At 49.4% G+C, this 140,812-nt stretch overlaps 6 protein-coding genes and 2 non-coding genes across 15 annotated transcripts in view; 5 read left to right on the top strand and 3 right to left on the bottom strand.

The window, feature by feature from the left end:
• ATN1 (atrophin 1) overlaps positions 1-63,509 on the top strand; it is a 79,665-nt gene extending 16,156 nt beyond the window's left edge. For 3 of the 5 annotated variants that reach the window (XM_024210974.3, XM_026660228.2, XM_024210972.2), the window contains exons 2-10: positions 44,090-44,295; positions 44,521-44,658; positions 44,987-45,100; positions 47,277-49,156; positions 58,168-58,390; positions 58,523-59,240; positions 61,032-61,175; positions 61,527-61,707; positions 62,381-63,509. In XM_024210974.3, the coding sequence (XP_024066742.1) occupies positions 44,218-44,295; positions 44,521-44,658; positions 44,987-45,100; positions 47,277-49,156; positions 58,168-58,390; positions 58,523-59,240; positions 61,032-61,175; positions 61,527-61,707; positions 62,381-62,414 (3,510 nt within the window). In that variant the 5' untranslated portion in view covers positions 44,090-44,217 and the 3' untranslated portion in view covers positions 62,415-63,509. Of the gene's footprint in view, positions 1-11,725; positions 11,770-42,377; positions 44,296-44,520; positions 44,659-44,986; positions 45,101-47,276; positions 49,157-58,167; positions 58,391-58,522; positions 59,241-61,031; positions 61,176-61,526; positions 61,708-62,380 lie in introns of those variants that run through there. The other 2 variants (XM_024210973.3, XM_029913605.1) reach the window with 2 other exon arrangements.
• A 5,822-nt stretch (positions 63,510-69,331) lies between these two features.
• CUNH12orf57 (chromosome unknown C12orf57 homolog) lies at positions 69,332-71,154 on the top strand. 2 transcript variants are annotated; one of them, XM_024210983.2, is made up of 3 exons: positions 69,332-69,429; positions 70,311-70,487; positions 70,787-71,154. In XM_024210983.2, exons 2-3 carry the CDS (start codon positions 70,364-70,366, stop codon positions 70,933-70,935), a joined length of 273 nt encoding a protein of 90 aa, XP_024066751.1. In that variant the 5' UTR covers positions 69,332-69,429; positions 70,311-70,363; the 3' UTR covers positions 70,936-71,154. The 2 variants fall into 2 exon arrangements, with proteins under 2 accessions (XP_024066751.1, XP_024066750.2); XM_024210982.3 differs by lacking the exon at positions 69,332-69,429 and adding an exon at positions 69,669-69,969.
• On the top strand, positions 69,344-69,404 carry LOC112114328. Its single transcript, XR_002908732.1, has one exon. It is a non-coding gene; the product is annotated as a U7 small nuclear RNA (small nuclear RNA).
• Positions 71,155-72,867: 1,713 nt separating the features above from the next.
• On the top strand, positions 72,868-90,444 carry PTPN6 (protein tyrosine phosphatase non-receptor type 6). The gene is given in 19 exon segments (XM_026660243.2): positions 72,868-72,993; positions 73,376-73,476; positions 78,924-78,951; positions 78,953-78,978; positions 79,272-79,394; positions 79,731-79,925; positions 83,670-83,892; positions 85,040-85,156; positions 85,281-85,394; positions 85,804-85,900; positions 86,402-86,481; positions 86,575-86,724; positions 86,891-87,022; positions 87,469-87,623; positions 88,123-88,190; positions 88,821-88,972; positions 89,194-89,291; positions 89,442-89,578; positions 89,953-90,444. Coding segments are annotated over 17 exon segments (1,896 nt in total). The 5' UTR covers positions 72,868-72,993; positions 73,376-73,462; the 3' UTR covers positions 89,566-89,578; positions 89,953-90,444.
• A 4,603-nt stretch (positions 90,445-95,047) lies between these two features.
• Positions 95,048-104,656, bottom strand: PHB2 (prohibitin 2). 3 transcript variants are annotated; one of them, XM_024210963.2, is made up of 11 exons: positions 104,498-104,656; positions 104,275-104,359; positions 103,083-103,162; positions 102,625-102,809; positions 99,350-99,479; positions 98,594-98,697; positions 98,078-98,155; positions 97,020-97,096; positions 96,729-96,734; positions 95,611-95,685; positions 95,048-95,186 (listed from the first exon to the last, which is right to left on the bottom strand). In XM_024210963.2, exons 1-10 carry the CDS (start codon positions 104,622-104,624, stop codon positions 95,652-95,654), a joined length of 906 nt encoding a protein of 301 aa, XP_024066731.1. In that variant the 5' UTR covers positions 104,625-104,656; the 3' UTR covers positions 95,048-95,186; positions 95,611-95,651. The 3 variants fall into 3 exon arrangements, with proteins under 3 accessions (XP_024066731.1, XP_024066729.1, XP_024066732.1); XM_024210961.2 differs by having other exon boundaries at positions 95,048-95,685; XM_024210964.2 differs by lacking the exons at positions 95,048-95,186; positions 95,611-95,685; positions 96,729-96,734 and having other exon boundaries at positions 97,016-97,096.
• LOC112114329 lies at positions 97,703-98,004 on the bottom strand. Its single transcript, XR_002908733.1, has one exon. It is a non-coding gene; the product is annotated as a small nucleolar RNA U89 (small nucleolar RNA).
• Positions 104,657-104,854: 198 nt separating the features above from the next.
• EMG1 (EMG1 N1-specific pseudouridine methyltransferase) lies at positions 104,855-108,000 on the top strand. The gene is made up of 6 exons (XM_024210965.3): positions 104,855-105,348; positions 105,432-105,533; positions 105,933-106,074; positions 106,819-106,877; positions 107,047-107,196; positions 107,650-108,000. The coding sequence occupies exons 1-6, from the start codon at positions 105,211-105,213 to the stop codon at positions 107,761-107,763; spliced, it is 705 nt and encodes a 234-aa protein (XP_024066733.1). The 5' UTR covers positions 104,855-105,210; the 3' UTR covers positions 107,764-108,000.
• A 275-nt stretch (positions 108,001-108,275) lies between these two features.
• LPCAT3 (lysophosphatidylcholine acyltransferase 3) lies at positions 108,276-137,746 on the bottom strand. The gene is made up of 13 exons (XM_024210991.2): positions 137,584-137,746; positions 116,780-116,887; positions 116,560-116,666; positions 116,314-116,407; positions 116,121-116,158; positions 114,817-114,995; positions 114,277-114,385; positions 111,242-111,328; positions 110,584-110,750; positions 110,025-110,172; positions 108,967-109,125; positions 108,748-108,874; positions 108,276-108,627 (listed from the first exon to the last, which is right to left on the bottom strand). Exons 1-12 carry the CDS (start codon positions 137,678-137,680, stop codon positions 108,758-108,760), a joined length of 1,410 nt encoding a protein of 469 aa, XP_024066759.1. The 5' UTR covers positions 137,681-137,746; the 3' UTR covers positions 108,276-108,627; positions 108,748-108,757.
• Positions 137,747-140,812: the final 3,066 nt, after the last annotated feature.

The following is a 140,812-nucleotide window of genomic DNA, read 5'->3' as shown; positions in this document are numbered from 1 at the left end:
GAGTAAATGGGGGAAGCTAAAAATACAAAAGAGTAAGGCTCAGCAAGAGAGAGAGAGGCAACCAGCTTAACCATAAAAGTTATTTATTGAATAATAGTGAAAACTACACAAGAAGAGCCTAAACCAAGATAACATACATTATTAAAGGTTAATACCTAAGGTAGAAAGGAAAACAGAGAGAGAGAGAGAAAGAAGTGGATCTCACCGCTCCCTGAAGCTTGAACTGGTCGGGGTTCCCAGGTGATGGTGGTAGCTCAGGGTCCTGAGGGCAGGAGACAGGCAGAGCCCCCAGCATGATTAGTCAGGAGATGGAGTCCCAGTGGAACTGATGGATAGTTTGGATCAAAGGGCTTGGCTACACTTGCGAGTTACAGCACAATAAAGAAGCCCCGGGCACACTAGCTCACTCCCCATCCACACTGGCAAGGCATGTAGAGCGCTCTGTCTCCGTGACTACAGTGCTGCTGGTACTCCACCTCGGCGAGAGGAATAACGTTTGCTGCGAATAAGGTGTTGCATTACTGCGCTCTGATCGGCCTCCGGATATGTCCCATACTCCCCTTAAGTCAAGTGGTCACTCTTGTCATTGTTTTGAACTCCTGTAGGAATGCGGAAATGCCCTTTCAAAGCTCCGTTGCTGACAGCCGGCATGCACACCGTTACTGTGGAATGCTGTGTGAGAGAGGGGCGGGAGGGAGGTCTGCTGCTGTCTGAACTTACAAGACAGCATACTGACATGGTCTCAGCCCCCCAAAACCCACTCTCTCTCCCCCAACATACACACAACACACTACCTGTCACACTCCACCCCTCCACCCCATTTGAAAAGCACGTTGCAGTCACTTGCATGCTGGGATAGCTGCCCATAATGCACCACTCCCAATGCCGCTGCAAGTGCCACAAATGTGGCCACGGCAGTGCGCAAGCAGCTGTTAGTGTGGACAGACTGCAGCGCTTTCCCTACTGCACTCTCCGAAGGCGGGTTTAACTTATAGCGCTCTACGTCTGCAAGTGTAGCCATGCCCTAAGCAACAGAACACTTACTTGAACATAGGTAGGGGTTTTTGTAGAGAAACAACAATGGTTCAAGGGAGAACACTAAATTTGTTTATGGGTAAACTGATGACTCAAGGGTTTTCTTTAGGCTAGACAATAGGAGCTGATCACTTTTGGCTATGGGTGGTGTTTTCTTCCAGGAAGCTCACAATGCAACTAGGCTGCTTCAGTATTTTGGATATCTATCAAGGATTCATTACTAGAATTGGTCTGATAATTGCTGAGCTGGGTGTGGGCAGGCATAGGTTCATTAACATCTGGAGCAGAGATTCCCATGATGCAGTGCTTCCCTACTTTTCTGGTCCCAGAGTTTAGTGCGGTTCTCTGTTCTTCATTCTGTATGCTAATCCCTGTCCCATCTTTCATGCAGATGAGGCTAGGGGAGTTGTCTTTGCTCTCCATTCTGTATGCAAATGGAGATGTCTTAATTTTGTCACCCTTGTCAGGAAGGGTCTAGGTGTGTCTCCCAATGCCCTTCACTGCTCTCTGCAAGTCTTTTCTCTGATTGGTCTTGGTTTGAGCAGAGACCGACGGGGGAGGGGAGTGTCCCTCATGAGTCAGACAGGCCAGACACTGCGTCCTGGTTCCCCAAAAACACAGAGCTGACTCGTATCAAGTCCCCCCGTTGATGGGGTGCTTTGTGCTAAGCGAGTATCCCCATCACATCCTTACTCCGTGGTACTGGGTCTGATCTTCCATCAATTGCAGTCGCCGCATCAGTTGTTGTATCCAACAAACCAGCAGAACCAGGCCAATTGCTAGTATAATTTGGAAGCCGATGATCACCACAATGGGGTAAAACATAATATTTAAAAAACCTGTTGCACTGGGGCTCCACCCAAGCAAAGTCTCCCACCAGGAGTGATGGCCTGTGTTTTTACCTTAATGGCAATGAGACCCATTCCCAGTGAAATGGGGGAAGCCTCCTTGTAGAGCTCAGGATAGGCATTTAAATGTTGTACAGTCCATATAGGCACAGTAAACTTAATATCACAACTAACAATGGTGGTTACATTACAGAAACAGTAAACGACGGAGGGGAGCAAGGTTTGTGATCAGAGGGTTGAAAATTAAAATTTGTTGTTGTTGTTGGCCCAATTCCACTCTGTACCAACCGGCCTCATGGAATCCCTCCAAAATGGCAATATGCCCATAGAATTTAAACCAAATTGCTGGCATGAGCTTGTCACAATATGTGCCTTTTAATGGAATTACCCAGTCTGGGGGACCTTGCTGAATCAAGTCATGTCCAGCTAAAGTCCAGTTCAGCGGTTCCTAGTTTATGAGGAATTGTGTGATATTCTTGCCTGCTGGCGTGATCAGAGACAGCTGCAGTTCCTCTCCAGGTAACGGAGGTGTCTGAGTTCCAGTGACAATGATGACACATAACGGCATGGTTGTTCCCCAAACAGCGGAGGAAACCAGGGCTACCCTGCACTTTCCGCCACCAAGGAGGCTGTCACTGGGTGTGTTTGATGTTGTACGTCCCATTCGAGACCACAATGGCTTACAGAAGAATGGGATGGAGTCTGGGGTGGTCTTAGTTTCATAATAAAACTTGAGTGACTCTCCGGTGGCACTATGCGTGCAATTGGCAATGCTTTTCCAGGGGCAACCCAAGGAGTTGCCAACAGCCTAAAACTGCTAGCGATGTTGCAGGGCCAGGGGGTTCCTCCCATTCCTAGAATCCATGCATGTGGCACAGCAATTTTACTTCCTGGGCTCCAGCTGGCAAGCACCTCCAGAGGTTCAGAGGGATCACAGGACAGCATCAAACTCCAGACGCTTATGAACAGCAGGGTGCTGGTGCACCACTGGGATGTCATGGCTCATGTTTGGGACCTGTGAGGGGGCAGAGAAGAGAGAAAAACTTCCCCCGTATATACTGGGAGAATCTGGGACCAATATTACAGGGTGAACATGAAGCAGTGACCTACCTCAGGGTGGCCATAATAAGTCAAGGACTTTTCTGGCCTTTTTCTGTCTCAACATCGGGGTAGGCACTGACCAACCCACTCGATGCGTATTTTCCAACGGCTCAAAGCCATTCCTTCTTGCTTGCCAAGAAGGGTGGCCGACAGGATGGAGAAGACAGTTTTGAGAGTCAGGTGGTTTATCCTTCCATTCTTTGAGCTGTGAAGAATGAAACCATTTCCGCCAGGGTTTTCCATTTTTCCCATTCAGGATTTCTACCTGACAAACACTGGGGCTGGCCCAATTCACAATAGAGCCCCGGCCATCCCAGGTGTGTGTAAAGAGCTGCTTAGCAGTGACAGAAGCAGTGTTGGTTTTAGTAGGGATGGCTTCCACCCTGGATCTTTCTAAAACAAAGTCAGTGGATTCATACACAGTTGAGAAACTTTGGCAGCTAGAAACTGAACCAAATTTCTCAGCACCTACACTGTTGCTTGCTACAGGCAATGATTCATTCTGAGCTAACTCAATCAACTCACTTCCACACCTTTTAGTTGTAGCAAACTGCTTGCAAAAGCTAGCATGAGGTTTTATTCCTTCAGGAGCACTTTTAGGCAACAGTTCATTTCCCCAGAAATTTCCTCCTTTTCCTTTTCAGCTAGGGGTTGCTCTACAGAAACATCTTCTTGAGCATCTTTCTGGGTTTCAGTTGAGTCCAGAATGACTTCTGAGACAATTTACATATCCTCAATCAGCATAAGCTGAGAGGCACATTCTGTCTGCTCCTCAGACAGAAGATAAGAGACAGGCTCTCCCCCAGCAGATAAACTGCCATTCCTAACATTCACAAAGTTTGGAATTTACTCCCCTTTGTTCCCAGACAAATGTTTGGAGATTGGGGTAGCTTCCTCCATGGGCAAGTCATTACCCCCAACAGACACAGGCTTAGGAACACTTCCTTCCTGGGTTTTAGTTGAGTCCAGAACTACATCTGGCACAACTGACAAATCCTCAGTCAGCATAAACTGAGAGGTATTTTCTGCCTGTTCCACAGACAGAACACTGGAGACATTTTCTCCCCCAGCAGTTAAACTGCTTTTCTGACTAGACAAACAGTTTGAACTTCCCTCCCCCTTGTCACAGATCACATGGCTGTTCACATACAAACACTGGGAGATTGGGATGGCTTTTTTAACAGACAAATCGCCACTCCAAAGAGACAAACCATGGGAGACAGTTTCTCCCTCATACCTGTTGAGTTGAACTTGTTTAGTGGTGGGTCTCCCTTCGGAGAGCCTGTCCGCTAGCAATTGGGCTAACATCCCTGGGTTCCCCACTGTAGCCCTCACAGTGGGTCTCCTCCGTATGTCGCACTGATGTCTTGCGATCAGCTGGGGAGGCCCCTACTGATCGTCAGACTCCCAGAGCCTCCACTCAGGCTATGGCTACACTGGTGCTTTACAGCGCTGCAACTTTCTCGCTCAGGGGTGTGAAAAAACACCACCCTGAGCACAGCAAGTTACAGTGCTCTAAAGCACCAGTGTAAACAGTGCCCCAGCGCTAGGAGCCGCGCTATAAGCTAATCCCCTCATGGAGGTGGAGTACCTGCTCTCCCAGCGCTGGCGCGTGACCACACTCGCACTTCAAAGTGCTGCCGCGGGAGCGCTCCCACGGCAGCGCTTTGAAGTTTCAAGTGTAGCCACGGCCTCAGAAGAGGGGGCAGGGATCTGGCTTTGACAGGCAGTGGGCGTGGGGGATGCACTCCGTACCGGGGCAGTAGGTTGTGGGGGAGCTCCCTGCATTAACTCTGTTTTCCGCATGACCTGAAACAAAGCATTAATCAGGATGCTGAGGGGCTGGCAATCATATTTTCCCATATCCTCTCCTAAATTCACCAGCTCCTTCCAAATCATGTTCCTAAGGGTCTCCTTGGGTCGGCGCTGCCCAGGGTTGTGGGAGGTAGGGGAATTAGGATTGGGAGGGTGCCTGGCAGAGTGAGGACCATTATTTGTAAATGTGGTAGCCTGCACGGGCTCTGAGGTAGTCTTTTTGCTGACTTGTCTTTTTAAGATACCAGTTTCTCACAGCAAATCTCCTGCCTGTTTGATTTTTGCCACTAGTTCACTCCAGGTTAGGTGTTCTAAATCCACAGTCCCCATGGTCAATTTTGTCTGAGAATTTAGTCCTGCATAAGTGCTCTGTACTAATTCATGTCCCTGATACTGGAAAGTGATAATCCCATTCTCTTCTGTCTGAGGTAATGAATCAGAGGCCTTGGCTACACTTGCAGATGTACAGCGCTGTGAGTTAAACCTGACTTCGTGTAGCTGAGTAGGGAAAGCGCTGCAGTCTGTCCACACTGACAGCTGCCCAGCGCACTGTCGTGGCCACATTTGCGGCAATTGCAGCGCTATTGGGAGCGGTGCATTATGGGCAGCTATCCCACAGAGCACCTTTTCCCATTCTGGTGCTGTGGGTTGTGGGAAGGGGGATTCTGGGTCCTGTCCCAATGCCCCGTGATGCATCGCTTCGCATCCCAGAAATCCCTTTGTTTCCGTCCACCTTTGGCGCCATCTTTCAACGGTTTCTGTGCAGCGCGATCTGTCTACGGGAAATGGAGTCCGAACTGCTGAGGCGTAGGCTGACGAGTCTCGCCAGCACGTCACGTTTGGCAGTTGAACTATTCCTTAAGATCCAAAGTGAGAGTGAAGATGAGGAGTCCGACGATGCTATCGAGCCGCTTAATGCGTACAACACGAAATTGCTTGTGGCATTCATGGACAGGCTCAGCACCGTTAAACGCCGCTTTTGGGCTCAGGAAACAAGCACCAAGTGGTGGGATCACATTGTCATGGAAGTCTGGGATGACGAGCAGTGGCTGCAGAACTTTCGGATGAGAAAAACCACTTTCATGGGACTGTGTGAGGAGCTTGCCCCCACACTGCGGCGCAAGGACACGAGATTGAGAGCTGCCCTGCCAGTGGAGAAACGGGTGGCTATTGCAATCTGGAAGCTGGCAACTCCAGACAGCTACCGGTCGGTCGCAAACCAGTTTGGAGTGGGAAAGTCGACCGTTGGAATCGTGTTGATGCAAGTTTGCAAGGCCATTAATCGCATCCTACTCAGAAGAACCGTGACTCTGGGTAACGTGCAGGAAATAGTGGATAGCTTTGCACAAATGGGGTTCCCTAACTGTGGAGGGGCGATAGATGGGACGCACATTCCTATTCTGGCACCACCCCACCTAGGATCCGAGTACATTAATCGGAAGGGGTATTTCTCTATGGTTCTCCAGGCGCTTGTGGATCACCGTGGGCGTTTCATTGACATTAACACAGGCTGGCCCGGAAAGGTGCATGACGCACGCATCTTTCGGAACACTTGGCTGTTCAGGAAGATGCAGGCCGGGACTTTTTTCCCAGAGCGGAAGATCACGGTAGGGGAAGTTGAAATGCCCATTGTGATCCTTGGAGATCCCGCTTACCCGTTAATGCCGTGGCTCATGAAACCCTACACAGGGAGCCTTGACAGCAGCAAGGAACGGTTCAACTACAGGCTGAGCCGGTGCCGAATGACTTTGGAGTGTGCCTTTGGCCGTTTAAAGGGCCGCTGGCGATCTCTGTATGGGAAGCTGGACTTGGCCGAAAACAGCATCCCCGCGGTTATATCCGCGTGCTGTGCCCTCCATAATATTTGTGAAGGGAAGGGTGAAAGCTTCACTCAGGCATGGACCTCTGAGGTTCAACACCTGGAGGCTGAATTTGCACAGCCAGAGAGAAGGGCTATTACAGGGGCTCAGCGCTGGGCTGCAAGGATTAGGGATGCCTTGAGGTAGCAATTTGAGGCTGAAAACCAGCAGTGATATCTGGTGCCCTGCACGGGAGTGAAGTGCAGTAGTTCCAGTCTTTAGGAATCAGTGTTTGCTAAGCAAACAAGCAGACTTGCAGTGCCTGTTTATTTCCTGGGCTAAGGAGTCTTTTACTTTATGCAATAATAAAGAATGTTTTCAAAGCCAAAAAATCCATTTATTGAAAAGAAAAAAAAATATTTATTGAAAAGAAACAAGGGGGTGGAGTGGGGAACAGTACAATCACAGATTTGCGCATATCCTGTCTGGTGTGCTGTGCAGTGAGTGCTGCACTTCAGGACAGCTATACTGCATGGTGATGGGGTTGAGTGCAGAGGGTAAGGGTCGTGGTTTTCAGGGCTGGGTGGTGAAGATACTGGTGTTGGAGGCAGCGGGTGGCGTGAAGAATACGGAAGTTGGGGAAAGTGGGTTGGAGGTGACAGTGGGGCACAACGGAAAGAGTTTTGGGACAAGGGCTGTAGGGGGGGGTGGCGTTTGCGGTACTGCTCCTCTTTCTGCATGGCTACCAGCTCCTGGATAGCGTCTGCTTGGCGCTCCAGGATGCTTATGAGCGTATCAGTGCTTTGCTGCTGGTGCGCGGTGCTTTGCCGCCGGTGCGCTGCATTTTCCTGGCGGATCCTGCTTTCTCTCTCCCTCCAGTTCTGTGCTTTCTCATTCTCTTTAATAGATTGCCACATCACTTCTTGCAGCATGTCTTCTTTGCTTTTTCGCGGTCTCTTCCTGAGTCTTTGCAGTCTCTGAGCAGGCGATAAGAGGGATGGCTGAGGTCTCAAGGTTGATGCAGCTGTATAGGCAAAATGCAACATTTAACAGAGGCAGCATTGTTTGTACCAGACAGAGTAATGATTCCCCCCGCACTTAAGGAGTAGAAAACACACAGGGTCTACACAATAGCATAATTTTCCCGTCCGAAACAGAGCACACATATCCCACGGGAGCCTCAAAATGGTGAGTAAGGGGGACTGATTGTTTCAGGGCTGCACTGTCCTCTGGGTTTCTGTGCCTTGGGGAGAGCCAACAGCTTCAGGGGGCACCTACACTCAACACTGTCCCAACATTTTCCACAGGAGTTCGTCCTGGACGATATCTCGCTGCTGAGGGTGACCTGGGAAGCAAGGGAGGGTCTTCTACTGCAATGCAGCTTCTGCCCTGGCCCATATGCAGCTTGCCTGTGTGCAGCAATGGTCCCTCCGCCCCTCGTGGCACAGTGGCACGGACACGTTAGCCTGGCTGGGACAAGGACCACGGTGGCTCTCCTGATAAACCTGCGCAAGCGCATTGCACACGTTCTGGATGAGACATTCGAGGAGATTACCGAGGCCGATTACCGCGATGTGATAAACCACATCAATGCATTATTCCGCATCTAGGCATGCATGCCTAACCCTCCTCTCCCAAAGAGCCCGCACTGAAAAAATTCCTTCCCGAAAAAAAACCCCGCTTACCGGGAACCTGCTCTTCTGTTTGTCCTCCACCAAGTACCAGCCACTGCGACTGGCTACCTTCCTCCTGGCTCGAGAAGAGCTCCTGGCTGCATGGCTCCAGGGATTCCGGGGTGTCTCCATCCGGCCCACCACCATCACTCCCGTTTTCCTCCTCCTCCTCCTCCGGCTCTGAAGTGTCCATGGTGGTGCTCGGAGTGGAGGTGGGGTTAACCCCAAGTATCGCATCCAGCTCTTTGTAGAATCGGCAGGTCGCGGGGGGAGTACCCGAGCAGCCGTTTGCGTCGCGGGCTTTGCGGTAGGCACTCCGCAGCTCCTTCACTTTAATCCTGCACTGCAGGGCGTCCCGGTCATGGCCCCTTTCCATCATGTCCTTTGATACCTTCCCGAAGGTATCGTAATTCCTACGGCTGGAGCGCAGCTGGGACTGTACAGCTTCCTCCCCCCAAACACTGATGAGGTCCAGCAACTCGCCATTGCTCCATGCTGGGGCTCGCTTGGCGCGTGGAGGCATGGTCACCTGGAAAGATTCGCTGATAGCACTCCACACCATGCCGGGCTGAGCAAACAGGAAGGGGATTTTTAAAATTCCCGGGGAATGTAAAGGGTGGGTCACATGGTTGGTTACCTGAGGGCAGTAGAGTTTGAACTGATGACCAGAGTGGCTAGAACAGGCATTGTGGGATACTGCCGAATAATTCTGGAGGCCATTCACAGCGCATTGGGCGGCCACACTGGCGCTGCAGCACTGCAGCGGCAGCGCAATACTCGCTGTTCCTCTCGGAGAGGTGGAGTACAGGCAGCGCTGCAACCACAGAGATACAGCGCTGCAAATGCCTTGCCAGTGTGGACGGGGAGTGAGTTACAGTGCTGGGGGCGGCTTTACAGCGCTGTAAGTCGCAAGTGTAGCCAAGGCCAGAGAGAGCTGCCAGCATTTTCTTTCAAATTCTGGGACCTCTCCTGGTTTCTGCTCTTCCGTTATATACAGTTTCTTAAGGGAAGACGCAGGCAGTAATATTTTAAGAGCACTTATCATCCATTCCCGGGGTCCAGTGGCAGTCCGCTCCCAAGAACCTATGCCTATGTCTAGAGCATCTGCATCACAAGGAGAGGCGCATAACTGAGCCAATTGTGTTAAGTCCATGCCATCAGCAGAGGGGTACATTTGCCAAAGTTTGGCCAGCCATGGAACGGCTGTGTCACACTGTGGCCCCAGTCTCTCAGCAATAGCCTTGGCTTGACTAGGAGACCATCTTACTACGTCCATGACCAGCTTGTGGGAAGATTGGCTCCTGCAACTACGTGTTTAACCTCCCTTGTGGCAACATTATGCATGTGTGGCCAATTGGGGTTAAATGGGTTTTTGGGGACAGCATCAGGGAGTATCTTTATTTTCCCAGGGGGCTCCAAATCACAATCCTCTCTTAACCTTACAGCTGCTACCACCCCCTTATGGGCACTAAGTTGGACACGCAATTTACTAATCTTTGCCTCACACTCCTGATGGTCTGCTGCTGCCTTTGCTGCCCTGTTCTCTTCTGCCAAGAAGAGAGTTGCAGCTCTTGCTTCTTCTAACAGAACTTTTGTGTGTGTCAACTCTTTTCTATGCTGTTCTGCATTCCTGCTTGCCTTGTCTCTCTCCTCTTGTATATCTCTAAGTATAGTCACCATTCTGAGCTTTTCTGCTATCAATTCACACCTCTGTCTCACATTTATTCAAACGTTGTTGTAACTGCTTTTTCTCAAGCTCTAGTTCCTGCCCTCTCTTTACCATTTCAACCATGTCCAGACATGCATAAAATAATGCCCATGCAGCAGCTGCATCCTTTGCACTACCACGTGGCTTAAAGGTTGTGCAATATTGTTCAAAGCTCAGACTAGCTTCAGTCAGGGGATTCTCACCCTTAAAACACCCCCTTTCCCAGGGGCATTTCCCCTTTTTCATTACCCATCTCTCTAACGTGTTGGTTTTCTCCTGTCTCAAGTGAGCATCTTTTTCAGCCATCTCTATTTCTTTATTTCACTAATGATCCCCACCAACAGCTCTTTCTAAAACCTTTATTTTTAAGGCTCTACTCTTAACTCCTTATTTCACAGTTCTACAGGTATTCTAATTATGATTCTTAACAGAAGGTTACCAAATAGTCTATCAGAGAGAGACCTTGCTAAAGGAGCTTGGTCTGAAAAAGGAAAAGAAAGAGAGCTTACTCAGGTCAGTGCCTTAGTTTCCCTACTCCACAGCAAGTACTCAACAATTACCATCTGATTAGGGTCACGCATTCTCCACCAATTTGTTACCAGATCTGCCCGTTACTTTGGGGAATGCTCATTTATTTGGGTTACTCTTCGGGGGGGGGGGGGGGGGGAGGGGGGAAGGGGGGCCTGTAATTCTATCAATGTACTGCTTGTGTCACGTGTGTTTTCATATGGAGCTCTACTTCTCCCTTATGCAAGTCCCCTCCCAATGGAGCTATCCTGCAGGACCTAGGTTCCCTGGAACTGGACGGACACGGACACACACACACACACACACATACACACACCAAGTCTGAGCGGACCGGGTCAATCAGCACTTTCAACCTGACCCCTTATATGTCCCTGTACTCAATGGGCTGGATCATGTTCCAGATTCAGCACGTCCCTATCCCCACTCTCACATCACAATTGTACTGGTAGCAACCTTCTTGATGAGCAAACCCCGCATCAGAACACTTACTTGAACATAGGTAGGGGTTTTTGTAGAGAAACAACAATGGTTCAAGGGAGAACACTAGATTTGTTTATGGGTAAACTGATGACTCAAGGGTTTTCTTTAGGCAAGACAATAGGAGCTGATCACTTTTGGCTATGGGTGGTGTTTTCTTCCAGGGAGCTCACAATGCAACTAGGCTGCTTCAGTATTTTGGATATCCATCAAGGATTCATTACTAGAATTGGTCTGATAACTGCTGAGCCGGGTGTGGGCAGGCGTAGGTTCATTAACATCTGGAGCAGAGATTCCCATGATGCAGTGCTTCCCTACTTTTCTGGTCCCAGAGTTCAGTGCGGTTCTCTGTTTTTCATTCTGTATGCTAATCCCTGTCCCATCTTTCATGCAGATGAGGCTAGGGGAGTTGTCTCTGCTCTCCATTCTGTATGCAAATGGAGATGTCTTAATTTTGTCACCCTTGTCAGGAAGGGTCTAGGTGTGTCTCCCAACGCCCTTCACTGCTCTCTGCAAGTCTTTTCTCAGATCGGTCTTGGTTCGAGCAGAGACTGGCTGGGGGTGGGTGGGGGAAGTGTCCCTCATGAGTCAGACAGGCCAGACACTGCGCCCTGGTTCCCCAAAAACACAGAGCTGACTGGTATCAGTTTTGGGTTCCTGTATTCCATGTATAACATGTAGCTGTGGATTTACCAGTAACAGACCATGAAAACAACATCCCTGTGGTCAACACCAATAAAGAGATGCATCACAAGTCCATAATCAGGATGGAAGAACAGCCAAGGGTGGGTCAGCAACCAGATCACTCCCACAGAGCCAGCCATCTGATGCCTGATTGGAACTGGTCCATGACTTCTACAAGACACTCACTGACCTTCCTGAATAAGTGAATTTTAAACAGTGGTCTATAATTGAAAAAAAGAGTGGATAAAAGGGGCTACAAAAGAGCACAGCATTATTAATTATAATAATATGGCATCACTGCAGCTCTATAAGTAAGGTTTGGTTGAGTGTTGCAATTACAGTATCCTCAGTGGAACATTTAGGCCCTGATCCTGTACTGAGAACAGGATTGGTGGATTGCTGCATCCATATGGACTTCCATTGTAGTCTGTTCATCACTAGAGGAAGCCTTGCTCTGTTCTTCTGATATTTTCAAGTAAATCCGTTAGTTAGTTATAACCATTATAAAATGTGCCCTTAGGAATTATTTTATGGTGAATCCAACCTTCTTTTGGTTCCCTATAGCAAATAGATTTAGTTACAATGTGGAAGTAGAAATTAAAGGCATAGGTTACTGTTAAAGTTTATTAATAAGGAGAGTTTTGTATTTAACATCACACTTAGTCCTATTTTTTTCTACTTCACAGTAATCATTAGCAAATATTTTGTTCTCAGATATGATTCTCATTGAATTATAGCTTTCATTTAAAAAAATTAAGTTTCTAGTCCTGAGTGTGAAGAAAATCTTAAAAGAACAAAAAACATAACCTGAGTGTAATTGGTGCAGTATTATCTGCCTGAGTCTGCAGGAAGCCTGAAACATGGGCTCTTAGTTGTCAGATTACCTCTATTCATCTCAGAGGGGTTGTTAACTTAGAAACCTGATGATGACCATTTAAATAGAAATACTGTTAATTATTTTACAGATGGTCATTTAAGTAGAAACATCCAGATAACGTGATGAGTGGATTTGATAATAAAAATGGTTGTTTTGAAAGTTGCATGTAAAGCAGGGCTCGTCTACAGTTAAAATGCTACAGCAGCACAGCTGTGCCACAGCAGTGCTTCATTATATACACTACCTATCTTAACGGGAGGGCTTCTCCCATTGGCATGGATAATCCACCTCCCTGAGAGGTGTTAGTAGGTGGATGGAAAAATTCTTTCGTTGACCTAACGCTGTCTACATAGGGACTTAGGTTGGCTTAACTACACTGTTCAGGGGTATGAATTGTTCACATCCTGAGCAGCATAGCTATGTCGACATAATTTTTTAGTGTAGACCAGGCCTTAGTTATATATAAATAATATAACGTATCCTCCCCAAACTTATATAATTTACTCTTTGAGTACAGAATGAGTTTTGTGAACATATACAATTAAATTTGTTAATTAGTTTGAGCTAAAAGCATTTTAAAATGACTCCTTTCTAAAAATGTTTTTGGTATTTTTTGGATTCTTCTAGGAAAGAAGTTCCCGTAGACTGACAGTAGACGATTTATTTATAGAGTATTCCAGAATCTAAAATATGGGTTATTTTGTAACTTGTCAGGTCTTGCAAAGGCCTTGGGCTTGGTCTACACTGAAAAGTTATATTGGCATAACTACATGTGTCGGGTATGAAAAAACCACAGCTCAACCGGCGTAGCTCTGCTGACACGGCTCCATCTACATTGGGAGTTATGTCAACAGAAGAGAGCTGTCTTCGTTCAGGAAGGTGGTGTTCCTACAAGGACAGAAAAACCCCTTCTGCTGGCATAGGCTGTGTCTACAAAATGAGATTATACCATCAGAGCTGTGGCAGTATAGTCTCTGTAGTGTAAACATACCTGCACACACAAATTGATGGCATTTCTGTATTTCGTCTGGTCTACACTGGGAATTTAAATTGGCATAGCTACGTCTCTCAGGGGTGTAAAAAATCTACACCACTGAGGGTATGTCTTCACTACAAAATTAGGTCGAATTTATAGAAGTCGATTTTTAGAAAGCGATTTTATACAGTCAATTTTGTGTGTCCCCACTAAGCACATTAAGTTAGCAGAGTGCGTCCACAGTACCGTGGCTAACGTCGACTTTCGGAGCGTTGCACTGTGGGTAGCTATCCCACAGTTCCCGCAGTCTCCACTGACCATTGGAATTCTCGGTTGAGCTCCCAATGCCTGATGGGGCAAAAACATTGTTGCGGGTGGTTTTGGGTACATGTTTTCAGTCGCCCCTCCCTCCGTGAAAGCAAAGGCAGACAATCGTTTCGCGCCTTTTTTCCGTGCAGACGCTGTACTGCTTTCAGCAGACGATGCAGTAGGACTGCTAACCATTGTCATCCAACCACCGCTTCCGCTGCAACTCTGCTCTCCTGCTCTCCTGGTGCCATGAATTGACCTCGCAGGTCCTCTCGTCGTTCTTTATAAATATCTATTCTCGTGGCATCCTGTCATCATCCACCGCTTCTTCTGCAACTCTGCTCTCCTGCTCGTGTCTCGATAGCGAATTTCTCCATGTTGTCTGTCATGGGCTCCCGGGAACGTGTGTTCTTCCTCGGGAAATGTGCACGGTGCTAACCATCATCATCCACTGCTTCTGCTGCAACTCTGCTCTCCTGCAGACGCCATACCACAGCAAGCATGGAGCCCGCTCAGCTCATCGCTGCTGTTGTGAGCATTGTAAACATCTTGTGCATTATCCTGCAGTATGTGTAGAACCAGAACCTGCAAAAGCAGGCGAGGAGGCGACGACAGCGTGATCACGATAGTGATGAGGACATGCACACGGACATAGACTTCTGTCAAAGCACGGGCCCTGGCAATTTGGACATCATGATGGTAATGGGGCAGGTTCATACCGTGGAACGCTGATTCTGGGCCCGGGAAACAAGCACAGACTGGTGGGATCGCATAGTGTTGCAGGTCTGGGATGATTCCCAGTGGCTGCGAAACTTTTGCATGCGTAAGGGCAGTTTCATGGAACTTTGTGACTTGCTTTCCCCTGCCCTGAAGCGCAAGAATACCAAGATGAGAGCAGCTTGCAACGCCAGACAGCTACCGGTCAGTCGGGAATCAATTTGGAGTGGGAAAATCTACTGTGGGGGCTGCTGTGATCCAAGTAGCCAACGCAATCACTGAGCTGCTGCTATCAAGGGTAGTGACTCTGGGAAATGTGCAGGTCATACTGGATGGCTTTGCTGCAATGGTATTCCCTAACTGGGGTGGGGCGATAGAGATATGCGTTCCGTCTATCTTGGGACCGGACCACCTTGGCAGCCAGTACATAAACCGCAAGGGGTACTTTTCAGTGGTACTGCAAGCACTGGTGGATCACAAGGGGCGGTTCACCGACATCAACGTGGGATGGCCGGGAAAGGTACATGACGCTCGCGTCTTCAGGAACTCTGGTCTGTTTGAACAGCTGCAACAAGGGACTTACTTCCCAGACCAGAAAATAACTGTTGGGGATGTTGAAATGCCTATAGTTATCCTTGGGGACCCAGCTTACCTCTTAATGCCATGGCTCATGAAACCATACACAGGCACCCTGGACAGTAGTCAGGAGCTGTTCAACTATAGGCTGAGCAAGTGCAGAATGGTGGTAGAATGTGCATTTGGACATTTAAAAGCGCGCTGGCGCAGTTTACTAACTCGGTTAGACCTCAGCGAAACCAATATTCCTATTGTTATTACTGCTTGCTGTGTGCTCAACAATATCTGTGAGAGTAATGGGGAGACGTTTATGGTGGGGTGGGAGGTTGAGGCAAATCGCCTGGCCACTGATTACGCACAGCCAGACACCATTGCGATTAGAAGAGCACAGCGGGTGCGCTGCGCATCAGAGAAGCTTTGAAAACCAGTTTCATGACTGGCCAGGCTATGGTGTGACAGTTCTGTTTGTTTTTCCTTGATGAAAACCCGTCCCCTTGGTTCACTCTACTTCCCTGTAAGCCACCCTCCCCCCTTCGATCACCGCTTGCAGAGGCAATAAAGTCATTATTGTTTCAAAATCATGCATTCTTTATTAATTCATCTCACAAATAGGGGGATAACTGCCAAGGTAACCCGGGAGGAGGGAAGCACCGGGTGGGATGGTGGATGAGGGGAGGAGGGAAGGACAAAGCCACACTGCCCTTCAAAACTTATTGAATGCCAGCCTTCTGTTGCTTGGGCAGTCCTCTGGGGTGGAGTGGAGGCCCCCCCCCCCAAGTTCTTGGGCGTCTGGGTGAGGAGGCTATGGGACTTAGGGAGGAGGGTGGGCAGTTACACAGGGGCAGCAGCGGTGGTCTGTGCTCCTGCTGCCTTTCCTGCAGCTCCACCAGATGCTGGAGCATATCCGTTTGATTCCCCAGTAGCCTCAGCATTGCATCCTGCCTCTGCTCATCGTGCTGCCGCCATCTCTCATCTTGCTCCCGCCACCTCTCATCTCATTCGTCCCTCCTGTCCTCACGTTCATTTTCTGCTTTCCTGGACTCTGACATTGTGTGCCTCCACACATTCTGCTGAGCTCTTTCAGTGCGGGATGACTGCATGAGCTCAGAGAACATTTCATCATGAGTGCGTTTTTTCACCACCTTATCTGCACTAGCCTCTGGGATGGAGATGATAAGGGTAGCGTTGAAACATTTGTAGCTGCGGGAGGAAAAAAAGGGAGAGTAGTATTTTAAAAGACACATTTTAGAGAACAATGGGTAGACTCTTTCATGGTGAACCAAGCTGTTAACATTACATAGCACATGTGCTTTCGGTACAAGGTCGCATTTTGCCTCTTATATTGAGGGCCTGCTGGTTTGGTGTGACAGATCACACACGCAGGGCCGGGCAACAGAATTCGGTTTGCAGGCAGCCATGGTAAGCCACAGTCTTTCAGCTTCTTGAACCTTCAAAACATGTGGGAATGGTTTCAAATAGCAGCACCCTCCTTTCCCATACCAAGCACCCGTTGGGTTGGCCATTTAAAAGGAGGGGCTGTACTGGCCACCAATGCATCCCAAGTCTTCAGGGCAAATTAAACATTAAACACGCTTGCTTTTAAACCATGTATTATATTTACAAAGGTACACTCACCAGAGGTGCCTTCTCTGCCTTCAAGGTCCGGGAGCCCGCCTTGGGAGGGTATTGGCTTCAGGGTGATAAACAGTTCCTGGCTGTCGGGGAGAATGGTTTCTCCACTTGCGTGTTGTGCGCTATCCTCATCCTCCTCCACCTCCTCATCTTCCTCGTCCCCAAAATCCTCATCCCTGTTGCATGAGATTCCCCCCTTGCAGGTGTCCACGGACAGGGGTGGGGTAGTGGTAGGGGCCCCCCTAGAATTGCATGCAGCTCATCATAGAAGCGGCATGTCTGGGGCTCTGACCCAGAGCGGCTGTTTGCCTCTTTGGTTTTTTGGTAGGCTTGCCTGAGCTCCTTAATTTTCTCACAGCACTGCTGCGGGTCCCTGTTGTAGCCTCTGTCCTTCATGCCCTTGGAGATTTTTTCAAATATTTTGGTATTTCGTCTTTTGGAACAGAGTTCTGATAGTACAGATTCATTTCCCCAAACAGCGATCAGATCCAGTACCTCCCGTTCGGTCCATGCTGGAGCTCTTTTGCGATTCTGGGACTGCCTGGTCACCTGTGCTGATGAGCTCGCCACACTGGCCAAACAGGAAATGAAATTCAAAAGTTCCCGGGGCTTTTGCTGTGTACCTGGCTAGTGCATCTGAGTTGAAAGTGCTGTCCAGAGCGGTCACAATGGAGTACTCTGGGATAGCTCCTGGAGGCCAATACTGTAGAATTGTGTCCACACTACCCCAAATTCAACCCGGCAATGTCGATTTCAGCGCTAATCCCCTCATCGGGGAGGAGTACGGAAATCGATTTTAAGAGTCCTTTAAGTCGACTAAAATGGCTTTGTCGTGTGGACAGGTGCAGGGTTAAATCTATCTAACGCTGCTAAATTCGACCTAAACTCCTAGTGTAGACCAGGGCTGAGAGATGTAGCTATGCTGACCTAACCCCGGTGTAGACAGTGCTAGGTCAACAGAAGAATTCTTCCTGTATCCTAACTACTGCCTCTCTCACGGAGGTGGATTACCAGTGCCAATGGGAGAACTCCTCCTGCCAGAGTAGATAGTATCTATGCTGAAGTGTTACAGCAGTGCAGCTATGCCGCTGTGGCGGTTTAAGTGTAGACATAACCTTTGTCTTTATCTCTTTCAGAATTTTTGTAATGCAATAGCTTTTGAACAGCACATCCAGTCACTTCCAAAATTTTTGGGACTGTTCAAGGCATCAGTGGCCAGAACCCTGTTTATTTTTGGGAAAATCTGAAAACCCAAAGGGGAAAATTGGGGAGGGGCACATGGAGCTCTACCATCTGCTTAGTATAGCTTCTAGCACCTCTGCAATTGTGTACAGATCAAACAGCTGGTTGATAGGGGTATTACTGGAGGGTGTTAATCGCTGTCTCATCTCTCACCACCTTCCCAGTAGAATTTAATATATTGAAACCCTGAATGATTTATCTCCCAGACAAATAACAATGGAGGGGAGGGGAGGGGATGTGCTTACAGGCCCTGGCAATGGGAGGAGAATGGAGGACTGGTATGAGGGTGAGGGATAAATGGGGCACACAGAACCCCAGGCATGTGGGGTAAATGGGGGAGCATGCTATGGGGATGGGAGGCACACAACACTCATGGCAATGGGGAGAAATGGGGGACCCTGGGATAGGGAAATGGGGGCACTCAGAACCCCTGATGGGGGAAGATTGGGGGAAAGAGAGAAATGGGGGCACCTATTGAGCCCCTGCCATGGGGGAGAACAGAGAACCCTGATTACTCCTGGGGGAATTCTGCAGCACTGCGTGTACACAGAATTCATGTCCCCCACAGATTTCTTTGCTTCCCTGCAGAAAAATGATTTTCTGACAGGGAAGCCAAGGTAAGCTGCAAGAGCTGTCATGCACCACTCCCTAGCTGCGTAGGTACATCGTTTCAGACAGCTGGTGGAGAAGTAAATCACCACAGGGCTGGGGACACCCCAGCCAGTGGCTCCTACCCTGAGCCAGGATCAGCTGCTAGTCCCAGCTGGGCTGGAGGCAGAAGAAGATGGGACTTCCTCTTCCCCTGCAAGGAGTGGTTGGGGCTGTGTCAGACCCACCCCCAGAAACCTCCCCCAGCTGCAAGAAGCTCAGCATCCTCCCCTGTTTCCTCTTCTCATTACTACTCAGCTGTGGGGTGAGAGGTCACTGTACTGGGAACTGCTCCCCCATCCACCCAACCCCCGTGCATCCAGACCTCCCATACCCAGACACCCCTGCCAAGCCTCACCCCATATGTCCAGACCCTCCCCCCAGCCCTCCATACCCAAACCACACCCCACTGAACCTCAACACCTGCATCTGGAACCCCCCTGCACTCAGACCACCCCCCCCCACTGAGCTCCCTGCACTCAAACCCCCACCCTGATGAGCACCACACCCCTGCATCACGCTGAGCCCCTACATCCAGAACCCCATGCCACTGACTCCCAATTAGCTGCACCCAAACCCCCTACCCCACCAAGCCACACTCCCCCAGCACCCAGACCCTTCTGCTGAGCCCCAACCACCTTCCCCCGGAAGCCCCCGCAGAGTCCCATTGCCCCCCACCTAAACCCCCCCCCATGAGCCTCCGCGCCCCCAGCTGCCGCCCGCACCCCCCCCCCCCCCCCCCACTGAGTTCCCTGCAGCCAGATTGTCCCATTCAGAATCCTCTCACTCCACCCTGGATCTCCCCCCCCGCCCGAGCCCCTCCACACTTGGATCCTGCCTGCTTGAGCCTGCTTGCCCCACACCTGGTGCGCCTGGTGCAGAGGGCCAGGGCCCCAGGGTGTTTCTGGGGCAGGCCCAGGCCTTGTGCTATGGCAGGGTCAGGTGCAGCCTCACCACTGAGTCCGTGTCTCCGGGGAGGGTGGTGGGGAGACTGCAAGGTGATCTCCCACTTTTGTGCAACTAGTGGCCTGTGCTCCCCACTGCCATGCTGGAACCTCTGCATTTATTTAACAACAAATAAAACTTCCAGAATTTTAAAATATTGTGCACATAATTTTTTGGCGCAGAATTTTTTGGCACAGAATGCCCACAGGAGTACCTGATGTAGGGGAAGGAAGATGTGGGGGGCCCACAGTACCCTTGGTGTGGGGAGAGATTGGTGGTATCTAGTATGGAGAAATGGAGGACACAGAGAGCCCTTGCCATGGGGAGGAAATGGAGGGCATTGGGGAAGTGAAAAGGGGGTGTATGCAGAGCCACTGGCATCGGGGAGTGTGCAGGACCCTGAGAGGAATGGGTGAAGACTCACAGAGCCGTTGGCTGGGTGGGGAGCTGCAGGGAATCCTTGAAATAGAGGGGTACAGGAGGGAGGCACACATGGAGCTGGGGGTGCAGAATGGAGGCATGCAAAGAGCCCCTGATGTGTGCAATGTAGTCGGCCTACATAAACTACACAGTTTAACAACATATTACTTTTGCATTTATGAATAGTTGTAACTTTCTGTTTATGCTGCAATGGTAATCCTGTAATATTTCTTTGTCGACTTGTATCTTATAATGAATATTGTGGTTGATTATTGATTTGTTTTTGTATCAATTATTTTCAATTGACAGTTGGTGATAGTGTATTACTGCATGTTAAGTGATCTGTGGAAAACCAACAGCAAACACGTTCTTCATCTATAGCTCAGCTAGTTGGGCAAATCAGCACTTGTATAGCTGAGCTGCAAAAAAATACTTATGCTCTGAGCTTGTCTCCTGGACCTTTAGAAGTTTATAAGAGGGAGAAGAGAGTTTCTGTGCTTTGAACTTCTGAAGAGCTACTCACCTGGCCATTCTACAGAACTTGGGAAATCCCCTTGCCAACTGGTTTGAGCTTTGGCCTGCTAAACCCAGGGTTGTGAGTTCAATCCTTGAGGGGGCCATTTAGGGATCTGCGGCAAAAATCTGTCTGGGGATTGGTCCTGCTTTGAGCACCGAGTTGGACAAGATGACCTCCTGAGGTCCCTTCCAACCCTGATATCCTATGAATCTATGAAACTGCCCCCCCCGCCCCCAACCAGTGCTTCCACAAGCCCATTATGCTTCCCCCACTGCTGGCCCCCCCCCTTCCCAGCTATACCCTCTGCTTTTCCCCCCACCATTTTCTATTGGTAAATATAAGCACATACACTGTATGTATATGTATGTTTGATGCCCAAATAAATCTGTTAGTCTTTAAGGTGCCACCAGACTCCTTGTTGTTTACGTTTGATGTGTTATTTTCAAGGGCAAAAATTCTCTTTCATTTTAACAATGTCCCCCCTCAATGCATATATCAAAGAACTGACAATCACTCTGGAACACACAACCTGAGCTCTCACCCATTAGTTTGGTATATAACATCGTGTGTGTTTGCCTGTGTGTGCAAACCTCCCACTCTCTCTTAATATTATTAAGGTTGCAAAGTCAAGCTCTCATAAGTTAGGAAATGCCAGAATTAAGTTTGCCCTTATATAGCACTTTATATGTTCAAAGCACTGTATAGATATTAACACTACTAACACCTTTTGGTATTGTTATCCCCATTTTGTGACTTGCAGAGAGAAAAGCAGTGACTTGCTCAGAGCCAGTCACAGGATTAGAAAATTTAGGGATCTGGAGAAAAAATCTGTCTGGGGATTGGTCCTGCTTTGAGCAGGGTGTTGGACTAGATGACCTCCTGAGGTCCCTTCCAACCCTGATATTCTATGAATTGCTTATTGCCTGATTCCCAGCCCTGTGCTCAGACCTTCCGACCACGCTGTACTCCTGCTCAAAGTGCTGAGCATGCACAGCTCTCATTGACTTCAGTTGCAGTATGAGCACTCAGCACTTCTGCAAATTAGGCCTTAGATGTCTTACGTCAGCTGCCCCAGGTACTACATCTGGGTGGCATTCACCTGCCTCCACCAAAAAACCATCCTTTCTCTTCCTGAAGTTCCCTGCCTCATTCACTCACACCTTGCAACTTCTGCAACAAGTGAGACAAGAATCCTACACATCATTCCCTACACAGCCCTGATTGATTCCCAGAGCAGGTCCATCCTATGCACTGAAGAGGGAGGGGTTCTGTGGAGGGGGGAAATGTGATTGTATAATTTAAAGACCATATCAGTGTCGCTTTTCAACCTGAGGGACTAGTCAAAGTTTGGGGCCCTATGAGTGTTGGGAGTAGAAATAGGTGATAGTCGGTTATTTCTTTGATGTAGTTTTGCTTATTTACCAAGAACGTAGAAAGTCGTGTGTCTTTCAGTGCAGAAGGATTCAAAGAGCAGGAAATGGCTTCTTTTGCTCACAGCACCAAGAACATTCTTTTTAGTTTGCACCCCTGACCCACAAACCTCCTCCCAGGTTTCTTCCAGAGTCAGCCACCATGTTTCAGCTGGTCTTTCAGGCTCTGTGCCTCTCAAGGCATGTCTACACTTGAAACGCTGTGCTGCTGTAGTGCTTCAATGTAGACACCACCTACGCTGATGAGGAAGGTTTTCCTGTCACTATAAGTACTCCACCTTACTGAAGTAAATTCCTACTGTAGACAAGGCCTCAGTCTTTTCCAGTTTAATTTGTGTTCTCCCCCTCCTGCACCCTCACTCACAATACCTGGTTAAACCCTCTAGCCACCAGGTGCTAGTTTCTGGATGGCCTTTATTAGACTTTGTTTTAGGTGTGGCCCCCTGTCTCTTATAACTATCTTAAATGGGGGACTCATTCACGCATCAATTCAAAGGAGGTTTTATCTCAACCCGTAGTTTCCCAACTTTTGAGCACTTGATCTTTGCAACTCATGTAGCTTTGTTAGCATAGGTTTTTTCTGTTAGTGGTTTCTCACATTTTTAATAAAGAAAAAAGGCAAAACCTGTTTCTGTTGTATGCACCTGTTATAGCCCCTGCCTGCCTCGGCAGCAGGGTTTGAATGCTGAACCTACAATACTGCAGCACAGACCTCTACCACTCGAGCTAAAGGACTAACTTCACTAGCTCTTAAGAGGAAAAGGCTGTTTTCCTCTGTGGACCAGCCCTTACAGGCTGGTACAGAGAGCCTCTCATTCCTCCCTCTTCTGGGGCTATGTGACCCACCTAAGGACTAGTTGGCTCTGGGTTCTTTGCACCTGCTACCTCCATCTAGGTGCATAACTTAATAGACAGTCCCTGTGACTTCTAGGACATTACAGATTATAGTTACAAAGAATCAAGGACAGACCATTTATAAGGCAAACGTATTCCTTAGAAAGATAGGAGTATGTGATGTTCCCCTGGTGTTATCTGGACTGGTGATCTGCTAGGTCACTCCAATCCTTGGAAGGCTCCAGCTAGGGATGCCAGCTCGGGTGGGGCTGGGGATGAGGGTTGGGGGTGCAGGAGGGTGCTCCAGGCTGGGACCAAGGGGTTCGGAGGACGGGAGGGGGATCAGGGCTGGGGCAGGGGGTTGGGGCACGGGAGGGGATCAGGTGCAGGCTCCAGGTGGCACTTACCTCAAGCAGCTCCCAAAAGCAGTGGCATGTCCCCCTCTGGCTCCTACGCAGAGGCACGGCCAGGCAGCTCTGCACACTACCGTCTGCAGGCGCCGCCCCTGCAGTTCCTGGCCAATGGGAGCTACAGGGACAGCACTTGGGGTGGGGGCAGCGTGCGGAGTCCCCTGGCTGCCCCTATGCGTAGGAAGTGGAGGGGGGACATGCCACTGCTTTCAGGAGCCGCGTGGAGCAGGACAAGCCCCCGACCTTGCTCTCCAGCTGGAGCGCCAGAGCGGGGAAAGACCTGGACCCAGCTCCCTAGCAGGAGCTCGAGGGCCAGATTAAAACATCTGGAGGGCCGGATGTGGCCCCTGGGCCGTAGTTTGCCCACCGCTGCTGTAGTTGGAGGTGGAAGTGAGAGGGAGAGCATGGCAAATGTCTCTCCCTTTTATCGTGTTCTTTCTTCCCTCTTGGCTTTGCCCCTCCCCCCATTCAGGGTCAGGTGAGCATTACCTCATCATAGTTCCTGACTGACCAAGGGAAGGCAGGTGACTCACTGGAGAGTCCAACAGATCCTTTGTTGCTGCCTAGGCCAGTGTCCTTTGGTCCTGTGAGGCTGGGCTGAGTTTGTCCCATACATGCCCTGACGAGGTGTGAACTGCCTCTCTGTTCCTGGAGAGTTTGCCTGGGCTTGTTTTAAGCCATGAGGACACATTTTCAGCCTCATAACTATATACATGAAATTGCAACCTATAACATTACTATAACAACAATGCTTAGTGCATCATGAGCCTTCTGAAGACACCCAACATGACAAACTTTGCATTGGATACCACACAGTCATATTAAAAGGATGAACATGGGGGTGTAGGGTGTTCCCCCAAGATACAGAATGTCACAGGGTAAAATAAAAGAAGGGGGAAAGGTAGGGAATTGGGGATACTAACTGAATAATTAACCAATCACACAGCAATAAGTGAGATTCCCATTAACTTCAGTGGAAATTGGATCAGGCCCTAAATGCTCACATACTAAGAAAACATAACAAAAATGCCCACTAGTCTCCCCGCAGCTTTAGGTGCCTGGTTGAGTTGGAGCTGAATGAGAAGCAAGTGGTATCCCCAGCTGGGAAACCAATATATGTCCTGTTTGTGTGGAGTGGGTTTCGGGTGTATGCCTCAGGTCCTGCCCGGCTCCAGTGCTGGGGATAGGATGACCAGATCGCAAGACTAAAATATCAGGACACATAAGGGAGGAGAACACACAGCCCTAGGAAGCTGTGTGTGTTTTGGGGGATGTACGGCCCCTGCTGCAGCCTTCGCTGCAAGCCATGGGGCAGGGGTGCAGGGCCCCGGCTCCAGCCCTGTCTATGCTGCTGGCTCAGCCCAGCTGACAGTCACCTCACCTCCCAGCAGGGCGGGTGGGAGGGGACAGGGCATGGGGGAGTGAGTGTCTGGAAAGTCTGTGTGGGGGATGCTGGGCAGTGAGGGGTCTGGGGGGTGCTGGGCAGTGGGGGAGATCTGTGTGTGTCGGGGCGCTGGGCAGTGGGGAGTCTGTGTGGGGCACTGAGTAGTTGTGGTGGTGGGGCTGTGGGGAAGGGCACTGGGTAGTGGGGGAGGGGGAGATCTGTGTATGTTGGGGAACTAGAGAGTGGGGGGTTGTGTGGGATGCTGGGCAGTTGTGGTGGGGCTGTGGGCAGGGGGGCACTGGGCCGGGGTGATGGTGTGCAGGGCACCATGCATTTGTGGTGGGAAGGTTGTGCATGCGGGGGGGGGGGCATAGCGGGTCTGCGGGGCACTGAGCACAGCTGTGTGGCGCGGCATGGGCCTGCCCTCAAGAAGAAGGGGCATGCTGGCAGCACAGGGCAGGAAGACTAATGTGCGTCTGGCCATGCCATGCATGCCCCATTGCACCTGGCTGGCCCCCCCACCTACTGCTCGCCTCCTCACCTGAGGGCTGGGGCAGGGGGAGGAGGGACGGGGTCTGGGTCTGGGCGGCGCTTACCTGGATCAGCTCCCAGGAGGTGGCTGGCAGGTCCCTCTGGTTTCTAGGGTCAGGGGCGGCTAGAGGGGTCTCCACATGCTGCGCCCGCCAAGAGTGCCGGTGACGCAGCTCCCATTGGCCAGGAACTGTGGCCAATGGGAGCTGCGGGGGTGGGGCCTCCGGGCGCAAGCAGCGCGCAGAGCCTCCTGCCCGCCCCTGACCCTAGGAGCCAGAGGCACCTGGCGGGGGCAGGGTCTGGGCAGGATGGCTCCCAGGAACCGGCTGGCAAGTCCCTCTGGCTCCTAGGGTTAGGGTCAGCGGGCGCAGCTCATGGAGACCCCTCTGGCCACCCCTGTGCTTAGGGGCCGCAGGGTCCTGCTGGCCACTTCCCAGGAGCTGTGCAGAGCCAGGTAGGGAGACTGCCAGCTAGGGTGATCAGTCCAGCCCCGTGCCAAATATTGGGTCAAATGGCATCCCGACGGTACATCGGTCGGGATGTCAGACAAACAGCTAAATATTGGGACAGTCCCGATTTTATCAGGACATCTGGTCATCCTAGCTGGGGAGGTCTGCTGGGGCCCGCTGATAGTTAGTCATCTCAGACGCTGTGGAGGCTCCATCTGCCCTTTTTGGTCTCAGGCCCTTTGGCTGAGGCTTTATCTACACTACCCACCTTTTAGCGACACAGCTTCTGCCGCTACAACTGTGCCACTAAAAGGCGCGCAGTGTAGCTGCTGTTTGTCGGCAGGAGAGAGCTCCTCCCACCAACAAAAATCTTCCATCCCCAACAAGTGGCAGCAGCTTTGTCAGCAGGAGAGCGCTCCTGCGAACAAAGTGCTGTTCGCACCGGCGCTTTTCGTTGATAAAACTTTTGTCGTTTGGGGGAGTATCTTCCATCGACTTAGTGCTGTCTACGGCAGGGTGCTTAGGTTGGCTTAACTATGTCATTCAAGGGTGTGGATTTTCATACCCCTGAGTGATGTATTTATGCAGGCCTAATTTTCTAGTGTAGACCAGGCCTGGGGCTGCTGCTCCTCAGCTGCTGTGTAACCTTGCTTCCCTGCAGCCAGCTTTCACCGCACAAACAGCGTCCTAGGTGGGCTGCACTCTTGTGATGGGGCTGAAGCTGTTTGCCCTGCTTGTCAGTCGAACTCACAGGTTGTTTGTGTCTCAGGCACAGACTAGACAGGTCATGTCCAATTTCCCCATCCTCTGTGCTGCAGTCTGTGGGAACTGCATTTTCAAGTCCCCCAAACTGACTACACATATAACACACTGAAATCAATGGGTTACACATGGAACTTAAATTCAGCCGGAGCTGTCCGGAGAGGAGATCTGGTAAATATTTTCAACCCCCTTGGAGTTTTTACAGCATGTTGAGGGAGAGGGAAGTGGGGGGCATGTCTGGGAAATACTGTGTACTGGCTGTCGATCATGGGCACCTGGGCAGACAATGATGGTTATCAGTCGTAGTATACTGTTTTCTGCAAAGCACCCAGTTTTCTGCTAAGCACCCAGAAGAGGCCGAGGGCGATCTGGGTGCTGGCAGACATGGGGCTGGCAGCCGTGGGGCTGCATTGCACCAGCCCCCTTGCCTTGATGATGATGGTTATCAGATGTAGTATGCGTAGGATGGGGCTACATTGCTACACAGCAGCAACCCCTTGCCTTTTGGGCAGTAGATAGTATATTACGACTGGTATCCATCGTTGTCATACTGCAGTGGGTATCAGATTGTGCAATAGACCTGAAGGCTAACTGCCAAGCACCCAGAAAATGCTAAGGGCTATCAGTCATGCTGCACCGTCGTCTTAAGATGTAAAAAATAGATTTATTCTGTATTCATTTGCTTCCCCCCTCCCTCCTGCTAAACCCAGGCTTTTGAGTTCAATCTTTGGGGGGGGGGGCCATTCTGTGTGACAGTTGTTTGTGTTTCTCCCTGATGCAAAGCCACCTTTCTTGATTTTAATTCCCTGTACCTGTACGCCATGTCGTCACTCGCCCCTCCCTCCCTCCCTCCTTCCCCTAGTCCGTCAGATACTACTTTCGCGCCTTTTTTCAGACCAGACGCCATAGCTAGCACTGGGATCATGGAGCCCGCTCAGATCACCGCGGCAATTATGAGCACTATGAACACCACACGCATTGTCCTGGAGTATATGCAGAGCCAGGACATGCCAAAGCAAAACCAGGACCAGGCGAGGAGGAGGAGGAGGCGATTGCAGCGCGGCGACGAGAGTGATGAGGAAATGGACATGGACCTAGACCTCTCACAAGGCACAGGCCCCAGCAATGTGGAAATCATGGTGTTAATGGGGCAGGTTCATGCTGTGGAATGCCGATTCTGGGCCCGGGAAACAAGCACAGACTGGTGGGACCGCATCGTGCTGCAGGTGTGGGACGATTCCCAGTGGCTGCGAAACTTTCGCATGCGTAAGGGCACTTTCATGGAACTTTGTGACTTGCTTTCCCCTGCCCTGAAGCGCCAGAATACCAGGATGAGAGCAGCCCTCACAGTGGAGAAGCGAGTGGCGATAGCCCTGTGGAAGCTTGCAACGCCAGACAGCTACCGGTCAGTCGAGAATCAATTTGGAGTGGGCAAATCTACTGTGGGGGCTGCTGTGATCCAAGTTGCCAGGGCAATGAGAGACCTGGTGATATCAAGGGTAGTGACTCTGGGAAACGTGCAAGCCATAGTGGATGGCTTTGCTGCAATGGGATTCCCAAACTGTGGTGGGGCGATAGACGGAACCCATATCCCTATCTTGGCACCGGAGCACCAAGCCACCGAGTACATAAACCGCAAGGGGTACTTTTCAATGCTGCTGCAAGCCCTGGTGGATCACAAGGGACGTTTCACCGACATCAACGTGGGCTGGCCGGGAAGGGTACATGATGCTCGCGTCTTCAGGCAGTCTGCTCTGTTTAGAAAGCTGGAGGAAGGGACTTTCTTCCCGGACCAGAAAATAACCGTTGGGGATGTTGAAATGCCTATCGTGATCCTTGGGGACCCAGCCTACCCCTTAATGCCATGGCTCATGAAGCCGTACACAGGCAGCCTGGACAGTAGTCAGGACCTGTTCAACTACAGGCTGAGCAAGTGCCGAATGGTGGTGGAATGTGCATTTGGGCGTTTAAAAGCGCGCTGGTGCAGCTTACTGACTCGCTCAGACCTTAGCGAAAAGAATATCCCCATTGTTATTGCTGCTTGCTGTGCGCTCCACAATATCTGTGAGAGTAAGGGGGAGACATTTATGGCGGGGTGGGAGGTAGAGGCAAATCGCCTGGCCGCTGATTACGTGCAGCCAGACACCAGGGCGGTTAGAGCAGCACAGCATGGCGCTGTGCGCATCAGAGAAGCTTTGAAAACCAGTTTTGTGACTGGCCAGGCTACGGAGTGAAACTTCTGTTTGTTTCTCCTTGATGAACCCTCCGCCCCTCCCCCCCCCACCCGGTTAACTCTACTTCCCTGTAAACCAACCACCCCACCCTCCCCTACCCTCCCCCCTTCAAGCACCAGTTGCAGAGGCAATAAAGTCATTGTTACTTCACATTCATGCATTCTTTATTAATTCATCACACAACTAGGGGGATAATTGGAAAGGTAGCCCGGGATGGGTGGGGGAGGGGGGAAGGAAGAGGACACACTCCAATTTAAAACTTTAAAACTTATTGCTATGGAAATCATCTAGGGTGGAGTGAGTGGGTGGCCGAAGGCCCCCCCACCGTGTTCTTGGGCGTCTGGGTGAGGAGGCAATGGGACTTGGAGAGGATGGCTGTTGGTTATACAGGGGCTGTAGCGGCTGTCTGTGCTCCTGCTGGCTTTCCTGCAGCTCAACCATACGCTGTAGCATATCAGTTTGATGCTCCAGCAGACGGAGCATGGACTCTTGCTTTCTGTGTGCAAGCTGACGCCACCTCTCATCTTCAGCCCGCAACTTCCTCTGTTCCTCCCGCGATTCAGCCCGCCACCTCTCCTCCTCAGCCCGCGATTCAGCCCGCCACCTCTCCTCTCGCTCATATTGGGCTTTTCGATAATCAGTCATTGACTGCCTCCACGCATTCTGCTGTGCTCTGTCAGCGTGGGAGGCAGTCTGTAGTTCTGTAAACATTTCATCACGTGTCCTTCGCTTACGTTTTCGAATATTCACTAGCCTCTGCGAAGGAGAGACATTTGCAGCTGGTGGATGAGAAGGGAGAGGTGGTTAAAAAAAGATACATTTTAGAGAACAATGGGTACACTCTTTCACGTTACATTTTGCTGTTCACATTACACAGCAGATGTGCTTTCGTTACAAGGTCGCATTTTTCCTCTTATATTGAGGGCCTGCCTGTTTGGTGTGAGAGATCACTCACGCAGTGCCAGGTCACAGATTTCAGCTTGCAGGCAGCCATGGTAAGACACAGTCTTTTGGCTTTTTTAACCTTCTTAACATGTGGGGATGGTTTCAAAGAGTACTGCTATCATTAACCATACCAAGGACCCGTTGGGTTGGCCATTTAAAATGGGTTTGCAATGTAAAAGGAGGGGCTGCGGTTTCAGGGTTAACATGCAGCACAAACCCAACTAATTCCCCTCCCCCACACACCCAATTCTCTGGGATGATCACTTCACCCCTCCCCCCCACCGCGTGGCTAACAGCGGGGAATATTTCTGTTCAGCAGAGCAGGAAGGGGCACCTCTGAATGTCCCCTTAATAAAATTGCCCCATTTCAACCAGGTGACCGTGAATGATATCACTCTCCTGAGGATAACAAAGAGCGATAAGGAATGGATGTTGTCTGCATGCCAGCAAACACCGGGACCATACACTGCCATGCTTTGTTATGCAATGATTCCAGACTACGTGCTACTGGCCTGGCGTGGTAAAGTGTCCTACCATGGCGGACGGGATAAGGCAGCCCTCCCCAGAAACCTTTTGCAAAGGCTTTGGGAGTACATGAAGGAGAGCTTTCTGGAGATGTCCCTGGAGGATTTCCGCTCCATCCCCATACACGTTAACAGACTTTTCCAGTAGCTGTACTGGCCGCGATTGCCAGGGCAAATTAATCATTAATCATTAAACACGCTTGCTTTTAAACCATGTGTAATATTTACAAAGGTACACTCACCAGAGGTCCCCTGTGTGCCCTCAGGGTCTTGGGTGAGTTCGGGGGTTACTGGTTCCAGGTCCAGGGTGATAAACATATCCTGGCTGTTGGGGAAACTGGTTTCTCCGCTTCCTTGCTGCTGTGAGCTATTTACATTATCTTCATGCTCATCTTCCTCGTCCCCAGAACCCGCTTCCCTGTGTCTTTCTCCAGTGAGGGACTCATAGCACACGGTTGGGGTAGTGGTGGCTGCACCCCCTAGAATGGCATGCAGCTCCACGTAGAAGCGGCATGTTGTGCGGCTCAGCCCCGGACCTTCCGTTTGCCTCTCTGGCTTTGTGGTAGGCTTGCCTTAGCTCCTTAATTTTCACGCGGCACTGCTGTGCGTCCCTGTTATGGCCTCTGTCCTTCATGGCCTTGGAGACCTTTTCTAATATTTTGCCATTTCGTTTACTGCTTCGGAGTTCGGCCAGCACTGATTCATCTCCCCATATGGCGAGCAGATCCCGAACCTCCCGTTCTGTCCATGCTGGAGCTCTTTTGCGATCCTGGGACTCCATCATGGTTACCTGTGCTGATGAGCTCTGCGTGGTCACCTGTGCTCTCCACGCTGAGCAAACAGGAAATGAAATTCAAACGTTCGCGGGGCTTTTCCTGTCTACCTGGCCAGTGCATCTGAGTTGAGAGTGCTGTCCAGAGCGGTCACAATGAAGCACTGTGGGATAGCTCCCGGAGGCCAATAACGTCGAATTCCGTCCACACTAACCCAATTCCGACCCCCTAAGGCCGATTTTATCACTAATCCCCTCATCAGAGGTGGTGTAAAGAAACCGGTTTAAAGGACCCTTTAAGTCGAAAGAAAGGGCTTTGTCGTGTGAACGTGTCAAGGCTTAATTCGATTTAACGCGGCTAAAGTCGACCTAAACTCGTAGTGTAGACCAGGCCTGAGTCAGAACAAAGGTCCATCTAGCCCAGTATCCTGTCTTCCAATAGTGGCCAATGCCAGGTGCTCCAGAGGGAATGAACAGAAAATCATCAGGTGATCCATCCCCTGTCGCCCATTCCCAGCTTCTGGCAAACAGAGGCTAGGGACACCATCCCTGCCCATCCTGCCTTATAGCCATTGATGGACCTATCCTCCATGAACTTACCTAGTTCTTTTTTGAACCCTGTTCTTAGTCTTGGCCTTCACAACATCCTCTGGCAAAGAGTTCCACAGATTGACTGTGCATTATGTGAAAAAAATACTTCCTTTCGTTTGTTTTAAACCTGCTGCCTATTAATTTCTTTTGGTGACCCCCTAGTTTCTTGTGTTATGAGGAGTAAATAACACTTCCTTATTTACTTTCTCCACACCAGTCATGATTTTATAGACTTCAATCATATCCCCCTTTAGTTGTCTCTTTTCCAAGCTGAAAAGTCCCAGTCTTATTAATCGATGCTCATATGGCAGCCGTTCCATACCCCTAATAATTTTTGTTGCCCTTTTCTGAACATTTTCCAATTCCAATATATCTTTTTTGAGATGGGGCGACCACATCTGCACGCACTATTCAAGATGTGGGCATGCCATGGATTTATATAGAGGCAATATGATATTTTCTGTCTTATTATCTATCTGTTTTCTAATGGTTCCAAACATTCTTCTTCAAGTGATTGCTCATATAGATTCCAATTAGGTGTGTATGCGCCGCGTGCACAGTCGTTGGAAAGTTTTTCCCTTAGCAGCACCCATCGGGTCAGCTGTGGAGCCCCCTGAAGTGGCGCCTTCATGGCGCTCAATATATGACCCTGCCGACCCGGCGCCTCCTCAGTTCCTTCTTACTGCCAGTGACGGTCGTTGGAACTGTGGCGACTTGCTTTGCAAGCTCTCCATATTTCCCTAGCTTCTATTCGGACTGTTTGTATTTTGTAGTTGTTTAGTTCTTAGTTATTGTAGTTAGTTAGCTGTTGGGTTGGCGGGTTTACCCTCCACCCCGACTGTGTTCTCCTTGGGGGACTTACATGCCTAAATCCCAGGGGTTCAAGCCCTGCAAGTCCTGCAACAAGCCCATGCCAATGGGCGACCCCCACGACGCTTGCTTAAAGTGTCTGGGGGAAGCACACCAAGTGGCAAGTGCAGGATTTGTAAAGGGTTTCGCCCCAGAACAAAAAAAGGAGCAAGACTTTCGCCTCAATCAGCTCCTTCTGGAGGCGGCACTCAGACTGCAACCTACATCGGCGCGGCAAGACCTGGCACCGAGCTCATCGGTGCGCAGTGCCCCGGCGGCAGTGGTGGAAGTGGCACCACGGAAGGACTCTGGGAGAGACCTGTGGCACCACTGCTCCCTGGCACTGAAATTGGCAGGATCAATCCGGCACCGGTCCCATTCCCTGACATAGAAGCGGCACCAGAAGCAGGGGAGGTGTGGATCTCCGACTCAGAGACCCACCCCTTTAGAGCCGACCAATGGGGCGCATCCCAGACAGGAGCACCCAGGGCCGAAGTCTTTGGAGCCAGCACCGTTGACTTCGGCCCCGCAAGGGTGACCGTCGAGTTTGGTGCCGTTGGACTCCCCGAGCCAGGTCATTGAGGAGGTGGAATTGCCATCCACCCCGGACACCTTTGAGGCTGCGAGGGACCTCATTGCCATGACAGCACCAATGTTCCCGGTCCTTTGAGCCAAGTCTCCGGTACCGCAACATGTGGCACCATCTTGAGGCAAACTGGCGATGCTCCATCCCTCAGCACCACTGGTGGAATCATGGCACAGCTTGGAGTCCTGGCACTGCTCACAATTGCGGCACTGGTCAGACTCGCAGCACCGCTCCAGATCGTGACGCTGATCCCCACGCCGATCCCATCTCGCAGCAGGTCCCGCTCCCAGCACCGGTCATCCCGGCACTGGTCAGTGTCCCCACACAGATCCTGATCTCAGCACCGCTCCCCAGCATTGCGACACCGCTCCCCAGCATTGCAGCGCCACTCACTAGTCCAGCTCCGCTTGGCACCGCCCTGGCCATCGCGGTCCCGGTCCCTGTCTTCGGACTCAGAGACAGGATCTAGATTCTCAGAACAGGGTCAGCACCGGTTGAGCCATGGAAGGCCTGAGGTGGGGGGCAGGGCCATGGCCTTTGCAGTGGCAGGGACCAGCGCAGTGGCCATTTTGGACCCTGTGGGCGTACCACCAAGCCCAGAGCACCCAATCCAAAGGTTCCCATTCGGTGACCTCTGAACTGCAGGTGCCGGAGGCATCAGCCAGTCACCCCACCCCTAGGGGTGCCGAGGAGGTACCAGTCGCTCGACCTCCCCTGGAACCAACCCCAGTTACTGAGCCTGATCCAGGTGTGGTTGGCCCCAACAGAGAAGCAGGACAGGAAGCCCCTGGAGACCAAAAGGGTCAGGAGGACCCTGTTCCCCCATTAGCCTCCTCGTCATCCTCCCCGGATGAGACGGTTGCAGGCACCTCTGTCTGTGGACCGCCCCCCATAAACAGCTGCGCCCACCAGGACCTCCTTTGCAGGGTGGCACGAAATATGGGCTTGCAGGCCGAGGAGGTGGTGGAGTTGGAGGACCATCCGAGGGTGGCTATACAGAACAATGCTAAGACCATTTGGCAGACCCCGGCCTCCATCCCTCCCACCGGGAAGGGTATGGAGAGGAAGTATTTCATCCCATCTAAGGGGTAGGAATACTTCTTCACACACCCGCAGCCTTACTCATTGGTGATGGCTGCAGTAAATGAGAAGGAGAGGCAGTGACAACAAGCCCCAGCACCTAAGTCCAAGGATGCCAAGCGCCTAGATTTATTGGGGAGCAAAGTGTATGCTATGGGAGGGCGGGGGTGTTGCAACTCAGGATTGCCAAGCCAGCAGGCAATTCTGAGTAGATATAGCTTCAGCTCCTGGAACTTGATGCTCAAGTTTAAGGAGCTGGTGCCAGCGGAGTCCAGGGAGGAGTTTAGAGCGATAGTGGAGGACGGCAAGGCGGTGGCATGGACCTCTTTACAGACCTCACTTGATGCTGTGGACTCAGCGGTGCTCACCTTGTTCTCTGGTATCACCATGAGGCGTAGCTCATGGCTGCAGGCTTCGGGACTCCCACCCCAGGTTCAACAGACCATGCAGGACCTGCCTTTTGATGGGGCAGGTCTGTTTGCAGAGCAGACTGACTCTAGGCTGCATAGCCTAAAGGACTTCAGGGCTACCATGAAATCCTTGGGTATGCACACCCCAGCAACCCAATATAAACATTTAAAGCCTCAGCAGCAGCAGCAGCACTCCTATCCTTCTCTGCCGAGGCAGGACTTTTATAGGAGAAGGGGCAGGAATGGCAGACGAAAGCCTTCCCACCTCCCGCCCGGGCAGGGCCAGGGACTAAAACATCATTGGGTTCAAACCAGGCCTTTTGAAGGTGGCATGAGGATGGCGCACCAGCCTCACTTCTGGATCCTTCCCCGTCTTTTGTCTGTCCCACTTCTACTGTGCTTGGTCCCAGATAACTTCGGACTGCTGGGTTCTTCCCAAGGTAGAAGTGGGATATTCTCTCCAATTCTGCTCCCTCCCACCCCCCTTCCCCGTCCCTCTTTAGGGTCTCTCTTCAGGGACCTTCTCACGAGCAACTCCTTATCCAGGAGGTGCAGGCACTCCTTGCCATGGGAGAGGTTCCTCAGGAGATCAGAGGCAAGGGATTCTATTCCCGATACTTCCTAATCCCCAAGGTCAAATGGAGTCTCAGACCCATTCTAGAGCTGTGAGGTCTCAACAAGTTCATGGTAAAGTTGGAGTTCCGCATGGTCTCCCTGGGCACCATTATTCCCTCCCTGGATCTGGGAGACTTGTACACCTCCCTCGACATGAAAGACGCATACTTCCATATAGCTATTCGGCCTGCACACAGGTGATTCCTATGCTTCGTGGTTGACCACAAGCATTATCAATTCACAGTCCTACCATTCGGCCTCTCAACAGCCCCCCCGAGTATTCACCAAGTGCATGTCGGTCGTGGCCGCTTTCCTCCATTGGAGGCAGGTGCAGGTATACCCCTACCTCAATGACTGGCTGCTCAGGGGCCACGCCGGGAGGCAGATGGAGTCTGAAATCTGATTGGTCAGATCCACATTCGAGAGACTGGGTCTCCTCCTCAACTTGAGGAAGTCAACCTTGGCAACGACTCAAAGAATAGAATTCATCGGGGCAGTGTTGGACTCTGTTCCGGCAAGGGCACTTTTGCCAGAGTCCCGATTCCAAGCCATGATGGACATCATTCAAGGGCTCAGGCAATACCCGACCACTACAGTAAGGGAATGCCTGAGTCTCCTTGGCCACATGGCAGCCTGCACTTACGTGATCTGGCATGCCAGACTGAAGCTCAGGCCTCTACAGTCATGGCTCACTTCGGCCTATCACCCGTGACATGACAGCCTGAATTCAGTGGTCACAGTGCCAGGGCAGGTGCTTGATTCCCTTCAATGGTGGCTCGACCCTCGGACAGTGTGCAAAGGAGTCCCCTTCAATCAGGGCTGGATTAACCTTTTGTGGACCCAGGTGCCAAACATATTTGTGGGCCCCTAAGTAGTCATTGTGGACTCCGAGTATGGGCTTGGTGTGGTACTGCCATAGTATACCCGGTACTGAATCTCAGAGACATTTTTCATTTTGATGACACACCTCTACGTGACTGTATGCATTGCCATACACAGCTCCCTCAGCCCCCAGTTTCTCATTGAGCTGTACACCCATGTGTGTTTACCAGTGTCCACAGTGAGTAGAACTTTAACAGTGATCAGGGAAACTTCTCACAGTTTTATCTCCTTCCTCATTCAGACCTTCTATAGCCATGTCTCCAGTACAACCCTATTTCACCAGTCACAGTATGTGGTCCTAGTCTCAGCTCAAAGTTCCAAAGCCAGCAGATACCTGATCAATTCTGACAAATCCCTCCCTCAGCACCCATCCTACCATTTGAGCAAGCCACTTGCAAACACCATTTCCCCAAAGTGAGGACTTAGCCCTTGGGAATCTGAAGACACCAGCCTTTCTCCCTCTGCTCCCATCTACATGCTAGTCTACTACCTGATCACCACTACATGCTTGTTTCTATTTTGGACTTGCTCCCCACCAGCTGGGGCTATTCTCCTGCTGCAAGCCTGACCTGCTTCCTCTTTCCATGCATCCTTTGACATTCCTTTCCTACTGGTGACCTCTGTTCCTTGAGGTTAATTCCAGTTTCTTTATCAGCTCTAGCTTAATGGCCCCCAGTAGTCATAGAGCCACCTGCAACTTCTCTGGCTATAGACAAGGGGCCAATTGCCAGAAGCCAGCCTTAGATAGCTGCAGCTACTAGTCAAGAGAGGGGTGGCAATTCCAAGGCTGAGCATGCTTGAACCTTGCAACAGCGGCACTAGGGACTCTAAATCCTCTGCACTGGCCCTAGGCAGCTGCAGACTCTGCAGTTAAGCGCTTCCCTCCTCTAGGCCATGGCTTTAAGTACCTGAGATGCCCATCACCTGCAGCAGAGGTCACCAATTCCCACGCACCCCTCAGCTAGCACATAGTTGTGCAGAAAGTGCAGCCTGAATGATTTTGGAAGCTGGGGTGCCAGGCGGTTCCCATCCCTGAGCAGCAGCTCTGCAACAAGCTCACATGGCCCCCCTCCGCTATGGGACCAGGACCCTATGAAGACAGTGGAGTTACCCCATGTATAACCAGTTCTGTCCAAAGCCTGCTGAAGTGAGTGGGAGTCTTTTCATTATCTTTAATGGGCTGTGTATAGAAGCAAAGGACCCCATTCTAGACTCTAGGAGCAAAGTGCATTCTATGCTGCACTGGTTTACTATTGTAACAGGAAGGTCTCACATTACCTAGTGAATAAGCAACACCTCCTACAGCACCTAACTTTTTCTGAGAGGCTTCCCACCCAATTACTAAATGTAAACCTGCTTCGCTTACAAGGGCTGAAAATATCAGGTAGTATGGTCACAAAAGCAAGGCACTTCTGAATTCAGTAGGAATTTTGGATGTGCACAGAACACAGACATGACTGGTTCCCACATGGTTACAGAACTGCTGTAAAGTGGAACCATTTTCAGCTTGTGTGATTGGAGGATATCTGGATCCATATTATAAGACTGTCCTACATAAATGAGGAAAAGTTGAGGTGCCTTTGTTATTCTTTTGTTCCACTCTTCGTTTCTATGGGGAATTTGCCATTGCAATATTACTGTCTTCCTTTTAAACAAACAAAACAAAACAAAAAACGGTAATGGCTGTTGAAAATAGCAATTCCAGTCCTAGTTAGCGCTGGGGAGATGCCAGCATTTGTTGCTCAATTTTATCCTACTTTTTCTACAGCAAGTTAAGGTGGATCAGCATATTTGATTTGGGAGAAATTATGATTTAGTTGAGCAGGGGATTAGACTAGATGACCTCCTGAGGTCTCTTCCAACCCTAATATTCTATGATTCTATGAGTCTATGATTCTAAGTAACAGCAGCCTAAATTGAGCTTGAGCACTCCTGAATTTTGAGAGTGTTCAGATCTGGAAGGCAGGTGCTAAATTCCCTTTCTGAATATTAGATAAATCTGGAAAGGAAAAGCCAATTTCTGCTTCCATGGCTCAGACATGGAAATCCTCCTATGTGCCTGGTACTGTATCAAAAGCTGCCCAGGTCCTCTAGTAGAGCCTTCCCTCCCTTACTTATCATTTTAACTTCTGGTGGGATCCACATATCTCCCCTGCTAGGCTTCAGATAGAGAGGTGCACTGTCCATTTAGTCCACCCAATTCCTTCTTTGGGGGCTGCAGGGCGAGGTCACACCAGCATCCCTAATCCAGTCTGGAGAAGTCTTCTGAGGGTGATATCTGGGCCAAAGCCTTCTACTCCTTGGGCATACTTGTTCCCCATTCACTGTGCCACCCACTTCTAGCAGCCAGCTCTCCATTCACAGCAAGCTGCAGCTCATGGGGTCTCAGCTTCCTCACTCCCTCCCACTCCCTTTCCTGTTGATAGCTGCCAAGGGAATGCTGGGAAATGTAGTTCCTTCCCTGTTCCAGGGCCGGCTCTATAGGCAGGGAGATGGCCAAGGAACTACAGCTCCCAGGGCCCCTTGGGTTCTCAGCTCCCATGTTGGATCCCTGTTGCTCTGAGGCTCCTTGCTCTCTTGGCCTCCACTTCTGCAGCGCTGCTAGAAGGGAGGAAATGAGTGTTATGCGACCCTTCTGAGCTTGGGTCCGGCGCTATGGAGCCATTGGCGCTATGGTAAATCTGGTACTGCCTTCAACAGCCCTCAGCCCTCCTTGTCCCTAGTAACGGATGCTTCAGTTCTGGGATGGGGAGTGCACTTGGGAGACCTCCAAACACAGGGCCTTTGGTCGCAGGACAAGCTCTCCCTCCACATCAACATCAAGGAGCTGAGGGCAGTGCGACTAGCATGCCAGATCTTTCAGGCCCGACTACAAGGTCAGTGCGTAGCAGTTCTGACGGACAACACCACTGCCATGTTTTACATCAACAAGCAGGGGGGAGCCTGGTTCTCTCCCCTATGGCGGGAAGCCCTCCAGCTGTGGGAGTTCTGCATAGCCCACTCCATTCACCTGGAAGAATCCTATATACCAGGAGTTCAGAACACACTGGCGGACCACCTCAGCAGGTCCTTCCGCAATCACGAGTGGTTTCCCCAGGTTGATCTGTTCACCCCCGGAGCAATGTTCCCAATGTTCTGCTCCTTCCAGAGACACAGCCCAGGCTCAATCATGGACGCATTCCTGCTACTCTTGGGAGGCCGCCTGCTCTATGGCTTTCCTCCATTCCCTACTCCAGGTCCACAAGGACGAAGCAGAGATAATTCTGGTAGCACCAGCGTGACCTCGACAACACTTTTACACCATACTCTTGGAACTGTCAGTGGACACCCGTCACGTTGCCTTTCCTCCCCGACCTGATTACTCAAGACCACAGTCACCTTCATCACCCCGACCTGCAGTCCCTCCACCTCACAGCTTAGAAGCTTCATGGCTGAACCCCATGGAGCTTCTAAGGGAGGTCCTACTCGGCAGCAGAAAGCCCTCCACTAGAGCCACATATCTGGCAAAGTGGAAAAGATGTACTTGTTGGTGTGACCAGTGTCGTACACCCCCTCTCCAGGCACCTGTACCTCTCATCTTAGAGTACCTTCTGTGCCTGAAACAGCAAGGCCTGGCAGTGTCCTCCATAAAGGTACACCTCACTGCTATCTCGGCCTTCCTATGGTTGGTCGGTTCCTCAATGGTCTGGAATGGCTACATCCCCAGATCAGATAGCCTGTCCCTGCGCGGGACCTAAACTTGGTCCTCTCCAGGCTAATGGGGCCCCCATTTGAACCAGTGGCGACTTGCTCCCTTCTCTATCTGTCGTGGAAGGTAGCCTTTCTCGTTGCCATTACTTCAGCAAGGAGGGTGTCTGAGTTAAAGGCCCTTACCTCAGACCCACCTCATGCAGCTTTCCACAGGGATAAGGTGCAACTCAGACCTTACCCGGCCTTTCTTCCTAAGGTTGTGTCACGCTTCCACACTAGTCAGGACATTTTCCTGCCTGTTTTTTATCTTAAGCCTCATGCCAGTAGCCGTGAGCAGAGGCTGCACTCCCTGAATGTTTGGCGAGCACTAACTTTTTACATCAAGCTCACTAAGTCATTCAGGGAGTTGAACCAGTTGTTCATAGCGGTGGCAGACCTGGTCTTAGCTCAAAGAATATCTTCCTGGATCACGTCATGCATCCACACATGCTATGAGCTGGCCAAAATACCAGCCCCGGCTCTTACGACACACTCCACAAGGGCTCAGGCCTCATCAGCGGCATTCCTGGCCCAGATCCCAATACAAGAAATCTGCAGGGCAGCAACTTGGTCCTCAGTACATACATTCACCTCTTATTACGCCATCGTCCAGCGTGCCAGAGATGATGCGGCTTTCGGCAGAACGGTGCTCCAATCAGTGATTCCATAACTAGGCTTGGAATTGGAATTGATATAAGCAATCACTCAAAGAAGAAAAAACAGTTACCTTCTCGTAACTGTTGTTCTTCGAGATGTGTTGCTCATATCCATTCCAAATCCACCTGCCTTCCCCTCTCTCGGAGTAACTGGCAAGAAGGAACTGAGGAGGCGCCGGGTCGGCAGGGTCATATATTGAGCGCCATGAAGGCGCCACTCCAGGGGGCTCCACAGCCAACTCACAGGTGCTGCTAGGGAATAAACTTTCCGATGACTGTGCATGCAGCACGCACACACCTAATTGGAATGGATATGAGCAACACATCTCAAAGAACAACAGTTACGACAAGGTGAGTAACTTTTTTCTGTTATCTTTTTTGACTGCTGCTGCACATTGAGCGGATGTTTTCAAAGAGCTATCCACAATGACTCCAAGATCTCTTTCTTGAGTGGTAACAGCTAATTTAGATCCCATCATTTTGTATGTATAATTGGGATTATGTTTTCTAATGTGCATTACTTTGCATTTATCAACTTTGAATTTCCATTTGATAAATTGAATCCATTTTGTTGCCCAGTCACTCAGTTTTGAGAGATCCTTTTGTAGCTCTTCGCAGTCTGCCTGGGACTTAACTATCTTGAGTAGGGGTCCCTGCCATTCTCCATGTCATTATGAATGTAGATATGAAAGGCTGACCATGTTTTTATTTCATAAATGTAAAGATCAGAAAGCACCACTGTGATCATCCAGTCTGACCCCTTATATAACAGGCCATAGAATTTCACACAGTAATTCCTGTACTGAGCCCAATAATTTGTGATTAAATTACATTATATATTTTAGAAAGATGTAGTGATTCCAGGTAATGGAGATTTTATGACAGCCTTCAGTAATCTGTTCTAGTGGGTAATTACTCTCACTTTAAAATGTGCATAATATTTGTGTCTGTTTGAAATTGTGTGTTGTACATTTGATCTACATTTTGTAGCTATTCCAGGAAACATTTCTGATAAGAAAGAAATTTGGAGTGTATTCAGCTTTATATTCTTTCTCTGACATGAGTGTGGTATGTGGAGATAAGACTAGTTGTCATTATTAAGCTATTAAATAACGTAGTGTTAGAAGGTTGGAGTTAAAATTGTGCATTATAGTTTGATGTGTGACTTGAGGATGATAGTATTGTTGAATTTAAAGTGTGTGTGTTAGAGAGTTTATCGGCGTGTTGGTGTCATTTATGTCTTATGATGGCACTGGGCTAATGCTTGGAAACTGCATGTGAATGTTGTCTTTAGCTTAGATTTTCCTTGCTTTTTAGTATTTGCATTATGAGGAAATTCACTTGAGAAATGTTGATTCTAAGGCCTTACTATACTATAAGTCTCATCAGTTTAACTGGATTGATTTAGACACCAATGACCAAATTAAGCTAAAGCAATATAAGCAATATTGAAACTGATTCAAGTGGGTCTATGTAACAGGGTTGGGACTCACCACCCGGCACCTCCTACTGGTCGTCTCGGGAATTAGCTCAGTCCAGTGGAGCGCCCTCTTCTGGTGGTGTCCCGCCCGTTGTCTCGCCCTTGGTTGGCGTCTGAGTCCGCGCTGCTCTCCAGCTCGCAGTGTTCTCTTCAGGACCACTGCCCTGCGGCAGTGCCCCTCAGTCCGTCCACACCCCCTTCCAGGGGGGTTAACAGAAGTCTTTGCACTAGCCTCAACGGCCTGCCACAACCCCCACGTCTAGCCCCTCTTACGTCAGGGGGCAGGTTGCAGCCTGACTCGGCCCCTGCTCCACGGCCCAGTGCAGCACAAGGGAGAAAGGGGGGGACCCAGGCCCGCCCGCTACTCTGGGTCCCGATCCAGGGACCCTCTAACGGCAGCCTCTCGGCCCTCCTTCTCTCCCTTTGCCTTCAGCCTTCCCTGGGTCACTTCCCCCTGACCCAATTGCACCCTCTAGGCCCTTCTATTCAGGGCTGGCAGTCTGGCAGGTACCAGGCTGAAGCTCCACTCTGCTTCCCTGAGCCTGCCCAGCGCTGCGCTGTCCTGGGTGCTGGTCTCCTGCTCAGCAGGCAGACCTTCCTCTCTGAAGGTCTGGGACAGATTGACTGCTCTCTCCCTGAGCAGCCTTTTTATAGGGCTGAGCCTGGCCCTGATTGGCTGTCTCCAATCTGGGCCCTGATTGGCTCCCAATAAGCTCTTCTCCGATTGGCTGCCTATTTGCGCAGGCTCACTGGCCTGCTGCAGCCTAAATTCTCCAGGAGTGGGACAGCCGCCCCACTACAGTCTACATAAGGGGTTTGCACTGGTTTAAGTAGATCAGTTTTAAATCAGTTTTAGTTAAATCAGTGCATTTTTCTAGTAAAGACTAGAGCTAAGTTAATTTGTATGGAAATTATTGTTATATGGGCCCTAGATGACCTGCAGCATGAGGGGCAGATAAAATATGAATGAAATTAAAGTCGCAAGTGCCTTTCATCTGAGGATCTCCAAGCAATCTGAAACTATTAATTAAATAGATCTCATACTCCCCCGAGAAGTAGGTCAGTATCAATTATCCCCATTTTATAGATGGGGAAATTGAGATACAGGAAAGAGAAGTTCCCAAGGTAAAAGAGCAAGTCAAAGGCATGGCTGCGAATGGGATCCAGGAATCCTCACTCCCAGTTCCTTTGCTTTAACCCACTAGACCCAAACTCCCTTGCTAGAGCAAGGAATAGAATCTAGAGTATCCTGACTTCCCTTGCTACAACGCTCTAGGACCCACTTCCCACCCAGAGCTGTAGGAATCCTGATTCCCAATCTCCCTGTGCTAACCCATTAAACCCCAGCCCATTCCAAAGCTGTCAGTTAGTCATCTCAGATGCAATGGAGGCTTTGACTCCTTGACCTTAATGCCTTATCCACTAGATCTACTTTTCTCTCTGGGAACTGTCCACCCTAGGGATAGAGTCTGTGAGGGGGCGCATGTCCAAGAGCAGAGATGGGATAGTCTCTCTCTGTGTGGCTCTGGGGAAACTCCACCTGGAATCATGTACTCAGCCATTGACCCCTCAATCCCAGAAAGACAGTGACAAGCTGGGAGAGCTCAGAGAAGAGCCACCGAAAACACTTCAGGGATCAAAGGGGTCTAGTTCTGAGGAAAGATTCAAACTTAAATGGGCCAGATTTTGTTTGTGGCTTGCAAAGTCAAGTTAAAATGCATATGCTTGTGTATATTGGGCACCCCTGCAGATGTACAGCGTGAACAGGACTTGTCAGCATCTCTGTATAATAAGCTTGTTGCAAATGTGGTGCATTCATGGATGTGTGTATTGTTGGGGCTGAGTTTGCATAATGTAACCCCCAGCAAAGGCCACTTGGAGACCATTTCTCTGGGTGAGCTATGACTGTTACGTAACTGGGCAAGAGTATTAAGGTCTGGACTGCACTGAGACCAGCTGCAAAGAACTGCTTATAAAGTCAGAAGAATCATGATTGTGAACTTAAATGCTAATGTTTTTAAGCAGCTTCTTTTTTTTTTTTAATCCCTCCTTTAAATAAAAAAGTAACCAGGGAAATGAAATGTAAAAACAATTTGAGATAATGTAAAAATTCAACACTCCAAATACCGAGGGGACCGATTTCTTCCATCACATGGGTACCACTCCACTACAATGGGAGTAAGAGATAATAATCTTAAATAATTTTCTGTGGACATCCAGTGAGCAAGCATTAAGATTATTATCTCTTATTAGTGAAGATCCCCAGGTTTATAAATAAAAGATATGGCAACAGTAGTAATTTTTTGGCATTCATATCATGAGCTGAAATTTTGGTGTGAAGTGACCTCATACACACAACTCACTCTCTTTTTCCATTTTTCTGTCTTTGTCTCCCTCTCCGTCTTTCAGGGTCCACTAAGAACCTGTAGTAGCTCTGGAGTGAGCCCTTCCGGAGGAGCTGACCCTGCCCGAATCCCTGAGGCCATCATCTCAGTCTCCCGGGGAACAGTGGAAGGGGGGGAAAGTGACACAAATTTATGTTTTCATCCAACTGGGCCAAGGAGAATGGGGGTCCCACACCCAAAAGAATGAAGACTCGACAGAACAAAGACTCGGTATGTGAAAGGGGAGGAGGTGGTGGGTAACCAAGGACTGGAAAAGAAGGAGAGCTGTGGGTCAGGACTGAGGTGCATCAGAAAAGCTATGTGGTGAATGTAGGACTGGAGCAGTGGAATGCTGTGGGTTAGCACTGAGGGCTTCAGCAGAGCTGGAAGGTGGGGCAGGGGTTGCATAGCAGGGGGAGCTGCAGGGCGCACTCAGTGTGTTTTCTCACATCTTAGATGTCAATGCGGAGTGGACGGAAGAAGGAGACTCCCGGACCCCGAGAGGAGCTCAGGTCACGGGGCCGAGCCTCCCCAGGTGGCATCAGCACTTCTAGCAGTGATGGCAAAACTGAGAAATCCCGGCAAACCAATAAGGTAGGAAACATTAGTATGATATTGAGTGGTACCATGAGGTCCACCAAGAACCTGGCAGGGATTGGTTCTTCCACCCTGCCCTCAGGAACTTTCTTATCCCCCAACCATTTTACCAAGAGGTTATCCCCCACCGACCTTTTCAGTGTTTGTTTTTGCTAGGTTGTGACCTGCTAGAGAAACCATGACTCCTAAATCCCCAGGGTCCTGTGTCAATCTGTCCAATCTGTCATTTTGTGTACAAATTACTTGTATGTCAGCTGTCTCTCACCCACTGTGGGAGCTTCGGGAAGGAGTTCCATGTGTGACCCTTCTCTCCTCTCCCTTGCAGAAAGGACGGGTGGAGGAGTCCTGTACCCCCAAGGGTAACAAGCAGGGCCGGATGGAGGAGATTTCAGAGAGTGAAGGGGAGGACAGCAATGCCCCCAAGAAAACCAAAACTGAGGTGAGTTTCCCTTTGCACCCCACAAACACCTCCATGGTCTGGTGCAGGAAAAAAGCCTCTGGGAGTTCCCCTCCCTCCCTCTTGCGCTGGATCAGGTCCACGGACCCGTCTAGCCCGCTGCCCCTGCTGCACTGGATCACACCATTGTGTTGGTTGTGGGCTGACAGGCTTTACCAAGCAAGAAGAGACAATCCTCACCCATAAATAGGCCTCCTCCCACATTTCAGGGGCTTGGCCCAGTCCCAGCACTTCTCTTTCTGGGGCAGGAGGTGGCTCCCCAGAACCCAGGAGCATGTAGTTCCCCAGGATATCCCTGTCAGGTCTAGCATATCTTCTGTCCAACTTGTCCTCTGGGGTTGAGATCATGCTGGCCACAAATCATCACTTGCCGGATTTAGGTCTGGCTCAGCCAGCTAGTCTGGGACCTCCAAGCAGCCCTGGATGTGATCAGCTAGCTTGCTGCTTTGTCAATTCAGGGACACTGATTGTGTGTCTGGACTGTCTGGAACTGCCCTACAATGATTCTAGTTAAGTGGTTATATGAGTTAACACTCATGAATTCTCTTCCTGGCTCTGGGAGGGCTATAGGGCCTAACAGTTTAGAGCAGAGGAGACTGGGAATCAGGACTCCTGGTTTCTATTCTCAGCTCTTCCCCCGACTCAGTGTATGATCTTTGCCAAGTCCTTTCCCTCTCCTTATTACTGTTTGCATTTCAGTGGTGTCTAGAAACCCCAACCAAGATTGGGCCCATTGCTGTAGGCGCTGTACAAACACGCAGTAAGAAAAAGCTGTGCTCTAAAGAGCTTACCTCTAAATAGACAAGACGGGTGCAGGATTTTTAAGCTGTTTGGAGCAGGGTCTTCTTGTTATATGTGAGTACAGCACCCAGCACATTGGGGTCCTGATCCATAATGGGTTCCCTACACGTGACTGCAATCCACAGAATACTAATACCATTTTACAGATAGGAAACTGAGGCACGGAGAGATGAAGTGACTGGACCAGTGTCACACAGGTCTGTGGCAGAGCAAGGGATTGATTCCAGATCTCCCAAGTCCCAGTCTAATACCTTGACTACAAGACCATGCTTCCTGTGTAACAGGGGTATCAGATATCTGGCCTGCATGATGTATTCGTGTGGCCTGCAGGACATATTCACATTCTCCAGAATCTCTGCTTTCATTTTTTAGAGAAGTAAGTTTCTTGCCCTTCTGCTTGCAGAAATGACCTTTTAAACGTGACCCGAGTGTAACTGATTCAGTGTTGTCTGCCTGGGTCTGCAGACCGCCTGAAATGAGGACTCAGAGGAGGGAACTCCTCAGTCCGTTTTGGGTCTTTTGCTCTTTACACAACAAACATAATATGAAGGAACCACATAGGCACAGTGGGGTCCAAGGACATTCAGAGGAGATTCACAGAGACAGGGACAGGGAAGGTGGGGAGCAATAGAGAAAGGGGGATGGGAAGGAAGAGACATGAGGGGCAGAGATAGCAGTGGCCCAACAGGCTGCGGGTTTCCTTCCTCAGTGCTGAATGTGACGATAAGGCATTGAACAAATAATAAATAATCACTGAATATTTAGTTAGTTCATAAAGGCCATATTCTCCCCTTGATCTCTGTACAAATCTCCCACTGCTGCGGAGGGGGATAGTCCTGAATTATAGCCTGGACCACAGACCTGAATTCAGCTCTTCCTTCCAAATACGTTTGACACTCCTGCTTTATAACTGTTCTCTGTGTGTCCATTACTCCCTCTGTCAAATAGGGCTAATGATACTTACCGACCTCCCCGGGGTCATGAGACTTAATTCATGAATGTCTGTCAAATAAGTGGAGCTTGGCAAATGGAAGGCACTAGGATTGTTATAAATACACTGCCAAAGGACATCTGCTTCCATCTGCTGTGAATCTGTTGCCTTTTCCTTTTCTGGGACATGAATAAAATAGGGCCAGGGGAGGAGGAGCATCTCACAACCTTCTTTGGTGCCTCCAGAGAGGAGAGTCACTGGGGACTACATGTAAGGGGTATCAGAAAAGGGTGACCTTCCTTCTCAGCTCCTATAGCGAGGGGCTGAGAACTTCAGAAAGGAGAATCTTTGGGGCTCAGAAAGGGTTAACTTTTTTGCTCATGCTCTGAGGGGCTGTCTGATATCTCCCTCCTCTCTGTACCTCAGGAGCTACCATGTCCCCAGTCTCCCTCGGATGTTGACAGCCTTGATGGTCACAGCTTCAATGATGAGATGAGCAGTGACCCACGGGACATTGACCAGGATAACCGGAGCACCTCGCCCAGTGTCTACAGCCCAGGCAGCGTGGAGAATGACTCAGACTCGTCCTCTGTGCTGTCCCAAGGGCCATCCCACTCCTACCGTCATCCCTCACTGTTCCCCCAGAGTCCCCCACCTGCCCCTCCAATTGACAGCCTAGCCCGTCCACTCGAGCCAGGTTTCAGCCTAGCAGGCGAGGTCCACCCTCAGGCCCCTGCAGGTGGCTACCACTCTCAACTTGAGACTCAGGCATCGAGGATTTTCCAGGCCCAGGCACCACCAGTGCCTGCCTCCTCTTCCTCTTCCTCTGCTGCACATGCTCCTCTTTATCCCACTGCGAGTGTGGTCCAGGGGGGGCCCAAAGCCACTAATGGAGGGGGGGGCCTCCCAGTGCCGGGAGGGCGTGAACAGACCCTTGGTGCCAAGCACAACCCACCACCCACTACTCCCATCTCCCTGGCCTCTGTGGCAGGGGGGCTACCCCCTCAGAAGACTCCCCCAGGCAACCCCCTGGTAGCACCCCCAGCTTCTGCTCCCTCCTTCCCCCATGTCACAGCCAACCTGCCTCCCCCACCAGCCCTGCGCCCACTGAATAATGCGTCCACCAACTCCAACTCACCTGGGATGGTGGGGCAGGCATTGAGTGGGCACCTCCCATCGCCCCATGGGATGGGGCAGGACAAGGCACCTGCCCCACCCCCCTCACGTTACCCCTATGCCCCCCCTCCACCCAGCTCTTCTGCTCAGTACCCTCCCCCTCCCCCTGCCCAGGCCCTGCCCAGCTACAGTGCCTCCTATGCCCACTCTTTCCCCCCACCTAGTGGCCTCTCCATCTCCAGCCAGCCCCCCAAGTACACCCAGCCCTCTCTGCCCTCCCAGCCCGTGTGGAGCCAGGGTCCACCACCCTATGGCCGCCCCCTGGGCAACACCAGCTCCCACCCCACTGCCTCCTTCCCTGGCCAGCCCTCCCAGCAGCCACCACAGCAGCACCACCACCATGGCCATGGCACTGGAGGGGGGGTCTCCCCAGCCACAGCAGCTCCTCCCCAGCCACCTGGAGGTTACCCCCACCCCTTGGAGTCAGGCACTCATCACCCTTCACATGTTGCCTATGGGTTACGTCTCTACCCACCCCACAGCCAGGCCTCATACAGCCAGGCTCCTTCAGCCTCCTCTTCCTCCTCCTCCTCCTCCTCCTCCTCTTCCCAGGGGACATACCCAGGTATCTGCGCTCACCCCCAAGGGCAGAGTCCTGCTGCCTACGCCTTCCCTCCGCCACCTCCACCCTCACCTGCGCATGGAGCTGGCCCACCAGTCACCTCTGCCTCTGTCACCCTCTCCACTGTCATAGCCACCATGGCCTCCTCCTCAGCCCCCTACAAGACGGTGTCACCCCCTGCTCCTCCCTCCACTGTGGCCCCCTATGGGAAGCGGGCAGGCTCACCTGCCCCCACATTCCAGCCCCCAGCTCCCTACAAGCCAGGCTCACCCCCTTCTTCCTCCACTTCATCATTCCGTGCAGCCACGCCCCCCGGGTACAGAATGACCTCTTCTCCAGCGGCTGGCAGCTACAAGGCCCCTTCACCTGCTCCCACTGCCCCCCCATTGCCTGGCGGCATGGGAGCCCCTGCTCCCCACCTACCACCACTACCACTGAGCGCTGCACAGATCAAGCAAGAGCCGTCAGAGGAGTACGAGCCCCCGGAGAGCCCAATGCCGCCGGCTCGGAGTCCCTCACCAGCCCCCAAAGTGGTGGACGTACCAAGTCATGCCAGCCAGTCAGCCAGGTGAGCAGGGAAGAGCAAGACAGAGAGGGAAAAATAAGACAGAGGGAGGAACATGGAGACAGAGGGAGAAAAGAAGGGGAGAGAGGAGGGTGGGGGAAGGGAGGGCAGCTTTCCAGGGCCTGCAGCAACAAGTAACCCCCACTGGAGTCAAAAAGAGTGAGTTATCCAGAGGGTGGGCCTTTGTGCTTGGCATCCAGGAAGGGCTGGGTCGCTGCAGCCCTCGCATAAATTAGAGCAACCCAGTTTGCAGGGGGGGCATCGTTGCAGCCTGACACAGTGCCTATACCAGGGAATTTTCCCCCGGACTTTTGGTTTATGGTACCTATAAGCTGCCACAGTGGCATACAGTGGTGGGAGAGGGGATGAGAATCTCACCCTGTGTGTTTGGGGAAGGAGATTGGGCCACAGAGGTAGGGTGCTGGATGCAAGTAAGGGAAAACCATATGAAAAATAAGGGACAACACTTTATTTTAAGGGACATTTTAGGAAACACCATTTCCCTTAGCATATCATGTATTTGTCTCTCAAGTGTACGTTTTTTGTGTCCTCGTAGATACAATACAAATATCATAAGCTTCAGTGAATTGTTTAAAATGGTACTTATCAGTTTTCATACATTTCAATACATCTTTGTTCTGAAATCAATTCATAAAACTCTTTACATGTACAATTGAAATAAACTTTAATTTGAAGCTCAGCCTTAACAGAATCAATATTTAGCAAGTCTTTTTACACAAGGAAAATATTCTTTCCGCTGCTGCATTTGAGGTAGAAATGAACATAATAAATTCCATAAGTTTTAAGAGACTGGGAGAAGGAGCTGGCTACCATGTTTCAAAGTCCCACCCTTTCCCCTGCACACAATATTCACTGAACCTTCTTTGCTGTAACATACTAGTGCCCATATGTGGCAAGCATTTGCTATTTACTTAGTCATTAATAAACCTTTCCCTTTCCAAAAGTTTTCTAAATTCTTCCTCGCATTTCCTTACCTGTGTTATAAGTATAAAAACAGGCCTGGGGTCGAGAAACTTCTGAATATTTAGTATGTTTTAACAACAAAGTCTCAAACATGAAGCCACATCCAAGATTTTTTATTTCAGGTGCACAATTCAGTGCAGTCTTAAGACAATACCAAAAGAGAAAAAAAATTTGAGCTTTGTGGTTAGTTTTTCTTAAAAGTAGGGCTGTCAAGCAATTAAAGAAAATAATCGCAATTAAGCGCACGATTAATCGCACTGTTAATAATAGAATACTATTTATTTAAATATTTTTGGATGTTTTCTACATTTTCAATATATTGATTTCAATTACAACACAGAATACAAAGTGTACAGTGCTCACTTTATATTATTATATTTTATTACAAATATTTGCACAGTAAAAACAAAAGAAATAGGTGAATTGAAAAATACTAATACAAGTACTGTAGTGCAATCTCTTTATCATGAAAATTGAACTTACAAATGTAGAATTATGTACAAAAAAACCTGCGTTCAAAAATAAAACAATGTAAAATTTTAGAATCTGCAAGTCCACTCAGTCCTACTTCTAGTTCAGCCAATCGCTGACAAACAAGTTTGTTTACATTTGCAGGAGATAATGCTGCCCGCTTCTTGTTTACAGTGTCACCTGAAAGTGAGATCAGGCGTTCTCATGGCCCTGTTGTAGCCAGTGGTGCAAGATATTTATGTGCCAGATGCACTAAAGATTCATATGTCCCTTCATGCTTCAATCACCATTCCAGAGGAAATGCTTCCATGCTGATGACGGGTTCTACTTGATAACAATCCAAAGCACTGTGGACCGACACATGTTCATTTTCATTATCTGAGTCAGATGCCACCAGCAGAAGGTTGATTTTCTTTTTTGATGGTTTGGGTTCTGTAGTTTCCGCATCGGAGTGTTGCTCTTTTAAAACTTCTGAAAGCATGCTCCACACCTCGTCCCTCTCAGATTTTGGAAGGCACTTCAGATTCTTAAACCTTGGGTCGAGTGATGTAGCTAGCTTTAGAAATCTCACATTGGTACCTTCTTTGCGTTTTGTGAAATCTGCAGTGAAAGTGTTCTTAAAATGAACAACGTTCTGAGTCATCATCCGAGACTGCTCTAACGTGAAATATATGGCAGAATGTGAGTAAAACAGAGCAGGGGACATACAATTCTTCTTCGAGTGATTGTTCATGTCCATTCCAAGCAGGTGTGTGCGCGCCGCGTGCACGCCAGCCGGAAGATTTTACCATAGCAGCGTCCGTAGGGTCGGCTTCGGTGCCCCCTGGAGTGGCGCCTTCATTGCGCCTTATATAGGGGCCCGCCGACCCTCCACCCCCTCAGTTCCTTCTTACCACCGGTGACGGCTAGCTGGAACTTCGCTTGCTCTTCAGCAATCTTGGCACTGTCCCGTTTCTTCCTTGTAAATAGTTTAGTTAGTTTTAGAGTTAGTGTAGATAGATAGTTGTTGGGGGGGTTTCCCCAACGCATTCATCACCCCGCTGGGGCATGCCCGGGTCCCCAGGGTTTAAACTCTGTAAGGACTGCGGGAAGTTCATGCCAAAGAGTGACCCGCACTCTTCCTGCTTACGGTGCCTAGGAGAGAGCCACCAAAGAGACAGGTGCAGTATCTGCAGGGCATTCCGCCCCAGGACTCTCAAAGATAGAGAGCAGAGACTCAAAGTTTTACTAATGGAAGCGGCCCTGCGGCCACATTCGGACCCCGGGCCGGCTGACGCGGCGCCCAGCACTTTATCCTCGGTGCGTAGCGACCCGGCACCGGTAACACGTCATGAGGCTAAAGCCTCCAAACCCCGGCACCGGAGAGAGTCGGCACATAGGAAATCGGCCTATTTTCCAGCCCAGTGGCACCGCTCCCCAGCGACAGTGGGTACTGCTCCCCCTAGGTCCTCCTATTCGGAGACCTCAGACTCGGAGGCGGACTCGTACCGCTCCAGCAGATCGAGGAGCAGGCGGTCGACCTCGCGGGTGAGCCTCCAGCCTTATCCGCCGCAGTGGCAACAGCAGTGGCAACCGCCCCCCCAGTGGCCGTTTTGGACTCCATGGGCCTACCATCAGTCCATGGGACAGGCGTACGGGCCCTGCTCAAGGTCCGCATTGGTCTCATCGACATCGGTGGCTCCGGCTCAAATGTCTCCACCACCGGCACCGCCGTCTGACAGGAATGTGCCACAACAGAACCTGGCATTGCCTAGTCAGATACCGGCACCAGCAGGGACCGTGGTTCCGACGCCGCAGGCACCACCCAGCACACCTCGTCGTTTGGTCTCGACTCTGGTACCGGCCGCGGTGCCGCATCCTGTACCTGCACCGGCCACGCAACCTGAGTACCGTGTTCCGCAGCCCCCCACAGAGGCCGAGGGCATAGAGGAAGGCCCTTTGCAGGTGATCTCCTCCTCTTCCTCTCCGGATGAGGCGGTCGCGGGAACTTCAGCGGCACCGGCCCTAGAGGACAACAGGATCCTCCAACAGTTACTCACGTGTGCAGCCCAGAGCCTCTCGATCCAAGCCGAGGAGATCAAAGTGGATATGGATCCGGTGGTCGACATCCTGACCCCGTCGGGCCCATCCAGGGTAGCCCTACCTCTGATAAAAACTATTGCGGACACATCCCGCACCTTGTGGCAGATGCCGGCCTCATTAGCCCCCACGGCCAAGAGGGCAGAGAGGCGATATTTTGTCCCCTCCGAGGGCCATGAAACACCTTTATGCCCACCCTCCCCCAGACTCCCTAGTGGTGGATGCGGCCAACCAAAGGGAGCGTCAGGGGTTCCAAGGGGCTACACCAAAAAACAGGGAGGCCAAGAAGTTGGACCTGTTTGGGAGAAAGGTGTATTCAACAGGGGGGCTGCAGTTGCGTATAGCCAATCAACAGGCTATAGTGAGCCGGTATGGTCACAATACATGCTTGGCACTGTCTAGGTTCACAGAACTCCTTCCTCAGGAATCGCGAACCGAATTCTCAGCCCTAGTTGAAGAAGGGAAATTAATTACCCGAGCGTCCCTCCAGGCATCCTTGGATGCGGCGGATGCAGCCTCATGCACATTGGCGACTGGGCTGGTCATGAGGCGGGGAGCCTGGCTTCAGGTCTCAGGCCTTCCACATGAGGTCCAACAGACCATCCAGGACCTCCCCTTCAAAGGGCCCATGCTCTTCTCTTCTATGGGGGGAGGGATAACTCAGTGGTTTGAGCACTGGCCTGCTAAACTCAGGGTTGTGAGTCCAATCCTTGAGGGGGCCACTTAGGGATCTGGGGCAAAATCAGAACTTGGTCCTGCTAGTGAAGGCAGGGGCTGGACTCGATGACCTTTCAAGGTCCCTTCCAGTTCTAGGAGATAGGATATCTCCATTAATTTAAAAGACAGATAAGAGGCTGCATAGCCTAAAGGACTCGAGGGCTACCCTTCGATCGCTGGGCTTACACACCCCAATTACCCATCGTAGGCAATTCAGGCCGCCACAGGCCCCACGGCCGTACCAGCCTCAAAACCGCACGGACGCGTTGCGCAGGCGGGCCGGGACCGGCAGAAGGAGGCAACAACAACAGCCCTCCGGCCAGTCATCTGCCCAACCAAGACCACCACCGGGGCCTAGGGCCCCATTTTGATGGCACGGTCGGGGACAACCTACCAGTCACAACTCTGGATCCGTCCAACCCTACCTTTTTGTCACGTCTGTCCCCCTTCTATCGTGCATGGGCCCGAATCACATCGGACAGCTGGGTGCTCTGCATGGTACAGAGGGGATATTCTATCCAGTTCTCCTCCCTCCTGCCCCACCAGCCCCCCTCCCTGCCCCTCTTCAGGGACCCCTCTCACGAGCAACTTCTAATTCAAGAAGTGCAGTCCCTCCTCGCAGCAGGGGCAGTGCAGGAGGTTCCTCAGGAGTTCAGGGGCAGGGGCTTCTATTCCCCCTATTTCCTAATACCGAAAGCGAAAGGGGGCCTCAGACCTATTCTGGACTTGCGGAGTCTAAACAAGTTTGTGAAAAAGCTCAAGTTCCGCATGGTCTCCCTATCCTCCATCATACCCTCCATGGATCCAGGAGACTGGTATGCTGCCCTCGACTTAAAGGACGCATACTTTCATATTGCAATAATCCCTCAGCACAGGCGTTACCTCAGATTCGTCGTAGGCAACGCCCATCTTCAGTTTACAGTTCTACCCTTTGGACTGTCAGCAGCCCCAAGGGTCTTCACAAAGTGCATGGCAGTCGTGGTGGCCTTCCTGCGCAACCAGGGAATTCAGGTGTTTCCCTACCTGGACGATTGGCTCATCAAGGGCCGTGCCAAGGAGGCTCAGGTGGTTTTCATCAGGAAGACCTTCCTCGAGCTCGGCCTCCTCCTGAATGAGGCCAAGTCCACACTATCTCCAACCCAAAGAATAGAATTTATAGGGGCGGTCCTGGACACGACACACGCCAGAGCGTACCTCCCAGAGACCAGGTTCCGGACCATGTCCAACATTATTCTCGGTCTCCAACGTTACCCGACCACTACAGCAAGAAATTGCCTCAAGTTAATGGGTCACATGGCGGCGTGCACCTATGTGGTGGGCCACGCCAGGCTCAGACTGCGCCCGCTCCAGTCCTGGTTAGTAAAGGTGTACCGGCCGGCCAGGGACTCCCTAGACTCCATAGTGACGCTCCCTCGACCAGTGCTGGATTCCCTCCAGTGGTGGCTCGACCCACGGGAGGTCTGCGCCGGAGTACCCTTTCTCAGCCCCCAGCCCTCTCTATCCCTGGTAACGGACGCATCGGATCTGGGGTGGGGAGCGCATCTGGGGAACCTCAGAACCCAGGGTCTTTGGTCACAAGAGGACCTTTCCTTACACATCAACATCAGGGAGTTACAAGTGGTGCATCTGGCATGCATGACCTTCAAACCCCACCTGGCAGGCAGGTGTGTTTCTGTCCTTACGGACAACACACCAGTGATGTTCTATATCAACAAACAGGGTGGTGCACGCTCCTCTCCCCTGTGCCGAGAAGCCCTTGCGTTATGGGACTTCTGTGTACAGAATGCAATTCACCTGACAGCATCCTATCTACCGGGGAAGCAGAACGGGCTGGCAGATGTCCTCAGCCGCTCGTTCCAGGGCCACGAGTGGTCTATTCGCCGAGACGTAGTATCCTCAATTTTCCATCTCTGGGTCCATCCCCAGATAGACCTGTTTGCCTCAAGAGAGAACAGGAAGTGTCAGCAATTCTGCTCCCTCATGGGACACAGTCCCAGGTCCCTGACGGACGCCTTTCTCCTCTCCTGGGAAGACGGCCTACTTTATGCTTTCCCCCCGATTCCCATGGTTCACAGGGTAATCCTCAAGACTCGCAGGGATCATGCTCGTGTCATCCTGATAGCGCCGGCATGGCCGCGCCAACACTGGTACACATCGCTCCTGCACATGTCCATACGGGCGCCCCTCAGGCTGCCCCTGCTCCCAGACTTGATCACACAGGATCGGGGTCGCCTACGTGACCCGAACCTGGAGTCGCTCCACCTCACAGCCTGGATGCTCCATGGCTAAACCCTGTGGAGATGCAATGCTCTCATCAGGTCAGGCAGGTCCTTCTCGGTAGTAGAAAACCCTCCACCAGGACCACGTACATAACCAAGTGGAAGCGCTTCTCCATCTGGGCCGAACAGCGGGGGCAGGTTCCTTTGCTTGCCCCAATCCCTCTCATATTGGACTATTTGCTTCATCTGAGACAACTAGGACTCTCCCCCTCTTTGGTTCGAGTCCACTTGGCAGCTATCTCAGCATTCCACCCAGGAGCGGGAGGGAGCTCAGTTTTTGCAAACCCACTGGCTAGTCACTTCCTCAAGGGCCTGGACAGACTGTTCCCGCATACTCGTCAGCTGGTCCCGGCTTGGGACCTCAATTTGGTCCTGTCCACCCTCACAGGGCCACCTTTTGAGCCTCTGGCTTCGTGCTCGCTGTTATATCTTTCATATAAGATTGCGTTCCTAGTGGCTATCACATCGGCCAGGAGAGTGTCGGAGCTTAGAGCACTGATATCAGAGCCTCCATACACGGTCTTCCACAAAGACAAGGTCCAACTCAGGCCGCACCCAGTGTTCCTTCCTAAAGTGGTCTCCCAATTTCATGTCAGGACATTTTTCTCCCGGTGTTCTATCCGAAGCCACACTCCTCCGCTAAGGACGTTCCCTGGACGTTCGCAGGGCCCTGGCATTCTACATTGAAAGGACTAAACCCTTCAGGAAATCAACCCAACTTTTTGTTGCCGTGGCTGACAGAATGAAGGGGCTCCCGGTCTCGTGACAGCAGATCTCCTCTTGGATCAAAACCTGCATCAGAGAATGCTACCGTAGGGCTAACATACCAGCCCCGCCTATCACGGCCCACTCCACAAGAGCGCAGGCCTCCTCCGCTGCATTCCTGGCCCAGGTCCCGACACAGGAAATTTGTAGGGCGGCCACATGGTCCTCAATCCACACTTTTACAGTGCACTATGCCATCACGCACCAGGCCAGAGATGATGCAGCCTTCAGCCGCGCAGTACTTCAGTCTGCAGTGACCTCCGACCCCACCACCTAGGTTCAGGCTTGTGAGTCACCTGCTTGGAATGGACATGAACAATCACTCGAAGAAGAAAAAACGGTTACTCACCTTTTTGTAACTGTTGTTCTTCGAGATGTGTTGTTCATGTCCATTCCAATACCCACCCTCCTTCCCCAGTGTCGGAGTGCCGGCAAGAAGGATCTGAGGGGGTGGAGGGTCGGCGGGCCCCTATATACGGCGCCATGAAGGCGCCACTCCAGGGGGTGCCAAAGCCGACCCTACGGACACTGCTATGGTAAAATCTTCCGGCTGGTGTGCACGCGGCGCGCACACACCTGCTTGGAATGGACATGAACAACACATCTCGAAGAACAACAGTTACAAAAAGGTGAGTAATTGTTTTTTCTCCCCTAAGGAGTTCAGTCACAAATTTAATTAATGCATTATTTTTTTAATAAGAATCATCAGCATGAAAGCATGTGCACTGGAATGGTGGCTGAAGCATGAAGGGGCATATGGATGTTTAGCATATCTAGCACGTAAATATCTTGCAATGCCAGCTACAAAAGTGTCATGCAAATGCCTGTTCTCACTTTCTGGTGACATTGTAAATAAGAAAAGGGCAGCATTACCTCCTGTAAATGTAAACAAACTTGTTTGTCTTAGCGGTTGGCTGAACAAGAAGTAGAACTGAGTGGACTTGTAGGCTCTGAAGTTTTACATTGTTTTGTTTTTGTGTGCAGTGATATAACAAAAAAATCTACATTTGTAAGTTGCACTTTCACAATAAAGAGATTGTACTACAGTACTTGTATGAGGTGAATTGAAAAATACTGTTTCTTTTGTTTATAATATTTACAGTGCAAATATTTGTATTAAAAATAATATACACTTTGATTTCAGTTACGACACAGAATACAATATATATGAAAATGTAGAAAAACATCCAAAATATTTAATAAATTTCAATTGGTATTCTATTGTTTAACAGCACAATTAAAACTGCGATTAATCACATTCATTTTTTTAATCGCAATTAATTTGTTTGCGATAATAGCATGAGTTAACCGCTTAATCGAGAGCCCTACTTAAAAGATTAGGTTTCTTCAGGCTGAATTCTACACTGAAAACAGGGTCTAATCAACAGTTACTTTGAAGCTGCTCTGCTAAGGTTGATTCAGCCTGTCCTTACTGATACGACAAATTAATGAAATAAGGAAGTCTAGGGATGGTCCCTTAAAATAAGGGATGGGTAGTCACCCTGCACAGTGGGGATTGCTGGGGCGGGACACAGCAAGGGAAGGGGTATATCAGGTGTGTGGGGCACAGCTGCTTTCCACAGCTCTCACTGGCTGCAAGATCCCTGCACACCCTCCACCTTCCTTGATACATTTCCAGGCTTGTGCCAGTCCTCACTATTCCCCTAGTCCTCCATCTCTCTCACACTCTGACACTTGTGCCTCTGTTCTTCTCCACAGGTTCAACAAACACCTAGATCGTGGCTTCAACTCCTGCTCCCGTACAGACCTTTACTTCGTGCCCCTGGATGGCTCCAAACTCGCCAAAAAACGGGCGGATCTAGTAGAGAAGGTCCGCAGGGAGGCTGAACAGAAGGCCCGGGAGGAGAAGGAGCGGGAGAGGGAGCGGGAGAGGGAGAAGGAAAGAGAGAGAGAAAAGGAGAGAGAATTGGAGAGAAGTGTGGTAGGTGTTGCAGTGACCCCACTGGGGAGAATGGGGCTGAGCAAGAGGTGATGTTTAGGGATCACAGTGCCCCCTGCTGGAGGAGGCTCTTGTTAGCCTCTGACACTGAAAAGCTTCTCTGCTCTCTTGCAGAAGATGGCTCAGGAGGGCCGGCCAGTGGAGTGTTCATCTCTCGGCCCTGTCGCTCACCGTCCATCCTTTGAGCAAGGCAGTGCCGTGGCTACCGTCCCGCCGTACCTGGGCCCCGACACTCCAGCTTTGCGCACGCTCAGCGAGTACGCCCGGCCCCATGTCATGTCCCCCAGCAACCGCAATCACCCCTTCTATGTGCCGCTGGGTGCTGTTGACCCCGGTCTGCTGGGCTATAATGTGCCAGCCATCTACAGCAGTGATCCAGCCACACGGGAACGGGAGCTGAGGGAACGGGAGGCCCGGGAACGAGACCTGCGGGACCGGGACCTGCGGGAGCGTCTCAAGCCTGGTTTTGAAGTCAAGCCAGCTGAGTTGGAGCAGCTCCATGCTGTGCCTGCTGCTGCCATGGATCCTTTTCCGCGCCATGGAGGGCTGGCTCTGCAAGCAGCCCCTGGCCTACACCCTGCTTTCCCCTTCCACCCAGGGCTGGGCCACCTGGAGCGGGAGCGGCTGGCACTCGCCACCGGCCCAGCCCTGCGTCCCGATATGTCATATGCTGAGCGACTGGCGGCTGAGCGGCAACATGCAGAGCGGGTAGCTGCCCTGAGCAATGACCCCCTGGCCCGACTGCAGATGCTCAATGTGACGCCCCATCATCACCAGCACTCACACATCCACTCCCATCTCCATCTGCACCAACAGGACGCCATTCATGCAGGTGAGGGGAGTGCGAGGGCTCAGGGTGGGATCCCCAGCCTCCAATGCTCTCTTTCCCCCGTAGGTTGTCTCATTGGCTCATTTTCATACTGTATCTCTTGTCTACACCAGAAAATTTAGGTGCTTCCAGTTCTGGTTCTAGCTTCTGAGCAAGTCTTAGAATCATCTCAGCCTGCACATGTTCAGTGCTAGTGTAGAAGGAAGGCGCAGGCAGCGCCACTGCATGGGCTGTCTTGGCCCTTTCAGTGCAGTCCCTCAATGCTTATGCCCAGCTCAATTACAGCCCCGAGCACTGGTGGGATCAGATGGGAAGCTCTCCATCCACTAGACACATGTCGAGCTGTACTCAAGTAGTCCCAGCTCTGCTTAGCTCCTCCACCTCATTCAGGATAGGCCTAAGCAGTCTTGGCTAGTCTTGGCTCAGCCCCGCCCCCCTAACTCCATCTTATTAGAGGCACAGAGACCTATTCCAAATGCAGTTTTATTTCATTTTTTTAAATATTGCTGTTTAATAGAATAGAAAACTCTATACAATTTTTTTTTTTTAAGTTTTAAGTCTTTATCCTTTTGGACCAATGTGTTTCAGCTCCTGAAAATGCAAGCACACCAGAGAGAGGCTAGCGGACACACACAGCATCACATGGCTGCTCTTATCTTACTGGGTGCTGATGTGGGCAGTGTCTTGGCTGCAGCTCTCAGACTCCTTGACCTGAAAAAGTGAAACCAGGGACACTAGTAACTATAGACACAGACACACCCCTATGCCCGAAGAAATCCGAGCTCTCTGCTCACCTCCTGATGTCTCCTACTGCCTAAGTTGGGAGATGAGGTGCTGGGGGTGGGAGTAGGGGAAGTTTGATGGCTGGGCTACACAGAGAGACCTGGAGGGATGTCCTCCCATCAAAGTTGGGTCCTGGCCATTTATATCTCAGCATCCTAAAGAGAAACAAGGACAAGGAGAAGTTCAGCAATGACAAACTCAAGAAAACAAACCCCAGCTACCCAATAGTAGAAAATAATTGTACCAAAGAGAGGAAGCACCATATCCCCTTGAGCATTCAAAAGCAGCAGTGCCAGCCATACCAATCTGTTGGGAACCTGGTGACTGTATGCGTAGGCACCTGGATGGTTTGTGTAGATCTATGTCCCAGCACAGATCCACAGACGGCCCTATTCAAAGCAGTTAGAACCAATCAAAATGATAACAGGAGCAAACTAATATCCATTATTCCCCTTTTACTGATGCACCTCCTACCAGCATTCCAGCATCTAACACCACATAATGATATGTCCATCCAGAAGAAGCAGCTACCATACTAAATAGTAATATGTTGATGAGGTACAAAGTACGTGCAAGCTCGAGTGCCTGCATGTTGGGCATCCAAAAATAGAGGCACCCAAAATGAATGGATACTTTTGAAATGTAGCCCATGCAGCATATGGGCTTTATGTTGTGCATGCAATATGTGGCCTCATGCCTATGCTGCACATCTAGGCTGTGCCTAGAACTGGAGGGTGCCCAAACTGGAAGTGCCCAAATGCCAAGCTCTGGTGATGGTTGCAGAGGAGGATGTTGCGTGTGATCTTGCAGAAAAATTTTCCATGAGCTAGTGTGGATACAAGGAACAAATACAGAAACAAATGGGACTAAAAATGATTGACCTTGCAATGGTTCTGCCCCTAGTACAGAACAGCCTGGCTGTGTGTGTCTCTCTCTCCCTCCCCCTTTGTTCCTCACTTTCTTCCCCTACTTCCATAGCACAGAGTACCTATGGATATCTTCTCTCCCCAGCCTCAGCCTCTGTTCACCCCCTTATTGACCCATTGGCCTCGGGGTCGCATCTCACTCGGATCCCATACCCAGCTGGTACCATCCCCAACCCACTCCTTCCTCACCCACTACATGAGAATGAGGTGCTGCGCCACCAACTTTTCGGTAAGAACACTGGTGGGAGCTGTGGGGCAGGACTGAAGGGCATCAACACAGCTAGAAGAAGCAGAACTGGGATAACAGTGAGAGACTGAGGTGCATTAATAGCTATGGGGTGCTGTAGCACCAGGACTGGAAAATCAGGGTACTGACAGGTTAGGATTGAAAGGCACTGGCAGAGCTGTGAGAGGAGAACCCAGGGTTGGAATACTGGACTGGGAGGTGCAATAGGTCTGGATTAAGCAACATCGATGGAGCTCTACTAGTGGGGCATGATTGAGTCAGGGAGGAGTGGATGATGATGGGGCTGAAAAGATGACATGATGTGTTCTTTTTCTTGCTTTTCTTTGGTTGAAGCTGCCCCCTACAGGGACTTGCCGGGATCTCTCTCTGCTCCCATGTCCGCAGCTCATCAGCTCCAGGCCATGCATGCACAGTCAGCAGAGCTGCAGCGTCTGGCTCTGGAGCAGCAGCAATGGCTTCACGCCCATCACCCTCTGCATGGAGTGCCACTCCCTACACAGGAGGATTATTACAGGTGTGTAGAAGCCACTGCTCGGGGGAGTGGGATATAAAACCTTTTGCCTATAGGGCACTGGTTCAAATCTGGCCCCAGGATGAGGGAACTAATGGGATAAGGGAATGGGATAGGAGGTCCTTTGCCTCAAGGTACCAATTCCAATCAGATCCCAGGTTTGGGGGGACTGGAATATGGAGTCTTTCACTTCTAGGATGCACCAGTTCCACTATGGCCCCAGGTTGGTAGCGATTGAAAGTCATTCACATCTGATGGCTGTTCCATGGCCCTCATGCTAAATGAGTATGTGAAGTCTCAGCCCTGTTCTTAGGAGGGGCAAATGCCTGCTTCACAAAAGCTGGCAGCACAATTGGCACTACTAACTGATCTCCTTGTTGTCAGAGGACTGAAAGGGTCACAGAGCTGGATTCCCCCTCTCCTCTGTGAGGGCTGTCTCCGGGACGGGGAGAGCACATTGGCAGGGGAGCAGTATGTGTGTGTTCGGAAGTGACTGGGTTGTACTGCTCTGGGGATTTACCAAGGATTCAGTTACTGAGCCAGCAATTTTATCAGGGACTAAATTGACGTGAATAAATGAATAAATACAATTCACAATATTAAATCCTCTCTCTCTCTTTCTCTCTCTCTCTTTCCATCTTTTCCCTTCATTCTGCTATTGCCATGCCTCTCCTAGTCACCTGAAGAAAGAAAGTGACAAACCCCTTTAAATGGACCCCAACCCTCACAATGACATCATCATGTCTCCCTCTCCAGAGGAGCAACCAACCAACCAAATCCTGGGGAGGGGAAGCTGTAGAGTGATATATCCCGATCCTACTCAGCACCGTGCAAGACAAGAAGGGGTGGAGAAAACAAGACGGCCACCCTGGGAGCAAAGAGGGGGAGGGGAGAGAAGAGGGGAAGGGAGTAAAACACCAACAAAAAACTTGGAGCATTGGCTGGACTTTGAAAGGGGCACTGAAAGAGACAAAGTTGATGTTGCAAAGAGCTGGTGGTACAAAGAATCATGGGGGATTCAAAATGGCGGCTGCTCCATCTTCTCTTTTAAAAGTTGTTGTGTTCAATTTTTAAAAAAATGGTGGACAGCATCTTGAGACTTTTCTCCATAGGGCGGCAGCCCCTTCTGCTTCTTTGAGTGAGCAAACGTGGCCAAGAGGCAGCCACTCAAACGCTGGTGGAATTGCTTTTCCAACTGGCCCCACCCCACCCTGTTTGATTTGATGTAAGATATGGCTTAGAAGTGCAAGGCATCATGGGACTTTTCAAAAATGGGCAATGCTGCTTCCCACACTCCAAACCCTTTCAGGAGTGAATGTGGCAAAGAGATGCAAGCACCATTGGAACTTTTCAGAATGGACACTGTGACTTTCCCACACTACTCTTGAGGGACTGGGCCTGGCCATGAGGTGCAAAGCACCATAGGACTGTTTTCAAGAAGGTGGCTGTATTTTCTCCCACCTTGAGGGAACAGACATTGCCAGAAGGTGCAAAGCACCATGGGCCTGTTTTTGAGATAGTAATTGCCCCTCTCCCTCCCAACCCACTTGGAAGGGTTGATGTGGTCAAGAGACACAGGATATCCTGGGACTGTTTTCAAGATGGTGGCTGCCCCTTTCCCTTCACCCATTCCAATTGATGTACTTTAACTCATGCACATCCCATTAGACGTGGCGGTTTTGTGTAGCAATTTGTGACTCTCCAATCCGTGTGTGTGTGTGTGTGTCTGATCTCACAGTTGTATATCTCGATCTGTCCCCATATATATATTTACTTAAAACATTAAAAAAAGCTATGGAAAAATACCCAAAGTCCCCCACATTCCCAGCCCCCAACATGCATTCTAATAATTTATATATATAAATATATATATGAAGCTCTTAAAAAAGAAAAGCAACCAAACAAAAAACCCTTCCAGAAACTGACTTTCTTGTGTTCATTTCAAAGGAGCTGGGAGTAAGGGGATGTGAAAAACAGCACATTGCACTGCAGTGTGTGAAAATGGAGCATGGTCCCCCAGATGCACAGTGGCCCTAGCTCCAGGATGGGGTGTAGGGAGATGGGATGTGGCCAAGTCATGAAGAGTGATACCTCTGAGATAGGGCCCCCAATGCGGGGGCAAGTTGGGGGTATAGAAAGATTTGACATGTGCAAGATATGAAGGGCAGCTTCTCTGAGAACACAGCACCTATGACTGTCAGCTGGGGTGTTGAGATAAGGGTCCTGTGCATGATATGAAAAAAAGGTGACCTAGTGCCAGGTTGTGGTGTGGAGGAGATGGAGATGGCGAGGGAACAGAGAGCAACACCCCATCAGTCAAGTACCCCCAGTATTAGAGAACTGTGGAAATCTGAGGCATAGCCAGAATATGAAGGGCAATACCTCCAGTAGCACAGCACCTCCCAGTGGCAAAACAGAGTGTGGGGGAGAAGAGGCAGGGCCAGGGCATGATGAACAACACTGCCCCTAACAGCAGAAGGCCCCCTTTATGCCAATCTGCTTGCTAAGAGATGGGGCAATATATGAAGAGTAGCACCTCCTGGAGCACAGTAGCCCATAACACCAAGTTGGGGGAGGGGAGAAAGTGCATGTCCAGGGTATGAAGGATAGAATAGTGCCGCCTAACATGAGGTTGGGGTTCTGGCAGATGCAGTGTGTCTGGGGTATGAGCAGTACAGCAGAACCTCAGACTTGCGAACACCTCAGGAATGGAGGTTGTTCTTTCAAAAATTTACAACTGAACATTGACTAATTACAGCTTTGAAACTTTACTATGCAGAAGAAAAATGCTGCTTTTAACTATCTAAATATAATGAAACAAGCACAGAAACAGTTTCCTTCCTTGTCAAAGCTTTTTTTTAACTTTCCCTTTATTTTTAGTAGTGTATTTTTAACACAGTACTGTATTTGCTTTTGGGGGAGGGGGGGGAAGCTGACTCTGCTGCTGCGTGATTGCATATTTCCGATTCCAAATGAGGTGTGTGGTTGACCAGTCAGTTTGTAATTCTGAGGTTCTACTGTACTTCCTGCAGCCCAGTACCCCCTAATGCCAACCTGGGTTATGGGGGAGATGGGCATGTCCAGGAGCTGAGGGACATCACCTCCACACCTCATTGCTGTGAGTGTGCAGAGCAGTGGTGCAAATAGAAATCATTTCTTGCCAGTACTGCACTCATGGGAGGGACACAAGGGAGGACACATGACTCTCCATGTGACTCCTTCCCGTCCCCAGCCCGGGGCCCCCATGCGCTCCCCGTCCCCTCCGACACCCCCCTTACCTTTCTAAAATGATGCTTTGGGCTCCTGGTGCCACCTGTACTTCCAGGTGTCATTGAGGATCCAGCAGCACCCCAAATTTAAAACTTCTTAAATGAAAGGATAGGAAGGACAATCACCCCACTTTCCATTAACACACTAACTTAACACTAACACTCCCTTATGCCCAAAGTAAGCATCCCCCAAACTAAGCTTCTGCCAGCTTGCAGAATTTTATCTAAGTATTGCTCTCCACCAGGCACTAGGAAAGCATCTGGGTTTGATGGAAAAGAGGCATAGAACTGTGTGTGCCATGTACATCTTGATAGAACTACAGCCCAAATTGTTTTATTATTTTTCTCAGCATGACATACAGGAGGGGCAATCAAAATCAGCCTGGCAGACAGGGCCGTCCCTAGCCATTTTGGTGCCCTACGCAGCCCCCCAGGCCTCCGGGGGGGGGGGGGGTCAGGAGCAGCCTTGGGGGGAAGGGGGGAACTGATCCCCAGCACAAGCTGGCAGAGGGGAGCGGGTTGGGGCCAGACCACTCCACTTCCTGTAGCCCCGTGTGTGCAGGGCAGGCCCAGCCCTGCACTCACGGGGTGGCGGGAAGTGGAGAGACCCGGCCCCAGCCTGCTCTGCTCTGCTCCCCTGGCTCCCAGGCTTGGGGGGTAGGGCGAACTGCCCCCCAGCACTCACCAGCAGCGCGGCTGGAAGCCAGCGGTGCAGAGTGGGCTGGGGCCGGGTCGCTTCACTTACTGCCGCCCAGTGAGTGCAGGGCAGGCCTGACCCCTGCTGCAGTCCTCAGAGAAAGGGGTGGAGTGGGGGCAGAGCAAGAGCAGGGGCTTTGGGGAAGGGGTGGAGTGGGGACAGGGCTGGGGCGGCGCAGGAGTGTGGGCCATGGGGAAGAGGCGGAGCAGGGGCGGGGACAGCTTTCCTGGGCAGCTCAGACAGCCGGGGGATCAGGCTGGCCACTGGAGCAGCACACAGCTGCATAGGGCACCAGGAAATTTGGGGCAATTTGGTGCCCCAAATTTCCTGGTACCCTACGCAGCTGCGTACTGTGTGTATGGGTAAGGACGGCCCTGCTGGCAGAACATGCATGCAAACTCTCTCTGGACAGATAAGCAGTTGATCAAAATCACATTCTCTGATCTCTTGGGGCCAAATCCTGTTCCCATTGAGATCAAAAGGAGTTTTGCTATTGAGTTCAATGGGAACAGGCTTTGACATTCGGAGAGGAAAGAACAAAACCACTCAAGCAAGGGCTATGTTGCTTATACCACAGGTATCAAAGGCTGCTGACTCATGTGAGAAAGTCAGCAGACATCTGATCTTTGTCCATTGCAAGGGAGAAATCAGCAATCAATGAGGCTAGAACAGTCTCTGTACCATATCCAACTCCTAAGTCCATCTGCAAAGGATCAAGGAAATATGAAAGCTCCAGATTACCTTCAAGTCCTCAGTCCCTTGGTTAGAATGCTCCTATTAGTATATGTTCATAGTCCAGAGGCTGGAGCAGGAAAGAGGCAAAATGGATGTTTCCAGCCCAGGGCCTTTTAGCTTCTGCCAAGTGCCAAGTAAAGGGAAATCTGTTCTTACTGTGAAAGATGGTGTTTGGAGTCACATGGGCAAGTTACATGTCCATCATCCCCACCCATATTCTAGTTAGAACAGGAGTCAGCAACCTTTCAGAAGTGGTGTCCCAAGTCTTCATTTATTCACTCTAATTTAAGGTTTCGCGTGCCAGTAATACATTTTAACGTTTTTAGAAGGTCTCTTTCTATAAGTCTATAATATATAACTAAACTATTGTTGTATGTAAAGTAAATAAGGTTTTTAAAATGTTTAAGAACATGTAAAATTAAATTAAAATGCAGAGTCCCCTGGACCAGTGGCCAGGACACGGGCAGTGTGAGTGCCACTGAAAATCAGCTGGCATGCCGCCTTTGGCACGCATGCCATAGATTGCCTACCCTTGAGTTAGAACATTCACAAAAAGTCCATTAAGTGTAGACAAGTGTTTTCCAGGGTTCATTGTGAGCTAAGTGTTCCTTAATGGGCCATTCAATTTGACTTGTCCCTTCATGTGCTGGTTAAATACCTTGTGGGCATTATCACAGGAGCAAACACAGTAAATGTAGCTAATATTCATAACTTCAGATACCAAGATGAATATACCTGTATAGAAATAGCATAATCATAAGTACCAGCTATTTCACCTACATGACTATTCCCAAAAGAGATTCTGAAAAATCACACCACGTACCTGAGACCCTATGTGCCAGCACCATGCCCCACTGGAGTTTTGTTATCTGTTATGTAACAACAGAGATGGAGCCAGTGACATGACTCCGTTTAGCTTAAAAGGGCAAGGTTAATTTTTAGCTGTTCAGGTGTGACCGCACCTTTCATCAGTGAGGGCATACTGGCTGGCACACATTCAGGTTAATGGGCTTCAGTATGCCTTTGCAGTTACCTTTTTAATGTTCATAAACCTGGTATGTGCTGAGGTGGTTTAAAGCATAACACAGGTTTTTAGGTTTGCAAATCTGTGAACCTCTGCCTCTTTGAGATTTTATTTTATTTTATTTTTTGCTGGTCATAATGTGGGAGGGTATCCTCTCCACCCTCTGCTCATGAGGTTATGTATTTGTCTTGTAACATTCTTCTGAACACCAGTTGGAAGGATATTTTCCCCCCATAAGTGTGGACTGAGTCTTTTCTCTCAAGAAAGCATGTAATTTTTTCAGGTTCACACTGATTAGCACAGAAAACAATTGGGGCTGTTAAACTTTCTTCAAATTCCATAGAAAATTGAGTTCAGCTATATTTTCCAGTACAGTGATGAAATGGGTGTTAATACTCACTTATCCCCAAAATGTGTAGTATTTCAGTCTGTTTATATGGAATATGGGAGTTGGATGAGGAGCCATTTCAGCGTATGTATGACTTATTAAAAGACAATTTTTAAGTAGAACTGTATCCTAAACTGCATTATCATATTGAATCTCCCATTGAAATGCAATGTTTGGGTACAACTTCCTTTATAGGAACAGAACAGACTCCTGAAACTCTTACCACAAAAGTGGTCCACAGACATGGAAATAGTCCCATTGTCTTCAGTAGGATTGATCAAATGATTAAGGGTTTACAGGATTAGGTTCCAAGTTTGTAAATTGTTCTAGATGAAACTAACAATGCCTAAACTGTCAGATTAGAAGGGGCGTCATTGGAATAAAGGTGGGCAGATGTGTGATAAATCTTAGCTCTGTTGCTAAAATGCGGGACATATTTTCAGCAAAGTTCTTGGCAGATTCCTGAGGTAGCTGGTTTAAGGTCATCAGTGCCCGGCATTATAATCTTCACTTATAGTTCTCTCACCCACAAAGCTGGAAAAGTAGGCATTTGTTTTCTTTGTTTTGCTGCTCCAGTTCCATTTAGCAAAATGCATGTTAGAGTAGTCTGTCTGCAAAGAAGAATTCTATGTACACTGGGGACAACACCTGATTCCTGTCAGGCTGCAGAACTGGTCTGAAATCAGAATCCAAACATCCTCTGGTCAATGCAAGCACAGGCATTCCTCTAATGATTTGGACTTGATGTGATGCAGTATGAATGTCATAGATAATTCAGACCAATGGGGAGAAACGGAATCAAAAACACTGTTTAAACACCTTCCGTCCTCCGTCCTCCCGCCTCTCCCCCCCCCCAGGACTCTTGAGCAATTTAACAGCACAATACATTTGCTAACAAACTTAAACAAAGCCTTTGTTTAAGTTTGTTAGCATATGCATTGTGCTGTTAAAGCCATATAAAGAATGAATGCCCTCCCTAGCCCTGTTCTCCTTTCAGGAGCAGAGTGCGGGGGGGGGCTAGCCCCAAGTCTTTCAGGGACCCTCTACCCCCTAAAAATCTCTTGCCTGTACAGCGTACTGTACCACCATACTTGCACTACCGGTGCAGAGATAAATTCGCTAAAGGCAGCGCACTGCTGTGCACAAACCGGGGCTCTATCACTTCTCCCAATCTCCCCTCTAGTCTGAAAACCAGCATTGGGTGCCTGCGGCTGCGCCGGACAACTACTTCCTCCCTCCCCTTTCCTCCACCTTTCTTCCCCTTCTCCGCACGCTATTGCTGCCGGGGGCGTGGCTTACATTCGTTTACACCAATAGGAAACCAGGTCATCTACATATAGCTTATTTGTTCAAAAAAGCCCTCTTTTGCGGGGCTCAAAATACGAACCGCGTGGCACTGGGGGCCCCGGCACCTTTGTAGAGGCTGTGCAAAGCCGCCAAGAGGGCTGCTTGCCTGGCCTGCAAGTCACCCTCAGCGGGAGAGCGCTACAGCCAGGGTGGGGACCCGCGCTCGAGGGGGGATTTCTTAGTGATTTCAGCTCTTTTAGTATTTGTCTAGCAGGTTTCCTGGTGTGCCAGGAAGCCTCTGAGGACGGTGAATATCAGACTTGGGGTGAGCCGTGTTGTGCTCTCAGGACGCTTAGTTTGGGGTATTACTAGATCTTCTGTGCGGGGGTGGGGGACTGTGAATAAGCAGCCTGGGTAATAAAGCGCTCCCCAGGCGGGGACGGACGGCGGGAGCCGGCGCCGGTGCGCACGGTCAGGTGTGGCGCCCTGCACAGCCAATAGTGGCCTGCTGGGGGGGTTGTGGGCCTCTGTGCAGAGACTGCCTGTCTGCGGGGCGTAGGAGAGGTGCAGCGGGGCCAATTCCCCTCCCCCAGCTTTGGCGGCATCTCCTCACGGTCTCTCCCCCCAAGCCGTGATTCCTCCCAGCCTCTAGACGTCAGGACGCGGGCAGGCGGCAGCGGCGCAGGCTCGCTCTCCTGCCGAGGCAGCTTCCCCCGCCCGCCCGAGCCCATGGTCCTGGCCGGGACCTGCTGCGCCGCCAGGGCGCGGTGACATGAGCGTCCCCGCCCCATGTCCAGCCTGCAGCGCCCCATGGCTGCTCCGGCCCAGGCCCCGCCGGGCTCGCTGAGCGCCGAGCAGGCCAAAGGTGAGGGCGTGGGGGCGGGCTGGCGGATAGGAGCCTCCCAGGAGTCCCCCTACCCCCCCTCTGAAACTTGTCTCGGGCCCCCAGCAAAATGCGGCAGCAGCGCTGGCCCGCGCGCTGCGCGATACCCAGCATCTCGCTCATTGCAGAGAGGGGAAGCGCCCTCCCTGGCCGGCGGAGAGGGAGCACCGCCCCATCCCTAGCCCACTTGCCCCTGCTCCCTTCCCAGGGCCAGGAGCGGGCCTGACTCCTCGGCTCCCCTGGCAGAGTGTGCTCCAGCGCCGCTGGGGAGGGGGGCTTGGGCGCCGCGTCGGCCTCTCACTGCTGTGCCTGTCTGTCCCTAGTGGTTCTGGCCGAGGTCATCAAGGCCTTCGGCTCCCCGGAGAATGCCCAGCGCATGGAGGAGGCCCGGGATAACGCCTGCAATGACATGGGCAAGATGCTGCAGTTCCTGCTGCCCGTGGCCACCCAGATCCAGCAGGATGTGATCAAAGCCTATGGCTTCAGTAATGATGGAGAAGGTAGGTTCGCCATGCTTGGGAAGGCAGAGCTGGGCTGCGGCAGGTTTCCCTTTCCTCCCTTTGTGTTTGAGGGTCCCTCCTGGAGCAGGGAGCATACAACCTCGTGGGTCTAGGGGAATGGGCAATGCAAGCAAAATTTAAGTTTAGCCGTTGGTTCCATATGCAGGATTCTCCACCTGTGGCTGCAGCTCCTTTGTCTGGCCACAGGATGGTATCCTTGGTAAACCTACCATCTGAGGAATCTTGTGTCAACAGTTAGACTTGTTCTGAGCTGTTTTCTCTCTTCTCCTCTCTCTTAGGGGTCCTGAAATTTGCCAGACTGATAAAATCTTATGAGTCCCAGGACCCAGAGATTGCAAACATGTCCGGGAAGCTAAAAGCCATGTTCCTGCCTCCAATGACACTGCCCCCACATGGGGCTGGGACAGGGGGTGTGGCTGCCTCCTGAAACTGGGACCCTCTGCTGGCCTTCCTGGTCAAGGTCACATGACACTCAGTGTGTGAGAATTTTTGGCTAGTTATATTCCAGGACTGCTCTCCACCATTAGCATCAGTGTGCTGCAATTGGTCAGAAGAGCCACCTACTTCCTGGAAGCTCTGCAGCAACTGGCTTCTTTGTGCATCTTTGATTTTTGTGCTTGTGAATAAAAGCTACTTTGAAAATGTCCCCCTGTGTTTCTGAGTGAGTCTTTGTCCAGCCTGGATCCTACTGCTGCTTCCTGGGAAAAAGGGCACTCCTCACTGAATTTAAGGCAGAAGAGAGTTCTGGTTATCTCCTCCCCTACTGGTAACCCTGTAATCCTTGTGGCTCTGCCTTGAGGAGACAGCACATTGCGTGAGATAAATTAGAGGAAATAGAAATCATGACACCCCCCCCCCCCATACCACACATCTTAGCCTGGAAGTAAAAGGCTTGAAACCGGTTAACATTTTCTAAACATCCAACCTTGTAGGCCCAGCAGGGAGTGCTGTAGGCCAGCACTGAGAGGCAGCAGAGTGAAGGGGGTTCAGAACTGGAACAGCAGGCATGTAGGTGTGGGGCTATATGTATATCTCTCAACCTGCCAAGACCCAAGAATCGGATGCAATGGCTCTTTCTAGTTTTGGAAAATAGGTTGTGTTTAAAAATGTGGTAGCAGAGACTACTTAATAACACATGTTTATACTAGTTTAGGTGTGTTTAACACTTTTAGCGGGATCCTAGGGTTGATCACCACAAGGTAACATGTTTCTAAAGGTGTTAAACTGTCTTCTTAAAAGACAGTGTTTAACAATGTGTAAGTTAAAAGATGTTGGCTAAAGTATTCTTAAACACAATTTATTTTCCTAGTCTAGACAGGGCCAATGTGTGACAAAGACCCAAAATGAGGGGCACAATACATTATTGATGCATGAAATTTAAGCAGCTGCACAATTCTTGAGAGTAAAGGCCTCTATAACTCAGGGTGGGTCTACAGTAGAAAATTAGATTGACCCAGATACGTCGCTCAGGGATGTGACACCCCTGACTGATGTAGTTAAGCTGACCCAAGTCCCTGTGTAGGCAACACTAGATTGATGGAAGAATTCTTCCGTTACCCTAGGTACCACCTCTCGGGGAGGTGGATTTACTGCAGTGATGGGAGAACCCTCCCATCGCTGTAGTAAAGGTCTACACTGAAGCAGCACAGTGGTATTTTAAGTGTAGACCTCCAGGTGCTTCCTTGGCTTTAGAGGCTGATAAAAGGGACCTGTGGTGGGAGAAATAGATAGACCTGTAGCATTTAAAGTGTAGACATAGCCTCAGCCTCATGATCTGCATTTCTGATATTAATTTTCAACAATAAAAGTGAGGGGACACCACATTTGTGGGGAATGTAGGTACACTGGGATTTGAATGAGGGGCATTTGACTGATGTGACTTCAGGGCAGGAATGAAGGCCAATGACAGAGCTGTGTGGGAACTGTGTGCAGGGGGGCTGCAGGGCAGGACTGAGGGGCATTGGCAGAGCTGTGTGGGGAGCCCAGCACTGGAATAGCAGGGGGCTGCAGGGCAGGACTGAGGTATATTGGCAGAGCTGTGTGCGGAGCCTAGTGCTGGAATAGAAGAGGGCTGCGGGGCAGGACTGAGGGGTATTGGCAGGGCTGTGTGGGGAGCCCAGGACTGGAAGGGCCCAGAGCTGTGGCTCAGGTAGCAGCTTCCAGGTGACCAAGTTTTATTTGCTTATGTGTTCTCTGTGATTCTATTACCAGTCCTCCAGTGAGGGCGTAGACTTAGTGGGGAGGAGGCGGGGAGAACAGGCAGTTCCTCCCTTGCTCACCTGCCCACCCCCTCAGGTTGGATGTCCCCTCCCCCACTTGCCTATCTATTTATTAACTCCGCTCAGGGAGAGATTTGCAAGTGGTGAGACGGAAGCCCTTTGTCCTGGGCCCGGTTGCCTGATCTCAGGCTTCTTCCTTCTCACTCTGTCCCGCCTCACCCCAACTCTTGTGACCATGTGGGGGGGGAAGTATTAGGGCTGGAGAGGTAAGTGGCATTCAGAGCCTTACTGATTGGATTAGATGCAGACGAGTCAGGGGACTCTTACCAGCCCTGATCTAGGAATGTCAGGTAGGGTGACCAGATGTCCCGATTTTATAGGAACAGTCCCGATTTTGGGGTCTTTTTCTTATATAGGCTCCTATTACCCCCCACCCCCATCCCGATTTTTCACACTTGCTGTCTGGTCACCCTAATGTCAGGTCCGTTAACCATCTTGTCCCAGGCCCCATGAAATTAGCCATGCTTTCCCTCTGGGTGCTATCCCCACTCCATGGGTCTGTAACGATCTTCAGTCCTGCACCCCCTTCCCAGGAAATTCTTCCTGTTTCCTTGGTATCTTCAGTATTGTTTATCTCCTTTTCACTAGGCTCCTCTGACTGAGAGCTGCCGTACTCCATCCCCTTGAGCCTCTCTTCCTTCCTTCTCAGTGGGGACCCCTGCTGCCGGGGACCTGATGCCATCCTGTGGGTGAGTGTATTTCTCCAGGGGGTTTGTTGGCTTTAGGGTCTGATCAAAGGGGCCTGTGGTGGGAGAAATAGATAGGAAGTGAGAGGCAGACAGGGAAGTGAAGACCCTAGAGGGAGTGGGCAAGGGAGCTATAAGGGAGCAGGAGTGATGGGATTCAGCAGAGCTGTACTGGGGGTCAGTACTGCTCACCCTAGCAAAAGTAAAGGCTCATTTGCATTGAAGCACAGATGGGGAAGGGATTGGCCCATGTCCCATAGCAAGTCAAAGGCAGAGCCATGAATAGAACCCCTGAGGCCAGGCCTCTCCCCACTCTAAACCACTTGCCCTGCTCCCCTTCCAGAGCTGGGAATTGAACCCAGCAGTTCTGACACTCACCAAAAGTGGTTGCTATGCAGATTCCAGCAGACAGCACTGCAGGAAGGCACTTTCAGAAAGCTTCCTATACAGCCAAAAGGGCTGGCAGCTGAATTGTTTTGAAATGGGTGCTGAAATTCTGAATTCTGCAGAAGGGTCTGGATTCTACAGTGTCACAAGAATCACGGAGCCCAGCATACCGGGGGCCCCCTCCACCGTGGCTTGAGCCACATGTCCCTGGCTGACATCTAAGCCATAGTCAGTACCCAATGAATTGAAGTGCTTAGCGCTGTAGAGTTGTCAGTGAGAATGGAATGAGGACCCTTAATGAGGTCTCTCCTCTCCCTCCCTGCTCCCATGCCCATGGTACAAGAACACTGGGGCATAGCTCCAATGCTCATTCTTCCCGTCTGTCTTCCACTCTCTCTTTTCTCCTCTGGAGGAGGGACCAGGCAGAGCATTAACATAGCAACTGCCAGATCTGGTCTGTCTAGTCCAGTCTTCTGTCTCTGACAGTGGCCGCAGCCAATTACTTCAGATTAATGTGTAGAAAATCCCTTGGTTTATTGTGCAATAACTTGTTTCCAGGAGAAGTTTCTTCCTTACCCACCTTAGTTAGTGATTGGGTTATGTTCGGCAGCAGGAGATGTACTATCCTGCTGTTTTTTCTTATCTAATGTAAATGTGGATGTTCTTGTTAGCCATATAAATGTCCAATCCTTATATGAATCCTGCTAAGCCCATGGTATCAGAGAGACAAGGTGGGTGAGGTAATATCTTTTATTGGACTAACTTCTGTTGGTGAGGGAGGCAGAGCTCTTCTTCAGGGCCTCACCAACAGAAGTTGGTCCAATAATAGATAACTACTTCACCTTCATTGTGTCTCTTATATCCTGGGACTGACGCGGCTACAACTACACTGCATACAAGTCCTTGGTATGGCAGTTTGCAGTGCTAAATTCCACAGACTAATAACACGTATTTAAAAAACAAATTCCTTGTATCAGCTTTACATTAGCTCCCTTTCAGTGTCATTGACAGTCCCCTTGCTCATATGTTATGAGAAACAGTGCATAGGAGTGCCTGATTCACCTTCACTATCCAAGTCCGTATTATTATTAGACAGACAGCATAGTCAGGAGACCTAGTTTCTGTTCCAGGCTCTGTCACTGACTTGCTGAGTTACCATAAGCAAGTCACTTTCCTCTCTGTGCCTTTTCACCTCTCACTCTTTGGCCTGATTTACCCTTAAAAATTAGCTCAACCTAGCTATGTTGCTCAGGCAGGGGTGTGAAAAATTTTGCACCCTGGGCACCATAGTTAGGTTGTAAGCCCCAGAATAGACATGGCTAGGTTGAGGGAAGGATTCTTCTGTTGACCTATTTACTAGGCCTGGTCAACCTAATTTCCAGGTGTAGGTATAACTGCGTTGCTCAGGGGTGTAAAAAATCCACCTGCTTGAGCAATACAGTTAAACCAATCTAATCTCCAGTGTAGACAGTGCTAGGTCCCCCAGAGAATTCTCCCATCAACCTAGCTACCGCCTCTCTGGAAGGTGGAGTACTTATGCTGACAGGAGAGCTACCTCCCGTTGGCATAGGTAGTGTCTTCGCTGATGCGCTACAGTGGCTCAGCTACACCACTGCAGTGTTTTAAGAGCCCTTAGAGAGATGGATTTACTACATTGACAGAAAAAACCCTTTTGTCACTGTAGGAAGTGACAGCTGCAGCTGTTCTGCTGCGGTGCTGGGAGTGTAGACATGGCCTTTGTTTTGTCTATTTAGACTGTAGGCTCTTTGAGGCAGAGGCTATCTCTGTGTCTAATATGAATGCATTGCCTAGCACAACGCATCTCAAGTCTCTAGTTGCTGCCCTACCACTACTGTCATGTATACATTTCTTGTCCCCTCTTATTTGTTACCTCTCTAAACAGTCCCAGTCTTTCCAGACCTGAGAGAGGGTAACTAGAGATGAGCACAGTGTTCCAGGTGAGGACATCCCACTGATTGGTGCAACAACATTGGTATAGCTCCAGTAATTCTTCTCCATCCCATTGGTCTGCATCTTAAAGCCTTGTTGGATTCTTTGATGGCTACTGCCCGTTAAGCAGACGTTTCATTGAACCTCCACAAGGACACCCAGGTTCCAGTTAATTTAGAACCCAATAAGATGTAGGATGAGTTCACATTATTCCTTGCAATGTCTGTTACCTTGCACTTGTCAGCAGTGAATTCAATCCACCATCATGCTGCCCATTCATCTTACTTGGGTAGCTCCTTCTGAAATTTTTCACTGTTTTATCCTGTCATGACCAACATAAATATTTTGGTGTCATGTACAAATGTTGCCACCTCACTGCTCACTCTCTTTGTCAGATCAGTAAGAAATATGTTAAATAACCGTCCCATTACAAAACTGTGGGGCATTCTACTCCTAACCCTGTGTCACAGTGGAAATTGCCCATTTATTCTACTCCTTGTTTCTCTTAGACAGTTTCCATTCCATGACAGAATTTCACCTCTCACCCCATGCTACTTGCTTTTCTTAGCAGTCTCTTGTAAAAGCCTTTAATAAAGGTTTTTTGAAAGCTATGTCAGCCAGTTCTTAATCCACTATTTTATTGATAAGTTCAAAGAATTATAATAGATGTTCCTTTGCAGAAGCTGTGATGTTTGTCCCTGTTTGTTATGTTCACACAGAGGGTTGGTTTATAATGCTATTTTTAATCATTGTTTCAGCCAATTTTCCTGGTACAGAAGTAAGACTCTCTGGTCTGTAATTCCCATGGTCACACTTAGTGCCTTTTTCAAGGATTGGTACATTTGCTACCCTCCGGTATAGTTGCTGATTTTAATGAGAGTGCATATTCTTGTTAGCAGTTCATCTGGTGAGTTTTATTTTTGCCCAGGTGCCTATTGCTGTTTAACTCCTCATTCTGATACCCTAGTGACAATCAGAATTTATCTCTGTGATCTAAACCTGCCCCTGCTACAGTGGAGCAGTAATTTCTGCCTACTGTCTACTGGACAGTGATGCCTTTGAATCACTGACATCTCTAACAAGATGTCTTTGTCTAACCTGAGTGCTCCTTAGCACCTATTGGCTGCTGCCCAGTCCTAGTTGAAGCAATTCCCCAAACTTTATTATTTTTCTGTGCCGGTAATCTAGTTCCTTGCTAAGGTGCTGCCCATTCCTTGTATAAATTCTCTCCCTCCCCCTGCCCCCCATCAAATTCCTGTGCCAGTTAAATGTAAATCATAGCTCAGTGGTTTGAGCATTGGCCTGCTAAACCCAGGGTTGTGAGTTCAATCCTTGAGGGGGCCACTTAGGGATCTGGGGCAAAATCAGTACTTGGTCCTGCTAGTGAAGGCAGGGGGCTGGACTTGATGACCTTTCAAGGTCCCTTCCAGTTCTAGGAGATGGGATATCTCCATTAAATTTATAATTTAACATCAGCTTTGTAGCCATATGTTGAGACTCTGAAGTTCCCCTAACCTAACTAGTCTTTTGTATGGAACTAGAAGTGTTTCAGAGCTGCAAAGCCCCTGGAACTAAGCATTCTTTCTAGCAATCTAAATATAGCTTCCAGGACTTCTCTCCTACACTTCCCCGTGTCATCAGTTTCAGAGTGTACCACAGGCTCCTCCTCAGCCACCACTAGTAGTCTGTCTAGATGTGTAGGATCTGCCATCTTTGTAGCTGGTAGAAAAGTCACTGAACAGTTCTTACAGTCACCAGTTATCAATAGTCTAATGATCAAATCTCCACAAAATACTCAGCCTGTGTACATCTCACATCTGTATCCCCATCTTCTGGAGCACCCTTCTTGTGGTGAGGAGGAAGGACCAGCCTCCTCTACCTCTCTTTGGAAGATGGATCCCATTTCTTTGACCCCCTAGTTCTCCACTTCTCCCCCTCAAATGGAGGATTGGGAAAGTCAGTTCTAACATCCCTATATTCCATAGCTATTAATATTTCTCTCTGCATCTTCAGTTCAGCTACTTTGGACTTAATATGCTGTATTTGGACTCTGCAGGCCCCATGTTGCTTGCACCAGGTGATGCATATGCCATTTGGTTGTGTAGGTATATGTGCTGCACTCTGAACAGTAACCTGGGTAGCCCCAACCCTGGCTAATCCACTGATGCTCTTCATCTCTCAGGCACATCCCAAAAGGACGATCAAGGGCAGGCAGAGCAAGGAAGGATGGTCTTGTGGTTAGAGCACTGGACTGAAATTTGGGAGACCTGGGGTCAATGCCTGGCTCTGCCACAGACTCTTTGGGAAAGACACTTCATCTACCCTATGCCTCAGTTCCCCATCTGTGAAATGGGAATAACTTCTCTACCTTGTAGGAGTGTTGGGAGGGCACTTTCTTTCATGCTAAGCTAGATAGTTCAGAATAGCTGAGTACAGTCTCAGCTGCTTTCAGACCTCCATGGAGTGGCTTACCTGGTGGCAACAGACATTGTGGGATGGGACTAATTGCACCACTGCAGCTGCTGGGCCAGCATTTGCTGTCTGCATTGGCCCTGCAGCTGTGCAGTGACCCCGTACAAGTTGCAATGATGCTATGATCTGCTCTGCACCATTGCAAGAAGCTTTGTGTGTTTGGTGTGAAGTATGTTACTGATATGTTGGTGGGGAGGGGAGTTACAATGCCCAAATGCCTGAGTGTAGGTCACCAAAGTAACCCCTCCGTGGGTGGGCGGGGAACACACCAAGAATAACTGAGAAGAAAAAAGGGGGGGGGGAAGCCAAAAGGAGAAGCAGAAGTTTGTGCAAAGCAGCTCAGGGCTGAGGAGCTGATGGCTCAGCGACGCTTCCTGTTCCCTGACTTGTGTGCTATCTGAGCCACGCACTTGCCTTTCTTCTGTTTGTGCCCCGCCACAGGGAGAGTGTGAGTGAGACGGGGAGAGAAGGGGAGTCAGAGTCAGAGAGAGGCAGATGGACTGAGAGAGGGGGACACTGGAGAGGTAGATGGCCAGAGTAACGCATTGGGAGCTCAGCATTAGGGAGTTGAGCAGAGACAGCAGACGCTTACTTCCCTTTTCTTGTCAGCATTAAAAGCTCTTTTCTTTACGTTTTTCAAGTTCCTTTGGTTGTAGCTACCCAGCCCCTTGGCTGCTCTCCCTCGACGATGGTGAGGTAAGAGGGGAGCTGAGAAGGTGGTGCGGGTGGGACAGGTGTTGGGGAATCATCTCACTTGCTCTATCCCACTCACCCCCAGTACAGTCCTTTCCTGGGGATGGGTCTGGGATCATACCCCAGGGGTGTGTGACAGAGGACCTTCCCAGGCCATCTGTTGTACGACCCCCTCAAGGGTTGGGATCCTTTTTGGGGGACCACTCTGTTTACTGTACAGACCCCTCATGGAGGTATGGCTGTATACCCTCTGCCTGTCAGCGTTTACTTTTTCCTGCTTTTCTGCTCTCACCTAGGTGGTTCCACCGGGACCTGAGTGGACTGCAAGCTGAGGCCTTACTCAAGGGACGAGGAGTTCATGGAAGCTTCTTGGCTAGACCCAGTCGAAAGAATCAGGGAGATTTCTCCCTCTCTGTCAGGTGGGTAACTCAGACCCCATCCTGCCACATTGTTGCCATTCCAGGGATATGTGGGTGCTTCGCTCTCTGCCCCTTCCCTTTCCCGTGGCCCCATTCTGCCTATACCATCCCCAGGATATATATGGGGCTGTGCTTTCCAGCCCCGTCACTCCCTCCCTTCATCCTGCCCCCTGCCCAAAAGATACCCGAGGGGCATCATTGTCTGACCCACCCTCCGTCTCTACTTCCTGGTCCCATTCCCCTTGCACCCCGTCCTGGGAGGGACTTTACTTTCCCTTCCCCTTTTCCTTAACCTCTCCTGTACTTCACCAGACTCCTCTCTGCCTCATCCCTCAGGGTGGGTGACCAGGTGACCCACATTCGTATCCAGAACACCGGGGATTATTATGATCTCTATGGAGGGGAGAAGTTTGCCACGCTGTCTGAACTGGTGGAGTACTACACACAGCAGCAGGGTTCACTACAGGATAAAGATGGGACTGTAATAGACCTGAGGTATCCACTGAATTGCTCCGATCCCACTACAGAGAGGTATGGAGTAAGCAGAGCAACCACGAGTCTTTTACTGAGGGGCTAATGCCCACCCCCACAGCCTCGTCCTGCACACCTGTGAACTGAGGGGCTAATTCCCGTGGTACGCCCCTCTTCACCCCCCTGAACACAGTTTTGGTACCAGACTGTCTGGGACTGAGAGCATAGCCCAGCCCCTACTCCAGAACTAACTAAATATAAAATGCCCCCCTCTCCGGTCCTTTGCACGCAAGTCTGTGAAATTCAATGTGGGCCCTGCTTATATTTGGCAACTTTGACTTCCGCTGTCTCATCAGTTTTGCTATTTATAACTTGTTGCTAAAAGTGAAAATTGTGATGCTAGTTACAAGAAGAGGCCTGCAGTGTATGACCCAATGCCCTTCACTCCTGCCCTGCAGCCCCCTGCTAGTCCAGTGTTGGGCATCCTGCTGATGGACCTCTCAGACTATGCTTTTCCAGTCCCCACTTGGTCTCCCTCCCCTATTTGCATATGTCTTTGGCACTGTGTTCCTAAATCAAATCAGGTGGTTTGCACTGTGTTGTGCTCTCAGCCCCCTGGTGGTGGGTGGCTGTTCCACAGCAGTGCCCCTCGCCCTGGGGCAGGGTTGCGGTCCTGTGTGGGGCGCAGCACGTGTGTCCCTCAGCATTTTGTCTGCTCCAGTCAGGGCCGTTGGCTTGGGCTGGGGCTCTGCAGCTTCCTCCCTTACTATTGCGGTTGGAAACTTCTCTCCCCCCAGCTCTTACGAAAGCTCCTTTTCTCACTCTCTCTCCCTGAGAGATTTTCCATCACGTGTCTTCCCTGAGCTGGGCCACAGGGGGGTTAACTATTTCCTCTCTGCAGATGGGGAGAACAGAGGCCCAGCCCTGCAATGAGACAGGGCAAAAAGAGCCCCTTGCCCCGGCAGGAAGGGCTGCCTGCCTCCAGCCCCCCCAGAACCCCAGGCTGGGAGGAGCCTGCCCTAAGTGTCTGAAGACAGGCCAGCTCCTGTAAGGCATGATGAAGTTTTCTTCATTGCCTGGCCCCACTCACGTGATCAAGGTCAGGGTGACAGAGGATTTATATCACTGTTGTGTGACAGCCAGGATCCACAGCCATTTACTTCAGTGTTAGTGGGTGTGTAAATCACAAACTGAACCTCGATGGCTTGCTAATCACACAGCCATTTCTTGCTCTCCAAACAGTTCCCTCTGCCCCTAAGCTGACATGCAAAATGATCAGCCGGTAGCACGTGCTTTTACTAAGTCACCACAGCCCGATGCTCAGATGAAGAAGAAATGTTGGGAATCGTTTTGGTTTGTGAGTGGTTTCATTAATCTGTTCAAGGTAGAAACAGACCGTGAAGAGTTGGAAGCCACATTACAGCAACCACTGAAGCACAGCCTGGACTTCAAAACAGGCGCATGAAATTGCCACAGCACTGATTAAATGTGAAAGAGGGGCCAAGTGAGCAGCTTATTGTCATGCCAAACGTGCCTGGGAATAGTGGCCTCAGAAAGAGGATTTGAAGTAAATAGGATTCAAGTAGGACCAACTACTTCTGAAAGAAAATTTGACAAACTCAAATAAGAAAACACAAACGATCCAGCTAACAGCTGAGGAAGTCCTTCTAGCTGGATGGTCGAGAGGAGCAGTCCAGGGATCTCCAATCTGACTGGGACCATCAAGAGGAAATTGCTGATGATGGGACCATGTACAGAGGAGGTTGTGTCATAATACAACACAGCATGAAGTGAGAAGTACTGATCATAATCCATGGCCTGCAGCTGGGTACTAGGAATGCAAAAGAGAGCTGGAGGTGGCCTAGTCCAGCCACACAAGAATGCTGCCACAAAGGTAATAAAATTTAAATACAATACCTCCGTCAATAGAGGAAGCCAAATGCAAAGGGATGGCTGAGATCACGTGAGATACATGATCACCCTTGGTCTAGGGTAGAGCTAGATCAGGGGTCGGCAACCTTTCAGAAGTGATGTGCCGAGTCTTCATTTATTCACTCTAATTTAAGGTTTCGCGTGCCGGTAATACATTTTAACATTTTTAGAAGGTCTCTTTCTATAAGTCTATAATATATAACTAAACTATTGTTGTATGTAAAGTAAATAAGGTTTTTAAAATGTTTAAGAAGCTTCATGTAAAATTAAATTAAAATGCAGAGCCCCCTGGACCTGGGCAGTGTGAGTGCCACTGAAAATCAGCTCGGCACGCATGCCATAGGTTGCCTACCCCTGAGCTAGATCTACTAGAACTAAATAGGAACCTCTTATTAGTGAGCAAGTACTCAGCTTCTTAGAAGATTGAGCTGTTGCAGACCATGCTGAGTAGCAAGGGAATAACTACTGTGAAGCACTGAGCTCACCAGGGGATTCCAGATGTGTTAGTAGCAGAGAATGGCTCACAATTCACGAGTGGCTCATTTCTGCTGTCCACATTAATGTATCAGTTCCACACCGCATGCCACGCCCTTATGTGCACTCAAATGCAGTCATTTAGCAGAAATGTTGGTACAAATAGCAAAGAACTCGAGAATCAAAATAAAAAAGGGTCCTGACAAATTCATGGAATCCCTATTTAGCTTTGTGAGTCTATCACAACTCACCTCACAGGCTTCCTTAGAGTCCCCAGTTCAGAGACCTTAGTGCCACCAGCTAATAGACTTCTTCAGCCAGAGACCAGTGACCCTGGAGTGCTTACCAAAGAGCAAGAAACTGCAACATAAGAAAATTGACAAGAACGCTGGAGTCACCCCAATGCAAGCAAGAGAGAATGTTAATTCCAAAAAGGAAGGGGCTGGAAACCTTGTCAACAGCTGCACCACTCACTGAGAGGTAGTGTCATAGCCTCTCCTGAGGTTCAGTCCTACAGGAGGAACAGAAGAAATCTAGACAAAACCAAGGAGTTTCCATTGGCGCTCTGTATCTAGCGGACACGTAAAATGCTACTGAGAAGGCTTGTGCAATAGGAGAAGTAACACACGTGCCTAGTGACTGACAATGAAAACTACCAAGAGTAGTGAACAGAGACAGACCTACCTCAATGGCCAAACAGATCCCTGCCGAAGGACCTGTTCTGGGACTAGGAAGTGGCTGTGTGATCTGAAAGCCATCAAGCTTCAAAGATCAGAGATGACACGTGTCCAATTAGAGTCAGAATAACCTTCTCCTTTGTCAGGGGATGCAGGTTATTTACCCAGATCAGGCAATCTAGACATTCCATCTGTGTGTGTGATATTGAACTGGCTGTACTGGTTGGGCATTTGTATTATGTTTCAGGTGCATTTCATTTTCCAAATAAAGGGGGAATTGTAACTGTAGCTACTTACATCACTGGATACTGACCCCGGCTGTGCCCTGCAGTGAGTCACTGGGTAGTGACCCCTGCTGTGTTAGCCTCACCCCCGTGAGGGGACTGGGCCAGAACATACAGCTCTTAACATCGCCCCGCCTCCCCCTGTGTCTCACAGTTATTAAACCTGTCTTCCACTTAGCTTTCCTCGGGCTCCCTGCCCCTGGCTCACCTGTCCCTTCTGTTCCAGGCCCCATCCACCTTGGCACCCCTCAGGTCCTGTCCCTCCTGGCTTCGCTCAGCCACAGGCACCTTCCACTCATCTCCCCTCTAACTCTTGGTCCCTCCACTTCTTTCCCCCATACATCATCCCCATGTGCCCCAGGTCCTGTACCTCACTTGGCTTCCCTCTGGCCCTGCAGTCCCCCGCTCTTGTCTGACCCTGTCCCATTTTCTCCCAGGTGGTACCATGGGCATCTATCTGGCCCAGCAGCTGAGTCTCTGCTCCAGTCCAAGGCCATCCCCTGGACTTTCCTGGTGCGTGAGAGCCTCAGCAAACCTGGTGACTTTGTCCTGTCTGTCCTGACTGACCAACCCAAAGCTGGGCCTGAGGCCCCACCAACTGGGGCTGCTGGCACCCCTGGGGCTCGGCTTAAGGTCACCCATGTCAAGATCATGTGTGAGGTGAGAGGGATGGGGTGGGGTGCAGAGAAGGGAGCAAGCAGAGGGAGGGAAGAAAACATTTATCTATGGCAGCTGTTTGATCTATTTTTACCAACAGGAAGATATGGAAACTGCTGGAATGTTTTTGTATCCAACAATGTATATGAAATCCATGCTAAGGGCTTGGCTGCCTACTGTCGGGTTCCTTATTCCTTGCCTGGTCTGAGCAGTGGCTGTGGGGATGGCTGATTTTGCTGCATCCAGGATGAGGGAGGAGTCTAGTGCAGACACAAGTGGCAGGAAGACAGGAAGGGAGCTGGGTAGCAATGGGAGCTCCTACATTGGACGGAGCAGAGATGTGCAGAGCCTCAAAGGAGCCTGTGAGATTGAAGGAGAGTTGAATCTGAAGACTGAACCAGACAGTTATGCACCTGGGACAGGGAACAAAGTGTGACACAGGGAGGCCAGAGAGGAAGATAGCGGAGAGAAGGAAGGTCAGTTGTTTCTGGTCTCCTTGGCTCTATAGGGTTCTTCAAACTTCATAGGGAGTTCCAGAAATGAGCTACTGAGCTGTGATGAGAAGCTGAGGAGCTACAAGCCTCTTGCAGGAGAGAAGACCTTGTTGGGGTCCCTAAGCCTAGTCTGGTGGATAAGATCAACCCACACATTACTAGGTCTTCTCTCACTCCATACTATGATCCTTCTTTGAGGATGATCCTGGTTTGGTCCTGCTTTGAGCAGGGGGTTGGACTAGATGACTTCCTGAGGTCTCTTCCAACCCTAATCTTCTATGATTCTAACATGGGTGGGTTTGGGACAGTGGAGAGTGTATGCAGGTGAATTATGGGGAAACAAAACAACTAACTATAAACAAGAGCTGGGGGGGAAGTTGACTTCCCTGGGTTTCCACCCATGCAGCAGGACACCCGGGGTCAGCTCACCAACTTACAAGTTTGATGGTACCAGAACAAGCTCTCAGTTGCTCATCATGCCAGGAGGGTGTGACACATACCACATGAGATGCGGTGCTTCAAACTCAACAGGGCAAGACCTACCCAGGGCTTCATGTCCCAGTGTAACAACCTCCCATGGCACTGGTTGTAAGATACACCATGGGGGCCAGTGGGTCCATTAGGGGATGTGAATAACACAGCTTTACTCTCTCCAGAATGGGAGATACACAGTCGGAGGTGCTGAGATGTTTGACAGCTTGGCAGACCTAGTGGAGCATTTCAAGAAGACTGGAATCGAGGAGGTGTCCGGATCCTACGTGTACCTGAGACAGGTAAATGGGCTCCTTATGTCAGGGATACTTTTGGGGGCTTCACCCTCTGTCCCTGTCTACAGCATGTGTCCATCTCCGTCCTATCCCTCTTGCTTACCAAGCCTTTCCCTTCTTCCTTACCCAGCCCTATTATGCCACCAGAGTAAATGCGGCAGACATTGAGAACAGAGTGCATGAACTGAACAAGCAGAGCCTGGCTGAGGAGACAGCCAAGGCTGGATTCTGGGAGGAATTTGATGTAAGTGATTGTGTTGTGACTGTCTCCATGTTCTGGGAGACCCTGCTCCCAATCTCATTCTCTTTCCCTACTCCATTAATGGATTCATCCCTATCATGACCTATGTCAGGTCATCTCTGAACCTGGCCCCCATTACCACAGAATCTGAACGCCTCACAATCTTCAATGAATTTATCATCCCCACACCCCTGTGAGCTAGGGCAGGGTATTAGCCCCATTTTGCGGCTGGGGAACTGAGGCACAGGAAGGCTGTGCAGAGCAGGGAACTCAACCCAGCTCTCACGAGTCTCCTAGGCTGTTACCCTAGCTACTGGACCATCCTTACTCTCTGTGCTCCCATTCCCCTCAGTGCTCCCCACACCAATCACAGTGGGTTGCTCTGCCGTAACGATTACCCTTCCCCTCTCAGAGCCTGCAGAAACAGGAGGCCAAGCATCTGTATGATCGGCATGAGGGGCAGAGACCTGAGAACAAGGGAAAGAACCGGTATAAGAACATCTTGCCCTGTGAGTCCTGCCCTCCCATCAGGAAGACATCCAGGGGCTGCATGTTCCTGCCTCAGCGGGAGAGCCTGACACATAGAGGGGCAGTGAAGACCTGGCAGAGCCCTGCCTAGAGTTACCCCAGAGGAAGCCTCAAACTGGCTGGGGTTTATTTGCTGTCCTGTGGGGATGAGCTACACGGGGCCCCTGACTGGGTATTTAAGGCCATAAAGGATTTAGTGAGAGGCATTGCCTCCTCTGCATGCCCTTGTGGGTGTGGGTGTGCATGCTCATCTGGATACACTGGCTCATTGGGCTGATCCGGCTCAGAGGGTAAGTGGGGGGCACTGGGTTATATGGTCCTGTTAGTCTGATCCAGTATGAGGGATGGTGGGGAAACAGGGTTTGATGGGCCCATTGAATTAATCCGGAGTGTAGGGAGTGGGCTACATGTGGGACCAATGCCTGAATTTTGGGGTGGGGGGATACCTCAGTGTTGTGTTAACCCCTTCCTTGCCTCCCTAGTTGATCATTCTCGAGTCATCCTACAAGGCAGGGACCCAAATATCCCCGGAGCAGATTATATCAATGCCAACTACATCAAGGTGAGCCTCCAGGAATGCTGCCATGTCTTGGTGAGGGGGCACAGGACACCTGGTTCCTGTAACCCCTTCCCGTGTCCATTTGCCCCTCTGTAGAACCAGCTGGTCAGCCCAGATGAATTCACCAAGACATACATCGCAAGCCAGGGCTGCCTGGATGCCACCATCAATGACTTCTGGCAGATGGTGTGGCAGGAAAACTCTCGCATCATTGTGATGACCACCCGGGAGGTGGAGAAAGGGAGGGTAGGTGTCTCAGAGGGCCTGCTGCCATGTCTTGCACCCATCCCTCCTCCTTTCTCCTCCCCGCCCCCAGCCACTCACCGCTTTACCTTTTTCTTTCTCCCTAGGGATTTTTCTTCTGTTAGTCTCCTCGTTTCAGTCATCACCTTTTCTTCTTGTTTCCTCACAGAACAAGTGCGTCCCCTACTGGCCAGAGGAGGGCAGCACCAAAGAGTATGGTCCCTATATTGTGGAGAATATTGGAGAACGTGATGCCCTGGAATACAAACTCCGACAGCTCTGTCTCTCGCCAATCGACAATGTGAGTGCCACGCCCCTGAGCATTAATTGTTCCTGGGACTTTCGCTGTGGCTAAGCCTTCAAGGTTGGGAATTAGTGACTATGGCATTTCAGGTGACATTAGGCAAAGGGACCTGTAACTTTTATGGTCCTGGTTCCAGTCTGGTCCCTGGTTTGGGAGGAGTGGGAGACTGGCAGGCTTGAGGATCAGGAGATGGAGCATGGGCGCTTTCACCCCTAGGTCCCTGTTCCAGTCCAGCTGGAGGGCTTCATTGACCAAATATTGTTTCCCTCTCTCTGTCATTTGTTGTTTGGGAACTAAGTTGGCCTGTTCTCAGTCCGGAGGTTAATGGGCAGAGACCCTCAGTCCCTTTGTCATGCAGGATGGGAACCTAAGGGACTGGGGGACATGGGGAGGATGGGGTGGAACTGTGCACAACTTGCCATATGTGTTTTGTTGCCCCCTAGTGTAAGGCTGTGCGAGAGATCTGGCAGTACCAGTACCTGAGCTGGCCAGACCATGGAGTCCCCAGTGAGCCAGGAGGGGTGCTCAGCTTCCTGGACCAAATCAACCAGAAACAAGAGAGCATCCCTGAGGCTGGGCCCATAGTGGTGCATTGCAGGTGGGTGTGGAAGCAGTGCCTGCTCATTTCAATGCTCCTACTGCTGTGCTGCAGGGAGTTGGTTGGCTGACTCCACAGGGGGCAGTCTCCCCAAATGCCACACTCCGCAGTGGTCATGGTCCTGCTGGAAGTGGTCTCTGTAAACTGAACACCCTGATTGCTCACAGTCATTAAAGATCGTGTCTGTTCCCTGTGACTCGAGTGAATCCCTTTGTTCTGGCAAATCCAAGTGCTGGCACTTCCATTCCACCTTCCTAAATCCACCCCAAGCTCAGACTGGAGATCCCATTCTCCTTTCCTGTCCTAATCTCTTGTGTAGTGTTTGTGTGCTGCTGCTAAACAATGCCACGCCACACCCCAGAGGTGGCTGCTTTGTAGCAGTGGGTGCAGGACAGCTTGGGAAACCCTTGGAGTTGCTGCCAGTGGCTGTAAGTTGCTGGAGGAATGTGTATGTATGGTACTGCCATCTCCTGACTTCTGCTTGTGCCCTTGTGTGCAGTGCTGGGATTGGCCGCACTGGAACCATCATCGTCATCGATATGATAGTGGAGACGATTTCAACCAAGGGTAAGATACTTCCCATGCCTATGCTTTACCTGCAGGGCTCTGCCCCATGGCCAGTCTTCTCCGCCAGCTGGGTCCTAAAGGCAACTTCACTAGCTGGGAAATATCAGGCATGTGGGTGAGAAAGCGGTTGCTTGAATATCCCAGGACCTCAATAGCAGGGGAGGGTGACCACACCCCTTTGCCAAAGATCCCACCATAGGGCCAGGGCAGAGGAGAGGTGCAGGGGGCTGCCACTGGGGATTGTAACTGACCCATTGGTGGAAGCCTGGCAATGCCTGCTGGCTGGCTGTCCCGGGATAGTAGTTGGATCTCTGGTGCTCTCATTTGTGGATATAACTGCTCAGTCAGTGGAGCGTTAGTGTTGCCCAGGGATTGGCACTCCCACCTGGTAGACTTAGAGGCAAGCAGGCAAGAAGGGAGTCTGAGTAGCGGGAGAGAACTGAGGGCTGAAGGTTCCAGTGTCTCCTCCCACCCTAGGGAGGGGGAACCTGCTGGGATGAGGTTCCGTTAGGATTTTGTCTGGTGACCTTGCAGGCTGGGGATAGGTATATGGTGAGGAACTTATTGCAGCAGCCTTCAGCCCATAACTGCCTCTTTGCCTCTCCCTGTCCCTCAACGCACCACCTCCAGGGCTGGATTGCGACATAGACATCCAGAAGACCATCCAGATGGTAAGGGCCCAGCGCTCAGGAATGGTGCAGACTGAGGCCCAGTATAAATTCATCTACATGGCCATCTGCCAGTTCATAGAGACCACCAAGAAGAAGCTGGATGTTATGCAGGTGAGAATGGGGACGCCGTGCACTCAGTCCCAGGAGATGCTATGCTGCTGGAGGTGCTGTCTGTCATAGCCTGACCATGCCCCATTTCCTCACATCCTAGCCTGGCATAAGGGGCCACGAGGCAGCTGCCCTTTGCCCCCTGCCACGCCCCATTACCCCACACCCCAGCACTGTGCTCTCGCCCATTCTCCAGTCCTCTCTTGTCTCGTTTTCTCATGCAGTCTCAGAAGGGGAGATCCAAAGAGTCTGAATATGGGAACATTGCGTACCCACCTGCGCTGAAGAACCAACATGCCAAGGCCTCCCGAAAGTCCTCTAAGTAAGAGCTGTGGCAAATCAGGAGTCCCCCACCCTCCTGGGCGTTAGCCGTGCCCTTCCCCACCCCCACCCGGCCTCCCCACCATTCTGGCGCTGCCCTCCTGGCTCTCCATACCCTGCTCACCTCTCTGACTTTCTTGCTGTCTCACAGGCAGAAGGAGGAACCAACAGTTTATGAAAACTTAGAGAACGCCAAAGGAAAGAAAGATGAGAGAGTGCGGAAGCAGCGCTCGTCCGAGAAGGAGAAACTGAAGGGCTCACTTAAGAAAAAATAACCTCCCGCTGCAGGTGCGATCAGGATCTGGGCTGGGATCATATCCTGGCGAGTGGGGGTCGTTCTGTTCTCTGGGTGCCCCAATAAGATCTTCATGTGCAGACCCACCTGACTCTATGGCCTTGTTTATGCGGCATGTTTTGCCAGGATAGCTGTACTGGCAGAGCCCCCTAATGGAGACACAGCATAGAAGGAGTGTTTCTGTCATCAAGTAGCACCATCCCCCTGAAGGACATTCGCTGTGTCAACAGAGGCCCTCTTTTGTCAGCATCTCGCATCTAGGTGGGGGTTTTGCCACACCCCCAGACCAACACAGCTGAGCCGACAACTTTGTAGTGTAGACCTGCATTCTGGCAGTACTTTTCATCTGTTTTCTCTCTCGTTCCAGCTCCCCTCAGCTACAGAAGACACCCTGTCCTAGGTCAAGTGACTGGGATCCCCTCGCTGTCCTTGCACCCTCAGTCCAGTAGGCACGTCCCATCTGTTCTGCTTTCCAGCCTGCTGCTTTAAGATACTTTTTAACAGTCAGATAAATAATATCCTCTTTAATTTTCTTTGGCCACTAATGGCTCAGGCTCATCTCCAGCCCCATTTGTCCTTCGCAAGCTCCTCTTATGGGAGACAGGCCCCCACAGGGGTTAACCTCAACCCCGGCATGAGACTAGCTGCTCCTGCTAAATCAGCTGTTGTTTGACGTTGGCCCTTTAGATGCTTGCTGCTTAACCCCTTTCAGCTCTCCCTTGATCCAAGAGAAAATTCTCTCCCTGCCCACCACCTGTGCCACCATCTCCTCAGCCTTGCGGGTCCACTCGCTTGTGGTGCTGTAAATACTCATGGATTTGAGGTGTTGGTTTTGCTTTCCTTTGTAAATAAACCAGGAGTTTTGTCCGATTCTTTTATTCTCTGGTGTTTTCAGTTTTTGCCAAAAATTGGGTTTTGTTTTTTAAAATACTTTTGTTTTTGAGCCGCACAGACCTAGCGCAGGGAGTGGAACAGTCGGTTTCCTTGCTTCTGCCAGGGCCTGGTGCATGAACCTGTTAGCAGGTTCTCTCCATATGCCCAAGTGTCATTGCCTTAGGGTGAATTGCCAGTGTGCCAGTCCATTGACCTGGGACTGGATTGGAACCAATGCTTGAGTGGTGAAAGGCCCCATATGGTATTCCGAACCCACCCTGAGCCAGCCAGTGCCTCTTACCTGGCCCACCTAGGATCCCGTGCCCTAGAGGTGAAAGGCTCTCTATCCCATTCCCTGTCTCTGGCTGAAGCAGACAGTTCCTTGCGTTGGGATATGGTCAACAACTGTGGATTTTACCCTGTGCAGTCAGTGGCTGAGGTCGTAACTGCTCAAAAACATGCTGTTATTCATGCAGAATAACTTTTTTTTCATTTGAGCCTCTGGAAGGGCATTTCTGGAATTAGCTAATTAAGCCTGGTACTCACACTGATGGTTGGGTAGGGCTTATATAGGGTTGGTTTGCCAAGCACTGAAATGCAGCCACATCTTGGTTCGGAGGCAGTAGCTGTTCAACGGCTGTACAGCAACACTGTCACTTCTTATCCTAAACAATTGTTCAAAGAATTCCATTCCCAATTGTAGCTACAAGCAAAATGTTTGGGATGAGAGAATGGAATGGGCCCTGGACCCTGATTCACAGCCCAACTCTTGGGGAAAAGAGCAGGGTCTGTTCAATAACACAAGAGGTTAGGGCCTTGTTGTACGGTCTCTGCTGATCAGTGCAGGCTGCAGTGCCAGGCTTCCCAAGTGTGTTTTCATTTCTGAACTAGAAGAAAAGCTATTTAAAAAAACAAACGAGTGGGTTTGTTAACCTGGCCCTGCCGAGGCAGAGGCGTGGCCGGCTGACAAAAGTGAATGACATTGTCAGGTACTTGGACCCTCAGTGATGAGCACAGCATATGAAACTGAACAGAATGGGGAAAAAGGGATAGCAAAACTCAAAAGGCTGTGTCTGTTTCTCCTCCTTGTCTCTGTCAGGACTTCATCCCAAACCCACCTGTCTCAGGCCCTGTCTACACTACAAAATTAAGTCAACTAAAGTTAAGTTGCCGTAAATAAAGCGGTGCTCCATGTCCATACTTGTGCCTTCTCTTGGCAGTGCGTGTCCTCACCAGGAGCACTTCCACCAACTGAAGTGGGGTGTCGTGGGACAAAGACAGCTAGAGCCTGGCAGCCCTGGGACTGAAAGCCTCTGCTTTAGGCATATCTGGCCCCCACCCAGCTGTTAGAAAGGTGCTGACAGCTCAGGCTGTTGGGGGGCAGGGGGGAGGCCCAGCTGTGAGCCCCTGCCGGGCTCAGTTTCACAGTAGGGAATCTAAAAGCAGTGAAATCAATATTCTTGAGTTTCACGGCTGCTATTATTTCACATTTCAGCTCCAGCTCTGGCTGTCTGCGGGGGGGGGGCGGTGGTTCACAGCTTTGAGCCCCATGTGGGGAATCACAACTGGAGCCCTGCCCCCGCAACTGAGAGCCAGGAGCCAGAGAGGCAGTGTGAAATAATAGCAGCTGTGCAACTGACAAGAATGTCAATTTCAGCACTGGTAGGCTCCCTGCAGTAAAACTGAGCCCTGCACAGGGCTCACAGCTCTGCCTGTCAGCCCCGGGGGTGGGGAGAGCTCCAGCTGTGAGTCCTGCTGCTGTTTCCCAGTGAGGGATTGGTGTGGGTGTGGGGTGGAGGAGAGCCTCAGCCCAGCTGGGGCTAACAGCCAATGTAAGTAATACAGCATCTGTGTAGATATAACTACATTGATGTACACACTATGCCTCATGTGGAGGTGGTGATGTCAGTGGAAGCAGCATTGCCAGGAAGGGGTTAGGGACTGTCACTTTCCCCACTGATAGGTGCTTTGCTGATTCATGGAGGTGCAGGGGAACGAGGCTGAACCAAAGGGCTGATTCTGCCCAGGAGAGGCAGGGTGCAGCAAAGGTTGGCTGGGGGCTTTGGCAAAAGCCAGGAATAGGAGAAGTAGTGAGGAGGAAAGGGCAGCGCTGACTGAAGTGACTGTTTACCACTGATGGCCCCAACACCACTATAGGGCAGGGAGGGAAGCCCTGAGCTGGGGCAGGGGAGCTGAGACAACAGCTCTGAGGCTCCCCAGGCTGTTGAATAACCAGCACTGTGGAACAGAAACCAGAAGGAAGGAGGCAGCTGCAGAGCAAGGCAGTGTAAAGTGGCAGTTGCATTCCTGACCCTCAGAGGAGCTATACTGTCTCTCTCCAGCTCCATGTGCACTCCATTCCAGGCCACAGCCCCAGGCCGGGGCTAGATACCCCCATTTCTTTAACCCAAAGCTAAGTGTCCAGTAAATTAATGGTCCTGGTGCGAGGGTGAAACTCCAGGCTGGGGAATGACAAAAGGAGATAGCGCCACAAATGGCCACACTGGGTCAGACCAATGATCTGTCTAGAGCTGTAGCCGGTCTTCCAACTAGTGCCAGATGCATCAGAGGGCCTGAACAGAACAAAGCAATTGTTGAGTGATCCATCCCGTCATCCAATCCAGTCCCAGCTTCTGGTGGTCAGAGGCTCTGGGATACCCAGAGGATGGTGTTGCATCCCTGACCCCATTGGCTAATAGCCATTGATAGACCTATCCTCCATGAACTTATCTAGTTCTTTTTTGAACCGTTATACTTTTGGCTGTGACAACATCCCCTGAACAGCAGCTCTGGCATCACTTTGCCGCATACCGCTAAGGTGGGGTGTGGAGACCGAGACTCTCTGCAGTAGCGCTCTACTCTGATCCTCACAGATACCTTTCACCAGTCAATTGCCATCTGTGCAGCAATGACAATTCTTTAGGAACCATCTGGATCTCTGCCTGCTAGTGCCCCTCTCACTAACACCACATTGCACAGCACTGCACAGCTGCAGGGCCAATGGGCAACTCCTCCCCCTCTAGAGTGGACAGTCTACAAAAAGACAGATTCAAGAGAGCTGGGGGGGAGCTGCTGCAGTTCCAGGCTCTCCCAGCCAGCAGTCTGGAGCAGATTGTTTTCCATACAGTGATGAAAACACAAAGGGCAGTTAAAACTAAGGGGGGGATCCTTAATAGGCAGAGCCCCACTTTCCTGTCAAGTAGCATGGGGCTCCTACAGTTCAGCTGCTCACCATCCCCATTAATATTTATGGCATTTCCCTTTGGGGCTGCCCTTGAGCTGGGGAACCTACCATCGCAGCGTTCTCAAAAAACAAAAGGAAAGGAAAGTTCTAGTCCTTTTCCACACGAAGATCCAGAAACTGAACTCATTAGGACGGACACCGCCCCCGACCCTTTCAAGAGCCTAGAATCGTCATACTTTAACCCGACAGCCACCCAAATCTAGCCGTAGCTTTCTGGCCATTGTGTTGTGGCAAGGCCGAGCCACTCATACGGCAACTGAAGGCCCCATGGCTAAAACAAGCTCCAGCCCAGCTGGCTGCCTACAGCTCAGACCGCTCCCCTTAGAGCCGACATTTAGTCACAAGCAGGTCACTTGTCAATGCCAGAAGCAGAGGTCAAGTAGTGGCCAAATAAACAAAGTCCAAAAATAGCAAGAACAAGGGGCTGTTTTCTAAGTCCAGCTCTACTGCCTGAGGCTGATGAGTTGCCTGTTCTGTGAAATGGGGATAATACTCCCAGCATGCACAAGGTGCAGAGGCAGGAAAGTGAGTTTAAGTCCATAATACCCTGCTGTGTCCACATGGTTAATTTCAGCCAACCCTCTCCTCCCCCGGAGGGAAAGCTAAACATGGCCCAGAACACTGCGAAAATCCACTTAGGAAGGAAGCCGCTTAAATATTGGCACTATGCAGAGTGCCCAGCAAATGTCCACCCTATTCCCCCTGCAGCAGGAGATGGGATGGGAGATCCTGTGTAGGCCTCCTATAGGAAAAATAATAAAAGGAGACCATTTAATTCAGAGGTTTGAGAGGAGCAGAGGGACCAAGGGGGCTCACCATCCTAAATCCAGTTTGTGCTGAGCAAGAAAGGCAGGGAGAGGGCTGTATTAAATACAGCTCTGTTTATCCAGCCTCCCAAGCAGCATGCTCTGCAGGAAGTGCTCACAGCAGCAGTATTGCTGTTGTGGGGCTTTTTTCATCCTCTTGGCTCATGCAGCTGAAAAGGCAGTGGAACCGGCTCTGTGCACGTCAAGTAATGGAGAACAGATGTATAGATGAAGCAGGTGTGAAACTGAGATAAGAGGGTGCTTAGGAAGGGAGATGATGAAGCAGCTTCTAACCATGTAGGTCTTGCGATGAGCTCAGCTCCAGAGTGTATCAGGCTGGGATACAAGAGTGACCCTGCCCAAGCGTGCTGGCAGGAGAGCTTCATGCATTAGTTACGTCCATCACTCCCCCCTAACACAATGAGGGTTTCACATTCCGTCCCCCTTACCATCTTGGTTCTGGTCACTGCCACCCCCAAGCCCCTCTTCTAAACCAAAAGAAACACAGAACTCATTTTCCACACTAAACACACCTGGGACAAGTTTTGGTTCTTTTTTTACTTTTACAAACTTTTGAAAGAATCACTGAGCAGATAAAATTATGTGATCTGAGAGCCCAAAAATGGCAGGAGCCCCATGAAACCTTCGTTCAAGAGTTTTCCCATGGGAAAGGGAGGGCTGGAAGAGAAATTAACAAGAGATTCATTGAACTGAAAGCTAGGTGCTGGTACCAAAACAAAGGCCTCACAGGCTTGGCAGACACAGCAGTTATGATTCTAGTCCTATAAAAATCCAAGCACTAGCAGAGGCTGGGTGTGAATAACAGGTCCCCAAGCGCTCACACTGCCCACCCCTGCCCGAGTTTAAAACCACCACATGGGATTTAATAGGACCCAAATGAAGCAGGAATTAAACTAGCCAACTGGTTAAGCCCAATGGCATAGATGGCTCCCAACACTGGGGATTGGGTACCAGCTTGGCCATTGCATTGGGAATTTCAAAGTAAGTGAGAGAGAACCATCGGTGAAAACTAACAGGCACCAGCAGAGGGCCCAGGCAGAGGGAGAATCTTGGGTGAGGGAAGATCGCCAAGGTCACTCACACATCTTGCTCTGCCAGTTGGTGTGAATGGTTCTAGCAGTTTCATTTCTTCCCCGGTTTGGTCAGGAGGCTGTCACTGTGGGGAGAGAGGAATGAGACATTATAGTCTGGAAGGCACACATGCAGGGGGTACAGTTTAACAGCTGATCCAGCCTGACATTTGGAAAAAAGTTGGCCTCCAGCCCTGGCTTCACTAGCATGTCTCTCAAAGCTCCATGAGCCCCCTGGGAGAGGTAAAAATTCAACCCATTTTGCAATGGCAGAAATAAAGGCAGAGGGAGGAAATGACTCAAGATCACACAACTAGACAAGGCCACAGCGGAAACAGAACCCAGGAGTCCGGACTACCAGGCCCCCTGCTAATGTTAACCCATTAACTAGGCCCCTGAAGACTGGCTGGCCTTCCCCTGTGTCACACGTGGGATTCAGCAGGGGGACAGACTCTGGGCCCAGGAGATCACCATAAACACTAAGTCTTTGAGGGCATGGAGGGAGTTTCAGCCTGCTTGGAGAAAGCCTATGGAGAAAGGGATCCTGTATGGAAAAATACCCTCCCCCCCACAGCAGCCAAACACACCCACAGCAGGCAATTCCCATGCCAACTGCCTCCTTCCATGATCCCACCCCTCCTCAGTCTGGGCTCTCCACGCCACCTGCTTGTCTCCTCCACTTTCAGGAACCCACCCTGATCCCATCTTGGCCTGCACTGACCATGCTGCTAAAAACACTGATTCACCACCCATCTGGCCTCCAACCTCTCTCATCCATCCATGGTATTATCTCACTCCCATTACCCCAGTATTGGAGCACCTCACAGTGTGATGTATTTGTCCTCACCACACTCCTGAGAGCTACGGCAGTGCTATTAGCCCCATTTTACAGCTGGCCTACATCCTCATAGGTCTTTAAGCACCAAACTCCCACTGACTTGCCCAAGGGCGCACAGGAAGTCTGTAACAGGGCAGAGAATTGAACCCAAGTCTCAGGCTAGTGCTCAAACCACTGGACAGTCCTCTTCCATATGGCACACCTCCCTTGCTGCCTGAAACTCGGGGATACCCAGCAGCCCTGCCTCCCACGTGATGGAAAAGGGCTCACACAAAGTGATCTGTGCCTTACCTTCCTCTGCATGTCAGGAGAGGTAGCCAAAAAGAGAAGAGAGAAAAACAATTAGATTTAACTTGATTTGAATCCTGAGCTTTAGAAATATAAGCAAGGCCCTCCCGTGCTATCCATGGACTCACCCCATTCAAGAGAAATGTGATTCAGAGGGACAAAGCTCCAGAGGGGTATCTCTGGGGCTCAGAACACCTTTCGCTCCCTCTCTATGTGAATGTTAGTTTGGGGGAAAAGGAGTAATCCATCTTCTGGAGCTATTTGGAGCCTCTATGACACCACTGCCCCCCTTACCTGGTGAAGCCCTCATCCTGTAGGTTCAACTGTAAGTTATCAGCTGTGAGATACACACGGTTCTGCGACGCCGCAATCTGGAAGAGAGACCAAGTGAGGGCAGGGTGGCTGCAGTGGGAGCGAGTTCACAAAGGGGTGGAGTGAATGAGACCCCTCCACACAACTGCCACCTTGCGCACACATTTTTGAGTGGGACAGACTCTGTGCTGTTGAGTGTAGCCTGAGTCCTTGGGAGGGGATGATGTGTTAAGGGGCTTCCAAGAGAGGTTGGGGAATCCCCATCAGATTAGCAAACACCTGTGAGGGATGCTCTAGGTTTACTTGGCCCTGCCTGAGTATGGGGACTGGACTAGATGACCTCTCGAGGTCCCTTCCAGCCCTACACCTGCTAACTGAGGCCTTGATATTTGAGGCTGCACCAGTTAAACGTTAAACTCCGTTTAAACACAGATTTAGTTAAGCTGGTGCAAAGTTATGTGTGGACATTCTTAGTCTAATTTAAACCTGGCTTATGTTGATTTACCATAAAATCAATACAGAACTGGGTTCAGTGAACCAATATAAGCCAGGCTTACAACCAAATTAGGAGTGTCTACATGGAGTTCTGTATTGGTATAATAGCACATCTTAGTTCAAGTAGTACAAGTTTGAATAAGGACAAAGCCACGTCCCACATCCAGTGCCATCAGATTTTGAGAACTAGTGCTCATTTCAACTTCCCATCACATTGACCTTTGACCCCCTAGCAGGCATGTGCCCATTTCCCAGACCGCAGGGTACTGGGGCCTCTGGGTGGCTGTGGCTGGGTATGGGGTGCTGAAGTTTGATATAGATCTGGCTTTACGGTGGGGGGGTCAGCTCTCCCCCCCACACACCAAGATCACAGATCAGTACAGACAACCCCCACCCTGAACAGAAGGGTGGGGGTACAAAGGGACAAGGTCAGGAGGAAGCAGGTCACATTCGCCTTAGACTCATCACATGGCCTCTGGAATGGGTGTGGGGAGTGCAAACAAGTTAGTGAAGGGGAATGAGACAACCCTAGCCCCCTAACTCACTGTCTTGGAGATGTTCTGGGCAGCTCGGATCTTGCGCAGCTTGATATAGCCTGGGTTCTTGCTCAAGGCTTCACCAATGTGAGGACGACAGTAAGTTAAGGGGGAAATCTGCTAACAGACCCTCACCCAGCTTCCTCCTCCTAACTGAGTGTCACCGGATTCTCTCTGAAACAATGCTCACTGAATCAGCTTGACCTTTGACCTCATGGGACAGCACAAGCCTCCCCAAGCCAAAGGCAATGGGACTGAGTGGCCGTAGCTGGAAGTTTGATGTAGATCAAGTAGGTATCAGTTGGGAATGGAGGCTCCAGCCTATCACTAAGATCACAGGCCAATGCAGACAGCCCCCATGTTCTGCCCAGGGAAGGGGGACAAATGATAGAAGAAGGCAAGTCACACCTGCCTTCAATCCATCACATGGCTTCCAGTATGTGTACCGTGGGCTGAGACAGACTCCCAGAATCCCTATGTCCAGCACACTTCCCCGACCACACCCACAGGGCATGAAAAGGATATCATCTTGGCAGCTGTGGCTTCCCCCTCTGCCTGGACAATCTTCTGCTTCTGTTCCTGCTTGGCCTTCTCCACCAGGAACTGGGCTCGCTGGGCCTCTTGCTGGGCTAGGGAGGGAAAAGGCCAAAACCAGAGACATTAGAACCAGGTTCCATCCTTCCAAATCCCATGGCAGGATCCTTCCTACAGTCTATTCTCTGGGGCTCGTACTTCTCAGGACCTAAAGTTATGGTATCCTGGGCCCTTGCCCAGCTAGTCATTTACTTATGTTGTCCATTTTTTGACACAGGGACTGCCAATTTATGTGTTGGCAGTACCTAGCACAGGGAGGCTGGGGCCCCTGGGCATAACCACAATACAGCTACAAACATTAATAGTCAGGAACTGAGCGTGGCTCCCTGAAGCAATAGGAACTCAGGCTTGCTGCAGGAATGGAGAATCTTCTAGTCCATCTTCCAAGACCAAGCACTTTCAAATGCTGCCCATCAAATACACAGGTTCTGGATGCTGGCCAAAGGAGCCAGACATTGGCAAGACCTGACTGTGATTATATCCATGTGATGTTAGTGCTATTCTAGACAAAACTTTCGGCACTGAATTTCCTTATATGAAAAGGAAAGGAATGGAACTGCCTGTGGCTAACGGTCCCAGTAGGATTCCAGAGTTCACCTGTCACAGAGGCAGATGGGCTGAGGATTCCAAAACAGAAGCACTCATCCCCTAACACTGTGCTGAGGCTTGAGGGCAGCACCAACTCACCCACTTGCTTAGCCTCAACAGCCGCTGTGTACTCGCGGCTGAAACTTAGCTCTGTGATGGCCACATCATCCAAGATGAGGCTGAAATCCTTGGCTCGCTCTGTCAGTTCCCGTCGGATTAGCAGAGAGACCTGAAATGAAAGAGTGGGTAGGAGGGGCAGGACTTTAACTCACAGATCTCTTCCCAGTTACCATTCCCTCCAGGGCATCATTGCCCCCCTCCCCTTCAACCCACTTCCTAGGGACCCTAGTTCCCAGTATCCTAGGCGATAAGGAGAGGATGGTTGGGCAGCACAGGACCCTTGCATAGGAACCAAAGAATTGCCAGACCAAGACCCACGGTCCATCTAGTCCAGTACCCTGTCTCTGACAGTGGCCAGGGCCAGCTGCTTCAAGGAAAAGTATAAGAAACTCTGCAGCCAGCAGATGTGGAAAACTGTGACCATGTTAGGTTTCAGCCTGGTCTCTAATAGTCAGAGATCGGCTTAAACTCTGAAGCATAACTTTTAACATCCCTTTCAAAATGTGTGTTGCCATTAACTAACTCTGGATAGTCCTGATACCTATATGAATAGCCACTCTCTTTCAATCCTGCTAAATTCTTGGCCTCAGTGACATTCTGTGGCAATGATTTCCTCAGTTTAGTCACTTTCAATGTCATTGAGAGTCCTCTTGTTCTTGTGTTCTGAGACAGGGAGAAGAGAAGTTCCTGATCTCTTCTCTACAGGGGTCATTATTGTGTAGACTTATGTCCCCTATTATGTCTCCTTTCTAAGGAAACAATCCCAATCTTTTTGGTCTCTCCGTTTTTCCAGGCCCTTGATCATTCTCATCACTCTTCTCTGAGCCCACTCCAGTCCCACAATATCCACTGGAGATGGAGTGACCAATACTGCACACAGTATCCAGAGAAGGCTGCACCAGTGATTTATATAAAGGCATTATGATATTCCCTGTATTATTCACAATCCCATTCCATATGCCTCCTAATATTTTCTTTTTTGACCACAGAGGCTGATGTCACGGAGCTGTCTGTGTTGCCCAGGTCTCTCTCCTGAGCTGATACGGTTAATTTTGAATCCTATAAGGTGCAGAGGTTCAGCTTTTTCCCCTCCACCATACATTACTTTGCATTCATTGACACTGGATTTCATTTGCCATCATGTGGCCCATTCCCCTAGCATGTTTGGGTCTCTTTAAAGTTCCTCCCAGTCGCCTCTGGTCCAGATTAACCCAAATAACTCTTATCTGCAGATTTTGTTTCCTCACTGCTCACCCAGGTCCTTTACAAATCATGAATACATATATTAAACAGAATGGGGCCTAGTACAGTCCCTTGAATACCCAGCTGTTAACCTTTAATCAGATGCCAACTAACCATTTATTCCTACTCTTTACTTTCTGTCTTGTAGCTAATTTTTGATCTATAGCTATATGTTGTCTCTCACCCCCACAATGACTTAGCTTCTTTAGTAGGCTCTTGTGTAGGACCTAGTCAAAGGCTTTTTGGAAGTCTAAATAAATGTCAACCCTTTCTCCACTATGTCCCTTACATGTGCAAGTAATTCTGAGATGTATGAGACATGATTTTCCTTTGCAGAATCTGCGCAGGTTAGACACTATCAGATCATGAAATTCTAGGTGTTTTGTTGTTTATAATCATTTCAACCTGTGTGCCAGGCACAGATATACGGCTCACTGCATAGTAATTCCCCAGATCACCCCTAGAGTCTTTTTTAAATACAAGTACATCATTTTCTATCCTCCAATTCTCTGGAGCAGAGGCTGCTAATGAGTGTGTGAATATTTTTGTTAGCAGCTCTGCCACTTCATCCTGAAATTCCTTCTGTAACCAGCTGGGCCTGGTGATTTTTTGCCTTTTAAATTATCAATTTGGAACAGGCCTCATCTTCACTACCAGGAAAGAACAGATCATGGTAGGAATCCCTCCAACATTCTTAGTGCTGAAGACTGATGCAAAGAAAACAGGCAACTTCTCAACCAAATCCTTATCTTCCTTAATTGTAACTTTAACCTCTGATAATCCAGGGGACTCACCAATTCTCTCAGGCTTCCTACTTCTGATATGTTGAAAGAATCTTATTTGTTTTTTGTCTTTCACTATTTGCTCTTCAAACTCTATTTTGGCCCTTCTAATTTCCCTCCTACACATTGTCTGCTATAATTTATGTTCCTGTTTATTGGCTTCATTAGGCCCAACTTTTGAAAGATTTTTGTTTGGCTTGAATAGCATCTTGAATCTTATTTGGTTATATTGGTTCACTCCTTGCCTTTCTGGATCCCTTTTAGTTCAACAGTGCCCATGTCTTCTCAGTTATTGTTTTTATAAGTAGCATCAATTCTACCGTGTGGGATTTTACCACCGTTACTTTTATCATTTAACTTCTAAAGGGCCTTTTGACTAACCTAATTTTATTGAAATCTCCCTTTCTAAAGTTTAGTGTAACTTTTTGGTACCCTAACTGCCCCTAGGATGTTGAGCCTTATTATACTGTGGTCACTATTACTTAGTGACTCAGCTACTGTCACTTCTTGACTTAACTATCAGTTTCTTAAGACTAAAATGAAAGTATTCTTTCTTCTCTTGTGCTGTCTAGAACTTGCTTCTTGGAACAGCTCTCTTAAAATGTTGATCAGTTGCTTCTCTAAACTTGGTCCCATTGTGCTGTTGGACCAGTTGAAATCCCCCATTATCTTCATTAAGTTTTCCTGCCTCTGATGTTTCTCCACATTGTGCACTCAGTTTCCTCTTTTTGATCTGGAGGCCAGTAATATATTCTTACATCTTGGGATTTGTATCCCTGGAGAGTCAATGGTGTGGTCCTGGCCAATGAGAATTTTTATCTCGCTGGATTCTATAGAATCTTGTAGATACAGCAGTGCTCTGCCATCTCTTCAGTCTAGTCTGACTGACTTGTATAGATTGACCTTATGACTCCTTCCTTAGGAGTTTACATTTGGCCTCCAGGATCTCTTTCCTACATTTCCTTGTGTCTCTGGTCCCAACATGTACCAGGACGGACCACGGGCTCCTCCTCACTCACCAGAAGCCAGTTGAGGTTTCTCATGGTATCTGCCATCATTGAACCTGGCAGGAAAGTGACTTTGACCCTGGTGCCAAAGGGCTAATCCTTCCACACTAGCCTCTGTCCCTTGTCCATCCTGTGCATCTGGGGTGGGAGTGTGGGGGGGAGCAAGCTAACTCCAGGCAGGCTCTAGCACCTCAGATCCCCCACCATGGGATAATGAACAGACCTGAGCTCGCTGAGTGATGAGTTGTGAAGCATTGAACTTGGCCACAACACTTTTGAGCACCTCGTTGACGATGGAAGGAAGGACCCGCTCCTCATAGTCCAGACCCAGGCGCTGGTACATTTTGGGCAGCTCTGCAGCATTGGGGCGTGAAAGGACACGCAGAGAGATGTTCACCATCTGCAGATCTAAGAGACAGAAAATCACATTCTGACTACATCCCCAAAGCCCAGCCTGGCTCTCAGCTCTGCCAATACCCCTAAATCTGCAGACCCCAGACCACTACTCCAGTTCCTACTTTCTGCTAAAGTCTTATTCCTGGCTTGCAGCTCCACCCCCATTATTCCAGTCCACTGCTTAGGCTCCACAAACACCCTAGTATTCTACCACTGGGCTAATACAGAAACAATGGGCAAAGGACTGTGTCCCTTCCCCTGTCCTGGTCAAGTAGATGGTCTCACCTTTGGAGCCCGTTGGGGAGGAGATTTTTCGGGGTCGAGCTCGGATATCATAAATTATTGGATACTGAAACCAGGGGATTCTGAAAAGCCAAGGACGGAATCACATGTTATACAATCAACAGAGGTATCACGAAGGAGGGAAAGGAGATTGGGATGTACATGTGTGCAACAGGAGGCAGGGGGAACAGTGAATCCAAGGACTGAATAATATTGGGGAAGAATGAAACCATGTTTAGGGCATTAGTTTAGGACCTGGAAGACCACAAACTCCTTCTCTACCACAGCCTTCCTGCATGACCGTGGGCAAGTCAGTCTCTGTGTGCCTCAGTTCCCAGACTGTAAAACAGGGATAATAGCATCGCCTTGCCTCACAGGGGCATGGTGAGGATAAATACATCAAAGATTGTGATACGAGGAGCTTAAGTTCTACAGTAATAGGGATAAACCCCCAGAAGTACCATAGGTAGATCAGTACTAATGGGGCAGCTGAGCTGTTACCTCAGATGTTTTCTGCTAAAAACTTTAACTTTTTCCTGTTTTGATGATCAGGGCCGGCTCCAGGCACCAGCCTGACAAGCAGGTGCTTGGGGCGGCCGCTGCGGAGAGGGGCAGCACGTCCAGGTATTCGGCAGCAATTTGGCGGACGGTCCCTCACTCCCGCTGGGAGCAAAGGACCTCCCGCCGAATTGCTGCCGCAGATCGTGATTGTGATCGCGGCTTTTTTTTTTTTTGGCTGCTTGGGGCAGTTACAACAAGTGGATTTTTTGTATTCTCTCCCTATTTTTTAAATCCAGAAAGTGGGTGTGTCACACGTGATACAGTTATTTTGACAATCTCAATTTAGCTGTGATGTTGCCACCTCATTGCTACAAGTTCCCAACTTTGCTGCTGCCATGTGGCTGGTACCCTGCAAAGCTCTGTCAGCAGCACAGGTCCTTTCGGGATTACAGCAGGATCTTTAGATTAGATAGGAGATTGTTTTAAATTAAGATTTAGGAACTACAAGAATGTCTCTGCTCCTGAGATTAAGGCTGCTTTTCCAAGAAATAACTTACTGGGGGTAGCAGTGAAAGTCTTGGTTTGAACGAGGAAAAAGATCTTTTACCTGCAAGAGCAAATTGGCTCAAAAGGAATCTAGGGATGTGGATGAAACCCCATGAGTCCCCTCCCGCCAAGTACCTCTGCCCCTTACCTGAAGTGCAGCCCCTCGGCCAGGATCGTGTCTGGCTGGATCCCACCGATACGGTTGAAGAATATCGCCCTCTGGCCTCCTTCCACTGTGGGGAGAGCGGGCAGCAGTCAGGCAGGGCCGGGGGTGGAGCGCGGGCCGGGCCGGGCCGGGCGAGTAGAACACCGGGGGCGGGGGGAAGTGGAGCACGGGGAAGGTTGCGGAGCACGGGGCCAGTCGAACTCACCGGTGAAGATCGACTCGCGGACCCCGTAGGCGACGGCGCCGGCTCCCAGCAGCAGCTTGAGGGCGGTGCCCATCCCGCGCGGCCCGGCGGGAAGGCGCCCCGCCAAATCCTTCAGGTTCTGGGCCATGGGGAGCTCGGTCGGGAGCTGCGGGACGGACGGACAGATGGGCAGCCGCGGAAATCAGACAGACAGACAGTCCCCCTCCCCCCAACCGCCCCGTCCCGTCACTTCCCTTTGACTCCTCTACGGCTGGGAGCTTAGCTTAGCTCGCGCTCCCCGAACCAGCCCTCACCTGCCCCCACGTTGCCGCTACAGGAGGAGGAAGAGGGAGAAAGGACACCGGAAGTGTCCGTTTTCTAATCCCTCCGACTGGAACCGGTGACCGGAAGCGGGTCTACCTTTTTCCAACATGGCGCCCTGAGATTAAAAAAGCAACCGGGTAGAGGCCGCGCCCGCTTCAAAGATAGCGGACGGGAACAACCCTCGCCGCGGGGAGGCTGACGGGGAGCGAGGCACAGGGAGGGTAAATAGCCGGACACAGGGCACGTGACATGGATGTTTAGGTTCTCTTACCGGAAGCAGCCTTTCGCACACCGGAAGTGCTAGGAATATGGCCGATTATTAGGCTCTCTCTCCGCGCCGCCGGGGGAAGCGCGAGGCCCCGGTTTAGAAGAACACGAGCTGTAGCTGTGACGCCGCTTCCGGTTCTAAGATGGCGGCGCCCACGCGGCAGCTCCGGAGACCAGCAGGGGACGCGGCGGCGGAGACGGCCCCGGCGGCGAAGCGGCCCCGGGGGCAGCGGCGGCGGCTTCTTGTGCTTCTCGAGGGAGCGAGTCTGGAGACCGTGAAGGTGCCGGGGAAGGGGGCTGGGCCTGGTGGGGACTCACCGTGACCCGCCTTGTCCTCACTCTCTCCTCGCCTCTTTGGTTGCAGGCTGGAAAGACGTACGAGCTGCTGAACTGCGACAAGCACAAATCGCTGCTGCTGCGAAGTGGCCGGGACCCGGGGGAGGTGAGGCCCGACATCACACACCAGGTACGACCCGGTTGTGCAGGTCCTAGGAAGGGCCAGGTCGCTGTGCTAGCAATCAGCTCCTACAGGAGGCGCTTATGCAAAAGCCACCCAAAAGGGAACGTTTTCTCTGGACTCCTCATAACAAGAGATCAGCTTGTTCCTTGAAGCAGGATTCGCCCTTCCAAAGATTTTTCTTTTAAGTTTATAAATCACATTGCCCACGTAAACACCCATCTTTTTAAATTCTGCTGCAGCAGAGCCAGTGTGCCTTTTTGGATTCTTTTCTCACCACTTCCTCAGCAGAATAGTCCCTTCCTGCTCACTGTGCCCAGACCCTGATGTCTGAGAGTTGATCCTTCCTTTTAGCATCAAATTCTCTGGTGTCATGTGCTTCCCCCATTGTGTGCTTTCTCTCTTAAGAGCCTCCTGATGCTCATGGACAGTCCCCTGAACCGGGCTGGCCTGCTGCAGGTTTACATCCACACCCAGAAGAATGTTCTCATTGAAGTCAATCCCCAGACCAGGATTCCCAGAACCTTTGATCGATTCTGCGGTCTGATGGGTAAGAGGTCCAAACTGCTTCATCCCCATTCTGGCTCCCCACTTATGACCCTTTGACCCTCTAGCCTGTCTCTGTTTTATTATTTGCTTCCCTCTCCTCCACTTGTTTGAGTCCCTGGTTCAGTAGTTCCTCCCCTTAGGCTGGGGGAGGGGCCTTCAGATATGAAGGAGCACAGGATGGAAGGAAGCTGAAAATTTTGAGGAAAGATTCAAAGAGCCATATAGACTCAGACTTTAAGGCCAAAAGGGACCATCATGCTCATTTAGTCTGACCTCCTGCACATTTCAGGCCACAGAACCTCACCCACCCATTCCTGAGATAGACCCATAACCTCTAGCTGAGTTACTGACATCCTCAAATCATGATTTAAAGAGTTTGTTACAGAAAATCCACCATTTACACTAATTTAAAACTAAGAGTTGACCCTGCTGCAGAGGAAGGCAATAACAAACAAACCAACCCACCCTGTGTCTGTTTGCTGTGGTGAAGCTGCACCTATCAGAGCAGAAGAACCTTCTGCAAGTCTGGGGATGTAAACCACAGCCATAGTTTGGGAGAGTGGGATGAGAGAAAGTAGCCCAGGTCTCAGCCTTAGGGATGCTGCCCCAAGGGAAGGTTCTGCATTGGAAATTAGGAGGCTCAGACATGAAACTTGAGGCTTTTCCCAACTCAGCTTGCTGAAGAATAGGTACTCTAATGTTGGCACATGAAAATTTCCTGGTTCTCTTCTTCTCCTCCTACCAGTTCAGCTGCTACACAAACTCAGTGTCCGTGCAGCCGATGGGCCCCAGAAACTGTTGAAGGTAAAAATTTCTATTCCTAACTGTTGAGGGGGAACTTAATGACTCTGTGGTGCTCTGTAAGGGCTGAGGATGTGTTAGGAAGTGAGCCTCTGCTGCTGTACAGAAACGTTGTTTTGAGCCCCAAGATCTCACCTCTAAACCTCAAGCTAAATGTGTTTTCCCCATGCAGGTCATCAAGAATCCAGTGACTGATCATCTCCCTGTGGGCTGCATGAAGATAGGCACCTCTTTCTCAGTCCCTAACGTGACGGATGTGCGTGAACTGGTTCCCACTGCAGAACCTGTTGCAATTGTTGTGGGAGCTTTTGCCCATGGCTCGGTAAGGGTAGTGGTGGCTGACACACCTCTTCTCCCATCACTGATTGCCTGGGGGAGCAGTAGACCTGTCATGGGAAGTAGGGGACTCTTTCCTTTTCAGTATAGATCATGGTTTTCCTGCACTAGAGAGGGGATGCTGTTGATGCAAGGCCTGTGTTCTGCTGCATGATCGCTTATGTTAAGGGGGTATTCCCTTTCAATTTCTCTCCCAGAATTGCACTGAATTTTATGATCTTATGCCACACCCATGCCCACCCACTTCACCTGGATACAAGATGTTATGAGTTAGTAGCTGTCCTGCTTCAAGGGTGGGTGCATATCAGTTTTGGGTGGATTGCAGTACATAGTGTGACAAGTACTGGAAGTACAGCAGTATTGTCAATGGTTGGGGGTATTAACTGACTGGATAGTAACATGGATTTCCTGCTTCCCTCTCATTCTTCTCTCTCCCCAGCTGAATGTTAACTATACAGAGAAGATGATCTCCATCAGCAACTATCCCCTCTCTGCTGCCCTGACCTGTGCCAAGATCACCACAGCCTTTGAGGAGGCATGGGGGGTGGTGTGAGCCCTCCATAATTGGCCCGGTGGAGTAGGACTCTGATCTTTCTAGAATTGGCAGCTATTTTTCTACTTGTGTATGTAAAGAGCAGAGTCAACCTTGGCTGAAGGCTCAGTGATAGAGTTCAAGGCATACCGTGCTGAGCTTTCCTTCCATACAGGCTGCTCCCATGGTGAGAGGCCAATGGGCACCCCTCTGGGGGTGTTCTTTCTCCTTATATTAAAATTACTTTTGATAAAAATGCATTTTTGTGCTGTGAATTTTTTAACTGCAGGTGAGTAAAGGGGTGAGGAGAGATGCTAGAGGGTCTGTGCCTGTATTATGACCTTTGCTGCCATAAACCTATTCCACAGCTGCAGTGGATAGCAGTCAAGAGTAACTGTCACTCAACCATAGCCTGATAAACATGAGCCAGAGAGGTTTCCCGCAGCAGTTATTTAACATTCCTTGGACCTACTGTTTCCTGGGGAGGAGGTTTCACCTCTCCCACTCACCAGAAAAAGCAGCTGAAGCAGGAGTGGGGAGGGGAAAAAAACAGGGAACAATTTTTATCTGGGATGACTGAAGTAGAAAATTCAGAGGTGGTTCCATCCCCACATAGTGGCGGTGTTTAGTGCTTTACAATCATTTGAAGTCAGCATAAAGGAGTGTCCACCAGAGGGCAGCAGAGAGATAAGGCAACATGTAGAGGGTGTGGAAAGTGGAGGGGCATTGCCCTCTGCACTCCTCACTAGTGGGTCTCTGACCCTGTACTCTCTGTTCCCCTCATCACATTGACAGAACAGTTGAACTTGAACACAGCAAACTTGACAGGTGATGCTTCAGCACGGGATGAGTCCATCACCTGTGCCAGTTCACGCATGGTACAAACTGAAAGGAGAAAACAGGCAAAGTTAGGAATAAAGCAGCCCCCATTGACATCGGTAATCCTGACCTGCACCTTTGCTGTTCTAGGCCCTGCCCCACTCTGCAGCTGTACCCAAGTCTCACCTTTTGGCTGTTACTCTGCTTTCTTTAGCTTTTCTTTCCGTGGCACAAATGCTCTGCGGACGTAAGGCAACACAAGCAGTAAGGTGAGGAATATCATGTGGCCTAGGAAATAAATAGAGCTATACACCTGTGTGGAGAGAGAGGGGATTAATGATTAGCTTGCATGGTGGTCTCTCCTGTCCCCCAAAATCTTGCTGCCCTTTTAAGGTTTTTATGTACCTTGATCCACTTGTCCCAGGTAAAAAGACAGAATGGCACCAGTGAGTAACCCATGAACATCCAGTGGATGGTTTGCTGCAGCACATAGTAGAGAGGCTGCAGGAAAGTGATGGAGGCCCAAGCACTCAGAACAGGGGAGTCCCGCACTAGGGTGATTGCCTGACAAAAAAGGAAGGAGTGGTCAGTATGATATTCCTACTGTCACTTGACATCTGTATGCATTACACACAGGGCCCTGTGCATTCAGTGATCATAGACAGAATTGGCCTCTATGCTCTGAAAGATGTAGTGTTGTCAGACTGCCGACAGTCAAACAATGACTCTGAAAAAAGTTCAGTAGAGTTTTAATATGAGCCCTAAAGAGATTAGCTGTAAACTAGGGTTGTCAATTGCAGGTAATGCCTGCCATTAATAAACCACAATTAACACATTAATGACATACCTGTGGGCAGGGTGGAAGGCATCAGCAGCAGGGGGCTGAAGCCCCAGCTTGCAGCTCTGGAGGTGGCACAACGGCTGGAAGGGGTGCTGCACTGTAGCGGCCTGCAGCTTCCCCTGGGGAGGGGGCTGAAGCCCAGAGGCCCCAGCCCTGACCCTCTATTTGAAAATAGCCCCCACCCCCCCAAATATAAATAAATGGTATTCTAATGTTGTTTTAACTGTGATTAATCACATTTTTTTAATCACTAGACAGCCCTACTATAAACTATTTCACTGTTGATAGTTTTAGCAGATGCAACCAGATCATGTGCTTGCAAGCTTCTCAAGTGTCCAGAGCCTCAGTTGCCCCCTACCCATATGCCAAACTGGCTTCCTCCCTGACATCTTCTATGATGGAATTACAGATTGTCCACACAGATGCCAGCAGTCTACTTAAGAGCAAACAATATGGTGTAAAATGCAGAAACATAAGGGACAGATCAGTTTGATATTTAATTTAGGTAAAGCTTCCAGCGTGGAAGTTTCCCAAAGTTACCACAGACTCCTGGGTCTTTAGAAACCATGGGGCCTTGGCTATCACAAGCCATCCCCCTGCTAATATACCAGACACAGCATACCTGTCTTTCAACGATGACTATAAGGAACTCCATTTGGAAGCACACAAGGTAGCCAGAGTGCAGCCCATGCCACACAGCCAGGAAGAACAGGGCCAATGCCTGTGACAGAAGCTTGTTACCCAAGAACTTCAGCCGTTTGAAGATGTAACTGGAGCCAAGAAGAGAAATTCAATGCAGTTGTGATTGATTAGCTCCTTTCCCCTCTGCACACTGAGGACATGTTCTGAGAGACTGAAGGCCTCTGTGTCCCTTCAGTGGGATAAGCAGCACTAATGAGGGGAGGCCAACCTGCTGAGAGCACTCAAGTGCTGGGGCAGGTGAATACTTTGCATGACTGAACACTTGTCCAACCAGGAGCTGGGTCAAGTCATTTCAAAGGGTCATGAGACGGGAAAAAACTTTCCATCACAACTGCTTTGGGGCCACGTTGGAACCAGTGCTCTAGAGACAAAGGGCTTCATACTCCATTCCCAACATCCCTGCCCCAGCAAGCCCTCCAACTTCTGGCCTGGGCCTAGATTGAGACTGGTGCTCTGACTGTGAAAGGCCCCCTGCTCACCGAGCCACCCAGGCATTGGTGTTGATGTTGAAGGAAGCAATGGTCCCCGTGAAGAAGGGTGTTGTCTCGAATAACCAAACCTTCATGTTGGCACAAGCGTCCCACTGTGGTTTCCCATTCTCATCTTGGCCATTGTACCCAAGGCCAACGAGGATGCAGACTCCTTCCTGTGAGAAACTACACATATCAGGGAAAAGCAGCACCTCCTACTGGAGAAGTCAGAGTTGGGCAGTTATAGGCTCCTCCCCCACAATGGCACAATGCCTACTGTTGGTAATGGCAGAGATGAACTGCTACAAGTTGCCTCCCTACTGGCTAGGAAGGGCAGAACTGGGTAGCAGCAGGATACTTCAACTCCCTTGTCTGGCTATTATGTCTCACTCCCCACAACTGAAGCGGGGGGGACCCTCACTTTTCCCATCCTACGAAAATATGAAATGTCAAGAGTTTTCCCCATTCCACAAGGAGTTTTGGGTTCACCGAATCAGCATTTTCTGATTAATCTATTTTGTCAAAACATTCTCAACCAGCTCTTTGTCACAGCAGTCCCTGTGAAGGAGGGCTGATCAGAGCAGCTATAAGGTTCCTTGCTCTGATGCACCTGTCCTAGTCAAGTTAAAAGAGTTTTTTTCAGGGCACATCCTCCTTCTGGACTCACCGTGACAAGCCAACAGGTGACATATTTGTAGAGTATCACTTTGCCCCAGATCAATATGTAAAAGCATCGGAACCAGAAAGGCTGTTCCTGCAGAGATACAAAGAGAATCCAGGAGAAAAAAAAATGGTGGCTGAAAACTGTCCAGGTGTTATATTAGCTCTAGCACATCATCTCCTGGATCATGGAGGATAGTCCCTAGTGAAGCAGGCCAGTGGAAGGATTCACATTTGTGACTTCAGAGAACCCAAGAGCTCAGGTACCCTAAATACCGAGCTAGCTAGCAGTACTGAGACACAGACAGCATTGCTAGATCTGAGCACGTGAGGTCTCATCTCTCTAGTCTGATCTAGTGTTTAAAGGAGAGATGCTCAATTTTATATGGCTAAGAATAGTTAACCTCCTGTAATCCAACTATTTTACAGCCAAATACCATCAGGAGCAGTAACATAATAGCCACTTCAGAAGCATTTTAGGGTTAATATTAGGGCAGTTAAGCGATTAAAAAAATTAATCACGATTAATCGCATTGTTAAACAATAACAGAATAACATTTATTTAAATATTTTTGGATGTTTTCTACATTTTCAAATATATTGATTTCAATTACAACACAGAATACAAAGTGTACAGTGCTCACTTTATATTTATTTTTTATTACAAATATTTGCACAGTAAAAAACAAAAGAAATAGTATTTTTCAATTCACCCAATACAAGTACTGTATTGCAATATCTCTATCACGAAAGTTGAACTTACAAATGTAGAATTATGTACAAAAAAAAACTGCATTCAAAAATAAAAAATGTAAAATTTTAGAGCCTGCAAGTCCACTCAGTCCTACTTCTTGTTCAGCCAATAGCTCAGACAAACAAGTTTGTTTACCTTTGGAGGAGATAATGCTGCATGCTTCTTGTTTACAGTTTTCAGAGTGGTAGCCGTGTTAGTCTGTATCAGCAAAAATAACGAGGAGTCCTTGTGGCACCTTAGAGACTTAACAAATTTATTTGGGCATATTGTCACCTGAAAGTGAGAACAGGAGTTTTCATGGCACTGTTGTAGCCAGCGTCGCAAGATATTTACGTGCCAGATGCGCTAAAGATTCATATGTCCCTTCATTCTTCAACTGCCATTCCAGGGGACATGTGTCCATGCTGATGACGGGTTCTGCTCAATAACAATCCAAAGCAGCTTTCTTTTGGGTTCTGTAGTTTCCGCATCAGAGTGTTGCTCTTTTAAGACTTCCGAGAGCATGCTCCACACCTCATGCCTCTCAGATTTTGGAAGGCACTTCAGATTCTTAAACCTTGGGTCGAGTGCTGTAGCTATCTTTAGAAATCTTACATTGGTACCTTCGTGTTTTGTCAAATCTGCAGTGAAAGTGTTCTTAAAATGAACAACATGTGCTGAGTCATCATCCGAGACTGCTCTAACATGAAATATATGGCAGAATGCTGGTAAAACAGAGCAGGGGACATACAATTCTCCCCCAAGGAGTTAAATCACAAATTTAATTAACGCATTTTTTTAACGAGCGTCATCAACATGGAAGCATGTTGTCTGGAATGGTGGCTGAAGCACGAAGGGGCATACGAATGTTTAGGATATCTAGCACGTAAATACCTTGCAGTGCCAGCTACAAAAGTGCCATGCAAATGCCTGTTCTCACTTTCTGGTGACATTGTAAATAAGAAGAGGGCAGCATTATCTCCTGTAAATGTAAACAAACTTGTTTGTCTTAGCTATTGGCTGAAGAAGAAGTAGGGCTGAGTGGACTTGTAGGCTCTGAAGTTTTACATTGTTTTGTTTTTGAGTGCAGTTATGTATCAAAAAAAATTCTACATTTGTAAGTTGCACTTTCACAACCAAGAGATTGTACTACAGTACTTGTATGAGGTGAACTGAAAAATACTATTTCTTTTGTTTATAACTTTTACAGTGCAAATATTTATAATAAAAAATAATATACACTTTGATTTCAATTACAACACAGAATAAAATATATATGAAAATGTAGAAAAACATCCAAAATATTTAATAAATTTTAATTGGTATTCTATTGTTTAACAGTGCAATTAAAACTGCGATTAAACACAATTTTGAGGTAATCGCATCAGTAAACTGTGATTAATCGACAGCCCTCGTTAATATTTTTATTTCTAAATTTTAAAGTCCTTGTTTGTTCCTGGTTATGTAGAAAAACTGATGAACTTTAGGGAGAAATCAGCCATTTCTCCAAGGATCTCAAAAAGTCAGATCAGTTTCAAACTCAAGTGAGTTAACCTGCAGAGTGAGCTGGACCTGCTGAGTAAAGTCACTACTTTATTTTTGTAAGCAACAACATTGACAAACAAGCAGGACCTTGAGTGGATCCTTCATTGTTGTGTTGGCATTAGGGAATGCTTAGTTTGTGAAGTCTTGAAAATATATGGTTCATGATTTCTTCTTTACCTTTTTTAAGTATAAAAAATCCTAGGAAACTATATGCAAAGTTTCTTGTTCAATTTATAACTCAGTATTCATGTTCGTCATTAAATGCAACCCCCCGGGCATGCAATGCCACTGAATTAGTGGGGGGTGTTTAACATTTGCAGTTACTGACCCTTCTGTGATATTTAACTAGGCAATCCTTAAAAGTCCTTTCACTTAGGCTTGGTCTACACTAACCCCCCAAATCGAACTAAGGTACGCAACTTCAGCTACGTGAATAACGTAGCTGAAGTTCGAAGTACCTTAGTTCGATCTTACCTCGGTCCACACGCGGCAGGCAGGCTCCCCCGTCGACTCCACGGTACTCCTCTCGTCTAGCTGGAGTACCGCAGTCGACGGCGAGCACTTCCTGGTTCGACTTATCGCGTCCAGACAAGACGCGATAAGTCGAACCCAGAACTTCGATTGCCAGCCGCAGAACTAGCGGCTGGGTATAGACGTACCCTTAGTTTTCTAGTTTTACAATTCCTGTCTTGAGTAGCTGGTGCCACTTACAGGAATAGATTAGCTTCTAAAGCTCAGCTCTAACTACTAACACTAGTACTTACCAGGTATGCATCAGAGATGAGGTCTTCATCAGAGATGTATGGGCTCACTAGGGTATAGGTTACCAGAAAGAAGAGGCCTAGGGTAAGGCGCTTGCCAGCAGGCACAAGGCTGGCGGGAGGGGGGGGAGAGAGAGAGAGAGAAAGTGGAGATCAGAGGTCAAATGTTGCAAAGAAACTCAAGGCTTCCAAATTGAACAGAATTTAAAAAAAGAAGTGGAGCTAAGGGCTCAGATGGGGCTGAAGGAGGATCCACTGCAGTGGCCACCCCCATTGGGAACTGGGATCAACACCCCACCAGGCTTGGGCTGGGTCTGCATTGAGTGTTGCAGACTCAGAACAAAATAATAATACCCAAGAGCAGTGCTAAGGAGGGTGCTGCATTGTGGCAACTTTGTAGGGGAGTCTTTGGAGGCTGCATCCCCCTGAGAGTCAGTACTGAACCCTGAGATCCAGTGTGGTGCTAGATGGCAATGTACTGCCATCTAGGTAAAGGGTGCTTGGGGCTCTCATGAGGGAGGGGGCCAGAGTGGCTCTGGTTACCTGTTGGGTCTTTGGCCTGGAACATCAGTCATCTCGCCCCTTGCCAGTTTCTGATAGTCTGTCATGGAGAACTGGGGCCCCACCATGAAGGCACCATAGAAATAGGAGAAACCCGAGACCTCCAGTAAGGTAGGAACTCCATGGACTGCAAACCGCTTCTGCTCAGGGTTCAGGGACCCCTGTATCAAAGGGAGCGACATTAACATTTCCCTAGACTAATTGTGGATTTAACTCCCCCAATCCATCTCCCCTCTGGTTTGAGTTATAAACTGCTACACTCAAAGGTCTCACCAGTTCACTGATTCCTGTAAGATACAAGCCTCCGGCTCCCAACAGCAACAGTATCTGCATTCAAGGCACAATCATGGGGATCCACGCTCCCAGCTGATCCCTCAACAAGGGGAACTGCACCCGTCCCCTCCAGCATTCCAAGTGCAGTAGGAGCTTCACTCCTAGTCTCCTCTAGATTGCAGTGGCATGCACACACCCCAACTCATACAAAGCTTCAGTGCTGGGATCCACACTTCCCAGCAGAAGGATATATTCCTGGGGCACAAGCCCATTACACTACTCACTAGTTTTGCTGCTTGAACTTCACCTTGGAAGTCTCAACTGAACCATGTTCTCTTATTATCAGTGGTAATTTGTCTGGGTGGGGGACAGGGCGAAGCCCCAAACAGTAGACATGCAAGCGATATGTTAGAATGGGGATTAGGAGACAACAGCAGAGATTCTAGTCTCTCTTCCTCCATAAGGAATCAGTATTTCTCACACCCTACTTTGCGATAGGGTGACTGCTCCCAAGTTGCTAGGGTCCTGGTCCCAACACCCTAAACAAGGAATAAGGGGGAGGGGCAGGTCATCTACAGGGGTAGGAACCCTATGGGACTGAAGAGGGGAGAACAGGGATGAGACTGAACCAAGGGAAAGGAGCACAGGAAGTCTTACCCAGTGTTGAGATGTCTGTAAGACTGAGTATTTCCCCAAAGGAAGGGCCCCATTGTTCAGGACATGGGGAACTAGAAGCCCTGAGGAATGGATTTTATGAGACTGGGGAGAGAATACGATCCTGTCATGGATCCCAGAGCTGAAGTGGCTAGCCCCAGCTGTGATTACTATTGTCCCAGACAATCCCTTTCCACTCTGGGGTTCATGCCTCTTATACACACACAGATGCACCCTCCCAGCCATGGCTTTGCTGAGCTGGGGATTTAGTTCTTTGACTCTCTCCCCAGAACTTGACTCCTCTGGCCTTCAGCTCACAGGAAAGAAGTGGGAGAGGAGAGAGATGGGGCTTCACTCACCAAATCCTTCCCTCCATCGTAATAATCGACGGCCAAGCCTAGAGATAGAGAGATCAGAATTACGTTGAGACCATCTTTGAAAGGATAGGGTTGAACCACTAAGGATTTAAACACCTCCTCACCTTTGGGGCAGGAGTGGTGGAAAGCATATACACGGTGTGTGTAAAGGAAGGGAATAGGTGGCATCACTCACCAATCAGCTTGAGAGTCAAGACACAGTGTGGCATGGTCCACTTAATGTCATAATGCTCTGTGGCAGTGAAGTAATAACCAGCCATAAGGTATGTCTGAAAGAGACCATGGTATGGATTACTCAGACTGACTACTCCAGCAAAACTTGTTCTATCCCCTCCCACGCTCACTACTGGGAAGTAAAGGATTGGGTAGCAGCAGCAGGCTCCCCACTCTAGATGAATGCAGAGAAGAAGGAGGCACTTACTATTTGAAAGCAGAAGGTGGTCAAGACAGCAGTTATCGTGCGGCCCATAAGCCTCAGTATGAGGAACTGGATCAGGACACACAGCAGGGAGTGAGTGAACTGTGTCCCTGTGGAGACAGATGGACTGGGAATTGAACTACACAGCAGCTCCTCACCACAGGTTCTCAAACTGCAGCAAGCTCTGAGCCAAGCAGCCCATTTCTCCCCATATCCCTCTTACCGAAGTTGAAGTAGGCAATTGAGAGCCCTGTTAGGGTGTTGTACAGGTGAATGAGGTAGACCTCCTTCTGGAAGAGGAAATAGCGCTGGAACAAGGCAAAAGGGTATCCTTGGTGGGGAAAGAGACAGGAATATAACTTAGTGCAAACAAGAAGACAGGTTTATACAAGTCTAAGCAATAAACCTCTAGGGCCCATAAGTGGGTATGTGTGCTCCTGGGCTCTGTATTCCCCCTCCCCAGTGGCCCAAGAATTAAGGTTGCCTGTGCAATCTTAATTCAGCCCCCTTGTGTATATGCATTATGATAGTCTTTAATTACATAATCACATACTATTATTTCCACAGGGTCCCTACCTCATTTAGTGCAGAGGATGAATGGTGCTCACTGAATAGGCATTTATTCAATACTTTGTTTTCTCCTCATTGTTCAATGTGTGGCTCTAGGACTTATTTACTACACACTATTCAAACCCTGCTCTGAAGACAAAATTATTAATTTCTGCATAGACTTTTCTGCAGCACTCATCGCTATAGCATATAAGTGCTTCACAAGTGTCAATTTATCTTTACAACACCCTGGGAGGCAATATGATATTATCCTCACTGTACAGAAGGGAAACTGAGGGGCAGAGGTTAAGGACAAAAAGTTCCCTCTAATTTTAGGTGCCCAATTTGAGATGCATTGGATTTTTTTCAGAGTAATTAGCATTATATAGCACTTTATATAGCACTGACTTCAGCTGCAGCTGTGAGTGCTCAGCACCTCTGTAAATCAGACCTCAGAAAGGGAGGAATACACAATTAGTGACCATCTGTGAAAAGTTTGGTTTAAGTGATTTCCCCAGTATCACATAGGAATTTTGTGGTAGAGACAGGGATGAATCCAATTCTCCAGGGCGGCATTCAACTGCCTTAATTATGAGACCTCTCTTTCTGCAATCCCCAACTTTATTCACCTTCCAACTTCTGCACCAAATGAGGCAGGGGTTCTATAGACAACAGCCACCTTCACTACGCAACCTTGATTTGTTCTCAGGGTCCCATACAAAATGTACAAAGGAGCTGTGAAAGGATAGAGCATGCTCACTGAGGATGGAATCTTTGGAGATTTTAGCTGTTAAGCGCTGCAGGTCTCTACTGAACATATGCAAACTGGTTTTTCAAAGGCTTATAAATTTGGGCAGATTTTCACAGGGACAGCAAAAGGCATCTCTCTGCCTCTGGACACAAATTGCAACCCCTGCTCCAAAGCATAGGGGCACTAGAGCTGTTCAAGAAAAATGTCTCAAGGATTAAAAACAAAACAAACAAACATCATTCTCAGAAACAACTGAACCATTTTGGTGGAAACTTTCCCCAAAAAAATTCAGCCTGAGGCAGACACTCAATGGGAAATTTCAGACAAAGTTATAAGCAATTGAAAACAAAATCTTATATTGGGAAGTGTCAGGCAACCCTAATAATTGCTATCACTTTTAGCTCCACCTATAATTATTGGGCTGACAAGTTTACAAATTCGTGGTAGCCAGAGGAATAAACATCCTTGCCAGAGTCCAACAAAGAAAATGAGGACCCACCAGCAAGGTCCAGGGGCAAACTACTACTTAAAATAGGGCTCTCCATTATGAAAGCATTTCCTGAAGCTCAGCAACACATTTGATCATGTTGACACGGATAAGAGTCACAGTTACTTGCTTCTCTTTTGAAGACGCTCAGTCCCATTGGTCAGGAAGTGGGCGAGGAACATCCGTATGCATGATTACATTACCCTAATGCTGCTGCTTACTACAGTCTCATCTTCTCTCTCCTTAGGAGTCAAATTACTTCCAATGTCATATTGGCCCGAGTTAAGAATGACCTAAGCTGTTGACCTGGCCCGGTCTATAGGCTATCATAATAATAATTAGATACAATTGTCAATACCTTAGTTGAATTACAACCTAATTTCTCCAAGAGCAGTCTATGCATGAGCTTTAACTATATGGAGAGGTTGAAGAGTCATTATTAAGATTATTCAGGATAAAAAAAAGTGGGGTGCCAGCTTCTAAAATGAGTGCTAACTTTCTTATTTTGATTAAAGCTTATAAATAAATGTGGTAATTAGGATCTAAATTCTCAGAAAATTCATTCCGTATTCCAGTTGTAAATGTCATGATTTTGGGGAAGTTATACTGTGTCCTTCATACATAAGAGATTGAATCCCTGGTGCAAGTGCAAAACACAACCACAGTTACAAAGCTGTGGCCAGTGACTCTACAATGTATTCAGTATCTTATTGTTGCATTCTGCACTGCTCATAGGGAAACTATGCTCCCCTTTGTGACATTGCTATTTCTGTCCTTTGTTCTTCTTCCTTCCCCATTCTCCTTTCTCTACTTCTCTCCCTCATCTTTGGGCTTGTCTACACAGAGTTTGGAATTGAAATAATTAAATCTGTTGCAATTCACACTTTTTGGTTATTTTGGCATAAGTCTACATAGACACTCATTCCAAAATAAGAGTGCCCACTCACCGATTCATACTGAAATAACTGATAGCTATTTCAATTCCACTTTCCACACAGAAAAGCCCTAAGTCTCTTTCTTCCCTCTAGCAACTTACAATTCCCACACCCCACTCTATCCACTAAAATGATCAGCAGTAAAAATGAATCATCATCAGGCTTGAAGGGATATGACACATTTATTGTCTTCCTGAAATGACTGACAGCCTGAAACATGATCGGTTTATATTCAATGCATACGTGGAAAGGTTTTTTCCCCTCAGTCACAATGGCTAGAAGCTTTCTCCCTTTCGGCAAGCAAAGTTTAGTTTCTGCAGAATCTGAACATATCATACAAGCTCCAAAATGACATCTGTCTTAGGCAAAGGAGTAATCTGTTCCCAAAATCACCTCTACCAAAACCAGAGAAAATACTGAAAGAAGCAGCAGGGGAAGTTTCTCTAGATGGTGCCAAGGAAGAAGTGGAAAATGCCAGATAAAGGCCTGGTCTATACTAGAAAATTAGGTTGGTTTAACTACATCGGTCAGGGGTGTGAAAAATCCATACACCCTGTGCGGCATAGTCAAGCCAACCTAAGTCCCCGTGTAGAGATAGTGCTAAGTTGATGGAAGAATTCTTCCTCTGCCTCTTGGGGAGATGGATTACCTATGCTGACTGGAGAACCTCTCCCAATGGCATAGGTAGTGTCTACACCAGTGGTTCCCAAACTGGGGTTCACAAAATGTTACAGGGGGTTCTCGGAAAAAAATTCCCTAATGGTGGACAGAACTGTCCCTAGGGACTCTGGGCAGCACGGGGCCAACAGCCTGGAGCCCCTGGACTTCCAAGAGCTAAGCAGATCAAAGCAAGCATATCTATCACACTGAGGAGATTTAAACTTCAAGACTACTTATAAGAAATGGAAAGGGAGGTGGATATTTTTTGCTGTTTTTAAAATTAAATAGGCAGCTAGTATTGTTTTTAAAATTATTCTGAAGAACAAGTTTAAGCTTTCTTGTAACGTCTGTTGTTTGCCTGGACTGCCCAAGACCTGAATGCTTGTGTACGAGGAACTCTTTGAGTTGGCTTCTTAAATACCTTCAAGATGTTTCACATCTGATACTCCTTGATGAAACATTGGAGCCTTGTGTTATAACAGGCTTATTCAAAGAGATACAAGCTACGAAAGTGAGATCTTGGAAGACTGTCACCGTTTTCATAATGTAATAAAAATACTGTAACGATAAATAATAAATCATGTGTAATAAGCATGTCATAAAAACAAATTTTATATTTCCAAGATCAATGCTTTTATAATTTATGCTCAGGTAAAGGAGAAAATCCCTGGAAATATTCATTTTTAGAAGGGGGTTTGCGAGACTTGACATTTTAGTGAAAGGGGTTCACAGGTTGTTAAAGTTTGGGAACCACTGGTCTACACTGAAGCTCTACAGTGGTGCAGCTGTTCTGCTGTAGTGTTTTAAGTGTAGACATACCCTAAGAGAATGCACAGACCAATTCGACATTGAGGCATTTCAACTCATGGCTGATGCCAGTGTCAGAAATAGAGACTTTGGGGGAAGCCAACACCTGGATCTGGCCACCCAACACTGTGGGAACAGTCCAGATAGATTCACATGGCATTAAGTTCCCAGCACATCAGATAGTAGGAACACTAGAATCCTGGTACCATAAGATCTGGAGGCCATCAACATTAAGACATCCAAGTGGAGGACATTGGATGTTGTCCATCTCAACACCTGGAGCCCTGGAATCAGGACAAACCTATGGTAATAGTGGTGCGAAGAGTCAGGAGCCTCATGGCTCAGCTTATTTTTCCTTGATACTGAGGGAGAAGACTGACACTGAGAGGCAGTCTCTCACAGATTCACTGGTTTGCCATGAGGACTGAGATAGCACTCAATGTAGGAGCAAGTCTTTTTGCCCACAGGTTTCAGAGGACAGAACCATGAAGGTGAAGAGCTCCAGAAGGGCAGTTTAATAGCACCCTTACCAAAAACTCAGAACACTGTAGCTAAATCCTGACCTGCCCAGATGTCCCCAGGCCCAGAGAGTGAGGCTACCAGATCTTGACTCACCAATGCAAGCCTGAGAACTCAGAGGAACCTCTCCAGGCACTTTAGTACTAGAGCATGACATCCCCTCAGAATTGCCTCAATACAACATAAGGCAGCCCTCCAGGGTTCACAGGTATGGTTGGTGAACAACTTGCACATGGAACGTCAGTCAAGCAGGGGCGGCAAGTTATATGGGCTTGTGGTGCCTGTGCTCCAGCAATATTCAGGGCCCGGGGGCCTGGGTCCACCAATGTTTGGGGCCGGGTCTCTCCCCCGGCCCCGTCTGCCACCCCTGCACACCTCCCCCGAGTGTCCCCCAGCCCCCACTTGCTGCCCCCGCATGCCTCCCCTGGGTCCCAGAGCGTCTCTGCCTCAAGCCGCTCTGCTGGCTCCCGGCATCAACTGCCACTGCAGGGTCCTAGTGCCCCCCATCCACTAGTGCCAGGGCAGGCTGACCCTAACCCTGTCCTTCCGCCTGGGACCCCTCCCTTTTCTGGTGGGAACCTCCACCAGCACAGGGGGCCCCCCCACCCACAGTCACCACTCCTGCCCCACACTGGGCATGGGGCAGCCCTATCCCCCACCCCCAGTGAGGCTACAGCAAGGGGCGGCAGTAGGAGAGGAGGCGCACGTGTGATGATAGTCCCCCCAACACCCACCACAAGGGAGGCAAGAGGGCTTCCTGGACCTGAGAGGGGCCCTAGGAGCACATGCAGTGACAGTGTTGCGAGGTGAGTGTGCTGCCGGGAGGGAGAGGGGGGCCCCTTCCCCGGAGCTCGCTGCTGCCGGCGGGAACAGGGCTGGGGGGAGTCCTCCTCTCTGGCCCCAGGTCTGGGACAGCCTGCCTGCACCCCAAACTCCTCATCCCCAGCCCCACCCCCGAGCCCACACCCCCAGCCAGAGCCCTCACCCCCCCATACCCCAACCTTCTGCCCTAGCCCTGAGTCCCCTCCCACACTCCAAACTCCTCATCCCCAGCCAGAACTCTCATCCCCCCCACACCCTAACCCTATGCCCCAGCCCTGAGTCCTCTCCTCCATCGTGAACCCCTCATCCCTGGCCCCACCCCACAGCCCTCACCCCTGCACCCCAACCCTCTGCCTGAGCCCCTCCCACACCCCAAACCCCTCATCACCATCCCCACCCAGAACCCTCACATTTTTACATTATTTTTAAAAATATAGATCAGCTTACAAGGCAGGTGTGGGGGGCGGGACTTGAACTTGTTCTGGGCACCACCAAAAATTATACAAACCTGCCGCCCCTGCAGTCAAGAATGAATAAAATAGAAGAAATAAGAGTTGAAGAGCTCGCTGGCCTACTGATATCAGTTTTTAATAAAACCTGGAGTATTGGGGAAGTTTCAGAGGACTGGAAGAAAGCTAATGTGCAAATATTTATAAACGTACCACAGGGTGACCAGGTTAACTGTAGGCTGGTTAGTCGAACAGTGACTAGGAAAACAATGGAATGGTGGAAAGAAGACTCAAAGAAGTACAAGACTAGAAATATAATTAATGCCAATCAACATGGTTTAATGGAACATAGGTCTTTTCAATCAAATTATTTTTAGTCAGAACTTTGTCAGCTACGCATGTAATAACTGACATATTAAGTATTATTTGTAATATTGTAGCACCTCTAGAAGTCCTAGTTATGGAGCAGAACCCCACTGTGCTGGGGGCTGTCAAAAACACAGTTCCTACCCAAAGAGTTTACAATCCAAGTATAAGACAAAAAGACAACAGATGGGAATACAGAGAAATGGGACAATATTAGAAGTTATTGACTTTCTATAAAAACAACAGGGAGTCCGGTGGCACCTTAAAGACTAACAGATTTATTTGGGCATAAGCTTTCGTGGGTAAAAAAAATCCTTCTTCAGATGCATGGAGTGAAAATTACAGAAGCAGGCATTATTATACCGACACATGAAGAGAAGGGAGTTACCTCACAAGTGGAGAACCAGTGTTGACAGGGCCAATTCGATCAGGGTGGATGTAATCCACTCCCAATAACTGATGACGAGGTGTCAATTCCAGGAGAGGAAAAGCTGCTTCTGTAGTGAGCCAGCCACTCCCAGTCCCTATTCAAGCCCAAATTAATGGTGTTCAATTTGCAAATGAATTTTAGTTCTGCAGTTTCTCTTTGAAGTCTGTTTCTGAAGTTTTTTTGTTTAAGTATAGCTACTTTTAAATCTGTTATAGAATGTCCAGGAAGATTGAAGTGTTCTCCTTCTGGGCTTTTGTATGTTACCATTCCCAATGTCCAATTTGTGTCCATTTATTCTTTTATGTAGAGAAGTAACTATACTTAAAAGTATACTATAAAGTAGCTATACTGGAATACTGCATCAGTTCTGGTGTCCACATTTCAAGAAAGGCAATGAAAAAATTTGAGAGGCTTCAGAGAAGAGCCACAAGAATGATTTGTGGTCTGGAGCACATGCCTTATAGTAAGAGGCTTAGGAACTCTGTCTCCTTAGCTTATCAAAAGAAGCTTAAAAGGCAACCTGATCTTGTTCACAAGCAGAAGGTATCAGATACTAAAAGACTCTCAAACTAGCACACAAAGGTATAGTCAGATCCAATGGCTGGAAGCTGAAACTAGACAAATTAAATTAAAAGGGTGCCTTTTTTTTTTTTTTTTTTTTGGACGGTGCACATAATTAAGCAGCAGAACACATTAACAGGAATGTGGTGGATTCTCCATCACTTGAAATCTGTAAATCAAGATTACGTGTCTTTCTAAAAGATTTGCTCTAGTTCCACCACAAATTAGGTGCAAGAATCACTGGATGATGCCATATGGTCTGAGTTATGCAGGTCAGACTCGATGATCACAGTGCTCCAATCTAATGTTAAAAAAATCTATGACTCTACCCGCTTCCCCTCCAAAGTAGAATAGGCACCGTGCATGTTAGTCAGCAATAGGCATTGGGCCAACTCAGAAGCTCAGCTTGAAGCTAAGAGACTTTGCTTCACCTGTCATGGAAGTGCTTGTAATGGTGCCCAAGTGGGTACCCGTCTTGCTCTGTCAATCTGTTTCCTCACTTCCCCAGGTGGGTATTGTAGTTTTACGAATGCTTGATAAAGATCTTGTAGGTGTTTGTCTCTGTCTGAGGGGTTGGAGCAAATTTGTAAAACTACAATACCCACCTGGGGAAGTGAGGAAACAGATTGACAGAGCAAGACGGGTACCCAGAAATCACCTACTACAGGACAGGCCCAACAAGGACAATAACAGAACACCACTGGCCATCACATACAGCCCCCCAGCTAAAACCTCTCCAGCGCATTATCCACGATCTACAACCTATCCTGGAAAATGATCCCTCACTCTCACAGACCTTGGGAGGCAGGCCAGTCCTCGCTTACAGACAACCCCCCAACCTGAAGCAAATACTCACCAACAACTACACACCACACCACAGAAACACCAACCCAGGAACCAATCCCTGTAGCAAATCTCGTTGCCCACTCTGTCCCCATATCTACTCTGGCGACACCATCAGAGGACCCAACCACATCAGCCACACCATCAAGGGCTCATTCACCTGCACATCCACTAATGTTATATATGCCATCATGTGCCAGCAATGCCCCTCTGCCATGTACATTGGCCAAACCGGACAGTCCCTCCGCAAAAGAATAAATGGACACAAATCGGACATCAGGAATGGTAACATACATAAACCAGTAAGTGAACACTTCAATCTCCCTGGTCATTCTATTACAGATTTAAAAGTCACTATCATTGAACAAAAAAACTTCAGAAACAGACTTCAAAGAGAAACAGCAGAACTAAAATTCATTTGCAAATTTAACACCATTAATCTGGGCTTGAATAGGGACTGGGAGTGGCTGGCTCATTACAGAAGCAGCTTTTCCTCTCCTGGAATTGACACCTCCTCATCTATTATTGGGAGTGGACTACATCCACCCTGATTGAATTGGCCCTGTCAACACTGGTTCTCCACTTGCGAAGTAACTCCCTGCTCTCCATGTGTCAGTATACAATGCCTGCATCTGTAACTTTCACTCTATGCATCTGAAGAAGTGAGGTTTTTACCCACGAAAGCTTATGCCCAAATAAATCTGTTAGTCTTTAAGGTGCCACCAGACTCCTTGTTGTTTTTGACTCAATGGGGAACATGACGAATTCTTAGAGGACAGAATGCTGTGGGATGTGTAGAAAAAACAATTAAAAGTTGTTGATGGTGTTCACAGAGCAGCTGCAGATCATGGAGTGCCACTTCTGGGCCTAAGAAATGAGCACCGACTGGTGGGATCGCATCATAATGCAGGCTTGGGATGACAAGCAGTGGCTGCAGAACTTTTGTATGAGCAAGGCCACATTCATGGATTTGTGCATCAAACTCGCCCAGCCCTATAGCACAGAGACACCAAAATGAGAGCTGCACTGACACTGGAGAAATGAGTAGTGATCACACTGTGGAAATTTGCAATGCCAGATTAACGGGTCAGTTGAGTATCAATCAGAAGTGGGAAAATCCACCACAGAGGCCATTATCATGCAAACGGACAGGGCCATTAATCATCTCCTAAGTAGGACTGTGACTCTTGGCAACGTGCAGGACATAGTGGATGAATCTGCTGCAATGGGGTTCCCAAACTGCAGTGGGACACATCCCTAATTTTGCACCAGACCACATGGCCACAGAATACATCAACAGAAAGGGCTACTCTTTTTTGGTTATGCAAGTGTTCATGGATCACTGGAGACACTTCACTGACAGGGCTGGTAAGGGAAGGTGCATGATGCTTGTATCTTTAAAAAACACAGGATTTTTTAGAAAGCTACAAGCAGGGACTTTCTTTCCTGACCACCAGATTGCCATTGGGAATGTTGAAATGCCAATAGTAATTCTGGGGATCCCAGCCTACCCCTTGCTTGCCCTTGCTCATCATGAACTGTACACTGGCTGTCATGGATCCACAGGTCTGGTGCTCTGGAACAGTCCCTGGGAGGACCCCTTCAGAGTGTTCACCCCCTTAGGGTCTCTCATTCTCATTGGGGTAAGCCCATTAGCTTCACCGCCTCGTGGAATTGAACCCTGGAGCCTTCAGCACCGCTGCTTACTCCGTGAAATCCCCTCAGAGTTTCCACTTGATTTGGACACCCGGGGGAAGGCTTGCACACCCAAAGGGAGCAGTGCACCCCCAACTTCCTTAGACTAGAATGACTCTCAGCGAGTGTTGTAAAAAACAGAAGGGCTTATTAGATGTCTGGAACACAGCATAGGAAGTACTTGGTTAGCACAGAGAACAGAAAAGTTACAGCCAAGTCCACCTGGCTCTGTCCAGAGTTCTCTCTGACCTATCGAGTCCCAGTCCAGAAGCCAGAGTCCTCCTTCCAACAGCCCACACTACCAACACCTGGCCCCTCCTCTGTCCTTTGTTGTTTCCTGGGGGAAAACAGGTCACCTGGTGTGACGATGCTGCCTTTGGTGGGACCCAACTGAGAGTGCCAATTCAGGACAAATTGCTTAAAGCAGGGCAGTTGCAGCCCAAGGCTGGGGTTCCTTTGCACACCAAGGCAAACCAAACCAGCCAAACAGAGAAGACTTCAGTTTTACCCCACTGGCTAACCACAAGTCACACAAGCAATTCCCTTAGACACTCCAGTTTCCCTGTATCACCACCAATGCCACTTGCTATGGGGGTGAATGGTTATGAAAACCAATACCCCAATTAAAGAAAAATGGTTCTCCCGATCCCAAAGGACCAAGCCCCAGATCCAGGTCAATATACTGATCAGATCTTATCCACAAATCACGCTGTTGCCAATTCTTTAGGATCTAAAATCTAAAGGTTTATTCATAAAAGGAAAAGAGAGATAGATGAGAGCTAAAATTGGTTAAATGGAATCAATTACATACAGTAATGGCAAAAGTTCTTGGTTCAGGCTTGTAGCAGTGATGAAATAAACTGCAGGTTCAAATCAAGTCCCTGGAGTACATCCACAGCTGGGATGGGTCATTCAGTCCTTTGTTAAGAGCTTCAGTTTGTAGCAAAGTCCCTCCAGAGGCAAGAAGCAGGATTGAAGACAGGCTGCTGCATCTCCTCCATCTTTTTATAGTCTCTTGCTTGCTTTGTTCCAAAGATAAGCTGTCCAGCACGTGGCATGGAAAAACCTTAGAGTTCTGTCCATAGCCATGTCCCTGCATACCTTGCTGAGTCACAAGGTGTATCTGCCTTCTTTCAATGGGTCAATTGTATAGCTGATGGTCCTTAATGGGCCATCAAGCAGGCTAGGCAGAGCTGACACCAACTTGCATAGGGTGTCACCCAGAAGCATAGCATAAGTTTGAAATACAGACAGTGTAGAGCCAATATTCATAACTACAAAAACGATACACACATACAACTAGCATAATCATAATCATCAAATCACAACCTTTCCATAGACACCTTACACGACAACCTTTGTACAATATTTGCTGCAAATACATAACAGTGGTTGCAACGATGGTCACAGAGTCACAGGTTATGTCAGTAATGTCACACCTGGCTACCACCCTTAGCTCTTTGTTCTCCAGCTGGTCACGGCCAGTTGGCTTCCTGCAGAGGGTGTCGGCAGCCCTTGGTCATTAGTTGCTAGGCACCAGATGTCCAACCATCGGAGCGGCCATTGTCTGCTGAGACTTTGACAAGCCCTTCCCATCACCCAGTTAAACATGTAGCACATAGGGGAAACTGAGGCACACAGTATTCATACAAAATATTAAGAAAATTCCCATCGTCACACTGGCCACCTTGACAGCACCAAGGAGAGATTTAACTATAGGCTCAACAGGTGCAGAATGACAGGTTTCTGGGAGATCAAAGGGTGGCTGGCACTGTTTACTTACAAGATTGGAACTCAGTGAGACAAATATCCCAATGGTTATAGCTAAGGCTAAGATTTTGTCACGAGGTTACGGAATCTGTGACTTCCAGAGACCTCCGTGACATTTTCCGCTTCAGCCCTGGGGTGGCAGAGCTGGAGGGCCCCCCCATAACTCCCTGCTGCCACAGGCGATGGGGGGGGGGGACCCTAGAGCCCCAGAAGCAGTGGGTGCTGGACCCTCCTTCCTCCCCATTTTGTCAGTTATTTTTAGTAAAAGTCAGGGACAGATCACAAGCTTCTGTGAATGTTTGTTATTGTCTGTGACCTGTCCCTTTTACTAAAAATAACCGTGACAAGATCTTAACCTTAGTTATAGTTGCCTGCTGTGTCCTACATAATATCTGTGCAGCAAAGGGAGAAAAATTTCCACCAGGGTAAAAGGGCAGAGGTGAAGCAGTTACCTACTGAGTTTAAACAACCAGACAAGGGCTATTAAAAGAGCATTGCACAGAGCTACACAGCTCAGGGAGGCTTTGAAAGAGAAAATGAAGATTTCCTGGACAGATGTCAGGATATGCTTCTGCGGGCACAACATTCTGAAGAATCAGAGCAGGCGGCGCAGCGGAGACAGAAGGACGGTGAAGAAAATTGGCAGCATGTGATCTCCAGAAGAAGAAAGAGGAGCATCCATGTACCAGCAATGCAGATACAGATGAGCAACCGTTTTCATGTTCTCTTAGATACAGGTACTAATGCGGAGAGTGGACTAGATGATACATCTGAGGGAAGGGAGCAGAAGGAGACTCCACCGATTGGAAGGCACGAGATGCACTGTCCTAGGGATGGAGGTTCCACGACCACCGCTCCCAAGAGAAGGAGGCGGCTGGTGGTGGTCGGGGACTCCCTCGTAAGGGGGACTGAGTCATCTATCTGCTGTCCTGACCGGGAAAACCGAGAAGTGTGCTGCTTGTCTGGAGCTAAGATTCACGATGCGACGGAGAGACTGCCGAGACACATCAAGCCCTTGGATTGCTACCCCTTCCTGCATCTCCACATGGGCACCAATGATACTGCCAAGAATGACCTTGAGCAGATCACTGCAGACTATGTGGCTCTGGGAAGAAGGATAAAGGAGTTTGAGGCGTAAGTGGTGTTCTCATCCATCCTCCCTGTGGAAGCAAAAGGCCCAGTAGAGACCGTCTAATCGTGGAAGTCAACGAATGGCTACGCAGGTACTGTCGGAGAGATAGTTTTGGATTCTTTGACCAGGGATGGTGTTCCAAGAAGAAGGATTACTGGGCAGAGACGGGATCCACCTAACGAAGAGATGGAAGAGCATCTTCGCAAGCAGGCTGGCAAACCTAGTGAGGAGGGCTTTAAACTAGGTTCACCGGGGGAAGGAGACCAAAGCCTTGAGGTAAGTGGGGAAGTGGGATACCAGGAGGGAGCACAAGCAGGAGAGTGCAAGAGGGAAGGACTCCTGCCTCATACTGAGAAAGCAGGACAATCAGCAAGTTATCTTAAGTGCCTATACACTATTGCAAGAAGCCTGGGAAACAAGCAGAGAGAACTGGAAGTCCTGGCACAGTCAAGGAATTATGATGTGATTGGAATAACAAAGACTTGGTGGGATAACTCACATGACTGGAGTCCTGTCATGGATGGATATAAACTGTTCAGGAAGGACAGGCAGGGCAGAAAAGGTGGGGGAGTTGCATTGTATGTAAGAGAGCAGTATGACTGCTCAGAGCTCCAGTATGAAACTGCAGAAAAACCTGAGAGTCTCTGGATTAAGTTTAGAAGTGTGAGCAACAAAGGTGATGTCGTGGTGGGAGTCTGTTATAGACCACCAGACCAAGGGGATTAGGTGGACAAGGCTTTCTTCTGGCAACTAACAGAAGTTACTAGATTACAGGCCCTGGTTCTCATGGGCGACTTCAATCACTCCGATATCTGCTGGGAGAGCAATACAGCAGTGCACCTGACAATCCAGGAAGTTTTTGGAATGTGCAGGGGACAATTTCCTGGTGCAAGTGCTGGAGGAACAAACTAGGGGCAGAGCTCTTCTTGATCTGCTGCTCACAAACAGGGAATAATTAGTAGGGGAAGCAAAAGTGGATGGGAACCTGGGAGGCAGTGGCCATGAGATGGTCGAGTTCAGGATCCCGACACGAGAAAGAAAGGAGAGCAGCAGAATACGGACCCTGGACTTCAGAAAAGCAGACTTTGACTCCCTCAGGGAACTGATGGGCAGGATCCTCTGGGAGAATAACATGAAGGAGAAAGGAGTCCAGGAGAGCTGGGTGTATTTTAAAGAATCCTTATTGAGGTTGCAGGAACAAACCATCCCGATGTGTAGAAAGAATAGTAAATATGGCAGGCGACCAGCTTGGCTTAACAGTGAAATCCTTGCTGATCTTAAACACAAAAAAGAAGCTTACAAGAAGTGGAAGATTGGACAAATGACCGGGGAGGAGTATAAAAATATTGCTCAGGCATGCAGGAGTGAAATCAGGAAGGCCAAATCACACTTGGAGTTGCAGCTAGCAAGGAATGTTAAGAGTAACAAGAAGGGTTTCTTCAGGTATGTTAGCAACAAGAAGGTGGTCAAGGAAAGTGTGGGCCCCTTACTGAATAAGGGAGGCAACCTAGTGACCGAGGATGTAGAAAAAGCTAATGTACTCAATGCTTTTTTTGCCTCTGTCTTCACGAACAAGGTCAGCTCCCAGACTACTGCACTGGGCAGCACAGTATGGGGAGGAGGTGACCAGCCCTCTGTGGAGAAAGAAGTGGTTCAGGAGTATTTAGAAAAGCTGAACGAGCACGAGTCCATGGGGCTGGGTGCACTGCATCCGAGGGTGCTAAAGGAGTTGGCAGATGTGACTACAGAGCCATTGGCCATGATCTTTGAAAACTCATGGCGATCAGGGGAGGTCCCAGATGACTGGAAAAAGGCTAATGTAATGCCCATCTTTAAAAAAGGGAAGGAAGAGGATCCGGGGAACTACAGGCCAGTCAGCCTCACCTCAGTCCCTGGAAAAATCATGGAGCAGGTCCTCAAGGAATCAATTCTGAAGCATTTAGAGGAGAGGAAAGTGATCAGGAACAGTCAGCATGGATTCACCAAGGGCAAGTCATGCCTGACTAACCTAATTGCCTTCTATGACGAGATAACTGGCTCTGTGGATGAGGAAAAAGCAGTGGATGTGTTATTCCTTGACTTTAGCAAAGCTTTTGATACCGTCTCCCACAGTATTCTTGCCAGCAAGTTAAAGACGTATGGGCTGAATGAATGGACTATAAGGTGAATAGAAAGCTGGCTAGACCATTGGGCTCAATGGGTAGTGATCAATGGCTCCCTGTCTAGTTGGCAGCCAGTATCAAGCGGAGTGCCCCAAGGGTCAGTCCTGGGGCCGGTTTTGTTCAATACCTTCATTAATGATCTGGAGGATGGCGTGGATTGCACCCTCAGCAAGTTTGCAGATGACACTAAACTGGGAGGGTGGTAGAGACACTGGAGGGTAGGTATAGGATACAGAGGGACCTAGCCAAATTAGAGGATTGGGCCAAAGGAAATCTGATGAGGTTCAACAAGGACAAGTGCAGAGTCCTGCACTTAGGACGGAAGAATCCCATGCACTGCTACAGACTAGGGAACGAGTGGCTAGGCAGCAGTTCTGCAGAAAAGGACCTAGGGGTTACAGTGGACGAGAAGCTGGATATGAGTCAACTTCTTGTTGCCAAGAAGGCTAACAGCATTTTGTGCTGTATAAGTAGGAGCATTGCCAGCATATCGAGGGACGTGATCACCTATTCGGCATTGGTGAGGCCTCATCTGGAGTACTGTGTCCAGTTTTTTGGCCCCACACTACAAGAACCATGTGGAAAAATTGGAAAGAGTCCAGTGGAGGGAAACAAAAATGATTAGGGGGCTGGAGCACATGACTTATTAGGAGAAGCTGAGGGAACTGGGATTATTTAGTTTGCAGAAGAGAAGAATGAGGGGGGATTTGATAGCTGCTTTCAACTACCTGAAAGGGGGTTCCAAAGAGGATGGATCTAGACTGTTCTCAGTGGTACCAGATGACAGAACAAGGAGTAATGGTCTCAAGTTGCAGGGGGAGGTTTAGGTTGGATATTAGGAAAAACTTTTTCACTAGGAGGCTGGTGAAGCACCGGAATGGGTTACCTATGGAAGTGGTGGAATCTCCTTCCTTAGAGGTTTTTAAGGTCAGGCTTGACAAAGCCCTGGCTGGGATGATTTAGGTGGGGATTGGTCCTGCTTTGAGCAGGGGGTTGGACTAGATGACCTCCTGAGGTCCCTTCCAACCCTAAGATTCTACGAAAGACCACTTCAAGAGTGATCCACATCATGCGCTGTAGTGTACTGTGTTCTACCAGGCTCTGCTGTTTTGTGGCCTGTTAAGAACTGTGTGGTGCTTGGTGTACATGTATGATTCTAATATTATCAATGCACCTATTAATTTTGTCTGTGACCAAACCTATGAGTTTTGTGACACTGTGCAGTAACATATAATTGGTTGCTTTCAGAACTGCTAGGCACTCGGCAACATATGTTGTGAACTGATTATGTTCTAAATAATAGAATTTTATTCTGTTACCAAATCAGTACACCCCCCCAGTGCAATTTTAAAATAAATGCATTAAAAGTTAATAAAACATAATAAATTAACAAGAAAGGAACGTATGAAGGGAAAAGAAGATTCATGTCAATTTCAGCTACACAGACCAATTGTGGTTTTCACAGGTCAGTGTATGTGAAGCTGGGATTGTCTTTAATGTACCCAGGGTGGAGTGGTATGGGTAGTGCAGCAGCCCCTGATGCCATGTGGAATGTTGGGGGCAAGGCAGGGAGGTCCCATAATGGAGTTCTCAGTGGGTTGCAGAGGAAAGTGAGCACGGGATTGTTGAACCTGTAAGTCCATCAGAGTTGCAGTATCTGTGATTGCTGCCTGAGAAGCCCCATTATGTCCTGGTGTATTTCACTCTCCTTTTCCTGCTGGGACTCCCGGGCCTCTGTCCTTTCCACTCTTTCCTTCTCCAAGCTGCCTGCAATGTTGACCTTCCAGGCCATGTGCTCATGGTCTGATGCAGCACTGGCGTGCAAGATCTCATTGAACATGTCATCCTGAGTCCTCTTCTTTCCCTTATCTGGCTCAGGTGTTCCCCGGGTGTGGTGGGGGAAATGTCAAGGCTGCAATGGCAGCAGCTGCAGAGAAAACACAGAGCAGTACTATAGTCAGTATAATCACAGTCAACATAGTTACAACAGAAAGTGAAAATTAGATTCAGAATTCTCCCCTTCCCTTGCACCTCTAAAGTGTTAAACAAGACTAGCTTATGGACACTTATGCTTTTGAGTTCCTGATCCCTGGTGTCATTCACAGCACCAGCCATGGTGAGTATGAGCACCATGCATGAGGGAAATGAGAGAATTGCTCGGCTGCATGAAACTATAAATATAGGGAAATGGTATGGAATACTGGCACCATTTTCCACAGGCAGTCGAGATTTTCACTGGTATCTCACTCCTGAAGGTAACAAAGGCAGACAGAGAGCCCAGTTGCTGCTGGCATTCCAAAGCCATGCAGGCTCGTACTAGCCTGTGTATTGCAATGGTGCCTGCCAAAGTTATCGCTGAGTGGCATGCAGAAAGTTTCCTACCGCAGAGGAAGAAATAAGGCTGCCATCCCTAAAAACCTTTGGGAGAAGATTCCAGAGTACCTCAGTGAAAGTTTCATCCAGATCTCTCAGAAGGATTCAAGGGACATCCCAGCGTACATAAGCTGCCCCACAGGATCCCCCTTGCCTAACTCTACAGAGCAATGAAAGGCAGATCACAACACTATCTCTCTTTGTTGTACCACTGCCTCTTCTAGTTTGGATAAATTAATGCAAAGTCGATAGCTGCATCCTGTTAAGTTGGGGGTGCCATCATTGTAATGGGAAATAAATCGACACACTTACCTGAGGTTCCTTCCTCTGCATTGGGCTCATCTGTGCTTGGCTGCCAGGACTGACTGGACTGCAGTGGAGTCTCAAACAGGTCCTGGTTCATGGCACAGTTGGACTCCCCAGTTGCCAGTTCCTCCATCCTCCTCTTCTCCCTTCTCCTCGCTGTTCAGGCTAGGGTCCTGTGGGTCAGGCTCCTTGGAAGCATCGATGTTAGAGTGTGGGGTGGTGGTGCCTTTGTCAAGTATCGCATGTAGCTCTTTATATAAGTAGCAGGTCTGCGGCTTGACACTGTATTGACTGTTGGCCTCCCTGGCCTTCTGATACACCTGCCAAAGCTCCTTCGCTTTCACACGGCACTGCTGCTGGTCCCCATCTTCTCCATCATCCCCTGAACAATCCCTTCATAGAAGTCAACATTTCCACAGCTAGTCCGTAGCTGTGCTTGCACAGCCTCTTCTCCCCATAGGCCAAGGAGATCCAATATCTCCTGTCTATGCCAAGCCAGAGCATATCTAGAGCGTGCAGCCAACATGGTCAGCTGGGCAGCTGCACACAACAATGGAGAGCTGCTAGGTGTGCTCGCCAAGCCAGACAATCAGGAAAACACAAATTCGTGGGGACTTCTGCTCTACGTGACACCTGGGCAGTGGAGGAATGTCAGACATTGTAGGATAGCTGCTAGAGAACTGTTAGGGTCGACATCAGTTACGCAGCATCTACACTTTTGTGCTACATTGACGTTGGCTCTATACCGCTCAGGAAGGCAGTGTTACTATGTCGGCGTAACAGGGTGCTTACGTCAGTGGGAGACAAATTTAAGCGTACACACATGCACAATTAAGTCGATGCAAGGCAGCTTATGTCGACCTAACTTTGTAGTGTAGGCCAGGCCTCCAGATCAAAATTGGCTAAAGTTCTTCCACTAACACACCACTTCTAACCATGAATAAAAAAACTATATGCAGTAAACACTAATTTTCACACATGGAAAAGGAGATCAACAAGGCAACAAAGGCCACTAGATTTCTAGCCTGTTGAGTTCCTGCTTGCCAACTTCAGCAGTTTCAAGGAACTCTACATGAGAAGGTTACATTGGTTTAAAACACCACCTTTGGTTAAACCAATTTAGATAGATTGTCCCTGTATGGACACTCTCTCTCTGTGGACTCTTCCTTCGGCTTAAGTTTGTTTCAGTTTAGCTTAAATCAATTCCTAATAGTCTTAAACTAAACCAAAATAATAGTATCCTCAAAGCCTTTTGCACTTCCTTAACTAAATCAACATAAAAATCACACCTTTAGTTAAGCCAGTGCAACTTTGTTTAGCAGCGGTAGCCACTCAGGTTGGAAGAGATGGTGAAGGGACACATTGCTTAAACAGACCCTACTATTCAACAGTTCCAAGTTCACAAAATCAGAGCTCTCAGGACACTTACAACAGAGATTCATGAAACCTATGTTTGAAGAGAAACTTCAAGTTAATGTCTTTTCTCTGTGAAAACACTTCTTGGCCCCATACAACCGCTTGGGAGCCTCAATCACTGTATATGTAGCTTCCTGGACCAGATTACATAGAAAGCCCTTTTTAATATGCTATATTTTGACAGAGGCTATTCCAGTGGTTCTCTGTGGGCAGCCCACAGGCCACATGCAGCCCAATTAGCTGTGTGTTAAATGCCGCTGGGCCATGCGACAGGGTCCAGGTTCCCGGCTGCCCGGTGCAGCGGGGTCCAGGCTTGGGGCTCAGGCTGCCACCTGGCCCCACGCGGCGGGGGTTTGGGGCTGCCACCTGACCCTGCATGGTCCATGGTCCGGGGCTGCCAGCCAGCCCCATGGGGTCAGTGTCCGGGCTGCCACCCAGCTGCCCGGCCCCCACAATGGGGTCCAGCAGGTCGGGGCTGCTGCCCAACCCCACACAGCAGGGTCCAGGGTCCCTGCCACCCACCCCAGGCTCCGCTCCTGTCCCCACTCTGTGGAGGGGTCTCTGGGTTGGAAGCGCTGGCCATAGGGGTCTGTGGGGAGGAGTCGGGGGGGGGCGCTGTGGTTCTCAACCTGTGGTCCAGGTTGTGGCCCACAATAATAAATAGATTGAGAACCACTGGGTGTATTCTCTGAGGTGTACATTGATCTTAGCTGTGATGTAATTCTGCCACATAGTTTCTATCCCAGGTGAGGCACTGGCGGAGTGCCCTAGCTGTTAACCAATAAACATGCAATGTTCCCTCTCCCGCCTGGTAATTACTGGAGTGATATGCCATTTCAATGCAGTCCTGCTAACAGGGTGCCTACACCTTAGCAGGGAGCTACCTACATAGCCAGTTGGGTAGGAATGCTTCTCTGTAGAGATGTTTGGCATAGATTCATGTGTGCGTCACGTGCTTGTCCAGATGTAAGACAGTTCATACTAAATCAGAGGTGCATGTGATATTTATCACCTACATACAGTACCAAGGTACTTACGCTTCAAAATCCCTCAAAATGTAGATGTATTTATCCTTGTTTTACAGATAGGAAAACTGCAGCACAGTGGGTAAGGGACCTGCTCAAGGTTGCACAACACAGGGACAGAGCAGAGAATGGAACACGAGTCCTGAGTTTTACTTCCCCTGCTCAGTCAAGCAGGCAATGCTGTCTTATGTCTGTACATACACATTGGCTTTCCAATTTAAAAAGTGTCCCAAGGAATGGTGTTCCCAGCCCCACAGCCTCTTACAGCATAGAGTGAGGACTCTAAACACTAATTTTCATTACCTTGATCTCATTCCTTTCAGTTACACCCCCATTTATGATAGAAAATAATTTCTTTACTTACTAGTGGTTTAGGCCCTTCAGCTATTTGTAAGCTTATTATACCAAACTCCACCCAGAGCATCACTTGGAGCACCCTCCAGTTTGTCACTATCTTTCCAGGACCAAGGGTCCAGATCAAAGCAATGTCTCTGGTGGGATTATCTCAGAACCACACAAGGAAGGACTCTTTCTTATTGCTCTATCCCAGCATAAAACACCAGTGGGATTCGCTACCACCTTCCTAGGGGGTTTCTCTCTGACACTGAACATGCACGTGGCATTTCTGCCCAGCCTATGATGTGTCCTTCAGTGAACGTGGCTGCTTAGCCACCCCCTGAGGATGTGCCCATGCCCTTAACTGTCTGTGCATCCAGGGGTCTACACTGGCCCCAGTGCAGAAGGACAGAGGGCAGCGGGCACGCACACGCGGCCACACGAGACACGCTGGGTTCTGGCCGGCAGCTCAGGCTGGGGTCCCACGCTGCAGCCTAGGCGCACACAGGGGATGCGCAGCGGAGCCGCCTCCATGCCCACGCGCGGGGCGCGAGCGAGACCTTTCACCCCCCTCAGTCAGTTACCGGCTGCCCTTCGCCCTCGGCCCGCCCTGCGCCCGACCCCCGCCCTTACCCAGGAAGATGGAGACGATGAGGCGCAGCGCTTGCTCGGAGGAGCCCAGCGCCTCCGCTGCCCGGGCCAGGCCCAGACCGGACCCCGCCACCGCCATGTTCTCCCCGGGCCGCCCGGCCGGACCCACCGCCGCTCCCCAAACCCGGCAGCTGCAACAGCCGCCGGCGCGGCCCCCTCACCTAGGACACACCCACTTGATAGCTATTGGCTGCGCTGCTCCGGCCACGCTCCCCACGCCGCCTCCAATTGGCCAGTGTGCGGCAGCGGGGCAGGGCCGAGAGCTAACTGAGGCAAAGGTTACTCCACGTGAGGGTGGAGCGACGAACGGCCTTGTCAACCAACGATTGGATGAGCCTCTTCCGGGAATCAGACTCTGATTGGGCAAGATGGGCGGGGCCCTGAGTACGGGGTGGGGTCCGGCTCCCCATTGGTCATGCTGGGGACAGGAGAGAGCCAGTCAGGGGAGGGGGAGAAGGAGAAGGAGGAGGGGGAGGGGGAGGCAAGGCGAGGGTTACTGTCGGGCACTAGGCGAACGGCGGAAGAGGGTGGTGTAGCTAGCGCGGTCCCAACGGCCCACCAGCAAAAAGTTAGAATACCGTTAGCGTGGGCGAACCTTATGCATATTTATCATATGCTAATAAGCCTAGCGCACAATCGGCCTCATTTAGCCTTTCACCTGCATTTTTGGAGCGTGTCCTATTGTCACCACCCCTCGAGTTAGATGCAAAGTTAATGAGTTATGTGAAAATTAATTTAAATATCCAATGTACGGCTCTTCTGTTTTTATACCCTCAATTAATAATTCTTATGCTAATATTACTCATGAATATGCAAATATTATGTGCAGAGATGACTTGCCTCTGCTGTGCTCTCAGTCAGTGCTTTGCAGTTGCTGTAGTTGTGTTTCTCTTATGCATATGTTGTCCCTTACTAAAACTCAGTGGGGGTGTTTTGGTTGGCTAGCTCCCAGTACCAAAAGAAAGGGGACGGGTGGATGGGAAATCAGAACCCTGACACTGACAGCCCCCAGGAACAAGGGGGAGAGGCCATTGCTCCCAGTCAGCCTGATTGACAGGGTGGGCAGGCTAATCAGGCAGTCAGGAAGCCAGAGGGGTCTAGTTCTCTGTGTAAGGGTCAATCCATCCTCATCATCATATCCACTCATTATACTCCACACCTGAACATAGCTACTCTATGAACTTCATACCCTCATATTTCAATGCCTGTACTTTCACCCATCAACCTTCTACCCCCAATCGGGGATATTGCGGATTATGTATTCCTTACGCCACTGGATCTTAAACCAAACTTTGCACCCTTGATAATCTGTACATTATTCCCTGATAACCAGAAACTTCTATGATCAAACTCTGTTCACTTTTTTTTTAACATCATCTTAATAAAAATTTTAAACATAGGATTGCCTGGGTCAGACAGAGTGGGGCTGAGCTAAGGAGAGAGCAGCAGCCCAAGCTGAGCTGGGGAGCAGAGCTGTGCCAGCCAGAGGGGTCAGAAAAGCAGCCCAGGAAGCAGGTCAGAGCTGGGAGAAGAGTCACAGAAGCAGCACACAGAGCAGACCTGTCCTCACACCTTCTTGTCAAACTGTCTTAAATGGGCTATCTTGATTAGCACTACAAACGTTTTTTTTTCTCCTGTTGACAATATCATCTTAATCATCTTAATTGTTGACAATTGTGTATTCTCTGAGGTGTACATTGATCTTAGCTGTGATGTAATTCTGCCACATAGTTTCTATCCCAGGTGAGGCACTGGCGGAGTGCCCTAGCTGTTAACCAATAAACATGCAGTGTTCCCTCACCCGCCTGGTAGTTACTGGAGTGATATGCCATTTCAATGCAGTCCTGCTAACAGGGTGCCTACACCTTAGCAGGAACTACCTACATAGCCAGTTGGGTAGGAATGCTTCTCTGTAGAGATGTTGACAATATCATCTTAATTAATTAGCCTCTTAGTGTTGGTAGGGGAACTCCCACCTTTTCATGTTCTCTGTATGTATATATATCTCCTCACTCTATGTTCCATTCTATGCTTCTGATGAAGTGGGCTGTAGCCCACAAAAGCTTATGCTCAAATACATTTGTTAGTCTCTAAGGTGCCACAAGTACTCCTGTTCTTTTTGCGGATACAGACTAACACGGCTGCTACTCTGAAAAAAAATCAGATGAGTTTCAAACTCGAGTGAGTTAACCTGCACTTCACCAGGGTAGTGTGTAAGCCAGGAAAGTTCCCCACAATAGCAGGACTATTCCCCCGTTTACACATAATTAACTGTATGAAAGAGACCTTGCACATAATTAATATCATGTAAATATTCACATGCATAATTCATTTTATGGAAATTGTAAATCTGCACATTTGTAACATGATTTCCTCATGCAATGCTAAACGTGCATTTTCCCCCCATATATGTAACTCGTATGGCGCACCTTCATCACTGTCATCATCATTGTTCATATATTTTCTGTGCACGGTGGCTCCCAGAGCAGATAGGAGAGAGATGATCCCTGCCCCCAAGGGATGGCAGACAAAATTAGACATACAGTGGTAATGAGAGTTTGTGGAAAAAGAGAGGAGCCCCAGCACTGTACTTACACAGTTCCCTATGTGGGATGGGCCCAGCCAGGGGGAGGGTGTGAGTCTCCCAGGGCTGTGATGCTTCCTGGGGATACCCAGGGGTGTGAGGCACCTTGCTACTATCTGCTTTTAGCCTGAGGAAGTCTCATCCATGTCTGTTAGGGGTCATCTCTCTGACTCCACCAGCCATGGGCAACACATGGCTCTTAGCCTGCACAGGCTCTGCTGTCGCTCTGCTGTCCCTCTGCAGGTAACCAATTGGCACACTCCAACCCTTGAACTCTCTGAGTGTCCCCCTGGAGTGCCCAGCCCTTGATCCACTGGACACTCACAGAATTCACAGATCGGCTGCTCCCAAAGGAACTGTACACCCCAGCTTACCAGTTTCACCTCAGGATCACTGCTCCACTCAACTCACAGCACTTAGATTTGTTTATAATGAAATCAAAGTAAAAGTTTATTTAATGAAGAACAGAGATTGAAATAACAGCAGATATGTAGAAATATCAGAAACAATTGTGTACATCCAAAACAAAATCATAATACACCTTCTAGAGTCTAGACTTAACTAACAAGAAACTTTCCTGGTCTAATGAAGTTTAGAGTTCACCCAAAGACTTTCTCCCAGTGTTTA

The sequence above is a fragment of the Terrapene carolina genome, unplaced genomic scaffold (genome assembly GCF_002925995.2).
Source record: "Terrapene carolina triunguis isolate 2854851 unplaced genomic scaffold, T_m_triunguis-2.0 Scaffold740, whole genome shotgun sequence".
Classification (NCBI taxonomy): Eukaryota; Metazoa; Chordata; order Testudines; family Emydidae; genus Terrapene; species Terrapene triunguis.
The sequence above is the reverse complement of the archived record's forward strand: the minus strand, read 5'-3'. Positions and strand labels throughout refer to the sequence as shown.

Bases quoted from the DNA above. Each gene is read 5' to 3' on its own strand.
- CUNH12orf57 (XM_024210982.3), top strand. From the start codon at position 69,894: ATGTCCAGCCTGCAGCGCCCCATGGCTGCTCCGGCCCAGGCCCCGCCG. The intron at 69,970-70,310 runs GTGAGGGCGTGG...GTCTGTCCCTAG, and splicing joins GAGCGCCGAGCAGGCCAAAG to TGGTTCTGGCCGAGGTCATC. The intron at 70,488-70,786 runs GTAGGTTCGCCA...CCTCTCTCTTAG, and splicing joins CTTCAGTAATGATGGAGAAG to GGGTCCTGAAATTTGCCAGA.
- LPCAT3 (XM_024210991.2), bottom strand. From the start codon at position 137,680: ATGGCGGTGGCGGGGTCCGGTCTGGGCCTGGCCCGGGCAGCGGAGGCG. The intron at 111,329-114,276 runs GTAAGTACTAGT...GTATCTCTGCAG, and splicing joins TCATCTCTGATGCATACCTG to GAACAGCCTTTCTGGTTCCG. The intron at 108,875-108,966 runs GTACATAAAAAC...CTCTCCACACAG, and splicing joins CCTGGGACAAGTGGATCAAG to GTGTATAGCTCTATTTATTT.
- PHB2 (XM_024210961.2), bottom strand. From the start codon at position 104,624: ATGGCCCAGAACCTGAAGGATTTGGCGGGGCGCCTTCCCGCCGGGCCG. The intron at 103,163-104,274 runs GTAAGGGGCAGA...TTGGCTTTTCAG, and splicing joins GCCGAGGGGCTGCACTTCAG to AATCCCCTGGTTTCAGTATC. The intron at 97,097-98,077 runs GTGAGTTAGGGG...TCTCTCTTCCAG, and splicing joins CCCAGAACATCTCCAAGACA to ATTGCGGCGTCGCAGAACCG.
- EMG1 (XM_024210965.3), top strand. From the start codon at position 105,211: ATGGCGGCGCCCACGCGGCAGCTCCGGAGACCAGCAGGGGACGCGGCG. The intron at 106,075-106,818 runs GTAAGAGGTCCA...TCCTCCTACCAG, and splicing joins TCGATTCTGCGGTCTGATGG to TTCAGCTGCTACACAAACTC. The intron at 106,878-107,046 runs GTAAAAATTTCT...TTCCCCATGCAG, and splicing joins GGCCCCAGAAACTGTTGAAG to GTCATCAAGAATCCAGTGAC.